The sequence below is a fragment of the Lactuca serriola genome, chromosome 5 (genome assembly GCF_051521515.1).
Source record: "Lactuca serriola cultivar US96UC23 chromosome 5, Lser_US96UC23_V15, whole genome shotgun sequence".
NCBI lineage: Eukaryota > Viridiplantae > Streptophyta > Magnoliopsida > Asterales > Asteraceae > Lactuca > Lactuca serriola.
Window position 1 is genome coordinate 112243679 of NC_136412.1, and position 144179 is coordinate 112387857.

The 144179-nt window shown below is 39.4% G+C and overlaps 1 protein-coding gene across 1 annotated transcript; it reads left to right on the forward strand.

Annotated features, from left to right (window-relative positions):
* The first annotated feature begins 56255 nt into the window (after positions 1–56255).
* Positions 56256–105934, forward strand: LOC145049744 (uncharacterized). Its single transcript, XM_078998110.1, has 3 exons — positions 56256–59453; positions 105543–105842; positions 105899–105934. The coding sequence occupies exons 1-3, from the start codon at positions 56256–56258 to the stop codon at positions 105932–105934; spliced, it is 3534 nt and encodes a 1177-aa protein (XP_078854236.1).
* Positions 105935–144179: the final 38245 nt, after the last annotated feature.

A 144179-nucleotide genomic window follows, 5' to 3' on the forward strand; every position in this document is an offset into this window, starting at 1 on the left:
AACTGTTTTCAACTAAAAATGTGCTGAAAAATATCAATTCCAATAAGTTTTGATGTTAAAATGCCAAGAAAAATAGTTTAAGGACTAAACCGGAAATTTATTTATGCAAAAGGGTTGAAAAAGTAAATTTACAAAATAAAGAGGGGCTGAAAACAGAAAAATTTCAATGCTAATTCGATACATCCGTTGTGATCAAATATTGGCACTACGACTACCGACGAATTACAATACACATCAACACCAAAAATCGTTATCTAACGAATTGATTCGGTCTCGAATCAATAACAAACCCGAAACTACTAACACGACTACAACTCGATTCGTACAAGGAAAATTTGGGAATTCAATACACACGTGAGAGTGCACAGACGTCGACGCACCATCTTTGGGCCCCAAAGTGTAAAATCTTGTTTGTTGGGCCTAGCTAGCCCAATGGCTTGATCTTTAGGCCCGAAGACTTCAACCTTACGAGTTGTTGAGTCTTACATGATCCAACACAACGTAAAAGGACTTTCAATGGCTATTATACTATTGGTCCCCAAGGGTCCTTTGGTACTGCTAGTAAAGTCAGTTATGCTAATGCGAATCGGGTCAAGGGCCCTTCGCACTCTTTTTTTTATCCCCAACCGGCTAACGGAGTTATCGAGGTCTTCGTGCCCTCTTTCTCTTCGGATGTGGGACTACAAGAAGTCAGGGCGGTTGGATTACGTGAATAGTACGGACGACGCCTACGGGATCGTTAATATAGTTGTAAACTGGTCGTTTGTGTAACGCGTGTTTATAGCAATTCACCATGCGCAAGTATTAGGAAAACATCGGGTTTTCCTAGGGTTTTTCAATACATACAGTTTCGAAACGTACACAAGTTTAATGAACACTTTTTACAACTATAGAAACAAACAAGCATACTTATGGATCTTCACAAACTTTTTCAGAAACTCTTTTCAGAAAATATCGGATTTTCTGGTGGTTTTCAAAATAATACAAAACGTTGCTTTTCAAATACCGCTTATGAACTCACCAACATTTCATATGTTGACGTTTTTCAAAATACTTGTATTCTCAGGTAACAAGTGAACCAAAGGAAAACGTACTCAGTGATGGTTTGCCGTTTGTTTATCTATGTACCGAACGATTTATTTTTGGGAATGTAATGCTAAAACATTGTACTCAGTGTAAACCTTATCAGTTGTACTATATTAATGCATGGTGACGAATGATGTTATGTTTCATATATATTCAATGTTATGGTATTCAATTAAGTCACGACAGCCCTCGGACGTTTCCGCCGTCTGGTTCGGGGGTGTGACAGGTTGGTATCAGAGCTTTGTTTATAGTGAACTAGCATATCTAGCCACACATTGATATGCAACTATAAACCAAAAAGAGGGACTAACATAACTTTGAACAAAACAAGTAAATAAAACACCCTTGCTTGCATTAGGAATAGGAACATAACGCCGAACCAAACATGATAATACTAGTATCCCGGTTAACTTAGGACTGTTCTTAGTGGTATCAAGAAGCGGATGTAGCCTGATCAACTACATTCCTTCCAAGGTATAACTAACACATGTTCTGATGAGATCGCGAGCTAGGGAACCTAAAAACAAACCCCTTTATCACCAAAAAGAGAACGTCTGTTTAGTCTGCAATAGTGGAAGAGGCATAGGATAATATTAGTGAACTTTTACGTGTTTTGCTATGTGTTGCGAATCTATGATTGTATGCTAAATGATAGAAGTACTTAAGTTCGTGCCATACACCTAGTCAATAGGACCACAACCTCACGGAAACCACGTACACTCAACATCTTCCCGTTTCGTGACAAGAAGATGCCTCACCGACCTACTCGCGGAAACCCTGGACCAACCCCACCCGAAGTTGACTCCACTACATTCCAGGCAGCCGTGTCTGCTGCGGTCACCGCAGCTATGGCACAACTCCACCAAGGGAATAACGGAGGAGGCAACGGGCAAGGGGCAGGGAGTTCGAACAACGGGATGAATCAAGGACCTACCAAAACGTGTACCTACAAGGACTTCACCAACGCTAAACCACAAACTTTTAACGGCACTGGAGGAGTGATCGCTCTGAAGCGATGGATCGAGAAGGTGGAGTCGGTATTCGAGATATGCGATTGTCCTGAGCAGATGAAAGTGAAGTTCGCGGCCTGCACTTTTGTGGATCAAGCACTCACCTGGTGGAACGGACACGTGGAAGCCATGACGCTCCCTGTAGTCAACTCTATGCCGTGGGCAGAGATGAAAGAAATGTTAATGGCTGAATACTGCCCGCGAGGCGAAATACAGAAGATGGAGCAAGAGCTATGGAACCTCACTGTGTAGAATGCGAATATCGATGCTTACATATCGAGATTTAGTGAACTATCTCTGATGTGCCCGGGTATGATCACCTCGGAAGGAAAGAAGATTGAGCGATTCATCTGGGGACTGACATCACCAATTCAAGGGAATGTGATAGCTGCAAACCCTGAAACATTTGACAGTGCAAAAAGATTGGCAAAGAAGCTGTACGACCATAACAACAAGAAGGGCGAGAAGCCAGTGGAGGCTGAGAGAAAGAAGGAAGGTGATGGCAAGAAGGGAAAGAACAACAAGAGGAAGGGGCGCCAGGGCCCCGAGACCTCTAAAAAGCAGCAGACAGTGGCGGTTAACGCTGTCACCGCACCAGTTCCAGCCGCACCACATGCTCCAGCCTCAGCTGCTTCAAATGCTTCAAGACCTTATTCCGGTAATCTTCCCAAGTGCAATAAGTGCGGTCTCCATCATAATGGAGAATGCAAGGATTTTCAGTGCACCAGTTGCAACCGAAGGGGACACACTGCAAGATACTGCAGGACTTACCCTCCCCATAACCAAAATCAGGGGAACAACAATAACAACCATCGCAACAACAACAACATCATCACCGGTGGCAGCAGTTCAGGGCCTAGCCACACCTGCTATGGGTGTGGAAGGACGGGGCATTTCCGCCGAGACTGCCCTAACAACAACAATTCAGGAAACGGAGGAACATGAAGGATGCTGACCATGGGTCAGGGTGAGGGGATTCAGGACCCCTCTGTTGTTACCGGTACGTTTCCCCTAAACCACACTTATGCATGCATCCTATTTGACACCGAAGCGGAGCGATGTTTCGTAAGCGATAAGTTTAAGCATTTATTAAAACAACAACCCCAAAAGCTAAATGAAACCTTTACGGTGGAAATGGCCAATGGGAAAACCGAATCCACTGGGGAAATCTACATCGGATGTACCCTAACCCTTAATCAACACGTCTTTCGAATAGACCTAATGCCAGTATCGATTAGGAGTTTCGATGTGATCATCGACATGGATTGGCTAAGCCCCCACCATGCTGAAATTATGTGCCACGAGAAGGCCGTTCGTCTTCGTCTCCCAAATCACGAAACCCTAGTAATTTACGGAGACAAAACCAGCATGAACCTTCGCCTCATCTCGTGCATCAAGGCACAAAAGCACCTACGAAAGAAGGATTCGGCATTTCTGGCTCACATAGTGGATAAAACCAAGGAAGAAACTAACATTCAAGATATTCCGGTAGCGTGTGAATTTCCAGACGTGTTTCCTGAAGATCTTCTGGGAGTACCCCAGAGAGACAGGTTGAGTTTCGAATCGACCTCGTTCCAAGAGCAACTCCTCTCGCTAAATCACCCTATCGGCTGGCTCCTGCCGAAATGCAGGAATTGTCCAGCCAACTCAGTAAGCTTCTGGACAAGGAATTTATCCGACCTAGTTACTCGTCGTGGGGAGCTCCAGTGCTCTTTGTCAAAAAGAAGGACGGATCCTTTAGGATGTGCATCGATTACAGAGAGTTAAATAAACTCACTGTCAAGAATCGCTACCCACTCCCACGAATCGATGATCTATTCGACCAGCTCCAAGGAGCTAGTTATTTTTCAAAAATAGATCTACGGTCCGGATACCACCAACTCAAAGTCCGGGAAGAGGATATTCCAAAAACCGCTTTCCGAACCCGCTACGGACATTATGAATTTGTCGTAATGCCCTTCGTTCTAACAAATGTACCGGCTGCATTTATGGATCTGATGAACCAGATCTGTCGACCATTCCTAGACAACTTTGTCATTGTCTTCATTGATGACATTCTCGTTTATTCCCGAAGCGAAGAAGAGCATGGCCAACATCTCTGACAAATCCTAGAAACGCTGCGATCGGAGAAGCTATACGCAAAACTCTCCAAGTGTGAGTTCTGGCTCCGAAGTGTGAACTTCCTAGGTCACGTAGTTAGCCAAGATGGAATTCATGTGGATCCCTCTAAGGTCAAAGCTGTTGAAGGATGGGCAACCCCGACAACGCCCACAGAAATTCGCCAATTTTTAGGTCTAGCGGGCTACTATAGGAGATTCATTCAAAACTTCTCTAAGATCGCCAAGACACTTACCTTGCTTACGCAGAAGGGCGTACCATTCAAATGGACAGACAAACAAGAAATTGCGTTTCGGACCTTGAAGCAAGCTCTCTGTAGTGCTCCTGTACTATCTCTACCAGAAGGCACGGAAAATTTTGTAGTCTACTGTGAAGCGTCAAACCAAGGTTTAGGTTGCGTTCTCATGCAACGTGGAAGAGTGATAGCATACGCATCCCGCCAATTAAAGACGCACGAAGTAAATTATACGAACCATGACCTAGAATTGGGAGCTGTAGTTTTTGCCCTAAAGATTTGGAGGCATTACCTTTACAGTACGAAGTGCACCGTCTTCACGGATCACAAGAGTCTCCAACACATCCTGAACCAGAAGGAGTTGAACATGAGACAACGAAGATGGGTTGAATTGCTAAACGATTACGAGTGTGAGATCAAGTATCACCCAGGCAAGGCCAACGTGGTAGCTGACGCATTAAGTCGGAAGGAGTACTCAAATCGCCGTGCGAAAACTCTCTCAATAACCATTCAATCTCATCTGGCCTCCCAAATTGCAGCAGTCCAGTCAGAGGCCATGAAGACGGAAAATAGAGCAAGCGAAGCATTATGCGGGATGGAGAAGAACCTAGAGACAAGGGAGAATGGAGTATACTAATTCATGAACCGAATTTGGTTCCCTAAAATCGGAGGATTTAGGGAGGTTGTTATGAAGGAAGCCCACAAGACACGATACTCCATTCATCCCGGTTCAGACAAGATGTATTTGGACATTAAACAACACTATTGGTGGCCTAACATGAAGGCGGAAATTACGACCTATGTTAGTAAGTACCTTACGTGCGCCAAGGTAAAGGTGGAGTACCAGAAACCCTCAGGATTGTTACAACAACCGGTAATCCCTGAGTGGAAATGGGAGGGGATTTCTATGGATTTCGTGACCAAGCTACCCAAGACGTCGGACGGACTAGACACCATATGGGTAATAGTCGACCGACTGACGAAGTCTGCCCATTTCCTGCCTATAAAAGAATGCTACAAGATGGAAAGATTGACACGATTGTACATTCGAGAGATCGTGAGACTCCACGGAGTACCAGTGTCTATTATCTCGGATATGGACAGTAGACTCACCTCGCGTTTTTGGCAATCTCTCCATAAGGCACTAGGAACTCATCTCGACATGAGCACCGCGTATCACCCACAAACGGACGGTCAAAGCGAACGAACCATTCAAACGCTTGAAGACATGCTTCGCGCATGTGTGATAGACTTTGGGAAGTCATGGGATACCCATTTACCTTTAGTCGAATTCTCGTATAACAACAGTTATCATTCAAGCATTAAGGTCGCTCCTTTCGAAGCACTGTACGGGCGTAAGTGTAGATCACCGTTATGTTGGGCTGAAGTAGGTGACACCCAGCTAGCAAATGCACTCACGTCGAATCAGGCGCTAACGGGACCGGAAATCATTCGTGAAACCACGGAAAAGATCGTTCAAGTCAGAGCTCGACTGCAAGCATCGCTCGACCGACAAAAGAGCTATGTCGATAAACGGCGAAAGCCCTTAGAATTTCAAGTCGAAGATCGAGTACTGTTAAAAATCTCGCCCTGGAAAGGAGTTATTCGTTTTGGGAAGCGGGGAAAATTGAACCCACGATACATTGGACCTTTCGAAATCGTCGCCCGAATAGGTCCGGTAGCATACAGACTGCAACTACCCGCAAAGCTAAACGGTGTACACCCCGTGTTTCATGTCTCTAATCTGAAGAAGTGCCTATCAGATGAAACCCTCGTCATTCCTCTTGACGAAATCGAAATCAACGAGAATCTCCTGTTCATTGAAGAACCAATTGAAATCATGGACAGGGAGGTGAAGCGTACTAAGCAAAGTCGCATCCCGATCGTGAAAGTACGGTGGAACGCAAAGCGTGGACCAGAATTCACGTGGGAACGCGAAGACCAAATGAAGCAAAAGTACCCTCACCTATTCTAGCATACTCAACTCTAGCTTTCAAACAGAATTTCGGGACGAAATTCCCTCTAACGGGGGGATGATGTCACAACTAGAATTTTGTGTCTTGTAATCACTATACCTAAGTAAAATGTTGAATCAAAACTTAAGAGCATGTGTGATACCTATTATTATGACATCAAAAACTTCAATCAAATACATCATACAAATACTACAAATAGTCAACAAGCAATTGGAAACCCTAGAAGTTCTTGTTTAGGTCCATTTTGGACTAGGACTTCCTTATTGGACTCAATGGACCAATAAGCTTCCAATTTGACTATCATAGGGCTTAGAACCCTTAAATTGGGCTCTAATTGGACCCACATTAATTTATTTCAACATTATGGGCCATATTGGGCCTAGAATGAAATAAATTAAAAGTTTTGAACCATGATTAACCTAAACTAGCCCAACAAAGTGTAAAAATCATGTTATATTTCTTTTGGGTGAACAATCATCAAACTTAGCTATAACATGGGCTTAAGGGCAAAAAGCCCAAAAATCTCCTCACACCCTCCTCATTCTCGGCCCAAGCCCAAAAGAAGAGAGGGTTGACTTTGTGAGTGACACCTCACCATTACCTAAGGGGCTTCCATGCAACATATCACATACCTCCATGCATGTATCACCTCAAAGGTCCATTTCTTCTCTCCCTCTCTCACTCTCGGCCGAATCACACACACACACACAATTCTCTCACAAACTCTCTTTAGATTACTCAAGAAACCATCCTCCCTCTTCATTTAAAATGTCGAAACTTTGCTTGTGCATCAAGAGGATTTCAAGAAAATATCATCACTTCTTGGTAAGTTACACATATCTAAGGAATTTATAACTCTTTTTCTCATGATTAGATCCTTTCTCTTAAACAATTTTGGTAATCATGCTCCTAGAAAACTCCTTAAACTCGAGATCTTCATCAAGGGGAGCTAGGGCCAAAAATCACCAAGTTTTCTTCCATCTTTTCTTCAAAAACCGAAACCACACCCTATGGTGAGCTTCATACTCCCTATTTTTTTGTTTTATAAGTTTTGTGGGGGGGGGGGGGGGAATACAAGTGAAAGTGTAGATCTATATGTGTTTTGTTTGTCTTGTATGATTTCTATGCTTATATGTGTGTTTTTTTGTGTGTTTATGATGTTGGATCTAGCCATAAACTCCTAAAAATCGAGATATATTTTATGTTAAATGATACTAGCATAAACTTTATTATTACATACAAAGTATTCCAAGAAAAATTGCTAAGTGGCTTAATAACATCTCCTTTGGGCTAAAAACTCATTTTTTGGACACAAAATGTTAAAAAAAAATAAAGTTAAAGGGCCCAAAATGACATATTACGAATTCTGATGGATGAGAAGAGTCAAAACAGTTTCAATGAAGTATTTTCTGGAAATATACTCTTTTGGAGGGTTAAATATATAAATTTCAAGCTTAATGGGCTAAAAATGACATTTTTGGCCCAATAGGGCCCAATATGCGAAATTTTCTGTTTTGAAGGGCCAAAACTGTATTTTTCTCTAAAACAGTGGACTACTAGTGTCCCTAGTCCTTTTCTAAGGTTAAAAATGCTTTTCATAATTAAAAAGGACCAAAGTTGCAAAAATTTTCCAATTTGGGCCAAAAGTGTAAAATTGCGAAAAAGGAAGGTTTCAACCGAGAAAACTGTATTTTTAGGGACTAAAACTGTTTTCAACTAAAAATGTGCTGAAAAATATCAATTCCAATAAGTTTTGATGTTAAAATGCCAAGAAAAATAGTTTAAGGACTAAACCGGAAATTTATTTATGCAAAAGGGTTGAAAAAGTAAATTTACAAAATAAAGAGGGGCTGAAAACAGAAAAATTTCAATGCTAATTCGATACATCCGTTGTGATCAAATATTGGCACTACGACTACCGACGAATTACAATACACATCAACACCAAAAATCGTTATCTAACGAATTGATTCGGTCTCGAATCAATAACAAACCCGAAACTACTAACACGACTACAACTCGATTCGTACAAGGAAAATTTGGGAATTCAATACACACGTGAGAGTGCACAGACGTCGACGCACCATCTTTGGGCCCCAAAGTGTAAAATCTTGTTTGTTGGGCCTAGCTAGCCCAATGGCTTGATCTTTAGGCCCGAAGACTTCAACCTTACGAGTTGTTGAGTCTTACATGATCCAACACAACGTAAAAGGACTTTCAATGGCTATTATACTATTGGTCCCCAAGGGTCCTTTGGTACTGCTAGTAAAGTCAGTTATGCTAATGCGAATCGGGTCAAGGGCCCTTCGCACTCTTTTTTTTATCCCCAACCGGCTAACGGAGTTATCGAGGTCTTCGTGCCCTCTTTCTCTTCGGATGTGGGACTACAAGAAGTCAGGGCGGTTGGATTACGTGAATAGTACGGACGACGCCTACGGGATCGTTAATATAGTTGTAAACTGGTCGTTTGTGTAACGCGTGTTTATAGCAATTCACCATGCGCAAGTATTAGGAAAACATCGGGTTTTCCTAGGGTTTTTCAATACATACAGTTTCGAAACGTACACAAGTTTAATGAACACTTTTTACAACTATAGAAACAAACAAGCATACTTATGGATCTTCACAAACTTTTTCAGAAACTCTTTTCAGAAAATATCGGATTTTCTGGTGGTTTTCAAAATAATACAAAACGTTGCTTTTCAAATACCGCTTATGAACTCACCAACATTTCATATGTTGACGTTTTTCAAAATACTTGTATTCTCAGGTAACAAGTGAACCAAAGGAAAACGTACTCAGTGATGGTTTGCCGTTTGTTTATCTATGTACCGAACGATTTATTTTTGGGAATGTAATGCTAAAACATTGTACTCAGTGTAAACCTTATCAGTTGTACTATATTAATGCATGGTGACGAATGATGTTATGTTTCATATATATTCAATGTTATGGTATTCAATTAAGTCACGACAGCCCTCGGACGTTTCCGCCGTCTGGTTCGGGGGTGTGACAGGTTGGTATCAGAGCTTTGTTTATAGTGAACTAGCATATCTAGCCACACATTGATATGCAACTATAAACCAAAAAGAGGGACTAACATAACTTTGAACAAAACAAGTAAATAAAACACCCTTGCTTGCATTAGGAATAGGAACATAACGCCGAACCAAACATGATAATACTAGTATCCCGGTTAACTTAGGACTGTTCTTAGTGGTATCAAGAAGCGGATGTAGCCTGATCAACTACATTCCTTCCAAGGTATAACTAACACATGTTCTGATGAGATCGCGAGCTAGGGAACCTAAAAACAAACCCCTTTATCACCAAAAAGAGAACGTCTGTTTAGTCTGCAATAGTGGAAGAGGCATAGGATAATATTAGTGAACTTTTACGTGTTTTGCTATGTGTTGCGAATCTATGATTGTATGCTAAATGATAGAAGTACTTAAGTTCGTGCCATACACCTAGTCAGTAGGACCACAACCTCACGGAAACCACGTACACTCAACATCTTCCCGTTTCGTGACAAGAAGATGCCTCACCGACCTACTCGCGGAAACCCTGGACCAACCCCACCCGAAGTTGACTCCACTGCATTCCAGGCAGCCGTGTCTGCTGCGGTCACCGCAGCTATGGCACAACTCCACCAAGGGAATAACGGAGGAGGCAACGGGCAAGGGGCAGGGAGTTCGAACAACGGGATGAATCAAGGACCTACCAAAACGTGTACCTACAAGGACTTCACCAACGCTAAACCACAAACTTTTAACGGCACTGGAGGAGTGATCGCTCTGAAGCGATGGATCGAGAAGGTGGAGTCGGTATTCGAGATATGCGATTGTCTTGAGCAGATGAAAGTGAAGTTCGCGGCCTGCACTTTTGTGGATCAAGCACTCACCTGGTGGAACGGACACGTGGAAGCCATGACGCTCCCTGTAGTCAACTCTATGCCGTGGGCAGAGATGAAAGAAATGTTAATGGCTGAATACTGCCCGCGAGGCGAAATACAGAAGATGGAGCAAGAGCTATGGAACCTCACTGTGCAGAATGCGAATATCGATGCTTACATATCGAGATTTAGTGAACTATCTCTGCTGTGCCCGGGTATGATCACCTCGGAAGGAAAGAAGATTGAGCGATTCATCTGGGGACTGACATCACCAATTCAAGGGAATGTGATAGCTGCAAACCCTGAAACATTTGACAGTGCAAAAAGATTGGCAAAGAAGCTGTACGACCATAACAACAAGAAGGGCGAGAAGCCAGTGGAGGCTGAGAGAAAGAAGGAAGGTGATGGCAAGAAGGGAAAGAACAACAAGAGGAAGGGGCGCCAGGGCCCCGAGACCTCTAAAAAGCAGCAGACAGTGGCGGTTAACGCTGTCACCGCACCAGTTCCAGCCGCACCACATGCTCCAGCCTCAGCTGCTTCAAATGCTTCAAGACCTTATTCCGGTAATCTTCCCAAGTGCAATAAGTGCGGTCTCCATCATAATGGAGAATGCAAGGATTTTCAGTGCACCAGTTGCAACCGAAGGGGACACACTGCAAGGTACTGCAGGACTTACCCTCCCCATAACCAAAATCAGGGGAACAACAATAACAACCATCGCAACAACAACAACATCATCACCGGCGGCAGCAGTTCAGGGCCTAGCCACACCTGCTATGGGTGTGGAAGGACGGGGCATTTCCGCCGAGACTGCCCTAACAACAACAATTCAGGAAACGGAGGAACATGAAGGATGCTGACCATGGGTCAGGGTGAGGGGATTCAGGACCCCTCTGTTGTTACCGGTACGTTTCCCCTAAACCACACTTATGCATGCATCCTATTTGACACCGAAGCGGAGCGATGTTTCGTAAGCGATAAGTTTAAGCATTTATTAAAACAACAACCCCAAAAGCTAAATGAAACCTTTACGGTGGAAATGGCCAATGGGAAAACCGAATCCACAGGGGAAATCTACATCGGATGTACCCTAACCCTTAATCAACACGTCTTTCGAATAGACCTAATGCCAGTATCGATTAGGAGTTTCGATGTGATCATCGACATGGATTGGCTAAGCCCCCACCATGCTGAAATTATGTGCCACGAGAAGGCCGTTCGTCTTCGTCTCCCAAATCACGAAACCCTAGTAATTTACGGAGACAAAACCAGCATGAACCTTCGCCTCATCTCGTGCATCAAGGCACAAAAGCACCTACGAAAGAAGGATTCGGCATTTCTGGCTCACATAGTGGATAAAACCAAGGAAGAAACTAACATTCAAGATATTCCGGTAGCGTGTGAATTTCCAGACGTGTTTCCTGAAGATCTTCCGGGAGTACCCCAGAGAGATAGGTTGAGTTTCGAATCGACCTCGTTCTAGGAGCAACTCCTCTCGCTAAATCACCCTATCGGCTGGCTCCTGCCGAAATGCAGGAATTGTCCAGCCAACTCAGTAAGCTTCTGGACAAGGAATTTATCCGACCTAGTTACTCGCCGTGGGGAGCTCCAGTGCTCTTTGTCAAAAAGAAGGACGGATCCTTTAGGATGTGCATCGATTACAGAGAGTTAAATAAACTCACTGTCAAGAATCGCTACCCACTCCCACGAATCGATGATCTATTCGACCAGCTCCAAGGAGCTAGTTATTTTTCAAAAATAGATCTACGGTCCGAATACCACCAACTCAAAGTCCGGGAAGAGGATATTCCAAAAACCGCTTTCCGAACCCGCTACGGACATTATGAATTTGTCGTAATGCCCTTCGGTCTAACAAATGCACCGGCTGCATTTATGGATCTGATGAACCAGATCTGTCGACCATTCCTAGACAACTTTGTCATTGTCTTCATTGATGACATTCTCGTTTATTCCCGAAGCGAAGAAGAGCATGGCCAACATCTCCGACAAATCCTAGAAACGCTGCGATCGGAGAAGCTATACGCAAAACTCTCCAAGTGTGATTTCTGGCTCCGAAGTGTGAACTTCCTAGGTCACGTAGTTAGCCAAGATGGAATTCATGTGGATCCCTCTAAGGTCAAAGTTGTTGAAGGATGGGCAACCCCGACAACGCCCACAGAAATTCGCCAATTTTTAGGTCTAGCGGGCTACTATAGGAGATTCATTCAAAACTTCTCTAAGATCGCCAAGACACTTACCTTGCTTACGCAGAAGGGCGTACCATTCAAATGGACAGACAAACAAGAAATTGCGTTTCGGACCTTGAAGCAAGCTCTCTGTAGTGCTCCTGTACTATCTCTACCAGAAGGCACGGAAGATTTTGTAGTCTACTGTGAAGCGTCAAACCAAGGTTTAGGTTGCGTTCTCATGCAACGTGGAAGAGTGATAGCATACGCATCCCGCCAATTAAAGACGCACGAAGTAAATTATACGAACCATGACCTAGAATTGGGAGCTGTAGTTTTTGCCCTAAAGATTTGGAGGCATTACCTTTACAGTACGAAGTGCACCGTCTTCACGGATCACAAGAGTCTCCAACACATCCTGAACCAGAAGGAGTTGAACATGAGACAACGAAGATGGGTTGAATTGCTAAACGATTACGAGTGTGAGATCAAGTATCACCCAGGCAAGGCCAACGTGGTAGCTGACGCATTAAGTCAGAAGGAGTACTCAAATCGCCGTGCGAAAACGCTCTCAATAACCATTCAATCTCATCTGGCCTCCCAAATTGCAGCAGTCCAGTCAGAGGCCATGAAGACGGAAAATAGAGCAAGCGAAGCATTACGCGGGATGGAGAAGAACCTAGAGACAAGGGAGAATGGAGTATACTAATTCATGAACCGAATTTGGTTCCCTAAAATTGGAGGATTTAGGGAGGTTGTTATGAAGGAAGCCCACAAGACACGATACTCCATTCATCCCGATTCAGACAAGATGTATTTGGACATTAAACAACACTATTGGTGGCCTAACATGAAGGCGGAAATTACGACCTATGTTAGTAAGTACCTTACGTGCGCCAAGGTAAAGGTGGAGTACCGGAAACCCTCAGGATTGTTACAACAACCGGTAATCCCTGAGTGGAAATGGGAGGGGATTTCTATGGATTTCGTGACCAAGCTACCCAAGACGTCGGACGGACTAGACACCATATGGGTAATAGTCGACCGACTGACGAAGTCTGCCCATTTCCTGCCTATAAAAGAATGCTACAAGATGGAAAGATTGACACGATTGTACATTCGAGAGATCGTGAGACTCCACGGAGTACCAGTGTCTATTATCTCGGATATGGACAGTAGACTCACCTCGCGTTTTTGGCAATCTCTCCATAAGGCACTAGGAACTCATCTCGACATGAGCACCGCGTATCACCCACAAACGGACGGTCAAAGCGAACGAACCATTCAAACGCTTGAAGACATGCTTCGCGCATGTGTGATAGACTTTGGGAAGTCATGGGATACCCATTTACCTTTAGTCGAATTCTCGTATAACAACAGTTATCATTCAAGCATTAAGGTCGCTCCTTTCGAAGCACTGTACGGGCGTAAGTGTAGATCACCGTTATGTTGGGCTGAAGTAGGTGACACCCAGCTAGCAAATGCACTCACGTCGAATCAGGCGCTAACGGGACCGGAAATCATTCGTGAAACCACGGAAAAGATCGTTCAAGTCAGAGCTCGACTGCAAGCATCGCTCGACCGACAAAAGAGCTATGTCGATAAACGGCGAAAGCCCTTAGAATTTCAAGTCGGAGATCGAGTACTGTTAAAAATCTCGCCCTGGAAAGGAGTTATTCGTTTTGGGAAGCGGGGAAAATTGAACCCACGATACATTGGACCTTTCGAAATCGTCGCCCGAATAGGTCCGGTAGCATACAGACTGCAACTACCCGCAAAGCTAAACGGTGTACACCCCGTGTTTCATGTCTCTAATCTGAAGAAGTGCCTATCAGATGAAACCCTCGTCATTCCTCTTGACGAAATCGAAATCAACGAGAATCTCCTGTTCATTGAAGAACCAATTGAAATCATGGACAGGGAGGTGAAGCGTACTAAGCAAAGTCGCATCCCGATCGTGAAAGTACGGTGGAACGCAAAGCGTGGACCAGAATTCACGTGGGAACGCGAAGACCAATTGAAGCAAAAGTACCCTCACCTATTCTAGCATACTCAAATCTAGCTTTCAAACAGAATTTCGGGACGAAATTCCCTCTAACGGGGGGATGATGTCACAACTAGAAATTTTGTGTCTTGTAATCACTATACCTAAGTAAAATGTTGAATCAAAAACTTAAGAGCATGTGTGATACCTATTATTATGACATCAAAAACTTCAATCAAATACATCATACAAATACTACAAATAGTCAACAAGCAATTGGAAACCCTAGAAGTTCTTGTTTAGGTCCATTTTGGACTAGGACTTCCTTATTGGACTCAATGGACCAATAAGCTTCCAATTTGACTATCATGGTCTTAGAACCCTTAATTGGGCTCTAATTGGACCCACATTAATTTATTTCAACATTATGGGCCATATTGGGCCTAGAATGAAATAAATTAAAAGTTTTGAACCATGATTAACCTAAACTAGCCCAACAAAGTGTAAAAATCATGTCATATTTCTTTTGGGTGAACAATCATCAAACTTAGCTATAACATGGGCTTAAGGGCAAAAAGCCCAAAAATCTCCTCACACCCTCCTCATTCTCGGCCCAAGCCCAAAAGAAGAGAGGGTTGACTTTGTGAGTGACACCTCACCATTACCTAAGGGGCTTCCATGCAACATATCACATACCTCCATGCATGTATCACCTCAAAGGTCCATTTCTTCTCTCCCTCTCTCACTCTCGGCCGAATCACACACACACACACAATTCTCTCACAAACTCTCTCTAGATTACTCAAGAAACCATCCTCCCTCTTCATTTAAAATGTCGAAACTTTGCTTGTGCATCAAGAGGATTTCAAGAAAATATCATCACTTCTTGGTAAGTTACACATATCTAAGGAATTTATAACTCTTTTTCTCATGATTAGATCCTTTCTCTTAAACAATTTTGGTAATCATGCTCCTAGAAAACTCCTTAAACTCGAGATCTTCATCAAGGGGAGCTAGGGCCAAAAATCACCAAGTTTTCTTCCATCTTTTCTTCAAAAACCGAAACCACACCCTATGGTGAGCTTCATACTCCCTATTTTTTTGTTATATAAGTTTTGTGGGGGGGGGGGAATACAAGTGAAAGTGTAGATCTATATGTGTTTTGTTTGTCTTGTATGATTTCTATGCTTATATGTGTGTTTTTTTGTGTGTTTATGATGTTGGATCTAGCCATAAACTCCTAAAAATCGAGATATATTTTATGTTAAATGATACTAGCATAAACTTTATTATTACATACAAAGTATTCCAAGAAAAATTGCTAAGTGGCTTAATAACATCTCCTTTGGGCTAAAAACTCATTTTTTGGACACAAAATGTTAAAAAAATAAAGTTAAAGGGCCCAAAATGACATATTACGAATTCTGATGGATGAGAAGAGTCAAAACAGTTTCAATGAAGTATTTTCTGGAAATATACTCTTTTGGAGGGTTAAATATATAAATTTCAAGCTTAATGGGCTAAAAATGACATTTTTGGCCCAATAGGGCCCAATATGCGAAATTTTCTGTTTTGAAGGGCCAAAACTGTATTTTTCTCTAAAACAGTGGACTACTAGTGTCCCTAGTCCTTTTCTAAGGTTAAAAATGCTTTTCATAATTAAAAAGGACCAAAGTTGCAAAAATTTTCCAATTTGGGCCAAAAGTGTAAAATTGCGAAAAAGGAAGGTTTCAACCGAGAAAACTGTATTTTTAGGGACTAAAACTGTTTTCAACTAAAAATGTGCTGAAAAATATCAATTCCAATAAGTTTTGATGTTAAAATGCCAAGAAAAATAGTTTAAGGACTAAACCGGAAATTTATTTATGCAAAAGGGTTGAAAAAGTAAATTTACAAAATAAAGAGGGGCTGAAAACAGAAAAATTTCAATGCTAATTCGATACATCCGTTGTGATCAAATATTGGCACTACGACTACCGACGAATTACAATAAACATCAACACCAAAAATCGTTATCTAACGAATTGATTCGGTCTCGAATCAATAACAAACCCGAAACTACTAACACGACTACAACTCGATTCGTACAAGGAAAATTTGGGAATTCAATACACACGTGAGAGTGCACAGACGTCGACGCACCATCTTTGGGCCCCAAAGTGTAAAATCTTGTTTGTTGGGCCTAGCTAGCCCAATGGCTTGATCTTTAGGCCCGAAGACTTCAACCTTACGAGTTGTTGAGTCTTACATGATCCAACACAACGTAAAAGGACTTTCAATGGCTATTATACTATTGGTCCCCAAGGGTCCTTTGGTACTGCTAGTAAAGTCAGTTATGCTAATGCGAATCGGGTCAAGGGCCCTTCGCACTCTTTTTTTTATCCCCAACCGGCTAACGGAGTTATCGAGGTCTTCGTGCCCTCTTTCTCTTCGGATGTGGGACTACAAGAAGTCAGGGCGGTTGGATTACGTGAATAGTACGGACGACGCCTACGGGATCGTTAGTATAGTTGTAAACTGGTCGTTTGTGTAACACGTGTTTATAGCAATTCACCATGCGCAATAATCCGACGTCGCCTGAAATCAATGACTTCACACGCCGCAATGGTTCTACAACTACATGGAAACCAAAGTATTAGGAAAACATCAGGTTTTCCTAGGGTTTTTCAATACATACAGTTTCGAAACGTACACAAGTTTAATGAACACTTTTTACAACTATAGAAACAAACAAGCATACTTATGGATCTTCACAAACTTTTTCAGAAACTCTTTTCAGAAAATATCGGATTTTCTGGTGGTTTTCAAAATAATACAAAACGTTGCTTTTCAAATACCACTTATGAACTCACCAACATTTCATATGTTGACGTTTTTCAAAATACTTGTATTCTCAGGTAACAAGTGAACCAAAGGAAAACGTACTCAGTGATGGTTTGCCGTTTGTTTATCTATGTACCGAACGATTTATTTTTGGGAATGTAATGCTAAAACATTGTACTCAGTGTAAACCTTATCAGTTGTACTATATTAATGCATGGTGACGAATGATGTTATGTTTCATATATATTCAATGTTATGGTATTCAATTAAGTCACGACAGCCCTCGGACGTTTCCGCCGTCTGGTTCGGGGGTGTGACAGGTTGGTATCAGAGCTTTGTTTATAGTGAACTAGCATATCTAGCCACACATTGATATGCAACTATAAACCAAAAAGAAGGACTAACATAACTCTGAACAAAACAAGTAAATAAAACACCCTTGCTTGCATTAGGAATAGGAACATAACGCCGAACCAAACACGATAATACTAGTATCCCGGTTAACTCAGGACTGTTCTTAGTGGTATCAAGAAGCGGATGTAGCCTGATTAACTACATTCCCTCCAAGGTATAACTAAGACATGTTCTGATAAGATCGCGAGCTAGGGAACCTAAAAACAAACCCCTTTATCACCAAAAAGAGAACGTCTGTTTAGTCTGCAATAGTGGAAGAGGCATAGGATAATATTAGTGAACTTTTACGTGTTTTGCTATGTGTTGCGAATCTATGATTGTATGCTAAATGATAGAAGTACTTAAGTTCGTGCCATACACCTAGTCAGTAGGACCACAACCTCACGGAAACCACGTACACTCAACATCTTCCCGTTTCGTGACAAGAAGATGCCTCACCGACCTACTCGCGGAAACCCTGGACCAACCCCACCCGAAGTTAACTCCACTGCATTCCAGGCAGCCGTGTCTGCTGCGGTCACCGCAGCTATGGCACAACTCCACCAAGGGAATAACGGAGGAGGCAACGGGCAAGGGGCAGGGAGTTCGAACAACGGGATGAATCAAGGACCTACCAAAACGTGTACCTACAAGGACTTCACCAACGCTAAACCACAAACTCTTAACGGCACTGGAGGAGTGATCGCTCTGAAGCGATGGATCGAGAAGGTGGAGTCGGTATTCGAGATATACGATCGTCCTGAGCAGATGAAAGTGAAGTTCGCGGCCTGAACTTTTGTGGATCAAGCACTCACCTGGTGGAACGGACACGTGGAAGCCATGACGCTCCCTGTAGCCAACTCTCTGCCGTGGGCAGAGATGAAAGAAATGTTAATGGCTGAATACTGCCCGCGAGGCGAAATACAAAAGATGGAGCAAGAGCTATGGAACCTCACTGTGCAGAATGCGAATATCGATGCTTACATATCGAGATTTAGTGAACTATCTCTGCTGTGCCCGGGTATGATCACCTCGGAAGGAAAGAAGATTGAGCGATTCATCTGGGGACTGACATCACCAATTCAAGGGAATGTGATAGCTGCAAACCCTGAAACATTTGACAGTGCAAAAAGATTGGCAAAGAAGCTGTACGACCATAACAACAAGAAGGGCGAGAAGCCAGTGGAGGCTGAGAGAAAGAAGGAAGGTGATGGCAAGAAGGGAAAGAACAACAAGAGGAAGGGGCGCCAGGGCCCCGAGACCTCTAAAAAGCAGCAGACAGTGGCGGTTAACGCTGTCACCGCACCAGTTCCAGCCACACCACATGCTCCAGCCTCAGCTGCTTCAAATGCTTCAAGACCTTATTCCGGTAATCTTCCCAAGTGCAATAAGTGCGGTCTCCATCATAATGGAGAATGCAAGGATTTTCAGTGCACCAGTTGCAACCGAAGGGGACACACTGCAAGGTACTGCAGGACTTACCCTCCCCAGAACCAAAATCAGGGGAACAACAACAACAACCATCGCAACAACAACAACATCATCACTGGCGGCAGCAGTTCAGGGCCTAGCCACACCTGCTATGGGTGTGGAAGGACGGGGCATTTCCGCCGAGACTGCCCTAACAACAACAATTCAGGAAACGGAGGAACATGAAGGATGCTGACCATGGGTCAGGGTGAGGGGATTCAGGACCCCTCTGTTGTTACCGGTACGTTTCCCCTAAACCACACTTATGCATGCATCCTATTTGACACCGAAGCGGAGCGATGTTTCGTAAGCGATAAGTTTAAGCATTTATTAAAACAACAACCCCAAAAGCTAAATGAAACCTTTACGGTGGAAATGGCCAATGGGAAAACCGAATCCACTGGGGAAATCTACATCGGATGTACCCTAACCCTTAATCAACACGTCTTTCGAATAGACCTAATGCCAGTATCGATTAGGAGTTTCGATGTGATCATCGACATGGATTGGCTAAGCCCCCACCATGCTGAAATTATGTGCCATGAGAAGGCCGTTCGTCTTCGTCTCCCAAATCACGAAATCCTAGTAATTTACGGACACAAACCTAGCATGAACCTTCGCCTCATCTCGTGCATCAAGGCACAAAAGCACCTACGAAAGAAGGATTCGGCATTTCTGGCTCACATAGTGGATAAAACCAAGGAAGAAACTAACATTCAAGATATTCTGGTAGCGTGTGAATTTCCAGACGTGTTTCCTGAAGATCTTCCGGGAGTAACCCCAGAGAGACAGGTTGAGTTTCGAATTGACCTCGTTCCAGGAGCAACTCCTCTCGCTAAATCACCCTATCGGCTGGCTCCTGCCGAAATGCAGGAATTGTCCAGCCAACTCAGTAAGCTTCTGGACTAGGGATATATCCGACCTAGTTACTCGCCGTGGGGAGCTCCAGTGCTCTTTGTCAAAAAGAAGGACGGATCCTTTAGGATGTGCATCGATTACAGAGAGTTAAATAAATTCACTGTCAAGAATCGCTACCCACTCCCACGAATCGATGATCTATTCGACCAGCTCCAAGGAGCTAGTTATTTTTCAAAAATAGATCTACGTTCCGGATACCACCAACTCAAAGTCCGTGAAGAGGATATTCTAAAAACCGCTTTGCGAACCCGTTACGGACATTATGAATTTGTCGTAATGCCCTTCGGTCTAACAAATGCACCGACTGCATTTATGGATCTGATGAACCGGATCTGTCGACCATTCCTAGACAACTTTGTCATTGTCTTCATTGATGACATTCTCGTTTATTCCCGAAGCGAAGAAGAGCATGGCCAACATCTCCGACAAATCCTAGAAACGCTGCGATCGGAGAAGCTATACGAAAAACTCTCCAAGTGTGAGTTCTGGCTCCGAAGTGTGAACTTCCTAGGTCACGTAGTTAGCCAAGATGGAATTCATGTGGATCCCTCTAAGGTCAAAGCTGTTGAAGGATGGGCAACCCCGACAACGCCCACAGAAATTCGCCAATTTTTAGGTCTAGCGGGCTACTATAGGAGATTCATTCAAAACTTCTCTAAGATCGCCAAGACACTTACCTTGCTTACGCAGAAGGGCGTACCATTCAAATGGACAGACAAACAAGAAATTGCGTTTCGGACCTTGAAGCAAGCTCTCTGTAGTGCTCCTGTACTATCTCTACCAGAAGGCACGGAAGATTTTGTAGTCTACTGTGACGCGTCAAACCAAGGTTTAGGTTGCGTTCTCATGCAACGTGGAAGAGTGATAGCATACGCATCCCGCCAATTAAAGACGCACGAAGTAAATTATACGAACCATGACCTAGAATTGGGAGCTGTAGTTTTTGCCCTAAAAATTTGGAGGCATTACCTTTACAGTACGAAGTGCACCGTCTTCACGGATCACAAGAGTCTCCAACACATCCTGAACCAGAAGGAGTTGAACATGAGACAACGAAGATGGGTTGAATTGCTAAACGATTACGAGTGTGAGATCAAGTACCACCCAGGCAAGGCCAACGTGGTAGCTGACGCATTAAGTCGGAAGGAGTACTCAAATCGCCGTGCGAAAACTCTCTCAATAACCATTCAATCTCATCTGGCCACCCAAATTGGAGCAGTCCAGTCAGAGGCCATGAAGACGGAAAATAGAGCAAGCGAAGCATTACGCGGGATGGAGAAGAACCTAGAGGCAAGGGAGAATGGAGTATACTACTTCATGAACCGAATTTGGGTCCCTAAAATCGGAGGATTTAGGGAGGTTGTTATGAAGGAAGCCCACAAGACACGATACTCCATTCATCTCGGTTCAGACAAGATGTATTTGGACATTAAACAACACTATTGGTGGCCTAACATGAAGGCGGAAATTACGACCTATGTTAGTAAGTACCTTACGTGCGCCAAGGTAAAGGTGGAGTACCAGAAACCCTCAGGATTGTTACAACAACCGGTAATCCCTGAGTGGAAATGGGAGGGGATTTCTATGGATTTCGTGACCAAGCTACCCAAGACGTCGGACGGACTAGACACCATATGGGTAATAGTCGACCGACTGACGAAGTCTGCCCATTTCCTGCCTATAAAAGAATGCTACAAGATGGAAAGATTGACACGATTATACATTCGAGAGATCGTGAGACTCCACGGAGTACCAGTGTCTATTATCTCGGATATGGACAGTAGACTCACCTCGCGTTTTTGGCAATCTCTCCATAAGGCACTAGGAACTCATCTCGACATGAGCACCGCGTATCACCCACAAACGGACGGTCAAAGCGAACGAACCATTCAAACGCTTGAAGACATGCTTCGCGCATGTGTGATAGACTTTGGGAAGTCATGGGATACCCATTTACCTTTAGTCGAATTCTCGTATAACAACAGTTATCATTCAAGCATTAAGGTCGCTCCTTTGAAGCATTGTACGGGCGTAAGTGTAGATCACCGTTATGTTGGGCTGAAGTAGGTGACACCCAGCTAGCAAATGCACTCACGTCGAATCAGGCGCTAACGGGACCGGAAATCATTCGTGAAACCACGGAAAAGATCGTTCAAGTCAGAGCTCGACTGCAAGCATTGCGCGACCGACAAAAGAGCTATGCCAATAAACGGCGAAAGCCCTTAGAATTTCAAGTCGGAGATCGAGTACTGTTAAAAATCTCGCCCTGGAAAGGAGTTATTCGTTTTGGGAAGCGGGGAAAATTGAACCCACGATACATTGGACCTTTCGAAATCGTCGCCCGAATAGGTCCGGTAGCATACAGACTGCAACTACCCGCAGAGCTAAACGGTGTACACCCCGTGTTTCATGTCTCTAATCTGAAGAAGTGCCTATCAGATGAAACCCTCGTCATTCCTCTTGACGAAATCGAAATCAACGAGAATCTCCTGTTCATTGAAGAACCAATTGAAATCATGGACAGGGAGGTGAAGCGTACTAAGCAAAGTCGCATCCCGATCGTGAAAGTACGGTGGAACGCAAAGCGTGGACCAGAATTCACGTGGGTGAGACTAAGATCTACAACTTTCGTTTAGATTTCGTTGGCAAATTATGAAATTATTTTTATTATTTATTTATTAAAATGACGTGATTAAGGAATTTCTTCAAAAATTCATAACTTCTTTATCTGACGTCGGTTTTTTCCAGACTTTTTACCGCTGAAATACCATTGACGAGACCTTCAATTCTCGTTTAGGTCATTCCGGCCAAAAGTCGCTCGATCTCCGATTCGAGTTTTTACGTAACTTCGTATTGCCGGTTTTGCCGAAATCTTTGTTGGTCATAACTTCTTCGTTATAACTCGGATTTTAGGGTTCTTTACATGTATGAAAACCTTGATACGATTCCTATTACTTTATTTAACCCAAATAAGATTTTAGGAAAGTTAAATTTTGACCCAAATTTGACTTGCGTTTCATCATATTGCCTCGAAATATCGGGTTGTCACATCAAACATTTTACAAAACATTATACAAAACATCTTACAAATGCTTTCATACAAGCACATACATTAATATACTTATGATCTCACCAACATTAAGCTGATACTCGCTTTCAAAATAACTTGTATTCTCAAGTCACCAATAGACAGGTACAAGTGCCAGGCTTTTGAGAAGATGGAGTTCGTTCAAGACTCATCTTTTATTTTGATATGTATATTTTGGTGTCTATATAACTTGACAGAACACACATGTATGAAATTATATTATTAATGCAATGGATGATGATGTTGCTTGTTTACTATTATTCATTGTTGTGATACTGTACATGACGTCCTCCGCCCCAGAATGTTTCCGCCATTCACGGTTTTGGGGTGTGACAGATTGGTATCAGAGCATTGTTTATAGTGAATTGAGTATATCAACCCATAAAAGATATACTAACTATAAATACATTGGGATTAAAATACTCTAACTAAGAGTTTATACTTTAAATATTTAAAATATTTAATTAAGTATACGTGCCTGCATTCATACTAAAATCAATGTCACTAAGACAGTACAAAAGTATTACGATTGTTGGGCAACACAATTAGATTTAGAGACATATGGTCAAAACTTGGAAGATATAGCCTGATCAACTATATTATCCGAGGGTTGACTAGCATGTGCCTAAATGTGATTGTGAGGTTGCAACAAGTCTAAAAACTTACCCACAATACCACAATGAGACAATAGAACCTAAACTTAATATACTATAGGAGTATTTTGCATTACTATAAGTTACTTATGTGCTAGATTCTTATACCTCCCTTCTCGCGTAGATTTAATGGTTGGATTCCACATTCCCGGAGACCTGTACTACCCCAACCATGGCAATGCATGATGGATAGAAGATGAACCTGAAGATGATCACCCAATTCCTTTGGATGATCATGAAGCTGAAGGCTTTTCTGATGGTTCTGACTCAGAGCCAGAAGTCAATAACCTGCCCCCAGCTGATCAAAACCCTAACCCTCATCCAACATTTCAAGGACCCACACCTCTGTGGGCAACAAACTTGAATACATTGAGCCATGAACAGGGTCAACCCATTCCCTACAATGGAGACAGAAGTTTCTACAACCTCACTAATGGAGGTTCTGCTGACAGAGTCCTACCCATCATGGTTAGTAGGATGTCTCGGAACACGATACTGGGTCAATCATTTATCAATCGAGTCTTGGAGATTGACGCCAACACTGGTGTTAACACTGTCCATATTCGCCAACTAGAGTCTGCTCATGAAAGGGCTCTGGTTCACAATGTAGCTCTTCAGAGGGAACTCACTGAAACGCGAGTTGAAGTTAGAGAACTTCGAGCTCAGCAAGCAAGGGCTGATAGGCGTATGAGGGACATAGAACATCTTCTGTTAGGATCAAGAATTCACTCTGGTAGTTCTCGTCGCCGATAGATTCTCACCAACTTCTCTCTTTTGGATATAACCTAGTTATGTAAAACTCTGGTCTAATTCTCTATCTTGTAAATCGTAGGCCTGGTAGGTCTTGGTTAGGTTCTAATTCTGTCAAAATTTTCCCATTTTGGTTGATGTAAGGCCTGTTTCTGTTGGCCGTTTTTCCCGAACTTGTTACATCTGTAATTCCAGTAATATTGACAGGTACCTAATCTTATGGGAATTATTATCCAAATGTGATCATCTATTACTTCTAGATTTCCATTCAATCGTATCGTTTGGGCTATGGAGAGTTAGTCCATGAGTCATTCTCGTCAATCCTTCCATTGAAATCTTATCAATATTTCATCTTCATAAACTTATAGATCAACGATGCCGTCTCACAGAAATCCAAGGAGAAATCTCAATAACGAAACACCACCTCCTCAACCACCTACTCCTCAGTTCGACACGACAGCCTTAAATGCTGCTGTAGCTGCAGCTGTGGCTACAGCCATGGCTCAGTATCATTCATCTGGTTCCACTGGAGGAGGAACCCCTGTTCAGTCTATCCAGGTTGATGCTCCTGTGCGCTCGAGAGAGTGCTCCTATAAGGACTTCACGAACAGCAAGCCATTGTCCTTCAAGGGGACTGGCGGAGTCATTGCCCTCTCGCAATGGTTCGAGAAAACCGAATCGGTTTTTGAAATCTGCTCTTGTTCTAAGGAGAGCAAGGTGAAGTTCGCTACTTGCACCTTCGAAACTAAAGCCCTAACGTGGTGGAACGGCCATGTTAAGTCACTATCTCTTATAGTGGCTAATGCGATGGGCTGGGAAGCTTTGAAATACCTCATGATTCAGGAGTACTGCCCGAGGGGCGAGATCCAAAAGTTGGAGGAAGAACTATGGAGCCTAACCATGAAGGGCTCCAACGTAGTCGCCTATACCGCCAGGTTCTATGAACTGGTGGCCCTCTGTCCCAACATGATTCCTTCAGAGGGAAAGAAGATCGAGAGATACATATGGGGATTGGTGCCCCATACCAGGGAAATGTTTTGGCATCACACCCCACTACATTTGATAGTGCCAAGTGATTGGCACAGCGGCTCATAGACCATGGGGTTCGTACCCCGATCGTAACAACAATTACCCTGGCCATCTTAGAACATGCAAGAACCGCTGACTCTAAGCGGAAGCTCTGGGATGACAAGAAGAAAGCTAAGGCTACCAAAAAGCAGCAGGTCATGGCAGTGCATGCTGCGATAGCACCTGCCGTTGCTGCTCTGGTAAAGCAGTATTCTGGAAGTTTGCCCAAGTGCAACAAATGCAACTTCCATCATGTCGGCGCTTGCCGGGAAATGCAGTGTATGAACTGCAATAGGAAGGTGCACACTGCCCGTTTCTGCAAAGCTTCGGCGAAGCCAATCAACCAAGTCCCCGGTGCTGGAGTGGGCCAAACTTGCTACGGATGTGGCGAGGTAGGCCACTTCAAGAGAAACTGCCCGAAGGCAGGGTTTGCCGATGGAGCGGCAAGAGTTCTGGCTATAGGCCATGAGGAAGCAGTTGCCGACCCCACAGTGGTCACTGGTATGTTCCTCCTCGATAACTCTTATGCATGGATTCTATTTGATAGTGGAGCGGAGAGGAGTTTCGTGAACCAAAAGTTTGCTCATTTACTTAAGCAAAAATCACGAGCACTTAAAGAACCGTTCACTGTAGAAATGGCTAATGGCAAGACAGAGAGCACTAGCAGTATATTCATAGGGTGTACCCTAACTTTAGATAACCATTCATTTTCTATCGATCTTATGCCGATCTCAATTAAAAGTTTCGACGTCATTATCGGCATGGATTGGTTGAGTCTTCATCGTGCCAATATCATGTGTTACGAAAAGGTTGTTCGCCTGAATCTGCTGTCTGGCGAAACCTTAGTAGTTTATGGCAACAAACCCGACATGAGCCTTCGTATCATCTCGAGCATCCAAGCTCAGAAATTCTTACGAAAGGAATGTCGTGCATTCCTTGCTCATGTGGTCGATGTGATCCAAGAAACGAAGGACATTCAGAACATTCCAGTAGTACGCGAATTTCCAGACATCTTTCGAGAAGAACTCCCAAGATTACTGTGACAACCCAAAAGTTTCTATTCTGTACAACCATCCACGTCGATTGAAGTCAAATCTGTTTCTTCTAACTTTCAAGCTTTTGGGATAAGTTTGAGTGTCTTAAAAGTTAGTGCTTCAGAAAATATCAGGAGAGAGGATACACTAGGGTTTAGTATATAACAATAAGTGTCCAAAACTTCAAGAGTTTGGAATTTGTAGTCCAAAAATGGTATTCGGACCAAAAACCCTGAAGACTATATAAGAAAAACTTAGCCATTTTGGATTCATTTCTTACATTTCCAACTAGAGAAAACCCGAATTGTCTCTCAAGGATCTTCACCCGATCACCCCGAATTGTAAGTACTTCAACCCTAGATTGTATTAAAGTGTAATGTATGCCTAGATAACATGAAAATCAGCCAAAAGCACCAAGGAAATGGTGTTCACGGCCCAAGATCCTCTTGGACCGTGAACACTAAATTTGAGGCCAAAAGTGTGCCCGATGTCCCGATAGACCTTGGAACCAAACATGGAACTACCCTTGACATGTCTAGACCTTAAAATCATTAAGAAACAAGAGCTAGAAGTGAGTTCACGGCCAAGGATGTTCTTGGGCCGTGAACTATGGTGCCAAAATGCCCTAAATGCCTTCCTTAAGCCAAGAGACCAGCCTAGCACTTTACCTTGATGTTTTTAGGGCTCAAAGCAATCAAAATACCATCACCCATAGGTGATTACGGCCGCAAACACTTGTCAAAGTGGTCCATGGGCCGAAAACTCAATCTAGGGGTGTTTTGATGCCACAGACACTTCCTAAAGCTTAGACTTGAATTTAGGATGCTTCCTTATGACCTTTAGGACCCTAAACAAACATAAATGGCCATGAGTTTACGGTTGTAAACTCATTAGGTCCATGAACACCCAAAAAACTCCAAAGAGAGTGGTCTTCTTCATCCTAGGGTAGAGCTAAGGTCCCTAAATCACCCCTAGCCTTCAAACTTGTACTTACACAGGAGTAGCCATGAGTTTACGGCCGTAAACTCCTTTGGGCCGTAAACCCATGGTAGTAAACTCATGTGAGTGCCATTCTACCTTCCTTTGTTGAATCACATGTGATTCCAACACTTGGTCAAGGTCTTTCCTAGTCCCGGAAGGTGTTTCCTTTCATATAGTTGTTTATAAACACTATATTCATGTCAATATGTGTCCTTATATATCATTTAGGACTTATTGTGTCTCCGGACTTCATTTGTGGAACTTCTCATCGTTACACACATACCCGTTTGAATCACCCACATCAGGTGAGTTCATACCCCGTAATGAATCTTTTAACTATTTTAACTGTTTTAAGGGGGGAATACAGGTTGAACACAATGTTAATTGTGTAAATGTTTATTGTTAAACATCTTTCAAAATGTTACTTATGTTAATTATAAGTTGTAAAAACACTTCAATAACTCATTTAAAGTTATGTTACTTGATAGTTATACAAAACTCCGTTTGTAGATTTAAAAGCATAACTTAGTAGAGAAATGAGTCTTTTCAGTAACAGTCCAAGTAGAGCATTAGTAAACTATTATAGTTATAGTTTAGGAGAATGCTATTCATTACTTCTAGTACAATGAAGCACACAAGGAATCAATACCGTAACAGAACAAACAGTGAAGAGAATCAAACAATACCATAACAGAACAAACAGTGAATAGAATCAAACAATACCACAACACAACATAACAAACAAGTTAAGTTGCTATAGCATGAGAACACAAAGACAGGATCTAATTTTACCAATGAATCACTAACGCATTAGTGATAGTTATATTGGGTATACATTATCATATAACTTTAATGTAAATTACATGGCTTGCAAGGAATTGCTGGGGTCGCGTTTGGTTCCCTCAATCTTTTTACATTGAGAGCGTTTAGTAGGGGTTCTAGCTCATTATGACTGTAATAAAAAAAAAATGTTTTTAGGTTATTAGTACATTCGCAGGTCATTATAAACGACATCCGTGTGCTTACTTCTCCCATTACTTTCATAAAGTGTCGGTACCACTTGAAAGTCGATCTATTTTCTAGTCAAGATAGTTATAAACTAGGGAGAATATACTTCTACATTTGACAAAGGAACGGTCGGGTTTAACTCAGAACAGAAGATGCCTTGGTAGAAGGCTACGATTAAAGGTTAGGATCATGATGCTAACTTTATGATTCCTTAATGTATATGCTATAGGATACATATATGCTAGTGGATTCCGACAGCTAATAGGATGTGTGCTCTTCGCTGTAATTCATGTTCCCGTTGGATGTGGGCATGCACCAAGGTCACCCAATCTATTATCAACCCGAATCTATATATATATATATGCTTAGTATACATTAAGTCATCATCAGGGTACCAGGTATGGATCAGGTCATAGGACACAGAGTCAACACACAATTTTTCTAGTACAAAACTTACTTATCAAGGTCAGTATTTTTGGTATACAAAACTAGAGATTTCCCAGAAAAGGGCTTAATCCATTTTATTAAGCCAGTACAGTTTTAGAGACTTTAGGTGAATTAACTCTATAACACCTTAGTTTATACACCATGTTTATATATAAAACTAATATCCAATAGATAGCTAAATGTGTGTTTTCCCCCGACGTCTTGTTCCCGTTGAATTGTGGGCTTAGGGCATATTCCCCTAATTAACTATCTACCCGATATCAGATTATATATAGCAGTATAAACAAAGCTATTATAAAAGTAATCACCGTAGTCATTATTTTACTATAAGAAATATAGGTTTTCTTAAAAGAACTCTCCATTAGATATAAAGGAACCATTACAAATAACTCCATGAGTAACAAGTGAATACACCAAGGTTATATATGACAACGATCTAACAACCAATGGAATGTGTGCTATCCGCCTTACTTGCTGTTCCCCGTTGGGTTGTGAGTTTCGGGCAGATGTGCACAATCGATTGTTTATTTACTCTAAGTATATATAACTTTTACCCACTTAGTATGCATAGAAAGGCTTGTAGTGTCATTTTACTTAACTTCCATTAAAGTAGGAAATATAGGATTTTCTAGAGGAACAGGCGAACATTTCAAAACAGAACTTACAGCTTACATCACTCGTGCATATACATTTTCAACCACATTTTACAGCTTACTCACATCACTAAAATCTTATGAACTCACCAGCTTAATTGCTGATCAACTCTTTCAAATAAATTGTATTCTCATGAGACTATTAGATAGGTGCTCGTGCTGGGAATTTAGAAGATGGAGCATTACAGCTTCAAGTCTTGTTTTGTTATTTGTTTATGACTTCTATGTTTTGTGAACACACACATTGTAAACACTTTCTTTCTAAATGAAATGGTTGTTCATTACTTGCTTACCATATACATATCTTGTGATACTAAACATGACGTCCTCCACCCCTAAACGTTTCCGCCGTTCCGGTTTTGGGGTGTGACAATTACCTTCGCAACGTCAAGTCGAGTTCCGAATCGACTTAGTTTCAGGGGCTACCCCAGTAGCCAAATCGCCCTATCGTCTAGCACCTGCGGAGATGCAAAAACTGTCCAGTCAACTTAACGAACTGCTCAGCAAGGGCTTTGTAAGACCAAGCTTCTCACCCTTGGGAGCTCCAGTCTTGTTCGTCAAGAAGAAAGACGGATCGTTTCGTATGTGCATCGACTATAGGGAGCTCAACAAGCTGACGGTCAAAAATCATTATCCGTTGCCTCGTATCGATGATTTATTCGACCAACTTCAAGGGGCGAACTTCTTTTCAAAAATCGACTTAAGATCCGGATATCACCAACTACGAGTGCTAGGGGAGGATGTTCCAAATACAGCCTTGCGAACTCGTTATGGGCACTACGAATTCGTAGTGATGCCGTTCGGATTGAAAAACGTGCCCACTGTAGTCATGGACTTAATGAATAGAGTGTGTCGTCCTTACTTGGATCAGTCCGTCATCATCTTCATTGATGACATACTTATCTACTCTCGTAGTAAGGAGGAGCATAGTTAACATCTGTGATAAGTCCTCAAAACATTACGTTCGGAGAAACTCTACACGAAGTTCTTGAAATGAGAATTTTGGATTCGACGAGTTGAATTCTTAGGGCACGTGGTTAGCGAAGTGGGTATACACGTGGACCCTTCCAAAATCAAGGCCATTGAGAACTGGTCATCACCAAAGATGCCTACAGAAATTCGTCAATTTCTAGGCCTCGCTGGCTACTATCGTAGGTTCATTCAGAACTTCTCCCGCATAGCGAAACCTCTTACAACACTGACCCAAAAGGGCGTAGCCTTTGACTGTGAAGAGAAGCAGGAGAGAGCGTTCCAAACGCTCAAACGAGCCTTGTGCACCGCACCAATACTATCCCTTACCGAAGGAATATAAGACTTCGTAGTCTATTGTGATGCATCGAATCAAGGACTCGGATGTGTTCTGATGCAGTGAGGTAAGGTCATCGCCTATGCCTCGAGACAACTGAAGACACATGAGGTCAACTACACGACCCACGATCTTGAGCTAGGAGCAGTTGTTTTTGCTCTGAAGATCTGGAGACATTACTTGTACGGAACGAAAATCACTATCTTTACAGACCACAAGAGCTTACAACACATATTCGACCAGAAGGAGCTCAACATGAGACAACGACGGTGGGTCGAGCTACTCAGTGATTACAAATGTGAAATTCGTTATCATCCGGGTAAAGCCAACGTAGTAGCTGATGCCCTGAGTCGGAAGGAATATTCTGGTCGTAGAGTCAAATCATTGACTATGACTATCCATTAACACTTGTCCATGCAAATTAAGGCAGCCCAGCTAGACGCTTTGAAGCCTGAAAATGTGGCAGGTGAATCCCTAAGAGGGATGGATAAGAACTTGGAGGTTAAGGGTGGCGGAGCTTATTATTTCATGGACCGGATCTGGACCCCGAAACTCGGTGGTTTCAGAGACTTGGTCATGAACGAGGCGCACAACACTCGTTATTCCGTGCACCCTAGATCAGATAAGATGTATCTGGACCTCAAAAAGTTATATTGGTGGCCTAACATGAAAGCAGAGATTGCTACCTTCGTGGGTAAATGCCTTACTTGCGCCAAGGTCAAGGTCAAATACTAGAAACCCTCCGGGGTCTATTACAACAGCCCGAGATACCGGAATGGAAGTGGGAGCAGATAACTATGGATTTCATAACCAAGTTGCCCAAGACGACGGGTGGACTTGATTCCATATGGATCATCGTCGATAGACTGACCAAGTCTGCACACTTCCTGCCGATCAAAGAAACAATCAAGATGGAGATTCTTACAAGAACTTACATTAGAGAGATTGTAAGACTGCACGGTGTTCCCTTATCCATTATCTCGAACAGAGATAGCAGATTCACTTCGAGGTTCTGGCAGTCGTTACAAAGTTCCTTAGGAACTAGGCTGGACATGAGTACAACCTACCATTCACAGAACGACGGGCAAAGTGAGAGAACTATCCAAACCTTGGAAGATATGTTGCGAGTGTGTGATCGACTTCGGGAAAGCATGGGATACTCATTTACCCCTTGTCGAATTTTCCTACAACAACAGTTATCACATGATCATAAAGGCTGCTCCATTCGAGGCCATTTATGGCCGAAAGTGTAGATCCCCTCTGTGCTGGGCTGAGGTAGGTGATACCCAGTTAGCTAAAGGACGAGTTCCTAACAGCACTCTCACAGGTCCGGAGATCATACGAGAAACGACGGAGAAGATCGTTCAAATCTGTGAACGATTGAAAGCCTCCAGAGACCGACAGAAAAGCTACGTTGATAAACGTAGAAAACCGTTGAATTCCAGGTGGGTGGCCGTGTTCTATTGAAGGTCTCACCCTGGAAGGGCTTGATACGCTTCGGGAAGCGTGGAAAGCTAAATCCAAGGTACATTGGGCCTTTTGAGATTCTCGCAAGAATCGTCCATATAGCTTACAAACTTAACTTACCGCGCGAACTCAGTAACATACATTCTACCTTCCACGTATCGAACTTGAAAAAGTGTCTGTCCGACGAGACTCTTGTTATCCCACTTGACGAGATCGAGATCAACGAGAGCCTCAACTTCGTGGAGGAACCAGTAGAGATCATTGACCTAGAGGATAAACAAACAAAACAAAGTCGTATCCCGATAGTGAAGGTTTGCTGGAACGCCAAGCGAGGACCGAAATTCACTTGGGAGCGTGAGGATCAGATGAAACTGAAAGATCCTCATCTTTTTACTTAATTATTTGTAACTACTTTATTTGCTTAAATTCTGATTTCGGGACGAAATTCTTTCTAAGGAGGGGATGATGTGACAACCCGAAATTTCTATTATGTATAAACATATCAAGTCAATAGAAGTCAGAACAGTTGCTGTCAATTTTCAGACTTTTTCGAGTAAGTTTGAGTATTTCAGGATTTCACACTTTAGTGATAACAGGAGAGAGGATGCACTAGGGTTATTATGCAATGTAGTTATTCCAAAACTCTAAGAAATTAGAGTTTACTGCTTGAATAAAATATTTTCTGACAAAAACCCTAAATCTGAGAGTATATATAGAAGATCTATCATTATTTTCACTTTTTCCAAAACTTCTCAAGATCCAAAACCATTCTCTCTCAAGTATCATCCAAAAAGATTTTCAACATCTTCAATAGTGTTTCTAGCTTCCTTAAGTGATTATATGCTTAGATCTAGTGTTTTAACACACTTCTAATTGTGAAATCATTCCAAAAAGGTTGATTCTTCCTTTTCACCAAGAACACACACCAGTGTTCTTGGACTTTTAGCTCCTTTCAAGCATCCACATAGTAAGTACTTCTATCCTAGAGTCTTTTAAAGCTTGCTATACAACTTAACATCAAGGAAATCACCCAAGAACACCAAGAACAAGGTGTTCACGGTTCAAGAAGTTCTTGAACCGTAAGCACCAAGTTATGGTGCAAAGTGGTGCCCTAGGGTGCCTAGGTACTTCATAAGCCTTTGTAACAAGTCTAGATCCTTCCTTGATGGGTTTATCACACAAAAAGCACAAGAAAACACTCATTTAGATGTGTTTACGGTTTGGGGATCTCCCAAAACCGTAAACACCCCAAAAGGTGTATAAATGTGCCATATTTACTCCTTATGCCTAGAATCTAACCTAGACTATTACCTTGAAGTGTTTAGGACTTAAAAACATCAAAATACCTAAGTCCATGAGAGTTTATGGTAGTAAACTCATGGAGAAATGGTCCATAGACCGTAAACTCTATTTAGGAGTGTTTTGATGCCACACAACACTTCCTAAGACTTAAACATGATGTAGGAATGCTTGGATTGGCTTAGAAAGCTTCAAACAACAAACGGTCAGAAAGGGGGTGAGCTTACGACCGTAAAACCAAGGGTTTACGACCATAAACCCTTTTGCTAGTGACCACAAAACCGTAAACTCCCTAATGGAGTGTTCCTTGAACCCCAAACACACTAGCCCTTCCCTACAACACTTAGATGCAATCCTAAGGACTTATAGCACTTGTAAAAGGTGTTTAGCATGTGCTAGGGTGTCTTAACTTTGTTTATTAGTTGTTTAAACACTAATTGGATACACATATGTGATATTATATGTTAACTAGGATCATAGAGTGTGTTCAAGACTTCACTTGACACCTAGCAATCCTACATCTTCAGTTCATCCATACCACTCACTACAGGTGAGTTCATACCCCTAATCAATGGTTTAAATGTTTTTAAATGCTTTTATGGGGGTGGGGGGAATACAAGTGAAATACTTATAGTTATTACATCAATCACATGTGATTAATAACTACAAAACCAATGGTTTTCTTACTGCTCAAACTGTTTTGCTTCAAACTGTTTTACAAACTCTTCTACTTATCAAATACTTTTACTTAAACTCTTTCATACTTATATATTGTCAAATGCATGTCTATGTATGTATAGTTATATAAGCAATGTTTAAAAGACTTAGGAAGGCCAACTCGCTTTAATTCTTTTTCCTTGTTTGGATGTGGCTTTAGGGCATCGGTTATTCGTCCGGAGGTCATTTAAATATTAGTTGTATATCATATATACATACATAGTCATAAAAGTTCCTTCAATCAGTTTTATACCTTTGGGTAGCAAGGGTACACAAACATGATCATACATTGCTAGTAAACTACGATAGGAGTAGTTTAGGAAGACACTAATACTATTACTAGAACAATGAAACATACAATGAGTCAGTTCATACATGAGTCAAGAGATACAATGCCCTTAGGTAGCAAGGGTATACAAACATGTTAACACTATGATGAGAAACAAACAATAAACACTATGACAAGAAACAAACATACAGACTAGACAGAGAAAGAACACACAATACAGCTAGCACACATATTCATTACATATACATTCATGCAGTTATGTGAACCATTAGACGGGTCATGGTACTTCCTACCATGACCGTTTTTGTATCCAGAATCTCCTTAATTGGGGAGCGTATGAGTTTGCATATAGATCTACACTGGATTAACTATCCTACACCTTGCTGCTCGCTACAGTGGGACTTGCATGTCTACGGGTGCCAAATGTCATTTCTTACGGCGTCTTACATCGTCGTTTTACTAGAGTCAGTAGCAGGATACAGGTCGATCACATGTTACTTTAAAATGCCTTTTGTTATTAAGGTAGTTAGTACAATAGTAGTTACTTATTACAAATACTACATTACTATGATATTTTTTTCCCATTACAGTCACTTCGTGAATATTCACACGATGCACGGTAATGTAAAAACTATATTTTTGGTTAATGATAGTCAGAATTAGGAAAATACACACTCTTACAAGAGACATACACACAGACACTAAATGCCTTGGTAGAAGGCTACCATTAGTAGGAAACATAGGGTTTTCTAGGAGAGTTCAAACATTTTACAAAACATTACACAAAACATCTTACAAATGCTTTCATACAAGCACAAACATTAATATACTTATGATCTCACCAGCATTAAGCTGATACTCGCTTTCAAAATAACTTGTATTCTCAGGTCACCAATAGACAGGTACAGGTGCCAGGCTTTTGAGAAGATGGAGTTCGTTCAAGACTCATCTTTTATTTTGATATGTATATTTTGGTGTCTATATAACTTGACAGAACACACATGTATGAATTTATATTATTAATGCAATGGATGATGTTGTTGCTTGTTTACTGTTATTCATTGTTGTGATATTGTACATGACGTCCTCCGCCCCAGAATGTTTCCGCCATTCACGGTTTTGGGGTGTGACAAAAGCTTTGCTAAATTGTGAAGACTACATCTATTTGTGAAACTCAAGAATGAAACAATGCTCATCAAAGCTTTGCTAAAATTGCATAAACTTATTGTTGGATAAGGTGTCTAAGTCCATAACTATTTCTGGTAAGTACTTGACCCGACCCGACATGGTCCATTTGGGTTGCATGGCACCATGCAATTGGATAAACTAAATTTAAGAAATAACACATATGGTTTATTAATATATTATAAGTTCTAATATATTAATAATATTATTTAATTAGTTTTGATCAAGAATTAATTTAGAATTAATTAAGTGATCAAAAGATAACTAATTAAATATATGGGTAGATTAAGTAAAATTTTCATATCTTATATAGTGGGCTAAGAGGCTCCATGGATTATCAAGTTGGGTTCCACCCATAAGATGCTCCACGGATGCTCCATGGAGTTAACCCATGGATCAAGAAATGAAGAGTCATGGAACATTAGGGTTTACCTAATGTCACACACTATATATGCTATGTAACTCTCCCCAAAATCGGTGATACACTAAGAAACAAGAGGGCTTGTCCGATTTTGCTTGTGTTAGAGTACTCTCTCAAGTTTATTCTTTGCATTTGGTGTTGTGTGAAGCATTTGAGGCATCACATTTGAGGTGCTAGGCTCACAAGGTTTCAAGGAACACTTTCAACAACAAGGTATGTAGTTCTATCTTTTATACAAAGAAAATTGAACCTCATGTAAGCTATATAGGTTCATAACCTTGGAAAAACAACTTTGCATGATTATTAGACAAACATAGATCCAAGGTTATTAGGGTTGCATGTACACTTAGGAAGTGTTAGAATGCTCATAGCTGCATTTCATGACTATGAAATATGGCAAATGGATGTCAAAACCGTTTTCCTTAATGGAAAGTTGACTGAAGATCTTTACATGAGTCAGCCAGAAGGTTTTGTCAGTAATGAGTACCCTAATAGAGTGTGTAAGCTTGAGAAATCCATTTATGGATTAAAGCAAGCACCTCGCAGATGGAATCTTTGCTTTGATGAGAAAGTCAAGGAATTTGGCTTTTCTAGGAGTGAAGATGAATCTTGTGTGTATGTCAAGGCTAGTGGGAGTATAGTTAGCTTTTTAATATTGTATGTGGATGACATACTACTCATAGGAAATGACATCCCAACTCTGCAGGAAGTTAAGTCCTGGCTTGGGAAGTGTTTCTCTATGAAGGACCTAGGAGAAGCTGTCTATATTCTAGGGATAAGGATTTTGAGAGACCGGAGTAAAAGACTAATTGGACTTTGTCAAAGTACCTACTTGGACAAGGTGTTAAAGAGATTAAACATGCAGAACTCCAAGAAAGGAGAGTTACCCATCCAGAGTAACGCCAGATTGAGTAAGACACAAAGCCCTAGTACTGAGGCTGAGATAGCAGAGATGAGTCGAGTGCCTTATGCTTCGGTAGCAGGTATCAGGAGAACCTTGGCAAGGCTCACTGGATTGCGGTAAAGAATATCCTCAAGTACCTATGGAGGACTAAGGACTGGGTCCTTACCCTCGGTGGGAGTGATGACTTGAGAGTTATAGGGTATTGTGATGCTGGTTTCCAGACTGATAGGGATAATTTCCGCTCTCAGTCAGGCTGGGTCTTCACCCTAAACGGAGGAGCAATCACTTGGAAGAGTTCCAAGCAGGAAACAGTGGTTGATTCCACTTGTGAATCAGAGTATATAGCAGCGAGCGAGGCAACAAAGGAGGCTATATGGCTGAAGAACTTCATAGGAGACCTTGGAGTAGTACCAGCTATAAAGGAGTCCATGGAAATTTTCTGTGATAGTGAAAGTGTTGTTGCCTTAGCCAAGGAACCAAGGGATCACGGGAGATCCAGACACATCGATAGAAAATATCATTTTGTCAGACATCGCATAGAAGAAGGAATCCTCGTGGCAAAGAGGGTATCATCAGATGAGAACCCAGCAGATCCGCTCACGAAGGGACTGAGTAGGGTTAAACATCTCCAGCATGCTCGGAGCATAGGGCTGAAGGATGATATAAGTTTTAGTAGTTAGATATATTATGAAATTTGTAAAGTGTAATTGACATTTGATGATGAATAAAAGTTGTGTTTATTCATCAGTAAAGTGTTGCTATCTTTTGTCAATCGTTTACTATATTTCTTTTGCATTTTTTGACTTCCAGAATTATTATGTTTGGTATATCATATTATTCGAACCTCCACAGTCGGTCATATGTCGGAAGTAGGTATGAATCAAGACTGTCATGATTGGTTGCAGAGGTCTAAGGTGTTGGACATTGCTACAACAATCATGAGTGTTCATAAGTTCTAAGCATTGGACTCAACCCACGCTCACTAGAATCACTTCATGGAATTTATCTCGAGTGTCGTGAGACAGTAATATCATATAAGTCTTTAAACCTAGAGATATGATTTGTTACTTATGAGTTGGGTATGCATTGATTGTACAAAAACGCATTGGTATCTCGATCTTATAAAACGTGCTTTTGTGTATAATTCAGTGAGTAGTAGAACAAACATATGAGTCAAAGTTTATCTGTTCCTTCTTGGATTAGAAGCTGATATCTAGGCCCCTTGATGATTTTGTTTTGACCTATGTACTGGGCCCGGTCAGAACTAAGTTGATGTGTTCAATTAAGTTCTTTGTCAAACAAATCGGAAATCAAGAAACAAACTGCTGGACAATAAGTAAGACATTGTTCCATGTATTTGTCCGGCTGATATCTAGAACGGAGGATTATATGATCACTTATCTTAAATGGCGTATCATCTTCTCAGTTCCGAGAGACCTTGAAAGATTTACGATTGCCGATCGGTTCCTGAAGTCATACTTGCATTTATAGTTATTTGACTTATCCAAGTGGGACACTGTTGGATAAGGTGTCTAAGTCCATAACTATTTCTGGTAAGTACTTGACCCGACCCGGCATGGTCCATTTGGGTTGCATGGCACCATGCAATTGAATAAACTAAATGAGAGAAATAGTATATGGTTTATTAATATATTATAAGTTCTAATATATTAATAATATTATTAGTTTTGATGGAGTTAACCCATGGATTATCAAGTTGGGTTCCACCCATAGGATGCTCCATGGAGTTAACCCAAGGATCAAGAAATGAAGAGTCATGTTACATCAGGGTTTACCTAATGCAACACACTATATAAGCAATGTGTTTCTCCCCAAAATCGGTAACACTAAGAAACAAGAGGGCTTGGCCAATTTTGCATGTGTTAGAGTATTCTCTCAAGTTTATTCTTTGCATTTGGTGTTGTGTGAAGCATTTGAGGCATGACACTTGAGGTGCTAGGCTCACAAGGTTTCAAGGAACACTTTCAACAACAAGGTATGTAGTTCTATCTTTTATACAAAGAAAATTGAACCTCATGTATGCTAGATAGGTTCATAACCTTGGAAAAACAACTTTGCATGATTATTAGACAAACATAGATCCAAGGTTATTAGGGTTGCATGTACACTTAGGAAGTGTTAGAATGCTCAAAACCCATCAGTGGTATCAGAGCCTAGGCTTGCTTGTTTGATTTTTGTGCAAACTGCTTGAAAAATCGAGTTTTCTGCTTTCTACCCGTATGAACTCGCCGAGTCCATGCGAGGACTCGACGAGTCCATGACCAAATGCAAGCTACTCATCGAGTCTGTTCATGCACTCGACGAATAGAGGCTGCAATTTTCAGAATTTCGATTTTTGTTGCTGGAAATGGACTAGGAATATTACCCTAAATTGTTTTGGTGTTTTAAAACTTGTTTTAGTTGGTGTAAGGTTCATGTTAATCCATTTACAATGACAAATTATCAAACATACAAGTTTTAAGTGTAATTTTTGATTCATGAAAGTGTTCATATTCATCTTGCTGATCTTATGATGTTTAGATGATCATAGGAACTTATGTGGTAGATTAATTCATGATCATTATGTGTTTTAATGGAGTCCATAACTTGTCCTCAAGTTATGGAAAACCAAAAGTCACTTTGTTTTAAAACCATTAAAAGAACACATGGGTTATAAAAATGAAGAGTCTTCATTTTTAATACTCTAATTAACTCATAAGTTACAAGAAATGAAAAGTTTTGAAAGTTTACAAAACTTGCCCTCAAGTTTTGGAACAAGTAAAGTCTTGATTAAAACTTTAGTTCCAACCCTTTGAATTTTAAAAGTTAAAATTCAACCCTTATACTTATAATATTATAAGTTAATAATAATATATATATGTATAAGATCAAAGTCGTCTTACCGCTTGTACGCCTCATTCACGAAGCCAGTCTATAAGGTGGGTATAAGGTTGTTGCCTATAAAATGGCAACTTAATTGGTGTCCACTCTCACCCACCGCTTACTTGACTGGTGGAGGGTCGTTAGCCGAACGGGTAGGACAAGGACTTATAAATTCTCATTAAAAGTATGATGAATATTATAAAGTAACTAAATGTTTTATTAAATTCCCAATCTTAGTTACTTTAGGAAAAATGTGAATAAGGTGCTAATCCACGAAGTTACACTTTACACTTTGTCTAAGTCGTTAGTGGAGCGTGCGTGGTTAACCGGCACACTAACTTGAACTTAACAAGGTAGGTAAAGGGTGACTTAATGTTTATCATAGTATCGATGGAACGTGTGTGGTTAACCGGCACATCGATTGAGGGGTAATACATTAAGGGTACCAAGTAATTTGCATGGTTACTTCACACCTCGTTTTGTAATCCTCGGCATCCCAGTCACAAAACTTGGAGGGCACACTCGAGATTGAAACATGCCTTTGAAAAGTTCATTGAATCTCAAAAGAATCTCGGAGTTTCTAAGAACCAAATTAAATATTTTAATATTTCGTCTTTGGTGGAAATTTGTGAATCGACATTCACCTACCTTTCAAATATGTTATTACTTAGATTACGGCATACCTCATCTAAGTATAATATATTGTGATTGGGTCCTAGCCTTAATACTACATTTGGGTGTTTTATTAAGGACTATCTCTATTTCTAAACTAAACTTTTATTTTTAGATGTCTGCAAACACTGCTGCTTCTGGATCTAATCCTAATGGCTCCTTTTATCTAATGAACTTGTGTGGGAAAGTCACTTTTGATGGATCCAACTTTAATGAATGGATAAAAAAACATCTGAATGATTACCCGCTACGAGGACAAAGAATATGTCCTCGATAAGGAGCTTAAGGAGAATGATGAGACAATTGCTACTCCTCAAGAGATCGCTGACTTTAGGACACATGAAAGGGATGCCACCAAGGTGGCATGCTTCATGATGGCCACTATGACAGCCGACCTCCAAAAGTCCTACGAGGACTTCTACCCTTTTGAAATGCACCAAGATTTGATGGAAAGATACCATCAAAGTGAAAGACAAGAGAGGTATGAAATCATCTCCTCCATGATAACAACCCGAATGAAGGATGGTGAACCCATCACGGGCCACTTGCAGAAAATGCAAAGATTTGTGGACCGTTTGCTGAAGCTTAATGTGAACTTCCCCGAGGAGCTTGCAATAGATATCATTTTTCACTCCTTACCTTCATGTTATGATCAATTCCGCATGGCATACCACATGAATAAGGAAGAGGTCACTCTCAGCAAAATTCAAGAACTCTTAAAGACCGCGGAAAGTGGTCTTAAGGGTAAGGCGGTTGTTACTACTCCTACTCCTACCAACTCCACCCCTGTCTTGGCAATCGGGAAAGGACGAGGGAAGAAGAGAAAGAGTTCTTCGAAGGGTACCAAGGCTAGTACCCTTGATGGCTCTTCTTCAAGTGGAACCAAGAAAGGTTTCATCACTCCTTCTTCTGACCCAAAAGTGGCTGAATGCTTCTATTGCCATGAAAAGGCGCATTGGAAGCGGAACTGCCCAAAGTACTAGCAAGATGTGAAGGATGGGAAAGTCAAACCCAACCATGCAGGTATTTACAATATCTTATCTAATAACTCACCCCATTCTAACTCATGGGTCCTTGATACCGGTTGTGGTATTCATATCTGTTCTGATTTACAGGGACTAAGAAGAAGTGAGAATGTGGAGCAAGGAAGAATAAACATTATCATGGGAAATAGGAAAGCTTCACCTGTCACCAAGATTGGAGTTTATACTTTATCGCTAAGTAGTGGGTTTAGTTTAGATTTGAATAAATGTTGTTATTCACCAGAAATGGCAAGAAATATTATTTCCTTTCATGCATTGTATAAACAAGGTTTTACCTTTTCATTTTATAATGAAGTTGGTTCGATTAATGCTTTCTTTAATAATAGTCTTTATTTTAATATGTCTACTTAATCAAGCATAAGTCAGAAACTTTTGAAAGGTTTAAGGAATTTAAACAGGAAGTCGAGAATCAATTGGGCAAGAACATTAAGATGCTTTGATCCGATCGAAGTGGTGAGTATCTTAGTTCAGGGTTCCTCGACTATCTTAGGGAATGTGGGATTGTTTCACAACTGACACCTCGCAGGACACCGCAATTGAATGGTGTAGCTGAGAGGTGTAATCGAACCTTGTTGGATATGCTTTGTTCCATGATGAGTCGAGCTTCGCTACCAATCTCATTCTGGGGGTATGCCTTAGAGACTGCCGCACATATCCATAATCTAGTCCCTACAAAGAAAGTTGCCAAAACTCCTCACGATATGTGGACTGGTAAAGTACCCAAACTAGACCACATCAAGATTTGGGGTTGCGAGGCTTTTGTGAGGCGTGGGTCTCATGATAAGCTAGAACCCCAAAGCGAGAGGTGTTATTTCATCGGCTACCCACAAAGATCCTTTCGTTACCTCTTCTACAGACCTAGTGATGATGTGGTCTTTGTAGCAAAAAGAGAAGTCTTTCGAGAGAGAGTTTATAAGCGAAGGAGACAGTGGGAGGCAAGTTGACCTTGAAGAACATCAAGAGTCAAGTGGTGAAGGAACTTCAAACCCTAGCCCTCAACTTGAGGAGGAAACTCCTGTTGAGCCAATTGACGAGTCTGTACCTCTGAGGCATTCCACGAGAGTTAGGAAAACAACTTTGCATGATTATTAGACAAACATGTAACGCCCGTAGATCCGGGCTAGTCAATTTAGAGGCAATAGGGGTCGAAAATGACTTTTCGATAAAAGATTATTAAGAACAGATAATCTCAACCAAGTTTTAGTATATGTTACAAGGTTTCCGTACATATAAAGAGCGTCAAAATCCGAGTTATAACAAAGAAGTTATGACCCGTCGAAGTTTCGGGACGGAACCGACACGATACCGGGAGGCGTAAATAGTGAATTTACGATAGAGCGAGATTTAGCCTTAGCGATCTAAATGAAAGTCGTAGTATATGTTAAACCGATGGTGTGCATAAAAAGAACATCCAAATCTGACTTCGTATGAGGAAGTTATGATTTTTCTAAGATTTAGCAAAGCAGTGCACAACCCAAAATCTGAATTTTAGATCGGTCGTTTTTTAGCCAGAATAATCTAAACGATAAATGAAGATATCGTTAATAGGAGTTAAACGATAAAAAGACAGTCGAAAATGGAGCTCGTATGAGAAAGATATGGACGAAGCTTAGTCCCTACTCTTTGAGCGTTGCGAATTCGATACAGTTTTGTAAATCTGAGATAGAGTGAGAATTAGTTGACGGGATCTAAATGAAAGTTGTAGTACTCATAAATACCAACGCGTGGATATAAAGAACATCGATAATAGAGCTCGTACGCGAAAGTTGTAACAACCCGAAATTTCATATCACTTCTTGTAACGCAACTTGTAATCCATTTTGATCAACCAGACGTCGTTTCCAAATTCGTTTCCGATTTCGCCATTTTATTAAGTCATTAACTTATATTGATCTAAAATGACTTAATGGGTGTCTTAATGTCATTAGAAATCATTTTAACACCCCATTATAACTATCGGAATAATTCTAGAATCGACCATATCGGGTCACGACAATTTGGTCGGGTATGACCAAAAGCCCCACTTAACACCGGTATCGGGTAGAATTCCATCGTGTCCAATTCCCGAGCACTATATAAGTGATTCAAAGCTTTCATTTGAAGCTTTTGGCCATTTCTTACATAAACATTACCAACCTCTCTCCTCAAACTAGAATTAAAGGTCCAAATCTCAAGTTTAAGGCTTCAAATCTTTAAGGTAACTTCCCTAGCATGTTATACAACCTCTTTAGCCTTCAAATTTGAGTATAATCTATGAATTAGGACCATCATTATGTGCTTACGGCCCTAGAACTATCCTAGGCCGTAAACTCATATAAATGAGGGTTTTTGAGCCATTTAACCCTTCCAAATCATATATGGGACTTAGATACGACCTTAAGACTTATTAATTGGGACTTGAAACATCTAAAACATGAATTATATGGGACAAAAGAGAGTTTACGGCCAAGGCTCCTTCTTGGGCTGTAAACTCCTCTAAAATGGGGATTTAGAGCCTTTAAACATGTCCAAATGCCTTGTAACTTAACCAATAGCCTTGTGGTAAATCCTAGAATCATCTGAAAATGGTTTGGAGATCTTAAACACATCAAATGTCATACATATTGGAGTTTACGGCCTAGGCACATAGCCTTTGGCCGTAAACTCATAAAATGATGCCAAAAATGCTCCTAATTCACCCTTAAGGCTTGGAAAAATTCCTAGAATTACATATGAGTGTTTTAAACATCAAAATCTAATTTTTCTTAACCATATTAAAGTTTACGACCAGAGAGTATGTATCTGGGCCGTAAACTCATATAAAGGTGTTAAATGAAGCCTAAAATTTATACCAAGCCTTAGAAAATTAGTTAGAATCACATGTGATTGCTCCTTGTGCCTTAATTTTTTTTTTCTTGACCATGAGTTAGTTTACGGCCGTAAACTCTAAGTTTACAGCCTTAAACTCCCTTTTAAATGATATAAATCCTTTCAAACCATTCCAAGGCAATTTAGAAATCCATTCCAACAATCCCCATGTCCAAACAAGCCATTAAACACCCAAATTCACACCAACATGAGTTTACGGCCGTAAACTCACGTATGGGTGTGTTTTGTGGTTGTAAACTCATTTAGATGTTTACTCTTGGGGAGTAAACTCAAGTCCCAAGTCCCTAGTGCCAATACATGTCCGTAGATGTCACCCGGGTCACTCCAAACGCTCGTTTTGAGGTGTTTAATCTCGTCGGAGTGTAATGTTATATTTAATTAGTGAATGTATCCCTAATTAAATATATATGGACATTATTTCATTTTACATAGGGACATCGCGAGTAATCAAGCCCCGAACCCACGCTTAGTATCCGAAACAGTTGCGATTCTGAGTCTGGTGAGTTCATACCCCTACCTTTTTCACTGTTTTTCACTGTTTTCAAGGGGGGGGGGGGAACACAAGCAAAGTACAAGGGTTTTCTTGTACTCAAAACTTATTTTCATGTGTGTTTCACATTTCATATGCTTTTAATACTGATATACACAACTGATAACCAGTAGAACATGTAGATCACATAAACATTTATTTGTGAAATGGGATTTTATAAACTGTTATGTTTTATATATTTCACAAATGGTTTTCCACATTTTATCAGTTAAAAGCATGACATTAGAATACATAAATAATATAAATTGTACACTGTCTTGTCCTCGGTAACATTGCACATAGATACGCGAATGGAGGATTATCACATTATTACTAGTAAATTTGTTATTCCTATATGATTGGAGACACGTCCTCGGCAAACACTCCACGGAGATACGCGAGTGGAGGACTACACCCGTAACCAGAATCTTTGGGATTTAGAGAGCGTGACTTGAGTGTATAGATCTATACGGGGCTGACTACCCCACACCTAGCTGCTAGCTACAGCCGAACCGAAATGGTTCAAGGGTGACGAAAGTCATAAGGTTGTGGACTACTTATTGCCACAGGTTCAGTCTTTAGTATGGTTATGGAACTCGCAATTAGGATAACAGAGATTTACTTATAGTAATAATGAACCGCTTATTACATTTTACAGATGACCAGGTTTCGGTTTACATCTTTTACATCTTTTACATCTTTTACAATGATAACCAACATTCAGGAAGGTATGGGACCTTCCTGGGAAACCTTGTACATAACCAGTTCTAACAGAATACATCTTTCACATCGAAAATCAACATACAGGAAAGCATGGGGCATCCCGGGGTAACATATACACAACCAGAAAAGTGTAACAAACTGAATAACATTACATCTTTTACAATAACTAACATTCAGGAAAGTATGGGACTTTCCTGGGAATACAATGGTACGTAAACAGAATAGTTTAACGAATTGGATAACCAAACTATACTTTACTTTTGTGAAACAACAACCAACTTTTAAGAAAATGTGGGATTTTCTTGGTGTGTGTTACATTTTCAAAAATAGAAAGGAAACATGTACATTTTCACAAAACAAAACTACTTATGAACTCACCAGCGTTATGCTGATTTTTCAACTGCTTGTGTTCTCAGGTCAACGATAGTACAGGTACCCGAAGACTTACTTGATCCAGGATGGTGTGCGTGCAAAGCTCGTTCGTTTTGTTCATATCTATACTATGTATCACAACTGTATAAACTGTGTCTTTTGAAACAAATTGTAAAACTTTTAATATGTAATGTAATGTTTGTTTCACTTTACTTACTATGTACATTGGATTTGATACTCAACGTGGAGTCAACCCCGGAAATATTTCCGCCTTCGGTTTTCGGGGTGTGATAGATTGGTATCAAAGCCCTTGTTTATAGTGAATAAAGTATACCAAACCTTACATGGTATAAAACTATAAACACTAAAGGACCTAAGTGCTCTGAAGTAAAAGTATCTTCAAACTATAAGTATTTTCAAAAGTATATAAGTATATGGAGCTGTCGAGATCCGTAACTATAAGTAGAACAAAACATAAATAAATAGGTGTTGTGTACTGTGGTTAAACCTGGGTAGTTATGTAGTCGTGTCTAGGATCAATATAGCCTAGCCAACTATATTCATTCGAGACACGACCAACATGTGCTTGGGAGTGACTGTGGTATGCGGCATGTCTAAAACTGACCCTAATACCACAAACATCGAGACAGTATCGTAATGAATCATGAAATACTATGGGAGTATTTCTCGAATCAATTCTTTGTAGAGATCCTCGTAAACGTATAGACCCCCGATCATTCCGTTAGTGATAGTTTACCTGCTTCAATAACTCTTTCCTGTTTTATTGCTTATTTGGAATAAATATCTGTCATATCTCTCGATTCAATTTAGAGGACTTATCATCCTCTCTTTCTTGATCTTATTAGATCAAGATGCCTCCCAGAAAGAGACCCAGCTCAAAGACCAACAACCCTCCGCCACCACCTCCTCCTGAAATTGATCCCGTGTTATTCCAAACAGCTGTTACCGCCACGGTGGCAGCTGCCATGTCCCAACTAAACACCGGTGGTTCCGGTGGTTTAGGAGGTAGCAATCAGAATCAAGAAAGTAACCAGGAACACCGAAAGGAGGGTTCCTACAAGGATTTCATGAATGCGAAGCCTTCATCCTTCGATGGCACTTGAGGTGTCATTTTCTTATCCCGATGGTTCGATAAAATCAAATCCATTTTCGAAATCTGTGCCTGTGCTGAGTCCGATAAGGTTAAATTTGCAGCCTGTACCTTCCTCGATAAAGCCTTGACTTGGTGGAACGGCCGAGTCAAATCCTTGACCTTACCCGTAGCCAATGCCATGGGCTGGGACGCCATGAAAGAACTCCTCCTTGCCGAATACTGTCCTCGTGGTGAAATGCAGAAGCTAGAGCATGAGCTCTGGAACCTAAAGATGAAAGGTTCCGACATTGTTGCATACACTTCCCGATTTGATGATCTTGTCCTCCTCTGTCCTGGTTTGGTCACTCCTGAAAGCAAAAAGATCGAGAGGTTTATTTGGGGGTTAACAAATCCAACAAAAGGTCATGTCTTAGCTGCTCGCCCGGACACATATGATAGTGCTAAGACTTTAGCCCAAGCTATAATTGACCACAGTGATGATGTCGAGGAAGCCACCACTGCCCCTGAGTCGACTAAAAGCAGTGGTGAGAAAAGAAAATTCTGGAAGAAGAAGAAGGGTCAATCTTCTCAAGGATCCTCCAAAAGACAGCAAACAGTAGCAGTCCATGCTGCTACTACCCCCGTTGCTGCTGCTTCTGTCGCGGGATCCACAACTCCAACTCCTACTAGCCGGTATGTTGGTAATCTCCCTCTCTGTGATAAGTGCAAATATCACCACAACCCTGGCCCCTGTCGAGAACTTTCCTGTACCAATTGTGGTAAAAAGGGGCACACCGTCCGATACTGCAAAGCTCCGGCCCAATCGGCCAATCAATCTTCGGGAGCAGGCGTTGGTCAAGCCTGCTACAACTGTGGTGAAACTGGGCAGTTTAAAAGGAACTGCCCCAAGAAGACTACAGCTGACAACACCGGAAGGGTCCTTGTCATGGGACGGGAGGAAGCAGTCGCTGATCCCACTGTTGTCTCGGGTACGTTCCTTCTCGACAACTCGTATGCTAATATTCTTTTCGATTCGGGTGCTGAGAGGAGTTTTATTAGTCATGCATTCAAACATAACCTAAAACATAATTCCCAACCTTTAACCGAAATATTTACCGTCGAGATGGAAAACGGAGAGAAAGAAAGTGCTAGTGAGGTGTTTGTAGGTTGTACCCTTACCCTGAACGAGCATTCGTTTCCTATCGATCTTATGCCGGTATCCATAAAGAGCTTTGATATTATCATTGGCATGGATTGGTTGAGTCCCAATCATGCGGGTATCCTTTGCTTCGAAAAAGCCATCCGTCTCAACCTTCCTTCGGGTCAAACTCTAGTAATCTATGGTGATAAACTCAGTTCCAACCTTCGTATCATTTCCTGCATCAAAGCTCAGAAACTCCTGCGAAAGGAGTGTATTGCATTCTTGGCCCATGTAATCAATGAGAAGCATGAAGTTAAAGACCTCGCGAGCATCCCCGAAGTCTGTAACTTTCCTGATGTGTTTCCCGAAGATCTTCCAGGAATCCCTCCCGAGCGTCAGGTCGAGTTCCGTATTGACCTAATTCCTGAAGCTACTCCCGTAGCGAAGTCTCCGTATCGCTTAGCTCCAGCAGAGATGCAGGAGTTATCCAGTCAACTCAATGAGTTGCTCAGTAAAGGATTCATTAGACCAAGTTCCTCGCCCTGGGGAGCTCCGATTCTATTTGTCAAGAAGAAAGATGGATCCTTTCGTATGTGCATCGATTATCGCGAACTAAACAAGTTGGCTGTCAAAAATCGATATCCTCTTTCGCGAATAGATGACCTCTTCGATCAACTTCAGGGAGCCAGTTACTTCTCCAAGATAGACCTTCGATCAGGGTACCATCAGCTACGAGTTCATGAAAGTGATGTGTCCAAAACAGCTTTCAGGACTCGATATGGACACTACGAGTTCGTAGTGATGCCCTTTGGTCTAACCAACGCACCGGCAGTGTTCATGGACCTAATGAACCCGGTGTGTCGTCCTTATCTGGATAAGTTTGTCCTTGTGTTCATCGATGACATACTCGTCTATTCCCGAATCGAAGAAGACCACAAACAACACTTGAGGCTAGTGTTGGAGACCCTACGATCCGAGAAGTTGTACGTGAAATTTTCCAAGTGCGAGTTCTGGATTCGGAAGGTAACTTTCCTCGGTCATGTGGTAAGCGAGGAGGGTATTCATGTAGATCCTTCCAAGATAAAGGCGATAGAGAATTGGTTAGCACCGAAGACACCCACAGAAATCCGGCAATTCGTGGGTCTCGCTGGCTATTATCGAAGATTCATCCAAAACTTTACCAGAATCGCCAAACCTTTAACCACTCTAACACAGAAAGGTGTACCCTTTTGTTGGGGTGATAAACAAGAAACCGCATTTCAGACGCTGAAAAGAGCCTTGTGCAGCGCGCCTATTCTGTCCCTACCCAATGGGACAAAGGATTTCGTTGTCTTCTGCGATGCGTCTAATCAAGGCTTAGGTTGTGTGCTTATGCAAAGGGGAAAAGTAATTGCCTATGCTTCTAGACAGTTGAAAGCACACGAGGTCAACTATACCACGCACGACTTGGAACTAGGAGCCGTAGTCTTTGCGTTGAAGATTTGGAGACATTATCTCTACGGAACCAAGGGCACGATCTTCACTTATCACAAGAGCCTGCAACACATCTTTGATCAGAAAGACTTGAACATAAGACAAAGGCGATGGGTAGAACTACTCAGTGATTATGAGTGTGAAATCCGTGACCATCCCGGCAAGGCCAATGTGGTAGCAGATGCCCTTAGCCGAAAGGAGAGTGCAGGTCGTAAAGTGAGGAACCAAACGATGACCATCCATTCCAACCTACCCATACAAATCCGAGAAGCCCAATTAGAAGCCCTCAAACCCGAGAACATATCGACCGAAGCCTTAAGAGGTATGGAAAAGAAACTTGAGATCAGAGGTGACGGAGTCCATTGTTTCATGGATCGGATCTGGATTCCCAAGTTCGGAGGATTCAGAGAGATAGTCATGGAGGAAGCACACAGAACCAGATACTCTGTTCACCCGGGTTCTGACAAGATGTACTTAGATCTCAAGAAACAATACTGGTGGCCAAGCATGAAGGCTGAGATAGCTACGTTCGTGGGCAAGTGTCTGACTTGCGCCAAGGTAAAAGTTGAGCACCAGAAACCCTCGGGTCTGCTCCAGCAACCCGAGATACCTGAATGGAAATGGGAGATGATCACCATGGATTTCATCACCAAACTACCCAAGTGCTCGAGTGGGTATGATACCATTTGGGTGATTGTCGATCGTTTGACAAAGTCAGCCCACTTCATTCCAATTAAAGAATCATACAAAATGGAAAGACTCGTGCGGATTTATATCCAGGAGGTAGTCCGACTGCACGATGTACCTGCGTCCATTATCTCTGATCTAGATAACAGGTTTACCTCCCGATTTTGGCAGTCTCTCCAGAAAGCCCTTGGAACCAAACTAGATATGAGCACGGCGTATCATCCTCAGACAGATGGACAGAGTGAGAGAACAATCCAAACTCTGGAAGACATGCTTAGGGCATGTGTCCTTGACTTTGGAAAGTCGTGGGACGCACATCTACCTTTAATCGAATTCTCATACAACAACAGTTATCACACCAGCATTAGGGCTGCCCCGTTCGAAGCCCTATACGGTCGTAAGTGCAGATCCCCTCTGTGCTGGGCCGAGGTGGGAGATACACAGCTAGCCAAGAGTCGAGTCCCCGACAGTGCTCTCACTGGTCCTGAAATCATCCGTGAAACCACCGAGAAGATCATCCAAATACGAGAACGACTGAAAGCTTCACGTGATCGCCAGAAGAGTTACGCTGATAACCGTCGGAAACCACTGGAATTCCAGGTTGGAGACCGTGTCCTGTTGAAGGTCTCGCCTTGGAAAGGCACTGTATGCTTTGGTAAGCGTGGGAAACTTAATCCGACGTACATTGGACCTTTTGAGATCCTCGCCAGGATTGGTCCGGTAGCCTATAAACTTCGTTTACCTCACGAGCTCAATAACATCCATCCTGTCTTCCATGTTTCAAATCTCAAGAAGTGCCTATCTGATGACACCCTAGTGATTCCATTAGACGAGATCGAGATCGATGAAAACCTCAACTTCGTGGAGGAACCGATCGAAATCATGGATCGAGAAGTCAAACATACGAAACTAAGTCGCATCCTGTTAGTGAAGGTTCGCTGGAATGCCAAGCGGGGACCGGAGTTCACTTGGGAGCGAGAAGACTCGATGAAACAGAAGTATCCACAACTCTTTCCAGATCCATGATTTGTATTTGTCTTGTATCTTGTCTTGAATTTCGGGACGAAATTCCCTCTAACGGGGGAATAATGTAACAACCCGAAATTTCATATCACTTCTTGTAACGCAACTTGTAATCCAATTTGATCAACTAGACGTCGTTTCCAAATTCGTTTCCGATTTCGCCATTTTATTAAGTCATTAACTTATATTGATCTAAAATGACTTAATGGTGTCTTAATGCCATTAGAAATCATTTTAACACCCCATTATAACTATCGGAATAATTCTAGAATCGACCATATCGGGTCACGACAATTTGGTCGGGTATGACCAAAAGCCCCACTTAACACCGATATCGGGTAGAATTCCATCGTGTCCAATTCTCGAGCACTATATAAGTGATTCAAAGCTTTCATTTGAAGCTTTTGGCCATTTCTTACATAAACATTTCCAACCTCTCTCCTCAAACTAGAATTAAAGGTCCAAATCTCAAGTTTAAGGCTTCAAATCTTTGAGGTAACTTCCCTAGCATGTTATACAACCTCTTTAGCCTTCAAATTTGAGTATAATCTATGAATTAGGACCATCATTATGTGTTTACGGCCCTAGAACTATCCTAGGCCGTAAACTCATATAAATGAGGGTTTTTGAGCCATTTAACCCTTCCAAATCATATATGGGACTTAGATACGACCTTAAGACTTATTAATTGGGACTTGAAACATCTAAAACATGAATTATATGGGACAAAAGAGAGTTTACGGCCGAGGCTCCTTCTTGGGCCGTAAACTCCTCTAAAATGGGGATTTAGAGCCTTTAAACATGTCCAAATGCCTTGTAACTTAACCAATAGCCTTGTGGTAAATCCTAGAATCATCTAAAAATGGTTTGGAGATCTTAAACACATCAAATGTCATACATATTGGAGTTTACGGCCTAGGCACATAGCCTTTGGCCGTAAACTTATAAAATGATGCCAAAAATGCTCATAATTCACCCTTAAGGCTTTGAAAAATTCCTAGAATTACATATGAGTGTTTTAAACATCAAAATCTAATTTTTCTTAACCATATTAGAGTTTACGGCCAGAGAGTATGTATCTGGGCCGTAAACTCATATAAAGGTGTTAAATGAAGCCTAAAATTTATACCAAGCCTTAGAAAATTAGTTAGAATCACATGTGATTGCTCCTTGTGCCTTAAACAAATTTTTCTTGACCATGAGTGAGTTTACGACCGTAAACTCTAATTTTACAGCCTTAAACTCCCTTTTAAATGATATAAATCCTTTCAAACCATTCCAAGACAATTTAGAAATCCATTCCAACAATCCCTATGTCCAAACAAGCCATTAAACACCCAAATTCACACCAACATGAGTTTACGGACGTAAACTCATGTATGGGTGTGTTTTGTGGTTGTAAACTCATTTAAATGTTTACTCTTGGGGAGTAAACTCAAGTCCTAAGTCCCTAGTGCCAATACATGTCTGTAGATGTCACCCGGGTCACTCCAAACGCTCGTTTTGAGGTGTTTAATCTCATCGGAGTGTAATGTTCTATTTAATTAGTGAATGTATCCCTAATTAAATATATATGGACATTATTTCATTTTACATAGGGACATCGCGAGTAATCAAGCCCCGAACCCACGCTTACGCCTATACTATATTTAATATAGATTTTATTTATTTATAGTAACATTATTAGGATCTTAAAATAATTATTTGGGCTATTATTATGAGTTATATTGAGTGTTATTTAACGCTTATATATTAGTAATAATAGCTAGACTATTAAATTAGTCTCGTCAAGCGTTAGACTAAAATCTAGTGGTAATGATACTAGGTTTCGTCAAGGGATAATTGTTTTAAGAGTAACGAAGTGCTGTCCGAGTGCCGACTCACCACCTTTCAGGTGAGTGCATAGTTACTTTCATCTTACACATAGATATGAAGCATTTTATATAAATTACATGCTAAGTGTGCATATTATTTGAAGTACTTGCTGTCTATGCTGGATGAACGTTTTATGCTTGTTTTAAAGGATTTAAACTGTATACGTATTTTATATATACGAATATGTTGGGTATGACATGGGTAGATGAATGATGAGAGATAAAAGATTATGTGAGTAAACATTGGCAACTATGGACTTAGTGCCTAATAAACATCGGCAGCTATGAACTTAGTGCCTATTGGACAAACACAGGTAGCTATGGATTTAGTACCTGTTGGGAATTGGTAGCTATGGACTTAGTACCTATTAGATAAACACTGGTAGCTATGGATTTAGTACCCGATGAATAGACTATAGCAGCTATGGAATTGGTGCTTTACGAACGAACATTGGAAGCTATGGACTTAGTGCCAGTCCTATAACCCTGGAAGTAAGGGGCTTCGGAATAAACGAATGTAGGATAGATGACTCTTAGGTTAAATCCTTAAGAGTAGAGAAGATAATAGGGATGGGTAATTGGGTTGATTGTTTGATTGTTTAAACATAATAATTATAATATTGTGGGTTGAAAACCATACTCACCAGGTTTCCCAACCTGACCCACTCAGTTTATTTATATCACAGGTGTTGATACGAAGTCACATTACACTGAGAGACTAAAGAGATGTAGATCACTAGTGTAAATAAATGTAAGTTCCGTTTATGCTTATGTTTCTATATTAACGATGGCATCCCAAACATTTTAAAATGAATAAAATACGTTTCTTTGAAAATGTTTTGATAATGTATTTATCGTGTTTTTCTGGGAACAAATTCCGCAACATTTTTATGAAATGAACTACTCTGATTATTATAAAGCATAAATAAAATCGGTCTTTTCTGGCCGTGAAAATTGGGGATGTCACAAAACATAGATCCATGGTTATTAGGGTTGCATGTACACTTAGGAAGTGTTAGAATGCACAAAACCCATCACTTATATTGTGGAACTCAAGAATCAAACAAAGCACATCAAAGTGTTGCTTAAATTGCATAGACTTCTATTTTGGAACTCATGAATTAAAAGATGCTCATCAAAGCTTTGCTAAATTGCAGAGATTTCTATTGTGGAACTCAAGTATTAAACAATGCTCATCAAAGCATTGCTAAATTGCATAGACTTCTAATGTGGAACCCAATAATGAAACAATGCTCATGAAAGCTTCGCTAAATTGCATAGACAGAAATTGTGGAACTCAAGAATCAAACAATGCTCATCAAAGCTTTGCTTAAATTGCATAGACTTCTATTGTGGAAATCAAGAATTAAACTATGCTCATCAAAGCTTTGCTAAATTGCATAAACTTCTAATGTGGAACTCAAGAATGAAACAATGCTCGTCAAAGCTTTGCTTAAACTGCATAGACTTCTATTGTGGAAGTCAAGAATAAAGAAATGCTCATCAAAGCTTTTCTAAATTGCGAAGACTATTTCTATTGTGGAACTCAAGACTTAAACAATGCTCATCAAAGCTTTGCTAAATTACATAGACTTCTAATGTGGAACTCAAGAAATAAACAATGCTCATCAAATCATTGCTTACATTGCATAGACTTATATTGTGGAACTCAAGAATTTTACAATGCTCATCAAAGCTTTGCTAAATTGCGAAGACAACATCTGTTGTGCAACTCAATAATTAAACAATGATCATCAAAACTTTGCTAAATTCCATAGACTTCTAATGTTGAACTCAAGAGTGATCCATGCATGGATCATGAAAGCCCAAAATGTGATGGATTAGTGATTACTAGTGGGCTAGAAGGTGGTTTGGGCTCAATGGTTGGGTTGTGCATGGTAACCCACAAATTGAATTAGGGTTGCATGAAGACTAGGGCAACATTTTTAAGGCTTCATAAGTGCTAAAAACGTTACTATTTGCTTCATAAAGCCTCCTAGCCGTTTTTGACACTCTTTGGTGGATTAGGGTTACACTTTAATGCTTATGATGACTCCTTAATGCTTCTTATGGCTCCTTAATGAAGCATAGCCGTTTTTTTTCATTCACAAGTCTCATGGACGTTTTTTTTGTGTTCTTTCAAGAGTTACCTTAATTTCTATTTACTAGTTTTAATGAATAATTGGTTGGTTGGCTTGTAACCACCAAATTTGTAATAAAGGCTTCATATAAAGCCAAATTATGCATGGAAAAAGTAATAGACGAATTTTAATCAAAGAACCCTTTTGTCACTTTGAATTATTGTCATAGTTCACAAATTATCATCTTTTGGACGTGATCCTTGAGTTGATCGAATTCAAACTAATAGGTCTTAGTTTGTCTTCAGATTTACAAGCTATAGGTCTAGTTTGTTTATCAAATTTATCCTTTTATTGTTTTTGTCTCAAACACTATTCAATCTCAATACAAAACAGCCCATACACGTATCATAAGTGGTATCAGAGCGCATAATGGATTTTGATGATCCGGAGTTCCTACAAAATCTTCGTGAAGCATTAAGAAACATCCAAGAAGGTGGAAATCGAAGGCAACCCCGCCGTGGTGAACATAGGGTTGTGGAAGAATTCAAGGTGTCTGAATTGCCTGAATTTGTTGGTGGAACTGATCCTGAACGCTACTTGGAGTGGGAAAGGAAGATTGAAAGAATGTTCGAGTTCAAAGAAGTGGATGATGAAAAAAGCTGCAAGTATGCCATTCTCAAGCTAAGTGGTGGTGCTTCATTGTGGTTTGAAGGGCTTAAGGCCAAGAGAACCCGTGAAGGCAAAGAAAAAATTTGTTCTTGGCTTTCTCTAAAACGAAAGCTAAGAAAGAGATATGTTCCTTCTACTCATAGAATTGCCACTTACAAGAAGATTGCTGATTTGAGGCAAGGAAAAATGAGTGTTGGAGAATACATTGATGAATTTGAGAAGTTGTCCTTGATGGGGGATATTGAAGAAATTGAAGAACAAAAAATGACTCGTTTTCTAAAAGGGTTGAACTACAACATTGCCAATGTTGTGGAGTTATATCCTTATGCTGATTTTGGAACTCTTTGTGGTTTGTGTTTGAAGTTGGAGGGGCAGGCCAAAGCACGTTATGGTGGGAGTTCAAGTTCAAGTCTCGAAAGTCCCAAGTCAAAGTCATGGTCCAAGCCCGAGTCTAGCAATAGACAAAATTCTGTTTCTACTCCTTCTGGTTCTAGTAGTGTTCCCGTTGCTCCTAAACTTACTAGTGGTACCAAAGAAACTAGTTTGGCGAAAATTAGATGTTTCAAGTGTCAAGGTTTTGGTCATTACCAAAATGCTTGTCCAAACAAAAGGGTGGTGACTTTAAGGGAGGCCATTGAATGTCGTGAAGAGTTGGAGGAAGAAGAGAGGTTGGCGGGTATTTTTTATGATACACAACAAGAAGAGGAAGAAGAGGAGGAGGTAGAGTATGAAGCACCGGTGTATGATACAGTTTTGGTGCTTAGAACCCTTAAAACTCAAGGGGTTCAAACCGTGGCTGATATGGATCAACGAGACCAATTGTTTCACACCAAATGTTTGGTTAGAGACAAGTGGTGTAGTTTGATTATTGATGGTGGAAGTTGTACTAATGTTGCTTCTAATGAAATGGTGATCAAATTGGGTTTGTCTACTACAAACCACCCAAAACCATATGTTCTTCATTGGTTGGATGATGGAAGCAAAATAAAGGTGACAAAACAGGTTAGAGTTGGTCTAACTATGGGGTCTTATGAAGATGAAGTGTTGTGTGATGTTATTCCTATGGATGCATGTCATATTTTGTTGGGGCGTCCTTGGCAATTTGATAGGGACGTGTTACATAGAGGGAGGAGCAATGAATATGAGTTGAAACACAATAATAAAAAAATTGTGTTAAAACCCATGTCCCCAACGGCCATAAGGTCCATGAATTCTAAACAAGTAAAAAAACCTAATCTTTCTATGTTTGCTAGTGAAAGGGAGGTGGAGCAAGTTCTTGACAAAGGTGATGTTATCTACATGCTTGTGGCCAAAGAGCATGCAAAGGTGGAGAAGATGGTGCATGGAGAAAACGCTATTGCTGATTTGCTTTTGGAGTTTCAAGATGTGTTTCCAAGCGAATTACCACCGGGTTTGCCTCCAATCCGTGGTATCGAACACCAAATTGACCTTATTCCGGGTGCTCCTTTGCCCAATAAAGCCTCCTATAGATGTAATCCGGAGGTGACAAAAGAGTTGCAAAAACAAATTGATGAACTCATGAAAATGGGTTATGTTCGTGAAAGCCTAAGTCCTTGTGTTGTTCCAGTTTTGTTGGTTCCAAAAAAAGATGGTTCTTGGAGGATGTGTGTTGATAGTAGGGCCGTTAATAACATCACCATAAAATACCGATTTCCTATTCCTAGAATTGATGATTTGTTGGACGAGTTGCATGGTTCTATTGTGTTCTCAAAAATTGATTTGAGAAGTGGTTACCATCAAATTCGTATGCGTGAAGGGGATGAATGGAAAACAGCCTTTAAAACTAAACATGGCTTGTATGAATGGACTGTGATGCCTTTCGGTCTAACTAATGCACCTAGCACTTTCATGCGACTAATGAATGAAGTGCTAAAATCTTTTTTGGGCAGGTTTGTGGTTGTGTACCTTGATGATATCTTGGTATATAGCAAGAGCTTGGAGGATCATTTGGTGCACTTAAAACAGGTTTTCGAGACGCTTAGAGCTCAAAAACTCTATGGGAAGCAAGAAAAATGTTCGTTTTTGGTGGAAGAAGTGGCATTTTTGGGTTTTGTGGTGTCAAGAAATGGCGTGTCCGTGGACCCATCCAAGACTGAAGCAATCAAGTCATGGCCTATTCCTACTAATATTTCTGAAGTTAGATCATTTCATGGTCTTGCTTCTTTCTATAGAAGATTTGTTCGTGATTTTAGCACCATTGCAAGTCCCATAACAGGTTGTTTGAAGAAAGGAGTCTTTGCATGGGGAGAAGAAGCTCAAAAGGCATTTGAGAAACTCAAGGCATTGTTGTGTGATGCTCCTATTTTGGCTCTTCCTGATTTTTCTCAACCATTTGAAGTGGAGTGTGATGCAAGTGGAGTTGGTATTGGGGCTGTTTTGATCCAATCCAAACGTCCTATTGCTTATTTTTCTGAAAAGTTGGGTGGTGCTCGTTTGAATTATTGCACTTATGATAAGGAGTTTTATGCTATTGTCCGTGCTTTAGATCATTGGAGTCATTATTTGCGTGCAAATCATTTTATTTTGCATTCTGATCATGAATCCTTAAAGTACATCAATGGGCAACAAAAGTTGAGCACAAGACATGCAAAGTGGGTGGAGTTCTTGCAATCCTTTCATTTCTCATGCAAATACAAGGATGGTAGAAGCAATGTGGTGGCTGATGCACTCTCGAGGCGTTACTCGTTGTTGGTGACTTTGGATGTTCGTTTCTTGGGATTTGAAACTCTAAAGGACCATTATCAATCTGATATGGACTTTGGAGATATGTTTTTGAAATGTGCAGGTGGTCCTAATGGTGAATTTGTGATTCAAGATGGCTTTCTATTCAAAGGCAATCGCCTTTGTGTCCCAAAACATGCAATACGGGAGTTGTTGATTCGTGAAGCTCATGGCGGTGGTTTGGCTGGTCATTTTGGCATTACCAAAACTTTGCAGGTGCTTAAAGAACATTTCTTTTGGCCGAAGATGTTGGGGGATGTAACCAACATAGTGGGCAAGTGTGTTACATGTCATATGGCAAAAACAACTTTCAAGCATGGTGTTTACACTCCTTTGCCGGTTCCTATTCGTCCTTGGGAAGATGTGTCCATGGATTTCATTATGGCTTTGCCTAGAACTCAAAGGGGGAAGGATTCCATTATGGTGGTGGTGGATAGGTTTTCAAAAATGGCTCACTTTGTGCCATGTCATAAAACAAATGATGCATCTAACGTGGCTGATTTGTACTTTAAAGAGGTGGTTCGTTTGCATGGTATTCCTAAAACAATTGTTTCTGATAGGGATTCCAAGTTTCTAAGTTACTTTTGGAACACTTTGTGGAGGAAAGTCGGTACTAAGTTACTTTTTAGTACATCCCATCATCCACAAACGGATGGGCAAACGGAGGTGACTAATAGAACTTTGGGTGCTTTGTTGAGAGGGTTGGTTAGCAAAACTCAAAAAGATTGGGACATCAAACTTGCACATGCTGAATTTGCCTATAATCGTTCTCCTACTTATGCTACAGGTCACTCTCCTTTTGAGGTGGTGTATGGTGTGAATCCTTACATGCCTTTGGATTTGATTCCATTGCCAAAGGATGAATTGGTTCACAAGGATGCTAATGACAAGTTGAAGGCTATGATGAAACTACACCAACAAGTTCGTGAGAAGATTGAAGCCGTGAATGAGTTGTACAAACAGAAGTCCAACAAGCATAGGAAACCACGTGTCTTTCAAGATGGTGACTTGGTGTGGGTGTATATGAGGAAAGAACGTTTTCCTAACAAAAGGAAAAACAAGTTGATGCCAAGAGCTGAAGGTCCTTACAGAGTGGTGTCACGTGTCAATGATAATGCTTATAAGGTAGATTTGGGAGGAGACCATGGAGTGCATGCTACCTTTAATGTGGGAGATCTTTCACCTTATCTTGATGATGATGGACTTGATGAATTGAGGTCAATTCCTTTCAAAGGGGGAGGGGGATGATCCATGCATGGATCATGAAAGCCCAAAATGTGATGGATTAGTGATTACTAGTGGGCTAGAAGGTGGTTTGGGCTCAATGGTTGGGTTGTGCATGGTAACCCACAAATTGAATTAGGGTTGCATGAAGACTAGGGCAACATTTTTAAGGCTTCATAAGTGCTAAAAACGTTACTATTTGCTTCATAAAGCCTCCTAGCCGTTTTTGACACTCTTTGGTGGATTAGGGTTACACTTTAATGCTTATGATGACTCCTTAATGCTTCTTATGGCTCCTTAATGAAGCATAGCCGTTTTTTTTCATTCACAAGTCTCATGGACGTTTTTTTTGTGTTCTTTCAAGAGTTACCTTAATTTCTATTTACTAGTTTTAATGAATAATTGGTTGGTTGGCTTGTAACCACCAAATTTGTAATAAAGGCTTCATATAAAGCCAAATTATGCATGGAAAAAGTAATAGACGAATTTTAATCAAAGAACCCTTTTGTCACTTTGAATTATTGTCATAGTTCACAAATTATCATCTTTTGGACGTGATCCTTGAGTTGATCGAATTCAAACTAATAGGTCTTAGTTTGTCTTCAGATTTACAAGCTATAGGTCTAGTTTGTTTATCAAATTTATCCTTTTATTGTTTTTGTCTCAAACACTATTCAATCTCAATACAAAACAGCCCATACACGTATCAAAGAGTGAATCAATGCTCATCAAAGCTTTGCTTAAATTGCATACACTACTTTTGTGGAACTCAAGAACTAAACAATGTTCATTAAAGCTTTGCTAAATTGCAAAGACTACTTCTTTTGTGGAACTCAAAAAGTAAACAATGCTCATCAATGCTTTGCTAAATTGCATAGACTTCCAATGTGGAACCCAAGAATGAAACAATCCTCATCAAAGATTTGCTAAATTGCATAGACTTGTATTGTAGAACTCAATAATCAAACAATTTTCATCAAAGCTTTGCTTAAATTGCATAGACTTCTATTGTGGAACTCAAGAATTAAAAGATGCTCATCAAAGCTTTGCTAAATTGCATAAACTTCTACAGTGGAACTCAAGAATTAAACAATGCTCATCAAAGCTTTGCTAAATTACAAAGACTACATCTATTGTGGAATTCAAGAATTAAACAATGCTCATCAAATCTTTGCTAAATTGCATAGAATTCGAACGTGGAGCTCAATAATGAAACAAAGCTCATCAAAGCTTTGCTGAAATTGTATAGACATCTGTTGTGGAACTCAAGAATTAAACAATGCTCTTCGAAGATTTTGCTAAATTGCGAAGATGACTTTTATTGTGAAACTCAAGAATTAAACAACTGTTATCAAAGCTTTGTTAAATTGCATTGACTTCTAATGTGGAACTAAAGAATGAAATAATTCTCATCAAAGCTTTGCCTAAATTGCATAGACTTCTATTGTGGAACTCAAGAATTAAACAATGCTCATCAAAGCTTTGCTAAATTGCAAAGACTAATTCTATTGTGGAACTCAAGAATTAAACAATGCTCATCAATGCTTTGCTAAATTGCGTAGACTTCTAAGGTGGAACCTAAGAATGAAACAATGCTCATCAAAGCTTTGCTAAATTGCATAGACTTATATTGTGGAACTAAAGATTCAAACAATGATCATCAAAATTTTCCATAAATCGCATAGACTTCTATTTTCGAACTCGTGAATTAAAAGATGCTCATCAAAGCTTTGCTAAATTGCATAGTTTTTTATTGTGGAACTCAAGTATTAAACCATGCTCATCAAAACATTGCCAGATTGCATAGACTTCTAATGTGGAATCCAAGAATGAAACAATGCTCATGAAAGCTTCACTAAATTGCATACACTTCTATTGTGGAACTCAAGAATCAAACAATGCTCATCAAATCTGTAACAACCCGAAGTTGTCTATCGCCGAAATCTGTTCCGCCCGTAAAATCCGCCTTTATCGATTCGTCCCGTTTTCATTTTTGGGCTAAGTTATATAAACTTATAAGTTTATTTTAATCTCATGAGTGTTCAAATCCATTTGAAACTCATGAAAATGGCCCAAAATCATTAATTTGAAATTTCTAAATTCAACCCCGCCGGATTACGAAAACTTAATCGGGTGCGACCAAAAGCCCCGTTTAATGTCGGTATCGGGTAGAATCCCACCGTGTCTAAATTTTGGAACATATTTAAAGAGGTTTAAGCTTCCATTTGAATCTTTTTCTTTCTCTCTCTACTCACTCTCTAACCTCTCTCCTCAAATCAAGCTTAAGGGTCCAAAATCATCAATTTAAGGCTTCTAATCATCAAGGTACCTTCCCTAACTCCTTGTATATCATCCTTAGCATTCAAATTCGAGTTTAAATCATGATTTAGGACCTTTTTCATGTGTTTACGGCCCTAGAACATGCTTGGGCTGTAAACACATATAAAGGGGGTATTTAAGCCTTTAAACCCTTCCAAAACATCATTGAGGCTTAGATATGACTTGTAGAATTATGGAACTAGACTTGGAACACATTGAACATCAATTTAGAGGAGTAAACATGAGTTTACTGCCCAAGAACATGCTTGGGCCGTAAACTCATCTCCAAGGGGAGTAAACTCCTTCTAAGGTGTTAAATTGCCATTTATAAGCCTTGAACAAAAATCTAGAAGCAACGATGAACAACTTAGAAGCCTAAAACATAAAGAAATCACCCCTCTAAGGAGTTCACGGCCATAAGGGGAGTCATGGGCCGTAAACTCCTAAAATCATGTCAAATGATGCCAAAATTTCACCCCTAGCCTTGTAAAATAGCATGGAATCACTTGTGAATAATTATGGACCACCAAAAAAACATTTTGGGCATGTATATAAGAGTTTACGGCTGTAAACATATAGTTTACTGCCGTAAACACCATGTATTGCCCTTAAATTGTTCAAATCAATTTTCCATACCTTGAAACCAACCCTAGAAATTCCCTCTTAATTGTTTCAAGCCATTTTTGCACCAAAAACACCCCACCATGAGTTTACGGCCGTAAATTCATGGGGAAGGGTGCATTAGGGCCGAAAACTCTAGTATGAGTTTACTCTTGAAGAGTAAACTCAATATCCAAGCCTCATGTGTCCTCAAATGCCACCCGGGTCCTTCCAAACACTTGTAATGGAGTGTTTCCGTAACTAGAGGTGTATGTCCTCATCAAATAAATAATTTAAGTCCTAATTAGATACAAATGTATATCTTTTCATAATACGTAGGAATCTTGTGCGTTTGCGAACCCAGAACTGACGTTTAGGATCCAAACTGACGCGTTTCTCAACCGGTGAGTTCATACCCCTACCCTTTTTCCGTGTTTTTCAATTTTTTTTCAAATGTTTTCAGGGGGGAATACAAGCAAAAGTACAAGGGAACTCTTGTACTACTTATTTTCAGTTCAAATGTTTCATTTTATGTATGCTTCTAATATCGAAAATCGTGTTAACTAATGGTTTGAATTGCAAGGTAAACTGTTAAACTATATACAGATTTCTTTAAAAGTGTTATAAACTATATTACATTTTGCAAAAGAAATCATACTAATCATAAACTAAGAATATTCTAATAAAGTACCAACAGTACGAATGCGAATACGAGTATGACTAATAGGATAATACGAATACGAATATAACCAATAGGATAGTACGAATACGAATACGAATATAACCAATAAGATAGTACGAATACGAATACGAGTATGAATATAACCAATAGGATAGAACGAATATGAATACAAATACAAATACGAATATAACCAATAGGATAGATAGTACGAATACAAATACGAATATAACCAATAGGATAGTACGAATACGAATACGAATATGAATATAACTAATAGGATAGAACGATTACGAATACGAATGCAAATAGAATTAGGATTACAAATACGAAATAACGCCATTGGATGACGCCAAGACTTCGAATATACTGTTTGTGTACGCCTTGAGTGTCACCAGAGTTTTGAAATTTAATTCGAAAGTACGCCTCTAGACCTCTACTGAGTTTCAAATACATCCGCCTTAGAATGTCGCCAGAAATTCGAAAATACATCTAATGTACTCTTTTGGAAATCACCATAATATCGAAAATATTGTTAATGTACGTTTCTGAGTGAATCCAAATATTCGAAAATACAACTAAGTATAGTAGGTAATCAATATTTGAATGTAGGTTAACTAAGAGACCAGACTACTTAACTAATGTTATAAGTATGGTAGTTACTAGTACATTGGAAACTAAACTAAGAACTAACCACAACACTTAGGAAAATATGGGATTTTCCTGGGATAATATACCAACTCGTAACGAATTTAGAAACGAATACACAACTCAACACATAGGAAAATATGGGATTTTCCTGGGATAGCATAACAACTCATAAACGAATAAAGTAACAAATGAATAACTAAACTATTAGGAAAATATGGGATTTTCCTGGAATGACATAACAACCCGTTTTCGAATTGGTAACAAAAGATAACTAAACTGTTTTCATAAGAAAATATGGGATTTTCTTGGTTAGCAACTTTTTCAGAAATCAAAGGAAACTCGTCCTTTTCAAAACTAAACCGCTTATGAACTCACCAGCTTTATGCTGATTTTCAAACTGCTTGTATTCTCAGGTCAGCATTAAACAGGTACACCGCCATCTTTTGGAGAAGACGGAGCGTTCCGAAGACTCGTCTCTGCTTTTGTTCATATGATATATGTATATAACACTTGTATAACTTTTCTTTCAAACAGATGTAAACAATATTATGTAATTTAATGTTTTGTGTTTACTGTTTTACTATGTACGTTGGATTTGATAAACAATGTGGAGTCTGCCCCGGAAATTTTTCCGCCTTAGGTTTTCGGGGTGTGACAAAATCTTTGCTTAAATTGCATAGACTTCTATTGTGCAAATGAAGAAATAAACGATGATCATCAAAGCTTTGCTAAATTTCATAGACTTCTAATGTGGAACTCAAGAATTAAACAATGCTCGTCAAAGTTTTGCTTAAACTGGATAGACTTCTAGTGTGGAAGTCAAGAATAAAGAAATGCTCATCAAAGCTTTGCTAAATTGCGAAGACTACTGCTATTGTGGAACTCAAGAATTAAATAATGCTCATCAAAGCTTTGCTAAATTGCATATTAAAGCTTTGCTAAATTGCGAAGACGACATCTGTTGTGGAACTCAAGAATTAAACAATGATCATCAAAAATTTGCTAAATTCCATAGACTTCTAATGTTGAACTCAAGAATGAAACAATGCTCATCAAAGCTTTTTTTAAATTGCATAGACGTCTATTGTGGAACTCAAGAATTAAACAATGTTCATTAAAGATTTGCTAAATTGCAAAGACTACTTCTATTGTGGAACTCAAAAATTAAACAATGCTCATCAATGCTTTGCTAAATTGCATAGACTTCCAATGTGGAACCCAAGAATGAAACAGTCCTCATCAAAGCTTTGCTAAATTGCATAGACTTCTATTGTGGAACTCAAGAATCTAAAATTCTCATCAAAGATTTGCTTAAATTGCATTGACTTCTATTGTGGAACTCAAAAATTAAACGATGCTCATCAAAGCTTTGCTAAATTGCATAAATTCTACTGTGGATCTCATGAATTAAACAATTGTCACACCCCAAAACCGGAACGGCGGAAACGTTCTGGGGTGGATGACGTCATGTCAAGTATCACAACACATGCATATAGTAATCAAAGTACAACAAAACATTGCATTAATAGTAATAATTTTACATGGTTACATTACATAGTATCAAAGTAATACAAGCAACATATATAAAGTGCAGCAAGGTACTTAAGCCATCTTCATCAGCAGCTCCGGGGATGTACCTGTCTAATTGCTGACCTGAGATTACAAGTTATTTGAAAAGCGAGTATCAGCATTTTTACAAATGCTGGTGAGTTCATAAGTATTTAGTGGCATTTAGTCAAATAACTTTAATAAGTAGCAGTTTAAGAGTTTTCAGTGCATCAGTGTTCTTTCCAGAAAATCCTATATTTTCTTTAAATAAAGCAGCCTTCTATCAGGACTGTTTGGTGTAATGTGGTCAAAGGTAGTTTTCCCTCAATTGCTCTTATTATCAAAATACTGAATTTGATTATTAAAGAAAGCAAGAGACATCAGGGAATAACATATGCCTCAGCAGTGAGGACTGCTGACTAAGGCAAAGAATTATAGACTCCAGGAGGGTATCGAATTAACGACACGCCTGGTTCAGTCTAACAAACGGGAGACACAGACCCCAGAAGGTACCAAATGAAAGGTATAGCTGGTAAGGTCTACAACAGTGAATATAGACCGAAGACGATACTAAATGAAAAGTACATCTTGCAAGGTCAAAACAAAGACTACAGACCCCAGACAGTATCAAATGCAAGGTACAGCTAGCAAGGTCGAAACAGAGACTATAGACCCCAGACAGTATCAAATGAAAGATACAGCTAGCAAGGTCGAAACAGTGCGACTCTGAAAAGTGACATCAACATACAGTGTAAATTGCTGACGAAATACCGTTACCTTAAAGCCATGAAATATAAGGTAACCCAGGATACTTGTAACCATACTGACTAGAGTTCCAGACGCCCTACAAGCATCTAAATAATGTGACATTTGTCACCCCTTGGCTTGGTGAGCCGTGGACTGTAGCTAGCATGCGGGGGTGTCAATCCCATATAGATCTATACACACAATGTCCACTCTCCCTACAGGAGACTCTGGTTACCAACTAGACGACGGAGAAGGCCGTGTCCTGAAGATGCATCCCAAATAGTGGGTTTCTAATGAAAGTGCTGAACTAGAGGTAGAGACTTCCCAATAGTGGGTTTCTAATGAAAGTATAAAATAGAGGTAGAGACTCTTAACTGAATTGGCTGAAGTAACCCGTATGTCTAAGCTTGTATACATTGTATATAACTAATGAATCAAACGACCTTCGGATGGATATCCGATCCCACCAGACCACATCTCAACGAAGAAAAGGAAATAGGGCGGGCAAACCTTCCTAAGTCCTTCAACCATTATTTATATGCGTCTATACAAGCACAAACATACATCTAACTATGCTCGAGTGGGTATCAAGTAAAAGTGATTCTCGTGAAGTAGGAGTGTCTAACAAGTGAAGTAAGAGCGGTCACAAGTGAAGTATAAGTGTCGAATAAGTATAAGCGCATCGCCAAGTAGAGACGGCACTAAGTGAAGTAAGAGCGGTCGCAAGTGAAGTATAAGTGTCGAATAAGTATAAGCGCATCACGAAGTGGAGATGACCACAAGTGAAGTAAGAGCGTATCAAGTATAAGTGAAGTAGACTCGTATCACTAAGTAAGAGTGTGAATAAGTATAAGTGTCATCAGGTATAAGTGACTTCAGGCATAAGTGAAAGCATTACTGAGTAGGAGTATAAAATAAGTATAAGCGAAGTGGCAGTAACTTAAAGTAAATATACGTGAAAAGGAATCTTAATGAAAAGCCTTTACGAATAGAAAATTTCACACATTGTATTCTTTTGTAAAATACGTTTGAAAATCTTGGAAAATCTTTCACAAACCAGTTTAGAATGAATTTAGTTTAAAAGGTATAAGTAAGAGTTTTAAAACAATTGAAAAGCGTTATAACGTCCAACTCAGTAAAAACAGTGTACATTGGCAAAATCTAGTGCATGCAGGTTATCAATCACATGTGATTGATATGATAACTGGCATGTTTAACTTGTAATCCCCCCCCCCTATAAAACATTTAAAAGTATTTAAAAGGTTAATTCAGGGGTATGAACTCACCTGGTGTAAGTAGGTTCGACGGAAGTGTCGTTTAGGCGTTCGGGGTCACGCAAGGACTTGAACACACACAAGGACCTATTTTAACATATGATAACATATGTTCACATACAATTAGCATATAATATACTAATTAAACAATTATACACACTCAAAGGAGTGGAAAACACTTTTGGTTGAGTGTTTGGGGTCCCGGGTAGCATTTAAGGGTGCTAAGGGTCTCCTATCAGCTGTGGGACTTTGCTATACTCACATATCAAGTGTGTAAATGGATTTAAACACCAACATGGACCAAACAAGGAGTTTACGGCCCAACCTAAGGGAGTTTACGGCCGTAAACTCCCAAGGTCAATTTCTTGGGTGTTTGATGCCTCAAGCTTGTTCATAGAATTATTCTAAGCACTTTTCCTCAAAGGCATGAGTGGGTTTGAGGTTTCTAAGGGCCTTATAATGGAGTTTACGGCCTAAGAACAACTCCTAAAGGAGTTTACGGCCATAAACTCTAAATCATTGAGTTTTGTGATGTTTCAAGCCCCTAATGCCTTTCTAGTGATTTCTAATGAAGTGTGATGCCATTTTGGGTGATTAAAACCAACATTTGAGGGGGTTTTGGGGAGTTTACGGCCTAGATAATGCTTGGGCCGTAAACTCCAAGAAATCCCTCATTTTTCTTGTGTTCAAGCCCTTAAATCCTTCCTAGCATTTTATAGAAATAGCCTATGGTCATTTGGGGGGCAAAAACTAACTATTGGGCATGATTTAGGGTGTTTACGGCCTTGACCTTTGTCTGGGCCGTAAAATCCTTTCATTAAATCATTTTGGAGTGTTTCAAGGGTCTAAACTCAAGAGGATAAGTCCTTAAATTATGTAATAAGCCCTAGGACGAGTTTGGGAGTGTTTTGGGGCACTTTTGACATGATTTTGAGGAGTTTGCTGCCTAAGCTTGTGCTTGGGACATAAACTCTTGTTTGAGTCCTAAAATCATGCATTTTAATGTTTAAACACCCCTAGGCTATATCCCCTAATTATTTCCAAGCTTATGGACAAGTTTAGAGGCATGTTTGGCACCATTTTAGGGGTTTACGGCCCTAGAATGTTCCTGGTCCGTAAACTCCTTATACCATGCCTTCTTGGATGATTTTTGGGCTATAAACATAAATCAATACGTTTAGAATACACTAGGGTAAGCGGACTTACAATATGGAAGCGTTTGGTTGCGAATTCGGGGCGAAAACGGGTCTAGAGAGAGTGTTTAGAGAGAGAGTGTAAAAAGTCTCCAATGGACTCCACTCACCCTTATATAGGTTTCACAGTCGGGGCTCAGTGGAATTTTACCCGATACTGCCGTTAAACGGGGCTTTTGGTCGCACCCGACTTAGTGGTCGTAATAATAAAACTTGACATTTTCCAAATGAATGAAAATGTGTGTCCTGTGTTTTTATTTCCTTTTATCACGACTTAACGGCATGTTAAAGGTAATCAAATGGAAATGTTTATTAAACTGAGGCTCTCAAATTAACGGAACTTTTATACAGTGGAATATTCCGTTAACGGTAATGGGGAAATGTAACGGGACAACTTGGGTTGTCACATCATCCCCCCGTTAGAGGGAATTTCGTCCCGAAATTCAAGTCTAGACAAGGAAGTAGTTATGAATGGCCAAGTAGAGGTAAGGGAGTACTTCCTATACGGTTGCCCTCGCATTCCCAAGTGATCTCTAGTCTGTGTTTGTCATTCTCACAGACCTTCACATACGGGATGCGCATTCCGTCTAGTGTAGCTAGCGGGTTCCGACTGGTGTATCTATGAAGTCAGGGTTCTCGATGGATTCTATCAAGACGAGTGAGGCACGAAGAGTGTTGTCGGGAAATCACATATTAAGTCTAAGAAGTGGATCGATCGGGTGTGAATCTTGTGGCATATCCGAAGGTAGTAACGTCCTGAAAGAGTTGGACCATGTCTCCATGAGTATTCTCGGTTGGTCCTACGCTCTCGGAAGGGTAGAGCCTTTCAGTACTTAGAACATAGTGTACTTCTATGGCAAGATCATTGCTGGCGTGATCACCATTCCGAAGTTCCTAACGTTCTCTCTCGTACTGGTAGTGTAGTCCTTCGGGTTGGTTCTTAAGAATCTCAAGTGGTCTTCAGTTTCGTGTTTTCTGCCAATTAGCTGATAGAGGCTTCCTAGATCGTCAAGTGGGTTGCGCGACTATGGTTATCGGTTTGCTGTAGAATGTCTATCCCAAGCTTGTGCAAAATGGACCTACACTAACGACGCTTGAGATACGGCAACCCTGAGGATCGGGGAGATAGGGTTTCACCAGATGAGTTTCGGACTATCTCGGGAGGTGCTTCTACTATCTCTGCTTGAGATAGTATTCGTGGAACACCTATTATTCCAAGGAATCTCTAAGACTATGGTTTATTCTAGCGTGGAAAGTGCGTGCTCCTGCATAATCCCTCGACTAACACCAAGGCTGGTGTCGAGTCTATAATCTCTTCGGGATCCGGGTCATGAGATTTAACGCAACTACCTTCGCACTTTACCAAGTATTCTTGGCTGCGAAGGTTATCCTGTGGTTCTCGGTATCCTAGTGTTTACTTCGGAAAATATAATTCATCGTCTACTGGGCGACGACGATTTCCTCCTTGCGAGAGGGTGGAGGACAATAAGCACCACTTGTCTATAACTGGGTGGGCAAGGTGCCTGAGTAGTTAGAGCATCAATTGCAACTACTCTTCCGAAGGTTCTAAGTTTTCTCGGCCTAAGTCAAATCTAGTGAGTATAGGGTCTCCATTACTCGGGACTTTACTAGTTCATCCCGCAGTGGTTCTCTTGACTCCGGCTCCTATGTTATGGAATGGAGTGAAAGCGTCTTGCGAAGAGGTTCGTGGTAGAACTCATGCTTGGCTTAACCGTCAATACTTGATGGATGCCAGCAGTATTCCTGGTTATATTGATCAGCCTCCGGAGTTCTATTCTCTGGGTTCACGAACCTGAAGTGCGAGATGCGGAGGATCTCGCGGGGAATCCAAGAGGTATGCTTCGGATGGTTGTCGTCTTCTGAAGTATCTACAGTGTTGTTCACTTCGGTGTCTATCTGACTACTAGAGGTCGGTCAACAGTGAACGGTACCCTCTCCTGGGTACTTCGGGAGGTTTGAAATAAGAGAGACGGTTGACGAATCGCATTAGGTGTGATTATTTGTGTTAGGTTCAGGTTCGGAGGAACCTTTATTTGCCGAAATGGCTACGGAGAAAGCTCACAGCACAAAGAATGTACACATGGTTGCACGAAGTCAAACCATGCTCAATAGAGTCGTCGAAGTTGGCACACTTCGACATGATATAAAGTGAAGATTGATAGAGTCATGTGCCGAACAGGCACACAAGTTCTAGGCGTCTCGGGGTTTCGTCCTATGTATCACTACTGCGGATACTTGGACCGATTAGAGTCGACGCGGAACCATAGAGAGTTCTAAGTGCTTCCGAATAGAGTATCTTTTCTTGAATGGATTCTCACGAGGCATTTCTATAATCGCCTCACATATACTAGTCATGTATATTTAAGGTGGGGAGGACTGTTGACTGAGCGACCCCGCCCTAAATCCACAACCAAACGAGGAACAGGAAATGAGGCGGCATTCGCTCACTTTAGGTCTGTCCATCTTAAATATACATGGCCGTAACGTACATGTTTAGCCATTATAGTTTTACCTAATGAATTTAAATTTTATAACAGTGTTGCGACTTTCGCCTTACTGGAAAGAATTTATATTTGAATTAGTCTTTTATTGTTCTTAGTTTAGTCATCCGAGATCGAGAGACGTACCAAAATCTAACGAGTTTCCTTGCTGCTTCTCCCTAAGCAGTAGTGTTAGGCTCCTTCTGTGTCTTTGTCTTTCTCTTCGGTTGGGCAGTCCCTCTTAAAGTGTCCCATTTTACCACATAGGTGGCAAACTGTACGGGTCGCCACATTGGTGGTTGATGTAATGAACTCAACCGGGGTTCTGCAGATGCGAGCAGTATGCCCCAACATGTGGCACCTAGCACAATAGAGTTCCCGGCAGGCACCATGATGATGGTAGCTGCACTTGTTGCAGTGGGGAAGGTCTCCTAGGTATGGTCTTCTTGAGGTCGGGAGGGAAGGATTGACAGAGGTATAGACTACCTCAACTCGTTGACCTTCGGAAGGTCCTGGAGCCGAGGTACTTCCCTTCTCTATCTTGAGTTTTCTCTTTAGTGGGTTCAGTGGAGGTTCTTGGGTGGCTGAGTGTGGAAGTGTTGGTTGTTGCTGTCCATTGCCAGGATTGGAAATCCCGACAGGGCCCTTGCTAACATTGGCGTTGTTAGCATTCAGGTGAGCCATGACAGCTGCTACGGCTGCTGAGACTGCAGCTTGGAACGTAGCTTCATCGAATAAGAGGGCAGGTTTCTTGCTTGCGGATAGGTTACGCTTCTTCGGTGGCATGGTTTTTCCTACATGGAAAGGAATACAAGGTAATGAGAGACGATGGTTAACCCTGGACACTTCTGTCCTGAACGTATTAGGCATAAATTTTTCCCGTGCCTCGGGTACTGGTTGTCTGAGTGTCGACCTACATCCCTATGATGTAGTCCTGGTAATCAAGGTAAGAGTATGAGTATTGGAAAAAGGCCATAAGATGCGAGTCGTTCCTACTAAGTTACCTTTATACTGGGAAAGGTTTCACTCTCCGGCCTGGAGAGAATTGAGAACGGTTCGAAACGAAATTGTGAAAAGAGAGGCTCACAAGGGCAGATACCTAAAATTCTCTCAATAGAGATGCAGGGATCCGCCCTAATCGTGTATCTGACAACAGGAAACGACGATTTACCTAACACATAGCGTGAGTAGTGTAACCACTAACTCACTAAATTGCATTATTTTAAGGGTGAATTATCGTGACGAATATGAGGAGAAGACAATTCCCGGGTTCCATGTACTAGCTCCCTCGGTCTGCCTCGTATCTTTAACTGGAATCGGCGTTGGCTTCCTTCGGGTAGTTTCCTAGGGTTCTCTTCTCGTATGGACATATCGAATTTCTACTCCGCCTTCCTTCTGATTCCAACTGTGGGTGTCATCACTTCACGATGGATGACTGGGAATCTCCGAAGTTTAGGCGAATCTCTCACCACTGTCCCTAAAAGAATATGGGCACTTGGTGCATTCAATAGTCTCGACCCAGTTCATTTATTTCCGGATAGGAAATCTTCTCAATGAATCTCCTCGGGGTCGGAATCAACTCTTCTATCAAGCACTGAAGTGGGTAGGGTTTTCTACAGGGTTCACACGAGAATGGAAATGTCTAAAGAATCCTAAGAGATTATTAACATTTCACTGTATGATCCATATCGAGTCCTGCTACGATTACACAGGGTATACAAATCATATATAGCTTAGATCCGATAGGCCTTCGAATATGTGATACTACTCCAGAACCACATCCCAACGAGGAAAAGGAAATAGAGCGAAACCACACATTCTCAGCCTATGGGGTCCTTATTATATATAACCTTGGGAGTACACCCTCTGTAGTTGTAGGTATATCAATAAGGATCTTTTTAGTTATTCACGCAAGGTTGTTTATAGATTCTAAAATACCCCTATGCTATTTTAATTCTTGTTTGATTCTTATCTTCTGAATTTCATTCTGGGATTTGTGTAGATCTTTTAGCGTTCTAAAATACTCCCATAGTATTTTAACTTTATGTTTGGCTCTAGAATTCCTATTTGGTAAGTTTCAGACCTGCTGCACACCACTATCACTCCCGAGCACACGTTCGTCGCATCTCGGATAAATGTAGTTGATCAGGTTACATTTATCTCAGCTTACGATTACATATCTGCCCAAGTTTGACTGTAGTGCTCAACATCCGAAGACTTTTATTATTGTTCTTCTTGTGATACTTTTGTTCGAGTGTTTAGATTCTGGATGTTATTATACTTTGGTAAAATATGGTTATATTCTAAAGTATAATTCTTGGCCAGAGTGTTTTATCCCATTGTATTTATAGGCTGTATATCTTTTATGAATTGATATACTTAGCTCACTATAAACAATGCTCTGATACCAATCTGTCACACCCCAAAACCGGAACGGCGGAAACGTTCTGGGGTGGATGACGTCATGTCAAGTATCACAACACATGCATATAGTAATCAAAGTACAACAAAACATTGCATTAATAGTAATAATTTTACATGGTTACATTACATAGTATCAAAGTAATACAAGCAACATATATAAAGTGCAGCAAGGTACTTAAGCCATCTTCATCAGCAGCTCCGGGGATGTACCTGTCTAATTGCTGACCTGAGATTACAAGTTATTTGAAAAGCGAGTATAAGCATTTTTACAAATGCTGGTGAGTTCATAAGTATTTAGTGGCATTTAGTCAAATAACTTTAATAAGTAGCAGTTTAAGTGTTTTCAGTGCATCAGTGTTCTTTCCAGAAAATCCTATATTTTCTTTAAATAAAGCAGCCTTCTATCAGGACTGTTCGGTGTAATGTGGTCAAAGGTAGTTTTCCCTCAATTGCTATTATTATCAAAATACTGAATTTGATTATTAAAGAAAGCAAGAGACATCAGGGAATAACATATGCCTCAGCAGTGAGGACTGCTGACTAAGGCAAAGAATTATAGACTCCAGGAGGGTATCGAATTAACGACACGCCTGGTTCAGTCTAACAAACGGGAGACACAGACCCCAGAAGGTACCAAATGAAAGGTATAGCTGGTAAGGTCTACAACAGTGAATATAGACCGCAGACGATACTAAATGAAAAGTACATCTTGCAAGGTCAAAACAAAGACTACAGACCCCAGACAGTATCAAATGCAAGGTACAGCTAGCAAGGTCGAAACAGAGACTATAGACCCCAGACAGTATCAAATGAAAGATACAGCTAGCAAGGTCGAAACAGTGCGACTCTGAAAAGTGACATCAGCATACAGTGTAAATTGCTGACGAAATACCGTTACCTTAAAGCCATGAAATATAAGGTAACCCAGGATACTTGTAACCATACTGACTAGAGTTCCAGACGCCCTACAAGCATCTAAATAATGTGACATTTGTCACCCCTTGGCTTGGTGAGCCGTGGACTGTAGCTAGCATGCGGGGGTGTCAATCTCGTATAGATCTATACACACAATGTCCACTCTCCCTACAGGAGACTCTGGTTACCAACTAGACGACGGAGAAGGCCGTGTCCTGAAGATGCATCCCAAATAGTGGGTTTCTAATGAAAGTGCTGAACTAGAGGTAGAGACTTCCCAATAGTGGGTTTCTAATGAAAGTATAAAATAGAGGTAGAGACTCTTAACTGAATTGGCTGAAGTAACCCGTATGTCTAAGCTTGTATACATTGTATATAACTAATGAATCAAACGACCTTCGGATGGATATCCGATCCCACCAGACCACATCTCAACGAAGAAAAGGAAATAGGGCGGGCAAACCTTCCTAAGTCCTTTAACCATTATTTATATGCGTCTATACAAGCACAAACATACATCTAACTATGCTCGAGTGGGTATCAAGTAAAAGTGATTCTCGTGAAGTAGGAGTGTCTAACAAGTGAAGTAAGAGCGGTCACAAGTGAAGTATAAGTGTCGAATAAGTATAAGCGCATCGCCAAGTAGAGACGGCACTAAGTGAAGTAAGAGCGGTCGCAAGTGAAGTATAAGTGTCGAATAAGTATAAGCGCATCACAAAGTGGAGATGACCACAAGTGAAGTAAGAGCGTATCAAGTATAAGTGAAGTAGACTCGTATCACTAAGTAAGAGTGTGAATAAGTATAAGTGTCATCAGGTATAAGTGACTTCAGGCATAAGTGAAAGCATTACTGAGTAGGAGTATAAAATAAGTATAAGCGAAGTGGCAGTAACTTAAAGTAAATATACGTGAAAAGGAATCTTAATGAAAAGCCTTTACGAATAGAAAATTTCACACATTGTATTCTTTTGTAAAATACATTTGAAAATCTTGGAAAATCTTTCACAAACCAGTTTAGAATGAATTTAGTTTAAAAGGTATAAGTAAGAGTTTTAAAACAATTGAAAAGCGTTATAACGTCCAACTCAGTAAAAACAGCGTACATTGGCAAAATCTAGTGCATGCAGGTTATCAATCACATGTGATTGATATGATAACTGGCATGTTTAACTTGTAATCCCCCCCACCTATAAAACATTTAAAAGTCTTTAAAAGGTTAATTCAGGGGTATGAACTCACCTGGTGTAAGTAGGTTCGACGGAAGTGTCGTTTAGGCGTTCGGGGTCACGCAAGGACTTGAACACACACAAGGACCTATTTTAACATATGATAACATATGTTCACATACAATTAGCATATAATATACTAATTAAACAATTATACACACTCAAAGGAGTGGAAAACACTTTTGGTTGAGTGTTTGGGGTCCCGGGTAGCATTTAAGGGTGCTAAGGGTCTCCTATCAGCTGTGGGACTTTGCTACACTCACATATCAAGTGTGTAAATGGATTTAAACACCAACATGGACCAAACAAGGAGTTTACGGCCCAACCTAAGGGAGTTTACGGCCGTAAACTCCCAAGGTCAATTTCTTGGGTGTTTGATGCCTCAAGCTTGTTCATAGAATTATTCTAAGCACTTTTCCTCAAAGGCATGAGTGGGTTTGAGGTTTCTAAGGGCCTTATAATGGAGTTTACGGCCTAAGAACAACTCCTAAAGGAGTTTACGGCCATAAACTCTAAATCATTGAGTTTTGTGATGTTTCAAGCCCCTAATGCCTTTCTAGTGATTTCTAATGAAGTGTGATGCCATTTTGGGTGATTAAAACCAACATTTGAGGGGGTTTTGGGGAGTTTACGGCCTAGATAATGCTTGGGCCGTAAACTCCAAGAAATCCCTCATTTTTCTTGTGTTCAAGCCCTTAAATCCTTCCTAGCATTTTATAGAAATAGCCTATGGTCATTTGGGGGGAAAAAACTAACTATTGGGCATGATTTAGGGTGTTTACGGCCTTGACCTTTGTCTGGGCCGTAAAATCCTTTCATTAAATCATTTTGGAGTGTTTCAAGGGTCTAAACTCAAGAGGATAAGTCCTTAAATTATGTAATAAGCCCTAGGATGAGTTTGGGAGTGTTTTGGGGCACTTTTGAAATGATTTTGAGGACTTTGCTGCCTAAGCTTGTGCTTGGGACGTAAACTCTTGTTTGAGTCCTAAAATCATGCATTTTAATGTTTAAACACCCCTAGGCTATACCATGCCTTCTTGGATGATTTTTGGGCTATAAACATAAATCAATACGTTTAGAATACGCTAGGGTAAGCGGACTTACAATATGGAAGCGTTTGGTTGCGAATTCGGGGCGAAAACGGGTCTAGAGAGAGTGTTTAGAGAGAGAGTGTAAAAAGTCTCCAATGGACTCCACTCACCCTTATATAGGTTTCACAGTCGGGGCTCAGTGGAATTTTACCCGATACTGCCGTTAAACGGGGCTTTTGGTCGCACCCGACTTAGTGGTCGTAATAATAAAACTTGACATTTTCCAAATGAATGAAAATGTGTGTCCTGTGTTTTTATTTCCTTTTATCACGATTTAATGGCATGTTAAAGGTAATCAAATGGAAATGTTTATTAAACTGATGCTCTCAAATTAACGGAACTTTTATACAGTGGAATATTCCGTTAACGGTAATGGGGAAATGTAACGGGACAACTTGGGTTGTCACAACAATGCTCATCAAAGCTTTGCTAAATTGCAAAGACTACATCTATTGTGGAACTCAAGAATTAAATAATGTTCATCAAAGATTTGCCAAATTGCATAGAATTCTAATGTGGAGCTCAATAATGAAACAATGCTCATCAAAGCTTTGCTGAAATTTGTCACACCCCGAAAACCGAAGGCGGAAACATTTCCGAGGTTGACTTCACGTTGAGTATCAAATCCAATGCACATAGTAAGTAAAGTAAAACAACCATTAATTTACATAATAAAGTTTTACCGTTGTTTCAAAAGCAAAGTTTGTACAGTTGTGATACATAGTATATATAGACAAAATGAAACGGATCTTCATGTACTCCATCTTCTGATCAAAAGAAATCTCCGGGTACCTGTTCTAACGCTGACCTGAGAACACAAGCGGTTTGAAAATCAGCATAAAGCTGGTGAGTTCATAAGTAGTTTTGTTTTGTGAAAATGTTTATGTTTCCTTTCTGTTTCTGAAAATGTATCAGTGTATTCCCAGGAAAGTCCCATACTTTCCTGAATAGTTGGTTATTGTAAAAGATGTAATGATTTACAATTGGTTACACTTTTCTGGTTATGTGACTGTTACCCAGGAATGCCCCATGCTTTCCTGTATGTTGGTTTTCAATGTAAAAGATGTATTCTATCAAACCTGGTTATGTACAAAGTTTTTCCCCAGGAAGGTCCCATACCTTCCTGAATGTTGGTTATCATTTGTAAAAGATGTAAAAGATATAAAAGATGTAAAAGATGTAAACCGAATCCTGGTCATCTGTAAAATGTAGTATGTGGTTCATTATTATTATAAGTAAATCTCTGTTATCCTAGTTGCGAGTTCCATAACCATACTAAAGGCTGAACCTGTGGCAATAAGTAGTCCACAATCCTTATGACTTTCGTCACCCTTGAACCATTTCGATTCGGCTGTAGCTAGCAGCCAGGTGTGGGGTAGTCAGCCCCGTATAGATCTATACACTCAAGTCACGCTCTCTAAATCCCAGAGATTCTGGTTATGGGTGTAGTCCTCCACTCGCGTATCTCTGTGGAGTGTTCGCCGAGGACGTGTCTCCAATCATACGGAATAACAAATTTACTAGTAATAATAGGATAATCCTCCATTCGCGTACCTCTGTGGAATGTTACCGAGGACAAGACAGTGTACGAATTATAATATTCATGTATTATAATGTCATGCTTTTAACTGATAAAGTGTGGGAACCATTTGTGAAATATATAAAACACAACAGTTTATAAAACTCATTTCACAAATAAATGTTCAAGTGAGCTGTATGTTCTACTGGTTATCAGTTACGTATATCAGTATTAAAAGCATATGTAATGTGAAACACACACACGAAAAATAGATTTGAGTACAAGAAACCCTTGTACTTAGCTTGTTTTCCCCCATGAAAATAGTGAAAAACAGTGAAAATGGTAGGGGTATGAACTCACCGGACTCGGAAACGTGTCGGTTTTGAATGCTAGACGTTGGTTCGGGGTTTGATTACTCGCGATGACCCTATGTAAAATGAAATAATGTCCATATATATACAATTAGGGATACATTCACTAATCATATGGAACATTACACTCCAATGAGGTTAAACACCTTAAAATGAGCGTTTGGAGTGACCCGGGTGGCGTTTAAGGACGAGTAAAGGCACTAGGGACTTGGGACTTGAGTTTACTCTCCATATGTAAACATTTAAATGAGTTTACACCCACAAAACACACACATACATGAGTTTACGGCCGTAAACTCATGTGAGTGTGGTTTTGGGTGTTTAAATGGCTTAAATGGCTTACATGGACATGGGAAATGCTAGAATGATTTAACTAAAATGCCTTGGGACACTTGGAATAAGTTTACAACATTTAAACATGAGTTTACGGCCATACTCTTAGAGTTTACGGCCGTAAACTCACCCATGGCCAAGAATGGTTAGTTTAAGCTACAAAGGACAATCACATGTGATTTTAGTTAATTTTTCAAGCCTTGAAATGAATTTAGAACACCATTTAACACAATTTTTGGAGTTTACAGCCTAAAGGTATGTTCTAAGGCCGTAAACTCTCCTTTACCCATGAAAAAGATAGTTTTTGATGCTTAAAACAATCACATGTGATTAATAGGATTTATTCCAAGACCTAGTATGAGTTTTATGGGACATTTGAGGGGTGTTATGGAGTTTACGGCCCATGAGACCCTCTTCATGGCCGTAAACTCTAATATAGAGTGATATAATGTGTTTCAGGGTCTAAAACTTGCATAGAAGGGCTTCTAAAATTCATCTAAAGGCTTTAGGGGTGTTTAGTTTGCATTCTAACACCAAAAATTTTGGAGTTTACGGCCCAAGAACAAGCCTTGGCCGTAAACTCTTAGAAAACCCACAAATGTTGTGTTTAAGTCCCTTAAACTATTTTTGGTTGGTCCCTTAATTTATTCCAAGGCTTTTGGTGGTGTTGGATGGCTTTCTAACACCTTAGAAATGAAATTATGCCATGTTTTAGGGAGTTTACGGCCCAAGCATTCCCCTTGGCTGTAAACTCAAATAAGTCCCTCAAAAGTTATGATTCAAGTGTCCAAATGCTATATCCAAGGTCCTATAATTCATATCTAAGCCATAGAAGTGATTTGGAAGGGTTTAAAGGCATAAAAACCCTAGATTATTGAGTTTACGGCCCAAGAATGCTCCTTGGCCGTAAACTCCTTCAAACTTCACAAAGTTCATGTTTTAATTGTTTAGAGTCCATATCTTAAAGTCCCTTAGCCATATCTAAAGTCCAATTGAGTTTTGGAAGGAGTTTAAGAGCTTAAAACCCCATAAAATGGAGTTTACGGCCCAAGCTTGCTCCTTGGCCGTAAACTCATGTTCTTGACCCCAAAACTCCATTAATTCATCAATTTGAAGGCTAAAGATGTTGAATAACATGCTAGAGGGGTTACCTTAAAGATTTGAAGCCTTAAACTTGAGATTTGGACCTTAATTCTAACTTGGAGGAGAGAGGTTGTAAGAGTTTAGTGAGAAATTGGCCAAAGGCTTCAAATGGAGTCTTAAACATGTTTATATAGTGTTCGGGATTTGGACACTATAGAATTCTACCCGATACCGACGTTGAATGAGGTTTTTGGTCGTACCCGATTGAGTTACCGTAACCCGATACGGTAATTTCTAGAAATATTCCGATCACTAAAGTTGGGTGTTAAAATGATTTCTAAATGTATTAAGACACCCATTAAGTCATTTTAAATTATTAAAACTAATGACTTAATAAAACAACGAATTTGAAAACGAAATTGAAAATGACGTCGGGTTGATCGGATTGAATTACAAGTTGTGGTACAAGAAGTGACATGAAATTTCGGGTTGTTACATTATCTCCCCGTTAGAGGGAATTTCGTCCCAAAATTCAAAGTTTAAACACAAGACAAGATACAAATCATGGATTAGAAAAGAGTTGTGGATATTTCTGTTGCATCGAGTCTTCTCGCTCCCAAGTGAACTCCGGTCCTCGCCTGGCATTCCAGCGAACCTTCACCAACGGGATGCGACTCTGTTTCGTACGTTTGACTTCTCGATCCATGATTTCAATTGGTTCCTCCACAAAGTTGAGGTTTTCATCGATCTCAATCTCGTCTAATGGAATTACTAGAGTTTCATCGGATAAGCACTTCTTGAGGTTTGAAACATGAAAGACAGGATGGATGTTACTAAGTTCGTGAGGTAAATGAAGCTTATAGGCTACCGGACCAACTCTGGCGATGATTTCAAAAGGTCCAATGTACCTCGGATTAAGTTTCCCACGTTTACCGAAACGTACAGTGCCTTTCCAGGGCGAGACCTTCAACAGTACACGGTCCCCAACCTGGAATTCTAGTGGTTTCCGACGATTATCAGCGTAACTCTTCTGACGATCGCGCGAGGCCTTTAGTCGTTCACAGATTTTGATAATTTTCTCAGTGGTCTCACGGATGATCTCAGGACCAGTGAGTGCGCTGTCGGGGACTCGACTCTTGGCTAACTGTATATCTCCTACCTCTGCCCAGCACAGAGGGGATCTGCACTTGCGACCGTATAGGGCTTCGAACGGGGCAGCCCTAATGCTGGTGTGGTAACTGTTGTTGTACGAGAATTCGATCAAAGATAGATGTGTATCCCATGATTTTCCAAAGTCGATGACACATGCTCTAAGCATGTCTTCCAGGGTTTGGATTGTTCTCTCGCTTTGACCATCGGTCTGTGGATGATATGTCGTGCTCATATCTAGTTTGGTTCCAAGGGCTTTCTGAAGGGATTGCCAGAATCTGGAGGTAAACCTGCTATCTCGATCAGAGATAATGGATACAGGTACACCGTGTAGACGTATTACCTCCTGGATGTAGATTCGCGCAAGTCTTTCCATCTTGTATGATTCTTTAATTGGAATGAAGTGAGCGGATTTCGTCAAACGATCAACAATTACCCAAATGGTATCGTACCCACTAGAACACTTGGGTAGTTTGGTGATGAAATCCATGGTAATCATCTCCCATTTCCACTCGGGGATTTCGGGTTGTTGAAGCAGACCTGAAGGTTTCTGATGTTCGACTTTGACTTTGGCGCAAGTCAAGCACTTGCTCACAAATGTAGCTATCTCAGCTTTCATTTTTGGCCACCAATATTGTTTCTTGAGATCTACGTACATCTTGTCAAAGCCCGGGTGAACAGAGTATTTGGTTCTGTGTGCTTCCTCCATGACTAATTCTCTAAATCCTCCGGACTTGGGAATCCATATTCGATCCATAAAACAATGGATTTCGTCACTTCTGATCTCAAGTTTCTTTTCCATCCCTCTTAAAGCTTCAGTTGTCATGTTCTCGGGTTTCAGGGCTTCTAACTGAGCTTCTCGGATTTGCATGGGTAGGTTGGAATGGATGATTATCGACTGACTCTTCACTTTGTTGCTGGTATTCTCCTTTCGGCTAAGGGCATCTGCTACCACATTGGCCTTGCCGGGATGGTAACGGATTTCACACTCATAATCACTGAGTAATTCTACCCATCGCCTTTGTCTCATGTTCAAGTCTTTTTGGTCAAAGATATGTTGTAGGCTCTTATGGTCAGTGAAGATCGTGCACTTGGTTCCGTAAAGATAATGTCTCCAAATCTTTAATGCAAAGACTACAGCTCCTAGTTCCAAGTCGTGTGTAGTATAGTTGACCTCGTGTGCTTTCAACTGCCTTGAGGCGTAGGCAATCACCTTTCCTCTTTGCATAAGCACACAGCCTAAACCTTGATTAGATGCATCACAGTAGACGACGAAATCCTCTGTCCCTTCGGGCAAAGACAGAATAGGCGCGCTACATAAGGCTTTCTTCAATGTTTGGAATGCAATTTCTTGTTTATCACTCCAACAAAAGGATACACCTTTCTGTGTTAGAGTGGTTAAAGGTTTGGCGATTTTTGAAAAGTTCTGAATGAATCGTCGATAGTAGCCGGCGAGACCCAAGAATTGACGAATTTCTGTGGATGTTTTCGGTGCTGACCAATTCTCTATTGCCTTAATCTTGGAAGGATCGACATGAATACCCTCTTCACTTACTACGTGACCAAGGAAGGTTACCTTCCGAATCCAGAACTCACATTTTGAAAACTTTGCGTATAATTTCTCGGATCGCAGGGTCTCCAACACTAGCCTCAAGTGTTGTTTGTGGTCTTCTTCACTTCGGGAATATACGAGTATGTCATCGATGAATACTATGACAAACTTATCCAAATAAGGACGACACACCCGGTTCATCAGATCCATGAACACTGCCGGTGCGTTGGTTAAACCGAAGGGCATCACTACGAACTCGTAGTGTACATATCGAGTCCTGAAAGCTGTTTTGGGCACATCACTTTCATGAACTCGCAACTGATGGTACCCTGACCTAAGGTCTATCTTAGAGAAGTAACTGGCTCCCTGAAGTTGATCGAAGAGGTCATCTATAGGTGGAAGAGGATATCGGTTCTTAACAGTCAACTTGTTTAATTCACGATAATCTATACACATTCGAAAGGATCCATCCTTCTTCTTGACAAACAAAACCGGGGCTCCCCAGGGTGAGGAACTCGGTCTGATGAATCCCTTGCTAAGCAACTCGTTAAGTTGACTGGATAGCTCCTGCATCTCTGCTGGAGCTAAGTGGTACGGAGACTTCGCTACAGGAGTAGCCCCAGGAATTAGGTCAATACGAAACTCGACCTGACGCTCAGGAGGGATTCCTGGAAGCTCTTCGGGAAACACATCAGGAAAATTGCAGACCTCGGGGATGCTCGCGAGGTTTTTAACTTCTTGATTTTCGTTGATTACGTGAGCCAAGAATGCAACACACTCCTTACGCAGGAGTTTCTGAGCTTTGATGCAGGAGATGATACGAAGGTTGGAATCGAGTTTGTCGCCATAGATCACTAGAGTTTGACCAGAAGGAAGGTTAAGACGGATGGCTTTTTCGAAGCAAAGGATATCTGCATGATTGGGGCTCAACCAATCCATGCCAATAATGACATCAAAGCTCTTTATGGATACTGGCATAAGATCGACAGGGAACGAATGGTCGTTTAAGGTAAGAATGCAATCTACGAATACCTCACTCGCACTTTCTTTCTCTCCGTTTGCCATTTCGACGGTAAACATTTCAGTTAGTGGTTGGGAATTATGTTTTAGGTTATGTTTGAATGCATGACTAATAAAACTTCTTTCAGCGCCCGAATCGAAAAGAATATTAGCATACGAGTTGTCGAGAAGAAACATACCCGAGACAACATTGGGATCGGCAACTGCTTCTTCTCGTCCCATAGCAAGAACCCTTCCTGTGTTGCCAGCAGTAGTCTTCTTGGGGCAGTTCCTTTTAAAGTGCCCGGCTTCACCACAATTATAACAGGCTTGACCAACACCTGTTCCAGAGGATTGATTTGCTGAATGAGTCGGAGCTTTGCAGTATCGAACAATGTGTCCTTTCTTACCACAATTAGTACAAGATAGTTCTCGACAGGGACCAGGGTTGTGGTGATACTTGCATTTTTCACAGAGAGGGAGGTTACCAACATATCGGCTGGTAGGAGTTGAGGCTGTGGATCCCATGACAGAAACTGCAGTAACAGGAGTAACAGTAGTAGCATGGACTGCTACCGTCTGTTGCTTCTTGGAAGATCCTTGAGAAGATTGACCCTTCTTCTTTTTCCAGAATTTCCTCTTTTCACCACTCCTTTGAGTCAGTTCAGAAGTGGTAGTGATTTCCTTAACGTCGTCGCTGTGATCAATCAGAATTTGAGCTAAAGTCTTGGCACTATCATAAGTATTCGGACGAGCAGCCAAAACATGACTCTTTGTCGGTTGAGATAATCCCCAAACGAACCTTTCGATCTTTTTGTTTTCAGGAGTGACTAATCCCGGGCAGAGAAGTGCGAGATCATCGAATCGGGAAGTATACGCAGCAATGTCAGAACCTTTCATCTTCAAATTCCAAAGCTCGTGCTCTAATTTTTGCATTTCGCCACGGGGGCAATACTCAGCAATGAGAAGTTCTTTCATGGCCTCCCAGCCCATGGCATTGGCTACGGGTAAGGTCAGAGATTTGACTCGGCCATTCCACCAAGTCAAGGCTTTATCCTCGAAGGTACAAGCCGCAAATTTAACTTTATCAGACTCTGCACAAGCACAGATTTCGAAGATGGACTCGATTTTCTCGAACCATCGGGATAGGGATATGACACCTCCAGTGCCATTAAAGGATGTTGGTTTCGCGTTCATGAAATCCTTATAAGAATTTCCTCTTTGGTGCCCTTGACTACCTTCAGGGTTTTGAGATTGAGAACCACCTCCTGAACCATTAGAGTTCATTTGCGACATAGCTGCTACCATTGCAGCTGTCATCATCGTCTGGAGTGATGCTAGGTCAAACTGGGGAGGGGGTGGCGGCGAAGAGGGATTATCGTTGTTCTTTGAGCTGGGTCTTTTTCTTGGAGGCATCTTGATCTAAAAAGATCAAGAAAGAGAGGATCATAAGTCCTCTGAATTGAATCAAGAGATATGGGACAGGAGATATCTCTTCAAGGCAAATATAGCATCATACAAAGCGATAAAGTAGAAAGGAATTATCAAGATAGAACATTTTATCACTAGAGTAATAATCAAAGAATAACACGTATACAATAACTCCTACAAAGGATTGGCTCGAGAAATACTCCCATAGTATTTCATGGTTCGCTGCAGCGACGATTTGTTGTTTGGGATATTGGGTAAGTTTTAGGCATGCTACGTACCACAATCACTCCCAGGCACATGTTGGCCGTGTCTCGAATGAATATAGTTGGCCAGGCTATATTGACCCTAGACACGACTACATAACTGCCCACGTTTAACTGCAATACACAACACCCATTTACTTATGTTTTGTTCTACTTATAGATACGAATCTCGACGGTTCGGTATACTTGTATATTTTTGAAAATACTTATAGTCTGGAGATACTTTTATTTCAGAGCACTTAGGCCCTTTAGTGTTTATAGTTTTATACCATGTAAGGTTTGGAATACTTTATTCACTATAAACAAGGGCTCTGATACCAATCTGTCACACCCCGAAAACCGAAGGCGGAAACATTTCCGGGGTTGACTTCACGTTGAGTATCAAATCCAATGCACATAGTAAGTAAAGTAAAACAACCATTAATTTACATAATAAAGTTTTACAGTTGTTTCAAAAGAAAAGTTTGTACAGTTGTGATACATAGTATATATAGACAAAATGAAACGGATCTTCATGTACTCCATCTTCTGATCAAAAGAAATCTCCGGGTACCTGTTCTAACGCTGACCTGAGAACACAAGCGGTTTGAAAATCAGCATAAAGCTGGTGAGTTCATAAGTAGTTTTGTTTTGTGAAAATGTTTATGTTTCCTTTCTGTTTCTGAAAATGTATCAGTGTATTCCCAGGAAAGTCCCATACTTTCCTGAATAGTTAGTTATTGTAAAAGATGTAATAATTTACAATTGGTTACACTTTTCTGGTTATGTGACTGTTACCCAGGAATGCCCCATGCTTTCCTGTATGTTGGTTTTCAATGTAAAAGATGTATTCTATCAAACCTGGTTATGTACAAAGTTTTTCCCCAGGAAGGTCCCATACCTTCCTGAATGTTGGTTATCATTTGTAAAAGATGTAAAAGATATAAAAGATGTAAAAGATGTAAACCGAATCCTGGTCATCTGTAAAATGTAGTATGTGGTTCATTATTACTATAAGTAAATCTCTGTTATCCTAGTTGCGAGTTCCATAACCATACTAAAGGCTGAACCTGTGGCAATAAGTAGTCCACAATCCTTATGACTTTCGTCACCCTTGAACCATTTCGATTCGGCTGTAGCTAGCAGCCAGGTGTGGGGTAGTCAGCCCCGTATAGATCTATACACTCAAGTCACGCTCTCTAAATCCCAGAGATTCTGGTTACGGGTGTAGTCCTCCACTCGCGTATCTCTGTGGAGTGTTCGCCGAGGACGTGTCTCCAATCATACAGAATAACAAATTTACTAGTAATAATAGGATAATCCTCCATTCGCGTACCTCTGTGGAATGTTACCGAGGACAAGACAGTGTACGAATTATAATATTCATGTATTATAATGTCATGCTTTTAACTGATAAAGTGTGGGAACCATTTGTGAAATATATAAAACACAACAGTTTATAAAACTCATTTCACAAATAAATGTTCAAGTGAGCTGTATGTTCTACTGGTTATCAGTTACGTATATCAGTATTAAAAGCATATGTAATGTGAAACACACACACGAAAAATAGATTTGAGTATAAGAAACCCTTGTACTTACCTTGTGTCCCCCCCTGAAAACAGTGAAAAATAGTGAAAATGGTAGGGGTATGAACTCACCGGACTCGGAAACGTGTCGGTTTTGAATGCTAGACGTTGGTTCGGGGTTTGATTACTCGCGATGACCCTATGTAAAATGAAATAATGTCCATATATATACAATTAGGGATACATTCACTAATCATATGGAACATTACACTCCAATGAGGTTAAACACCTTAAAATGAGCGTTTGGAGTGACCCGGGTGGCGTTTAAGGATGAGTAAAGGCACTAGGGACTTGGGACTTGAGTTTACTCTCCATATGTAAACATTTAAATGAGTTTACACCCACAAAACACACACATACATGAGTTTACGGCCGTAAACTCATGTGAGTGTGGTTTTGGGTGTTTAAATGGCTTAAATGGCTTACATGGACATGGGAAATGCTAGAATGATTTAACTAAAATGCCTTGGGACACTTGGAATAAGTTTACAACATTTAAACATGAGTTTACGGCCATACTCTTAGAGTTTACGGCCGTAAACTCACCCATGGCCAAGAATGGTTAGTTTAAGCTACAAAGGACAATCACATGTGATTTTAGTTAATTTTTCAAGCCTTGAAATGAATTTAGAACACCATTTAACACACTTTTTGGAGTTTACGGCCTAAAGGTATGTTCTAAGGCCGTAAACTCTCCTTTACCCATGAAAAAGATAGTTTTTGATGCTTAAAACAATCACATGTGATTAATAGGATTTATTCCAAGACCTAGTATGAGTTTTATGGGACATTTGAGGGGTGTTATGGAGTTTACGGCCCATGAGACCCTCTTCATGGCCGTAAACTCTAATATAGAGTGATATAATGTGTTTCAAGGTCTAAAACTTGCATAGAAGGGCTTCTAAAATTCATCTAAAGGCTTTAGGGGTGTTTAGTTTGCATTCTAACACCAAAAATTTTGGAGTTTACGGCCCAAGAACAAGCCTTGGCCGTAAACTCTTAGAAAACCCACAAATGTTGTGTTTAAGTCCCTTAAACTATTGTTGGTTGGTCCCTTAATTTATTCCAAGGCTTTTGGTGGTGTTGGATGGCTTTCTAACACCTTAGAAATGAAATTATGCCATGTTTTAGGGAGTTTACGGCCCAAGCATTCCCCTTGGCCGTAAACTCAAATAAGTCCCTCAAAAGTTATGATTCAAGTGGCCAAATGCTATATCCAAGGTCCTATAATTCATATCTAAGCCATAGAAGTGATTTGGAAGGGTTTAAAGGCATAAAAACCCTAGATTATTGAGTTTACGGCCCAAGAATGCTCCTTGGCCGTAAACTCCTTCAAACTTCACAAAGTTCATGTTTTAATTGTTTAGATTCCATATCTTAAAGTCCCTTAGCCACATCTAAAGTCCAATTGAGTTTTGGAAGGAGTTTAAGAGCTTAAAACCCCATAAAATGGAGTTTACGACCCAAGCTTGCTCCTTGGCCGTAAACTCATGTTCTTGACCCCAAAACTCCATTAATTCATCAATTTGAAGGCTAAAGATGTTGAATAACATGCTAGAGGGGTTACCTTAAAGATTTGAAGCCTTAAACTTGAGATTTGGACCTTAATTCTAGCTTGGAGGAGAGAGGTTGTAAGAGTTTAGTGAGAAATTGGCCAAAGGCTTCAAATGGAGTCTTAAACATGTTTATATAGTGTTTGGGATTTGGACACTATAGAATTCTACCCGATACCGACGTTGAATGAGGTTTTTGGTCGTACCCGATTGAGTTACCGTAACCCGATACGGTAATTTCTAGAAATATTCCGATCACTAAAGTTGGGTGTTAAAATGATTTCTAAATGTATTAAGACACCCATTAAGTCATTTTAAATTATTAAAACTAATGACTTAATAAAACAACGAATTTGAAAACGAAATTGAAAATGACGTCGGGTTGATCGGATTGAATTACAAGTTGTGGTACAAGAAGTGACATGAAATTTCGGGTTGTTACAAAATTGTATAGACTTCTATTGTGGAACTCAAAATTAAACAATGCTCTTCGAAGATTTTGCTAATTTGTGAAGACGACTTTTATTGTGAAACTCAAGAATTAAACTACTGTTATCAAAGCTTTGTTAAATTGCTTTGACTTTTAATCTGGAACTAAAGAATGAAATAACGCTCATCAAACCTTTGCTTAAATTGCATTGACTTATATTGTGGAACTCAAGAATTTAAAAATGCTCATTAAAGCTTCGCTAAATTGCAAAGACTACTTCTATTGTGGAACTCAAGAATTAAACAATATCCGTCAATGCTTTGTGAAATTGCATAGACATCTAAGGTGGAACCCAATAGTGAAACAATGCTCATCAAAGGTTTGCTAAATTGCATAGACTTATATTGTGGGACTCAAGAATAACACAATGCTCATCAAAGTTTTGCTTAAATTGCATAGACTTCTATTTTGGAACTCATGAATTTTAAGATGCTCATCAAAGCTTTGCTAAATTGTATAGATTTCTATTGTGGAACTAAAGTATTAAACAATGCTGATCAAAACATTGCTAAATTGCGTAGACTTCTAATGTGGAACCCAAGAATGAAATAATGCTCATGAAAGCTTCGGTAAATTGCATAGACTTTTATTGTGGAAATAAAGAATCAAACGATGCTTATCACGGCTTTGCTAAAATTGCATAGACTTCTGTTGTGGAAATAAAGAATTAAATGATGCTCATCAAAGCTTTGCTAAATTGCATAGACTTCTAATGTGGAACTCAAGAATGTTGTCGTCAAAGCTTTGCTGATATTGTATACACTTCTGTTGTGGAACTCAAGAATTAAACAATGCTCTTCGAAGCTTTGCTAAATTGCGAAGAGGACTTTTATTGTGCAACTGAAGAATTAAACAATAGTTATCAAAGCTTTCTTAAATTCCATTGACTTCTAATGTGGAACTAAATATTGAAATAATGCTCATCAAAGCTTTGCTTAAATTGCATAAACTTCTATTGTGGATCTCAAGAATTAAACAATGCTCATCAAAGCTTTGCTAATTGCAAAGACTAGTTCTATTGTGGAACTCAAGAATTAAACAATGCTCATCAATGCTTTGCTAAATTACATAAAATTCTAAGGTAGAACCCATGAATGAAACAATGCTTATCAAAGCATTGGTAAATTGCATAGACTTATATTGTGGAACTCAAGAATCAAACAATGCTCATCATAGTTTTGCTGAAATTGCATAGACTTCTATTTTCGAACTCATGAATTAAAAGATGCTCATCAAAGCTTTGCTAAATTGCATAGATTTCTATTGTGGATCTCAAGTATTAAATAATGCTAATCAAAGCATTGCTGAATTGCATGGACTTCTAATGTGGAACCCAAGAATGAAACAATGCTCATGAAAGCTTCGCTAAATTGTATAGACTTCTATTGTGGAACTCAAGAATCAAACAATGCTCATCAAAAAAAAAAGAATCAAACAATGCTCATTATAGCTTTGTTTTAATTGCATAGACTTCTACTGTGGAAATCAAGAATTAAACCATGCTCATCAAAGTTTTGTTAAATTGCATTGACTTATAATGTGGAACTTAAGAATGAAACAATGCTCGTCAAAGCTTTGCTTAAACTAGATAAACTTCTTTTGTGGAAGTCAAGAATAAAGAAATGCTCATCAAAGCTTCTCTAAATTGCGAAGACTAGTTCTATTGTGGAACTCAAGAATTAAACTGTAACAACCCGAAATTGTCCATCGCCGAACACCCGTTCTACCCATAAAAATTCGTCGTTTATCAATTCGTTCCGATTTCGTTTTAGGTTAAATTATTTAAACTTATATGTTTATTATAATCTAATGAGTGTCCAAACCCCTTAGGAACTCATGAAATTAGCCCCAAATGTTTATTTCAGAAATTTTAGAAACATCCTCGCCGGGTTACGAAAACTTAATCGGGTGCGACCAAAAGCCCCGTTTAATGTCGGTATCGGGTAGAATTCCACGGTTTCCAAGTTTTGAGACCTATTTAAACGTGTTCAAACTTTCATTTGAAGCTTTTGCTTCCTCTCTCTAATCTCTCTCTAACCTCTCTCCTCAAACCAAGTTTAAGGGTCCAAAATCATCAAATTTAAGCTCCAAATCACCAAGGTAACTACCCTAACTCCTAGTATAACATCTTAGGCCTTCAAATTCGAGTTTAAACCATGGATTAGGAACATTATCATGAGTTTACGGCCCTAGAAAATTCCTAGGCCGTAAACTCATATAAATGGGGTTTTTGAGCAACAAAACCCTTCCAAACCACAATTAGACCTTAGATATGGCTTAATGGCTTAATGGAATGGACTTAGAATGCCTTAAACATGGATTTTGAAGAGTAAACATGAGTTTACTGCCCAAGAGCATGCTTGGGCCGTAAACTCATATAAATGGGGTTTTTATGCCCTTAAACCCTTCCAAAACTCCATTGAAGCTTAGATATGAATTGTAGAATATTGGATTTGGCCTTGGAACACCTTGAACATTAAATTAGATGAGTAAACATGACTTTACTACCCAAGAACATGCTTGGTCCGTAAACTCATTAACATGGAGAGTAAACTCCTTTTAGTGTGTTAAAATGTCATTTACACACACCATAAGCCTTGGGATATATTCTAGAAGTGACCACAAATAAGATTTGGACCTTAAAACATATTAAATCCCCCATCTAAGGAGTTCATGGCCATGAGGGAGTTCATGGGCCGTAAACTCCAAAATCCATGCTAAAAGTCCCCTAAAAATCCATACAAGGCTTGGGAAAAATCATTGGAATCACATGTGATTGTTTAAGGACCAATACATCAAGGACTCTATGTGTGGGGGAGTTTACGGCCGTAAAATCCAAGTTTACTGCCGTAAACTCCAATAAATGGTCCATAATTATGTTTAATCCATTCCAAGGCTCTAGATTTGATCCTAGCAAATTTTCCCAAGTGATATAAGACCATTTTGCATCATAAAACACCCCACCATGAGTTTACGGCCGTAAACTCATGGGGAGGGGGTCATTAGGGCCGAAATCTCTTGTGTGAGTTTACTCTTGAAGAGTAAACTCCATATCCAAGCCTTATGTTACTTCAAATGCCACCCGGGTCCTTCCAAACACTTGTAATGGGGTGTTTCCGCGACTAGAAGTGTTTGTCTCTACCAAATAAATAATCTAAGTCCTAATTAGATACAAATATGTATCTTTTCATAATTCATAGGAACCTCGTGCGTTTGCAAACCCAGAAACGACGTTTAGGATCCAAGCAGACACGTTTCTCGTCCAGTGAGTTCATACCCCTACCCTTTTTCAATGATTTTTCAAAGTTTTCAGGGGGGAATACAAGCAAACTACAAATGTTTTCCAAACTTAACATTAATGTATTTCAATAAATATCTGGCAAACTTATAAATATTATTACCCCTTATGTATTATGCTGAGCATAAGGGATGATTTATCAACTACAACTATATGAATTTCAGTTAAGGAAATAACCAAACTAATCAAATTATTATGGGAATAATTTGGGGTTCTTTAGTTCTTGTTTCATCACGTACTGATATGTATATAAACTTATTAGATAAACTATGTCTGATTCAGTTTATCTCCGTTTCATTTGAATGTATTGCCAGATAGTTTCATTGTATGTATTTATATACACTGTATTATGTTTCATAATCTTTTGTATGTTTGATGTCGTATGAGAACCATGTGAATAATTAAGTACTAGCTTGTGAGTTTTGTCATTACCCTTTGGGTTATCAGTAAATCCTCTCCGGAAGTGTAACCAGAGTCTCCTGGAGGGAGAGCGTGGAGTTTGTGAATAGATCTATTTGGGACTGACAATCCCACACCTTAATTGTTAGCTACATTTAGGCGGGCACGCCTGGGGTGACAAATTCTGTATATCGTCCGACGTCTGACAAGTGTCAAGGAGGTCTCGTTGTCGTATCAGTATGGTTACCCGACTCACAATATGTATTAATATAAGTTTATTCACGGTTTCGCTTTGGGTTTGGTTTTGACTTTGTTTCGATTCCATATCTACTTTCTATATATAGTTTCCATATCTAGTACGGGATGATAGTCCCATGGTTTTCAATCTATTGATCTTGTATCTAGTGCGGGATGTTATTCCTATGGTTTTTAGTATGTATAAATCTTATATCTAGTACGGGGCGATAGTCCTATGATTTCAATATATATCTTCTACGGGATGGTAGTCCCATGGTTTTTAACTTATATCTAGTACGGGATAATAGTCCCATGATTTCAACCTATATCTTGTACGGGATGGTAGTCCCATGGTTTTGAAACTATATCTAGTACGGGATGAGAATCCCATGGTTTTGAATCTATGTCTAGTCCGGGACGGTAGTCCCATGGTTTTCAATCTATATTGTCATATATATCAAACTATCTTGTATCTAGTCCGGGATGATAGTCCCATGGTATTAAATCTATATTTTCATGTATATCAAACTATCTTGTATCTAGTACGGGATGTTAGTCCCATGGTTTTCAAAACACTTTCCGTCTACAGTTCACGTATATCAATGTATTTTATATTTAATTCGGGAAAGTAATCCCATGATTTTCAATATATAGTTTTATGTATTAAACTATACTCTGTGATATTCAATCGGTCTTGCATTTAGGAAAATATGGGATTTTCCTGGGGTAACATATAACGAGTAATTGAAATGGTAATGAAAGATAACTAAACTGTTTTACATAAGAAAATATGAGATTTTCTTGGATAACAAACCTTTTCGGAAAACTAAAGGAAACTGGTACATTTTTCAGAAAACAAACATCTTATGAACTCACCAGCTTTATGCCGATTTTCAAACTGCTTGTATTCTCAGGTCCGCATTAGACAGGTACCCGGAGATCTCTTTTGGTGAAGACGGAGTGTGTAGAAGACTCGTCTCATTTTGTTCTTATATACTATGTATCACACTTGTACAATTTACTTTTGAAACAAATGTAAATTTTCATATATATATATATATATATATATATATATATATATATATATATATATATATATATACTATGTATCACACTTGTACAATTTACTTTTGAAACAAATGTAAACTTTCATATATATATATATATATATATATATATATATATATATATATATATGTATATATATATATATATATATATATATATATATATATATATATATATATATATATGTAATGTAATGGTTGTTTACTTTGATTTCTATGTTCATTGGATTTGATACTCAACGTGGAGTCAACCCCGGAAATGTTTCCGCCTTTGGTTTTCGGGGTGTGACAGATTGGTATCAGAGCCCTTGTTTATAGTGAACGGAGTATACCAAACCTTACATGGTATAAAACTATAAACACTAAAGGGCCTAAGTGCTCTGAACTAAAAGTATCCTTCAAAATATAAGTATTTTCAAAAGTATACAAGTATACCGAACCGTCGAGATCCGTAACTACAAGTAGAACAAAACATAAGTAAATGGGTGTTGTACGCTGCGGTTAAACCTGGGCAGTTATGTAGTCGTGTCTAGGATCAATATAGCCTGGCCAACTATACTCATTCGAGACACGGCCAACATGTGCTTGGGAGTGACTGTGGTACACAGCGTACCTAAAACTTACCCAATACCCCAAACAACGAGTCGTCATTGCAACGAATCATGAAATACTATAGGAGTATTTCTCGAGTAAATCCTTTGTAGAAAATCCTCGTATACGCGTTGTTCCTTGATCATTCCTCTAGCGATAAAATTATATGGCTTGATAACTCTTTCCTACTTTATCGCTTAATATGATGTTATATCTGTCTTGATGAGATATCCCCTGTTCCATATCTCTTGATTCAATTTAGAGGACTTATGATCCTCTCTTTCCTGATCTTTTTAGATCACGATGCCTCCAAGAAAGAGACCCAGCTCGAAGAACACCAACAACCCTCCGCCACCACCTCCTCCTGAAATTGACCTCGTGGCATTTCAGGCAGCTGTTACCGCCGCGGTGGCAGCTGCTATGTCTCAATTGAACACCAGTGGTTCCAGTGGTTCGGGAGGTGATACTCAAACCCAAAACCCAGAGAACAGTCAGGGACACCGAAAAGAGGGTTCCTATAAAGATTTCATGAACGCGAAACCCACATCCTTTGATGGCACCGGAGGTGTCATTTCCCTCACTCGATAGTTCAAGAAAATCGAATCAATCTTTGAAATATGCGCCTGTTCGGAGTCTGACAAAGTAAAGTTTGCCGCCTGCACCTTCCTTAACAAAGCCCTAACTTGGTGGAACGGCCGAGTCAAATCCTTAACTCTACCTGTAGCAAATACTATGGGTTGGGAAGCTATGAAGGAGCTTCTGCTCGTAGAGTATTGCCCTCGAGGTGAAATACAGAAGCTAGAACACGAACTCTGGAACCTTAAGATGAAGGGTTCCGATATAGCTGCTTATACTTCAAGATTCGATGACCTGGCATTACTCTGCCCGAGAATGGTTACCCCGGAGAGTAAAAAGATTGAGAAATTCATCTGGGGGTTGACCCAGCCAACAAAAGGGAATGTCTTGGCTACGAAGCCAAACACCTATGACTGAGCTAAATGTCTTGCGCAAACCCTGATCTATTATGAAGACATCTCTGATGAGGAGGCTACCACCCCCGAGCCAGTCACAAGTGGAGGTGGAAGTAAAAAAGAAATTTTGGAATAAGTGGAAGGCCCAAAGTACGCAAGGGTCTTCTAAGAAACAACAAACAGTAGCAGTCCATGCTACTACTGCCCCTGTTGCTGTTTCAGCTGCCGGGTCCACGACCCAAACTCCTACCAGTGGATACACCGGTACCCTTCCTTGGTGCGGTAAGTGCAGCTACCATCACCGTATCCCTGGTCCATGTCGCGAAAGAATCTGTGACAATTATGGTAAGAAGGTCCACCTTGCTCGAACCTGCAGAAAACCAGCTAAATCAACAAACCAATCATCCAGAACGGGAATCAGTCCAGCCTGCTACAGTTGTGGCGAAGTAGGGCACTTCAAAAGAAACTTCCCCAAGGCAGCAACAACTAGCAACACCGGAAGAGTCCTAGCAATAGGACGAGAGGAGACAACCGCTGATCCCACTGTCACCGCAGGTATACTCCTCTTTGACACCTCTTATACCCGCAACTCTTTTCGATTCCAGTAATAAAAGGGAAACCTGTTATCTATCTATTCGAACACCTTTCTGAACTTAATCATTCGTTTGTAATCAAAAATGTGTACCTTCGAGACGGCTAACTAGTGAAATAAGAGAACGCTAACTTCGTACCTATAGATTGTATTCTCAGTCCGGAGGATTATTCTGTTCCACTCGATTTAATGGGAAACTTTTCATGAAATGCTTTGATGTTATGTTTGACATGTAATGACCGAGTCTCATTCATGTCGTTATTCTTGGTTTCAAAAGAGTCGCCCGTCTAGATCTATCCCCCGACCCGACTCTTGTGATCTTTGGCACCAAACCTTCATATCATTTCGTGCATTAAAGCTCAAAAAGTTTTCCCTATAGGAATTGTCGCGCATCCCTCGTTCCTGTGATCATCGGGAAACGAGAAGTCTGCAGCTCTTTTCCCTAAATGTCTTTCCCGAAGGATTCCTGAGAATTCCTTCCGAACGTCTAGTCTAGTCTCGCACCGGCCTAATCTCTGGAACTACCTCGTAACCAAACCTCAGTAAGAAAGACGTGTCCAAGACGGTGACCAAGGATTGATATGATTACTACGAGTTAGTAGTGGTATCCTTCGGTCAAATCATTTCCCTTGATCATGTAGCTAAGCAAAGCAGTCATACTCGTGAACCTTTCCAAAAACTAAGGCGATAGGGAATTAGTCGGCACCAGAGATACCCATAGAAACCTGTCGATTCTTGGGTCCCATCGATTATTATCGCAAACATACCCAGAATTTTCTTCTAGAACCATCAGACCCTTAGCTATTCGACTCCACGAAGATGTGCCATCCTGTTGGAGCATGTGTCCTATTGAAGGCTTTATCCTAGAAAATCATGATATGCTTTGAGAAGTGTAAAATACTTCCCTTGTGATACATTAGACCCTTCGTGATCCTCGTAGAATCGATTTCGTAGCCTTCAAACCTCGGCCGCCCTTAGAACTTAGTAGCATCCATCCAGCACTTCACGTCTCGAATACTTAGAAGTATCTACCCAACGAAACCCTAGTGATTCCTTTTAGGAGACCGAAGTCATCGAGGTTTGGAACCTCCATGGGAGAACCATTTGAGATCATGGATTGAGAGAGTCAATGTGCAAAACCAAGTCGCGTCCCGATATTGAGGGTTCATTGGAATGCCACGCGGAGACCCGATTCCACTTGGGAGCATGAAGATCCGAGGCAACAAATCCATTCGTATCTTGTTCCAATTCATGATCTATATCTTAATCTTTGAATTTCGGGACGAAATTCCCTCTAACGGGGGGATAATGTAACAACCTGAAATTGTCCATCGCCGAAAACCCGTTCTACCCGTAAAAATTCGTCGTTTATCAATTCGTTCTGATTTTGTTTTGGGTTAAATTATTTAAACTTATATGTTTATTATAATCTAATGAGTGTCCAAACCCCTTAGGAACTCATGAAATTAGCCCAAAATGTTTATTTCAGAAATTTTAGAAACATCCTCGCCGGGTTACGGAAACTTAATCGGGTGCGACCAAAAGCCCCGTTTAATGCCGGTATCGGGTAGAATTCCTCCGTGTCCAAGTTTTGAGACCTATTTAAACGTGTTCAAACTTTCATTTGAAGCTTTTGCTTCCTCTCTCTACTGTCTCTCTAACCTCTCTCCTCAAACCAAGTTTAAGGGTCCAAAATCATCAAATTTAAGCTCCAAATCACCAAGGTAACTACCCTAACTCCTAGTATAACATCTTAGGCCCTCAAATTCGAGTTTAAACCATGGATTAGGACCATTATCATGAGTTTGTGGCCCTAGAACAGTCCTAGGCCGTAAACTCATATAAATGGGATTTTTGAGCAATAAAACCCTTCCAAACCACAATTAGACTTTAGATATGGCTTAATGGCTTAATGGAATGGACTTAGAATGCCTTAAACATGGATTTTGAAGAGTAAACATGATTTTACTTCCCAAGAGCATGCTTGGGCCGTAAACTCATATAAATGGGGTTTTTATGCCCTTTAACCCTTCCAAAACTCCATTGAAGCTTAGATATGAATTGTAGAATATTGGATTTGGCCTTGGAAAACCTTGAACATTAAATTAGAGGAGTAAACATGAGTTTACTACCCAAGAACATGCTTGGGCCGTAAACTCATTAACATGGAGAGTAAACTCCTTTTAGTGTGTTAAAATGCCATTTACACACACCATAAGCCTTGGGATAAATTCTAGAAGTGACCACAAACAAGATTTGGACCTTAAAACATATTAAATCCCCCATCTAAGGAGTTCACGGCCATGAGGGGGTTCATGGGCCGTAAACTCCAAAATCCATGCTAAAAGTCCCCTAAAAATCCATACAAGGCTTGGGAAAAATCATTGGAATCACATGTGATTGTCTAAGGACCAATACATTAAGGATTCTATGTGTGGGGGAGTTTACGGCCGTAAACTCCAAGTTCACTCCCGTAAACTCCAATAAATGGTCCATAATTATGTTTAATCCATTCCAAGGCTCTAGATTTGATCCTAGCAAATTTTCCCAAGTGATATAAGACCATTTTGCATCATAAAACACCCCACCATGAGTTTACGGCCGTAAACTCATGGGGAGGGGGTCATTAGAGCCGAAATCTCTTGTGTGAGTTTACTCTTGAAGAGTAAACTCCATATCCAAGCCTTATGTGACTTCAAATGCCACCCGGGTCCTTCCAAACACTTGTAATGGGGTGTTTCCGGGACTAGAAGTGTTTGTCTCTACCAAATAAATAATCTAAGTCCTAATTAGATACAAATATGTATCTTTTCATAATTCATAGGAACCTCGTGCGTTTGCAAACCCAGAAACGACGTTTAGGATCCAAGCAGACACGTTTCTTGTCCGGTGAGTTCATACCCCTACCCTTTTTCAATGATTTTTCAATGTTTTCAGGGGGGAATACAAGCAAACTACAAATGTTTTCCAAACTTAACATTAATTTATTTCAATAAATATCTGGCAAACTTATAAATATTATTACCCCTTATGTATTATGCTGAGCATAAGGGATGATTTATCAACTACATCTATATGAATTTCAGTTAAGGAAATAACCAAACTAATCAAATTATATTGGGAATAATTTGGGGTTCTTTAGTTCTTGTTTCATCACGTACTGATATGTATATAAACTTATTAGATAAACTATGTCTGATTCAGTTTATCTCCATTTCATTTGAATGTATTGCCAGATAGTTTCATTGTATGTATCTATATTCACTGTATTATGTTTCATAATCTTTTGTATGTTTGATGTCGTATGAGAACGCTGTGAATAATTTAGTACTAGCTTGTGAGTTTTGTCATTACCCTTTGGGTTATCAGTAAATCCTCTCCGGAAGTGTAACCAGAGTCTCCTGGAGGGAGAGCGTGGAATTTGTGAATAGATCTATTCGAGACTGACAATCCCACACCTTAACTGCTAGCTACAGTTAGGCGGGCACGCCTGGGGTGACAAATTCAGGATAATCGTCCGACGTCTGACAAGCGTCAAGGAGGTCTCGTTGTCGTATCGGCGTGGTTACCCGACTCACAATATGTATTAATATAAGTTTATTCACGGTTTCGCTTTGGGTTTGGTTTTGACTTTGTTTCGATTCCATATCTACTTTCTATCTATAGTTTCCATATCTAGTACGGGATGATAGTCCCATGGTTTTCAATCTATTGATCTTGTATCTAGTGCGGGATGTTATTCCTATGGTTTTTAGTATGTATATATCTTATATCTAGTACGGGGCGATAGTCCCATGATTTCAATATATATCTTCTACAGGATGGTAGTCCCATGGTTTTTAACTTATATCTAGTACGGGATAATAGTCCCATGATTTCAACCTATATCTTGTACGGGATGGTAGTCCCATGGTTTTGAAACTATATCTAGTACGGGATGAGAATCCCATGGTTTTGAATCTATGTCTAGTCCGGGACGGTAGTCCCATGGTTTTCAATCTATATTGTCATATATATATATCAAACTATCTTGTATCTAGTCTGGGATGATAGTCCCATGGTATTCAATCTATATTTTCATGTATATCAAACAATCTTGTATCTAGTACGGGATGTTAGTCCCATGGTTTTCAAAACACTTTCCATCTACAGTTAACATATATCAATGTATTTTATATCTAATACGGGAAAGTAATCCCATGATTTTCAATATATAGTTTTGTGTATTAACCTATACTCTGTGATATTCAATCGGTCTTGCATTTAGGAAAATATGGGGTTTTCCTGGGGTAACATATAACAAGTAATTGAACTGGTAATGAAAGATAACTAAACTGTTTTACATAAGAAAATATGGGATTTTCTTGGATAACAAACCTTTTCGGAAAACTAAAGGAAACTGGTACATTTTTCAGAAAACAAACATCTTATGAACTCACCAGCTTTATGCTGATTTTCAAAGTGCTTGTATTCTCAGGTCCGCATTAGACAGGTACCCGGAGATCTCTTTTGGTGAAGACGGAGTGTGTAGAAGACTCGTCTCATTTTGTTCTTATATACTATGTATCACACTTGTATAATTTTCTTTTGAAACAAATGTAAACTTTCATATATATATATATATATATATATATATATATATATATATATATATATATATATATATGTAATGTAATGGTTGTTTACTTTGATTAGCATTGGATTTGATACTCAACGTGGAGTCAACCCCGGAAATGTTTCCGCCTTTGGTTTTCGAGGTGTGATATTAACAATGCTCATCAAACCTTTGATAAATTGCATAGACTTCTAATGTGGAACTTAAGAAATAAACAATGCTCATCAAAGCATTGCTTAAACTGTATAGTCTTCTATTGAGGAACTCAATAATTTTACAACGCTCATGACAACTTTGATAAATTACGTAGTGGACATCTGTTGTGGAACTCAAGAATTAAACAATGATCATCACAACTTTGCTAAATTCCATAGACTTCTAATGTTGAACTCAAGAATGAAACAATGCTAATCAAAGCTTTGCTTAAATTGCATACACTTTTTTTTGTGGAACTCAAGAATTAAACAATGTTCCTTAAAGCTTTGCTATATTGCAAGGACTACTTCTATTGTGGAACTCAAAAATTAAACAATGCTCATCAATGCTTTGCTAAACTGCATAGACTTCCAATGTGGAACCCAAGAACGAAACAATCCTCATCAAAGCTTTGCTAAATTGCATAGACTTCTATTGTGGAACTCAAGAATCAAACAATTCTCATCAAAGCTTTGTTTGAATTGATAATACTTCTATTGTGGAACTCAAGAATTAAACGATGCTCATCATATATTTGCTAAATTGCATAAATTTCTACTGTGGAACTCAAGAATTAAACAATGCTCATAAAAGCTTTGCTAAATCGCGAAGACTCATCTATTGTGGAACTCAAGAATTAAGGAATGCTCGTCAAAGCTTTGCTAAATTGTATAGAATTCTAATGTGAAACTCAATAATGAAACAACGTTCATCAAAGCTTTGCTGAAATTGTATAGACTTCTGTTGTGGAACTAAAGAATTAAACAATGCTCTTCGAAGCTTTGCTAAATTTCGAAGATGACTTTTATCGTGGAACTCAACAATTAAACAATGGTTATCAAAGCTTTGTTAAATTGAATTGACTTCTAATGTGTAACTAAAGAATGAAATAATGCTCATCAAAGCTTTGCTTAAATAGCATAGACTTCTATTGCGGAACTCAAGAATTACACAATGCTCATGAAAGCTTTTCTAAATTGCAAAGACTACTTCTATTGTGGAACTTAAGAATTAAACAATGCTCATCAATGCTTTGCTAAATTCCATAGACTTCTAAGGTGGAACCCAAGAATGAAACAATGCTCATCAAAGTTTTGAAAAATTCCCAAGACTTATATTATAGAACTCAGGAATCAAACAATGTTCATCAAAGTTTTGCTTAATTTGCATAGACTTTCTATTTTGGAACTAATGAATTAAAATATGCTCATCAAAGCTTTGCTAAATTGCATAGACTTCTAATGTGGAACCCAAGAATGAAACAACGCTCATGAAAGCTTCGCTAAATTTCATATACTTCTATTGTGGAACTCAAAAATCAAAGAACGCTCATCAAAGTTTTGCATAAATTGCATAGACTTCTATTGTGGAAGTTAAGAATAAATGCTCATCAAATCTTTGCTAAATTGCGAAGACTACTTCTATTGTGGAACTCACGAATTAAACAATGCTCATCAAAGCTTTGCTAAATTGCATAGACTTCTAATGTCGAACTCAAGAAATAAACAATGCTCATCAAAACATTGCTTGAATTGCATAAACTTCCATTATGGAACTCAAGAATTTTACAATGCTCCTTAAAGCTTTGCTAAATTGTGAAGACGACATATGTTGTGAAACTCAAGAATTAAACAATGAACATCAAAACCTTGCTAAATTCCATAGACTTCTAATGTGGAAGTCAAGAATTAAACAATGCTTATGAAAGCTTTGTTAAATTGCATTGACTTCTAATGTGGAACTAAAGAATGAAATAATGCTCATCAAAGCTTTGCTTAAATAGCATAGACTTCTATTGTGGAACTCAAGAATTACACAATGCTCATCAAAGCTTTGCTAAATTGCAAAGACTACTTCTATTGTGGAACTTAAGAATTAAACAATGCTCATCAATGCTTTACTAAATTGCATAGACTTCTAAGGTGGAACCCAAGAATGAAACAATGCTCATCAAAGCTTTGAAAAATTCCCTAGACTTATTTTGTGGAACTCAAGAATCAAACAATGTTCATCAAAGTTTTGCTTAATTTGCATAGACTTCTATTTTGGAACTAATGAATTAAAAGATGCTCATCAAAGATTTGCTAAATTGCATAGACTTTTAATGTGGAACCTAAGAATGAAACAACACTCATGAAAGCTTCGCTAAATTGCATAGACTTCTATTGCGGAACTCAAGAATCAAACAATGCTCATCAAAGTTTTGCTTAAATTGCATAGACTTCTATTGTGGAACTCAAGAATCAAACAATGCTCATCAAAGTTTTGCTTAAATTGCATAGACTTCTATTGCGGAAATTAAGAATAAATGCTCATCAAAGCTTTGCTAAATTGCGAAGACTACTTCTATTGTGGAACTCACGAATTAAACAATGCTCATCAAAGCTTTGCTAAATTGCATAGACTTCTAATGCGGAACTCAAGAAATAAACAATGCTCATCAAAGCATTGCTTGAATTGCATAAACTTCCACTATGGAACTTATGAATTTTACAATGTTCCTCAAAGCTTTGCTAAATTGCGAAGACGACATCAGTTGTGGAACTCAAGAATTAAACAATGATCATCAAAACTTTGCTAAATTCCATAGACTTCTAATGTGGAACTCAAGAATGAAACAATGCTCATCAAAGCTTTGCTTAAATTGCATACACTTCTAATCTGGAACTCAAGAATTAAACAATGTCCATTAAAGCTTTGCTAGATTGCAAAGACTACTTCTATTGTGGAACTCAGAAATTAAACAATGCTCATCAATTCTTTGCTAAATTGCATAGACTTCTACTGTGGAACTCAATAATCAAACAGTTTTCATCAAAGCTTTACTTAAATTGCACAAACTTCTATTGTGGAACTCAAGAATTAAATGATGCTCATCAAAGCTTTGCTAAATTGCATAAATTTCTACTGTGGAGCTCAAGAATTAACGAATGCTCATCAAAGCTTTGCTAAATCACGAAGACTACATCTATTGAAAGATGGGCCCATGTTTTGTAATATTGGAAATAATAGGGATATGATTGTTTGGAGGGATATGAAAGGCTTGAGTAAAAAAATTTCTTGCAAGCAAGTTTGGAGAGATATTAATAATTTTGGAGACAATGTTAGTTGGGCTAACTGTGTTTGGTATGGGAATTGTATTCCCAGGAATGCTTTTATTTTGTGGCTTGCTGTGTTGAATAGATTGAAGACTCAAGATCGAGTTAAAATATGGGAGAATTCAGGTTCTTTGCTATGTCCTTTCTGTTTAATCATTTCAGATTCGCATGATCATCTTTTCTTCCAATGTGAGTTCTCGAATGCTATTTGGAATCATTGTTGTTCCAAGACTGGGATTGATGTTTCTTATTCCAATTGGAATGATTTAGTTCTTAAAATGTGTTCTGGTTTAAAGTCTAGATCTGTTGAGAATTTGATCAAAAAATGGGTGTTGGCTAGTTGTGTTTATCATATTTGGAAAGAAAGAAATTTGAGGATTTTTTGTAATTTGAGAAATTCGGATAGAGGAGTGATTTCATGTATTGAGAATGAAATTAAATTGAAGTTGATAGGGTTGAGGAAAATGAATATTATGGTCAGTGAGGAAGTGTTACAGTCCTGGGGTATATTTGGAAGCAATTTCTGTAAAAAAATGAAGGTCTCTGTCTGGGTTTTCGGTGATGGTTCTATCTGTTTAGACATTTGGGTTGATATGGGATTGATGGTTAATTTGGTTGCCTTTATGGGAGATTTGTATTGGGGGTATTTTCGGAAAGGCAGATTTAAAGGAATTGATGGTTATCAAGAAATTGACGGATTAATTCACTGGATTAAGAGCTTGCTCTTGAATCATGTGATTTGTACCTTTGGGATTTTGTATTTGGATATGATCTTTTTTGAGAATATTCAAATGGAAAATCCTAGACATGTGATTGATGCCATGTCTAGTCTGCAACTGGTTCTAATTTTACGGTGGTTTTGGTGCTCCATCTATTTCTTGTTTTTTGACTGCAGGATGATCTTATTGCTGATGATCATCAAGCTTGTTGAAGTTGGGATTGCGTATAGCAGGAGGTTCAATTTGAGGAGTTATATTGTGATGATAAAGGATATTAGATGGAGCAACAGAGGGTGGATACAAGAGCTGATAGGAAGAAGAAGATGCTGGTTTGATATCGTGAAGTTTCTGCAGTGGAATTTGTTTAATGTGTCTTATGTTTTTTGGTTCATTAAATTTGGCTTTAGTATGTTTGGGATTGGACCTTTATGGATTTGGTTTTTAAATCTTCACTGTTGGACTGTGGTTTTTTTAAGGGCCTTTCCCCTTGCATTGGTTATAATGTTGTTAAGTGGTATAAAATTTGCAAGGGGTTGAAGTTACCTTTTTTCCCACATTCAATAAGTCCTTGGTGTAGTCTCATGAATTTTAGGGTTTTTTGGGGTATTTGGAGGTTTATTGAGGGGGTTAAAAAATGGTTAGGAAGTTGGTTATGGATAGGTTGGATTGAGTAGTGTTTTTGGGTTGTTCTTTATTTTATTTGTATTTGTATTCTTTTATTCTTTTTAATAAAGTTTGCTGAGCTTTGGCTCTTTTCAAAAAAAAAAAGAATCAAAAAATGTTCATCAAAGTTTTGCTTAATTTGCATAGACTTCTATTTTGGAACTAATGAATTAAAAGATGCTCATCAAAGCTTTGCTAAATTGCATAGACTTCTAATGTGGAACCCAAGAATGAAACAACACTCATGAAAGCTTCGCTAAATTGCATAGACTTCTCTTGTGGAACTCAAGAATCAAACAATGCTCATCAAAGTTTTGCTTAAATTGCATAGACTTCTATTGCGGAAATTAAGAATAAATGCTCATCAAAGCTTTGCTAAATTGCGAAGACTACTTCTATTGTGGAACTCACGAATTAAACAATGCTCATCAAAGCTTTGCTAAATTGCATAGACTTCTAATGCGGAACTCAAGAAATAAACAATGCTCATCAAAGCATTGCTTGAATTGCATAAACTTCCACTATGGAACTTATGAATTTTACAATGTTCCTCAAAGCTTTGCTAAATTGCGAAGACGACATCAGTTGTGGAACTCAAGAATTAAACAATGATCATCAAAACTTTGCTAAATTCCATAGACTTCTAATGTGGAACTCAAGAATGAAACAATGCTCATCAAAGCTTTGCTTAAATTGCATACACTTCTAATCTGGAACTCAAGAATTAAACAATGTCCATTAAAGCTTTGCTAGATTGCAAAGACTACTTCTATTGTGGAACTCAGAAATTAAACAATGCTCATCAATTCTTTGCTAAATTGCATAGACTTCTACTGTGGAACTCAATAATCAAACAGTTTTCATCAAAGCTTTACTTAAATTGCACAAACTTCTATTGTGGAACTCAAGAATTAAATGATGCTCATCAAAGCTTTGCTAAATTGCATAAATTTCTACTGTGGAGCTCAAGAATTAACGAATGCTCATCAAAGCTTTGCTAAATCACGAAGACTACATCTATTGAAAGATGGGCCCATGTTTTGTAATATTGGAAATAATAGGGATATGATTGTTTGGAGGGATATGAAAGGCTTGAGTAAAAAAATTTCTTGCAAGCAAGTTTGGAGAGATATTAATAATTTTGGAGACAATGTTAGTTGGGCTAACTGTGTTTGGTATGGGAATTGTATTCCCAGGAATGCTTTTATTTTGTGGCTTGCTGTGTTGAATAGATTGAAGACTCAAGATCGAGTTAAAATATGGGAGAATTCAGGTTCTTTGCTATATCCTTTCTGTTTAATCATTTCAGATTCGCATGATCATCTTTTCTTCCAATGTGAGTTCTCGAATGCTATTTGGAATCATTGTTGTTCCAAGACTGGGATTGATGTTTCTTATTCCAATTGGAATGATTTAGTTCTTAAAATGTGTTCTGGTTTAAAGTCTAGATCTGTTGAGAATTTGATCAAAAAATGGGTGTTGGCTAGTTGTGTTTATCATATTTGGAAAGAAAGAAATTTGAGGATTTTTTGTAATTTGAGAAATTCGGATAGAGGAGTGATTTCATGTATTGAGAATGAAATTAAATTGAAGTTGATAGGGTTGAGGAAAATGAATATTATGGTCAGTGAGGAAGTGTTACAGTCCTGAGGTATATTTGGAAGCAATTTCTGTAAAAAAAATGAAGGTCTCTGTCTGGGTTTTCGGTGATGGTTCTATCTGTTTAGACATTTGGGTTGATATGGGATTGATGGTTAATTTGGTTGCCTTTATGGGAGATTTGTATTGGGGGTATTTTCGGAAAGGCAGATTTAAAGGAATTGATGGTTATCAAGGAATTGACGGATTAATTCACTGGATTAAGAGCTTGCTCTTGAATCATGTGATTTGTGCCTTTGGGATTTTGTATTTGGATATGATCTTTTTTGAGAATATTCAAATGGAAAATCCTAGACATGTGATTGATGCCATGTCTAGTCTGCAACTGGTTCTAATTTTATGGTGGTTTTGGTGCTCCATCTATTTCTTGTTTTTTGACTGCAGGATGATTTTATTGCTGATGATCGTCAAGCTTGTTGAAGTTGGGATTGCGTATAGCAGGAGGTTCAATTTGAGGAGTTATATTGTGATGATAAAGGATATTAGATGGAGCAACAGAGGGTGGATACAAGAGCTGATAGGAAGAAGAAGATGCTGGTTTGATATCGTGAAGTTTCTGCAGTGGAATTTGCTTAATATGTCTTATGTTTTTTGGTTCATTAAATTTGGCTTTAGTATGTTTGGGATTGGACCGTTATGGATTTGGTTTTTAAATCTTCACTGTTGGACTGTGGTTTTTTTAAGGGCCTTTCCCCTTGCATTGGTTATAATGTTGTTAAGTGGTATAAAATTTGCAAGGGGTTGAAGTTACCTTTTTTCCCACATTCAATAAGTCCTTGGTGTAGTCTCATGAATTTTAGGGTTTTTTGGGGTATTTGGAGGTTTATTGAGGGGGTTAAAAAATGGTTAGGAAGTTGGTTATGGATAGGTTGGATTGAGTAGTGTTTTTGGGTTGTTCTTTATTTTATTTGTATTTGTATTCTTTTATTCTTTTTAATAAAGTTTGCTGAGCTTTGGCTCTTTTCAAAAAAAAAAAAAAAAAGAATCAAAAAATGTTCATCAAAGTTTTGCTTAATTTGCATAGACTTCTATTTTGGAACTAATGAATTAAAAGATGCTCATCAAAGCTTTGCTAAATTGCATAGACTTCTAATGTGGAACCCAAGAATGAAACAACACTCATGAAAGCTTCGCTAAATTGCATAGACTTCTATTGTGGAACTCAAGAATCAAACAATGCTCATCAAAGTTTTGCTTAAATTGCATAGACTTCTATTGCGGAAATTAAGAATAAATGCTCATCAAAGCTTTGCTAAATTGCGAAGACTAATTCTATTGTGGAACTCACGAATTAAACAATGCTCATCAAAGCTTTGCTAAATTGCATAGACTTCTAATGCGGAACTCATGAAATAAACAATGCTCATCAAAGCATTGCTTGAATTGCATAAACTTCCACTATGGAACTCAAGAATTTTACAATGCTCCTCAAAGCTTTGCTAAATTGCGAAGACGACATCAGTTGTGGAACTCAAGAATTAAACAATGATCATCAAAACTTTGCTAAATTCCATAGACTTCTAATGTGGAACTCAAGAATGAAACAATGCTCATCAAAGCTTTGCTTAAATTGCATACACTTCTAATCTGGAACTCAAGAATTAAACAATGTCCATTAAAGCTTTGCTAGATTGCAAAGACTACTTCTATTGTGGAACTCAGAAATTAAACAATGCTCATCAATGCTTTGCTAAATTGCATAGACTTCTATTGTGGAACTCAATAATCAAACAGTTTTCATCAAAGCTTTGCTTAAATTGCACAGACTTCTATTGTGGAACTCAAGAATTAAATGATGCTCATCAAAGCTTTGCTAAATTGCATAAATTTCTACTGTGGAACTCAAAAATTAACGAATGCTCATCAAAGCTTTGCTAAATCACGAAGACTACATCTATTGTGGAGCTCAAGAATTAAACAATGCTCATCAAACCTTTGCTAAAATTGCATAAACTTATATTGTGGAACTCAAGAATCAAACAATGCTTATCAAAGTGTTGCTTAAATTGCATAGACTTCTATTTTAGAACTATGAATTAAAAGATGCTCATCAAAGCCTTGCTAAATTGTAGTGATTTCTATTGTGGAACTCAAGTATTAAACAATGCTCATCAAAGCATTGCTAAATTGCATAGACTTCTAATGTGGAACCCAATAATAAAACAATGCTCATGAACGCTTCGCTAAATTGCATAGACTTCTATTGTGGAACTCAAGAATCAAACAATGCTCATCAAAGCTTTGCTTAAATTGCATAGGCTTCTATTGTGGAAATCAAGAATTAAACGATGCTCATCAAAGCTTTGCTAAATTGCGTAGACTTCTAATGTGGAACTCAAGAAGGAAACAATGCTCGTCAAAGCTTTGCTTAAACTGCATAGACTTCTATTGTGGAATTCAAGAATAAAGAAATGTTCATCAAAGCTTTGCTAAATTGCGAAGACTACTTCTATTGTGGAACTCAAGACTTAAACAATGCTCATCAAAGCTTTGCTAAATTGCATAGACTTCTAATGTGGAACTCAAGAAATAAACAATGCTCATCAAAGCATTGCTTACATTGCAAAGACTTCTATTTTGGAACTCAAGAATTTTACGATGCTCATCAAAGTTTTGCTAAATTTCGAAGACAACATATGTTGTTGTGACAACCCGAAATTTATTTCATCGTTGTAACCCACTTTCCGTTAATAAAATAATTTTTATTATTAGTATTCCAATAAATTTTTGGGATTAAACAAATAAAATAATGTTTTATTTTATATTCATATTTATTTAAATAAATAAAACACATGTAATATCTTTAATTTTGTTTGGGAAATATCTAGTTTACAACACAAGCCGGGTTACGACCATTTAATCGGGTAAAACTTTAAACATCGTTTAACATAAGTATCGGGTAGTAGTATACCGGGTACAACACTCAAGCCCTATATAAGGGTGAGTGGACATCTTTTGGACCTTTTACCACCCTAGACACACTCTCTCTCTACTCTCTCTCCTTAAGGCCGATTTTCTCCAAAAACCGCAAGTTTCCGCTCCAAATTGTAAGTTCTCTCATCCTAGCTTGTTCTAAAAATCATTGCATGTTGATATAGCTTGAAAAGCATCCAAGAAGGCCACGAATAAGGAGTTTATGGCCTAAGAACACTCTTAGGCCGTAAACCCCTAAAAATGAGCCAAATATACCTCAAATCTCCTCCTTAGGCTTAGAAATTAGCTTAGAACTTAGCCTTGAAGTATTTTAGACATTAAACACCAAGTTTAGGGTCTTGAAAGAGGGTTTACGGCCCAAGAACATTCTTAGGCCGTAAACTCCCTCAACTCATGCAAATCAAGCCTTAAACCCCATTTTGGCCTTATACCTTCACTTAGAAATTGTTAGGAATGAGAAAAGGACCTCAAAAACGAAGTTTAAGGGCTGTCCAAGAGTTTACTACCGTAAACCATGGGGTTTATGGCCGTAAACTCCCAAGGAGTGGTCCTAGGACCGCAAACTCCAAGGGAGTATCCTCCTTTAACCCTAAACACCCCTTAAGCCTCAGATTAAGCCCTAGAACTACCCCTAGTAGTGTATGAACCCTTTAAGCACTCAAACCCACTCCTTCCATGAGTTTACGACCGTAAACTCATGGAGGAAATGGCCCCTTAGCCGTAAACTCACTCAAGGTGAGTTTTAGAAGAGTAAACTCCATGGTGAGGTCTTATACTCTTTCATTGCAACCCAATAGCCTCCTAACACTTAACAAAAGCGTTTTCCTTCACATTAGGATGTCTATATGTGTTAAATTAGTGTTTCATCCACTAATTATATGAAAACATGTGTCTTAATATGTCACTAGGTTTATAAAGTGTGTTCAAGTCCTCACTTGACACCAAACACACAACCAAGACTCATATCTGATCCACTCGCTTCAGGTGAGTTCATACCCCTTAATTAACCTTTTAAATGTTTTTACATGTTTTAGGGGGGGGGGGATACAAGTAAATGCAACAAGTTCTAGTTCCTAATCATATGCGATTTATAGCTTACAACTAAAAAGGATATCTCTATACTTTTATCTATTTGTCAATGAAACTGTTTTAAATATTCAACAAACGCATTTTCTAAATTAAATGGTTGTTAAACTATTTTCAAATTGTATTTAAATTACTTTTCTTTTAAACTATATCAACATCCATATATTTATATAAATAAGACTTGAAGGACTTAGGACCGATAGCTCACCTTATTTCTTGTTCTTGTTTGATTGTGGTCTTAGGGTATATTGTTATACGTCTGACTGTCGTTGATTTCTTACTTATATATCATATATATTGTGTTAGATATGAAAGTCTTTATCTTATTTAATACCTTTGTAAATCAAAGGCATGCGACTCTACACTCTATATAACTATAATAGGTATAGTTAACACTACCGCTTGACACCTCTATCACTAGGATACCCATTATAGCTACTACTATCACGAGTTTAGACACATTTAAGAGAACACTCTCTATAATATAGCTAAAAGTTACTATATTATGATTCAAGAGAATACACTAATCCAGAACATAACATACTATTCCGCCATACGACACTCTACTACGTAAATACCATGTAACCATGGCTTCCCGAAAGGAAAGCAACACTACATGTATAGATCTATACAGGACGGACGCTATTACATCCCGACTGTTAAATTACAGTCCGAGCCGACTAGGCCCAGGGATGGCACTACAACACTACACTGTGGATGAATGAGAAGGTTATCGGGACCTCTATAATCATTCAGTTCGGTTACATAAGAAATCTCATCTATATTCAAATTAACACTCTGAGAATTAAAGTCTGATCTAATTTCCTGAAGTAAATGAATATATATTGAAGTTTGCAACACTACTACAGTCAACCAACAATACTTTTACCCATCTATGCTACTTGTATGAAACTTACTACCTTATTTTTTTTAGCACTGATAGCTTCAATGTGTGGCAATAGTCAAATTCGGGTCAAGTCCAAGCCGGACAATGTCAACGAGTCAAACCGGTCAACTCAATTAAAACCTTGTATAATAGGGTTTGTATTATGTAATTTCTGTATAACTCACTATCTTAATGAGAAAACATCACTTGGAAAGTTCGTGTGTTTAAATTTCTTTAACTTTTGTGCTAAACAATAAACAAGAACAATAAAACAATGTTGCATACTCATAGGGAGTGTGTAAGATCCTAAAACATGGCATAACGGAGTTTACGGACCTTGCATTCCGAAGCCGGACACTCACATTCATCACACACGAAAACGCTCTCAATCGTTTTCACTCTATCTCTTCTTATCGAGAATCTCTCCCACATATCTCTCTGTATGTGAAATCTCTCCAAGTACGTCAAATCTCTCCAAAATCTCTCTAAGAATGTGAAATCTCTCCCAAATATCTCTTTGTATGTGAAATCTCTCCAAGTACGTCAAATCTCTCCAAAATCTCTCTAAGAATGTGAAATCTCTCCCAAATATCTCTTTGTATGTGAAATCTCTCCCACATATCTCTTTGTATGAGAAATCTCTCCAAGAATGTCAAATCTCTCCAAAATCTCTCTAAGAACGTGAAATCTCTCCCACATATCTCTCTGTATGTGAAATCTCTCCAAGTACGTCAAATCTCTCCAAAATCTCTCTAAGAATGGGAAATCTCTCCCAAATCTCTCTCTGAATGAGAAATCTCTCCAAGAATGTCAAATCTCTCCTAAATCTCTCTAAGAATGTGAAATCCCTCCCAAATATCTCTTTGTATGTGAAATCTCTCCAAGTACGTCAAATCTCTCCCAAATCAGCACCATCCTGACCGAACCTCGGCCTTCGCTTCTGACCTTCGCTTCTGACCTTCGGACCGAGCCCATCGCCCTCGTTCCTTCTTCTGGCTCAGCCTCTCGCTTCCGAATCAGCACCATCCTGACCGAACCTCGGCCTAGGGACCGAACCTCGGCCTAGGACCGAGAGGCCTCGCTGGGAAGCCTTTTTCTCCCGGTTTTCGATTAAATTCGCGTTTTAAGCCCATTTTTAATTGTTTTAACATGGGATTTTCACCCAAAACTTTATTTTAAAATATAAGACCCCTAAATTAATGATTTAATCATATTTTAAGGATAAAACCTTATCCAAAAGAGAGTAGGTAAAGTACAAAGGTAGAGTGTTGACTGTACCTTATTTTATGACACAAGCAACCCCATACCCACTCCATGATTAACCCACACTCCTCCCCACCATACCTTGTCACTTCCTTGTACTTTTTACCCCTCTCACAAGCCATCCCCACGTTCTAGGGCTGGTCACTCAACCTCTCTCCTCATTTTCTTTCAATCACTCTCATTCCACCAAAGATCCAACTCCAACTTTTCTCTCCAACTTTTCTCTCTAATTCAAGATCCCAAGGCTGATCATCAAGTGTTCTTCCACTCTTGGTAAGTGTAATTCATCCTCCTTGTGATTTTTACACTTCATTCTACTCAAATCATTGATAGCTTATACAAACTCCATAACTATGATGCTAGATTCTCAAAAATCTTCAAGGCATCTCCAAGTGTTCTTGAGTTAAACACCTCCATTCTTCAACAATCATCTACTGAAAACACTTAAGGTGAGTTCATACCCCTACATTTTTATGTTTTCTCAAGTTTTTAGGGGGGGGGGGGGGGGGGGGGAATACAAGTAAAACAACAAAAACAAAACTAAACTTTTCTAACAGCCTACATCAGAAAAGTTGGACCCCATTCACGGACTGTTTTGGACAACTTAAACATTTTAGTTTTCAAAACTGTTTTAGGTGCAAGTATTTCCACTTCTTAGCTTTAAAATGACTACTTGTACATCTCCATACGATTTTTCTACAATTTATGGTGATTTTTACAAAACTGCCTATCATCTCAAACACCAATCCGGACCAGTCTGTGATTATGGACTTGGTTACACAAGTTAGAGGTCCCTAAAAATTATGGGAAAAATTATGAACCAACTAGGCTCATTTTCCAAACTCCCAGAAGTTACAGAACTTGATTTGGACATTTTATGATTTTTCTACAAATTTTCTAATAACGGTTACAGAAAATGTTATAATCAGAAAAGCACTAGCAATTTCCTTTCACCTTGTAACATGTTGAGCAAGGTGTATATTATTATGTGTTTATGTGTTATTGCAATATATGACATTCTTGTGTTAGTATCTAGACATAAACCAGTTAACAAATGGATTTTTACTAGATAAAGCATAGATTAAACAAAGCGTTATTATTGAAGTATACTCATTACACACAAACATTTAATAAACTATGTTAAGTATAATTTACGTACTTTGCTGTTACTACCCTTGTTTTGATAAACTATAATAGGTATAGTTTACGATAGATTTCAAAATGCATACATTTCAGAAGGGTACATTTATACAAAAGGGAAACTTTCATTATGTTAAGTGTAAATTCGTTAATAACTTTGTGAGACATTCACTTCGCATAAATCATAAGTCCTGTATTGTAACCAGAGTCTCCTGGAGGGAGAGCGTGATAGTTGTATATAGATCTATATTGGGCTTGACAAACCCACACCAGAGCTGCTTGCAACAGCTAGACCAGCAGGTCTGTGGTGACAAGTGTCATTTCAGTTCAACGACGCCCGAAGAACGTCGTTTTCAGGCCACCTAGGTCATAGTATGGTTATAATAGCTCACGGAAAGTATTAACAAACTTAAGAATTTACGAGAATTTTACTAATATCATACGCGTTTGTATTGAAATAAACTCACGTTATTTTCTGTAAATAAGGAAGATTACTCATACGTTTCAGACTTTGGATACAAGACTACAGTATTCATTTTAAGGAAAATATCGGATTTTTCTGGAACAACTATACAATTACATGACAAGCTTTTTCATAATTATATACAAAAACTTATGAACTCACCAACCATTGTGTTGACACTTTTTCAAACTACTTGTATTCTCAGGAAATCGCTAAACAGGTAACAAAGTACTTTTGAGGATGGGACGTTGAGGCGTCAAACTTATCATATTTTGTCAGCATATTGTAATTGATTTTGAAACATGTAATTCATACAATGATGTAACTCTTTCAATTATATATATGTTGGTTGTGTTTACTTTCATCACTATTGCCATTGTTGATATGATACTACACATGAAGTCCTCCACCCCCGGACGTTTCCGCCGTCCTTGGTTTGGGGGTGTGACACAATGAAAATACTTTTACACACTCAAAGGATTTAACTTACACATATCTAAATCTGGAAAATATAGGATTTTATACGGATTTCTACTACTCTCAATATTCATTTCAACTCATGTATTAATTGATTGTAAACACTTTTATGCAAGAAATGACACTAAAATCTTATTAACTCACCAGCTTTATGCTGATACTCATTTTCAAAATAACGTGTATCCTCAGGTCAAAGATAGACAGGTACTGGTGCAACTTTTGAGAAGATGGAGCATATGCAAGACCCATCTTTTATTTTTGTTATACTTTTGGTGTCTATTAACTGTACAGAACACGTTTCTATTTAAATCACTATATTAATGCAATGGTTGTTGTCGCTTGTTTTTACTATTATGCAATTATTATGATATTGCACGTGACGTCCTCCACCTCAGAACGTTTTCCGCCGTTCTTGGTTTTGGGGTGTGACAGATTGGTATCAGATCCAGGTTTATAGTGAATCAAGTATATCAACCCATAAAAGATATATAAACTATAAACACTTCGGGACTAAAACACTCTGACTAAAGGTATATACTTCTAAATACTAAAATATTTAATTAAGTATATATATACATTCACCACTATAAAAGAGGTCAGTATCATACTAGAACAGAACAAAAGTATTAAGAATGTTGAACATCACAATTAAGCTTAGAGACATATAGTCAGTCACATCTGGGTGTATTTAGCCTGATCAACTACATTTTTCCAGGAGTGACTAGCATGTGCCTGAGAGTGATTGTGGTGTTGCAACAAGTCTAAAAACATACCAACACTACCACAAGAACGTTAGAACAAGAATACTATAGGAGTATTCTGTATTGTGACAACCCGAAATTTCCATTCTGAACAAACCATATCAAGACAATAGAGCTTGGAACAGTTTCAGTGAAATTCCAGCCTTTGGGTATAAGTTTGGCAGTTTTTTAGGATTTACACTTAAGGAGATATCAGGAGAGTGGATGAACTAGGGTTTTGTGCAACACTGTTATTCCAACACTCTATTATATTAGAGGTCATTTCAGGAATAAAAATATTTTCTGCCAAAAATATCTCACGACTATAAATAGAATTCTGAGCCAAATTCATTCATTATTCGCATTTCCAACTAGAGAAAAGCCATTTTCTCTCTCACGGATCTTCGGCTTTTTATCCCAAATCGTGAGTACCTCTTTCTAGTAGTCTTATAAAGCTTTATATGTGTTGATAACATGATTTAGAAGGCTAAATCACTAGATTTAGGAGTTTACTCCCCAAGGTGTTCTTGGGCGGTAAACTCCCGAAACAAAGCCAAGACCGACCCTTGTGTTATGCAACTACCTTAGACTCATATGTATGTATGTTAGGGACAAGAAAACAACCAAAAATCACCCAAGTTTGGGAGTTCACGGCCTAAGAGTTTCTTAGGCCGTAAACTCCAATTTCAAACTCAAATGGTGCTTTTAAGGCACCTCAAGCTTTAGACTTTTATCTAGACTTGTTCCCATTTAATCTAAGACCTTAAGCACATCAAAATCACTTATCAAAGTGAGTTTACAGCCAAGACTTGGTTCTTGGGCCGTAAACATGAAAGAAGGGCACCAAAGTGTGCCTAATGTCTTCACACGCTTGGAATAAAAGCCTAGAACTTATACCACCTATGCTTGAGGCTTGAAAACAACAAGAACACCATTCCAAGGGAGTTTACGGTCGTAAACTCCAAAGGAAATGGCCTTAGGGCCGTAAACTCCTCTAAGGAGTGTTTCTAGACCTTAAACCCTTTCAAGAATTGAACCACCAAGTTGGAATAATTCTAGGAATCATTTGGGACTTCAAAACAAACAATACCCCCATGGTTGGGAGTTTACGGCCGTAAACTCAAGAGTTTACAACCGTAAACTCCATGTGTGATGGTATATGGGGAGTAAACTCATATATGGGGTCCTTTGGAACCCTAAACACAAGTACCTTGTCCCACATTAGCTTAGATGCAATCCTTAGGGCTTAAAACACTTATATAAAGTGTTTATTATGTCTAGGATGTCTTAACATGATCAATTAGTGATTTGAGACTAATTGAGTGCATATATGTGTGATTATATGTTCATTAGGATCGTAGTGTGTGTACAAGTCCTCGCTTGACATCTAGCAATCCTATACCGTTCAGTTCATCCCAATCACCAACTACAGGTGAGTTCATACCCCTTAATCAATGTTTTAAATGATTTTAAACGTTTTAATGGGGGTGGGGGGGGGGGAATACAAGTATAAAACAATATGTTATTAAATCAATCTTATGTATTTTATAACGGTGTTTTCACTCAGTAGATTTCACATATTTCAAAAGGTGACACATGAAGTGGTTTTCTATCTTAAAATACCTTGATAACAAAAGTATTAGTTTTGAAATGTTTATTAAAATGACATCAAGTCATTCTTAATTATTGTTCAAAACTCCTAGATATCTTGCAAAACCATTATTTTACCTTCTTGAATCAAACTATACTTTTGCGCATATGTTCATTTATATGTTAGAGATTATAGTTTTCGCCCTTCATTTAGTTTCCAATACTCTTGGGTAGCAAGAGTGCATAAACCTACGTAAACAACCAATTACCTTCCAGTTAACTATCATAGGGATAGTTAGAAGATATCAAACATTATTACTGCTACAAGGAATTACACAAGAGTCAGTTCATTCATGAGTCTATACCAATACCTTACATGATACATGGGTACACGTACTTAGGATTACATGATACATGAATATGTTTACATATGCTTACCTGTTACATGAACACACTTACATGAATACCATACAGGAACACTTTTACATAGGTGCATTATCCTGTATTCACTTACCTGGATACTTGTACTTAGAACTACGTGGATGATTTATTAGTACTTACTGTGTAAATTATCTGTCCTATCCCGGTTCAATGGGATAGCTCGGCGGGACTTACCATTCCGAACCCCACTGATTAGCACCAGTGGTCGATGACCATCTACGGAGGTCTAAGGTTACTACTTATACTAGGTAGATCGATAACCGGGGCTAACCCCTCCACCCACCTGCTGCTGCTACAGAGGACAAGTGGACAATCTTCGATTGTTCATTAGGTTATACCTTTCGCTTATTGCGATGTTGTATTACTCCTAGTACCCAGCGATGACACTTACATTAATACTTATTATGGACAATCTTTGGATGTTCATTAGGTTACATATTCTGCTTAATGCGATGTTGTGTTAGTCCTAGTACCCAGTGACAACATTTATAGTTGTACAACTTACATTAATACTTGTTCTGGACAATCTTTGGATGTTCATTAGGTTACATATTTCGCTTAATGCGATGTTGTGTTAGTCCTAGTACCTAGTGACAACACTTACAGTAGTACATTTTCCTGTTTACTTTATTTTGTGATACTTTCACATAAACGATGAGTTAGACTAAGTACTTTAGTACTAAACAATTGAAGGAAAAACTATCATTTTACTTACAAAACAGCCGGGTCTTGGTAGAAGACTACATCATCATAACAAAACATTCGGGTCTTGGTAGAAGACTACATTATCATAACAAAACATTCGGGTCTTGGTAGAAGACTACATTATCATAACAAAACATTCGGGTCTTGTTAGAAGACTACATTTCATACTTATAGAAAGCAAGGGATTTTCTAGGGTTTTTCATACTTACATCAACATTTTCATTAAAGGTTTACATGGCCTTCATAATAGATTTTCATAAGCCAGACAATGACACTTAAATACTTATGAATTCACCAGCTTTAAAGCTGATACTCGCTTTCAAATTAACTTGTATTCTCAGGTCATCAGTTAGACAGGTGCGATGGCCAGGTTGTTGAGAAGATGGAGCACAGACAAGACTCGCCTTATTTTGATTATATATATTTTTGGTGTCTTATTACAATGAAAGAACACACATGTATTAAAACTCTACTTATAATGAAACGGATGATGTTGTTGCTTGTTTATTATATTACACTGTTGTGATACTGTACATGACGTCCTCCACCCCTGAACGTTTCCGCCGTTCGTGGTTTTGGGGTGTGACATATTGGTATCAGAGCATTTTTTATAGTGAATTAAGTATATCAACCCATAAAAGATATACTAACTATAAATACATGGGATTAAAACACTCTGTCTAAGAGTTATACTTTAAAATAATAAAATATTTAACAAAGTATACGTGCCTGCATTCATACTAAAATCAGTGTCACAACGACAAGAACAAAAGTATTATGATTGTTGAATATCACAAGTAAGCCTGGGGATATATGGTTAGTCTTGGGAATGGCATAGCCTGATCAACTATGCTGGTCCGAGGAGTGATTAGAATATGCCCAAGAATGGTTGTGATATGGCAACAAGTCTAAAAACTTACCAACACAGCCATAAAGAAATATCATAGGGGTATTTGGTCTTACTGTAATTATCTTAGTTAGTTCGTCTATTTTAGCTATTTCTTACATCCCTTTTCTCGCGTAGATAACATGGCTGGATTCCATCCCCACGACAACCTGTTCCTTCCGAACGAAGTGATTGCTGGATGTTTTAGAGAAGAACCAGATGATGATCATCCAATCCCTCTGAATGATCACCATGCTGACGACCTGTCAGACGATGCCATCTCCGAACCCGAGGTTGAGAGCCTACCCCAGGCAGCTCCCTTTCCGATTCCTAACCCTCGTCCGACTTTTCATGGCCCGACGCCTGAGTGGGTGGAATGTTTGGAAACATGGAGCCAAGGACAAGATCAACCCATGCCGTTTAATGGTGACCGAAGCTTCTATGACCTGAGCAATGGGGGCTCGGCAGACAGAATCATGCCAATTCTGATCCGAAGAGTTGCCCGAAACGAAATTCAGGGCAGGGCAGCTCTACAACGTATCGCAGAAGTTGATACAAATGGAGGAATATGCTTCGCACCAGTCGCCTTGAACATTCTCGTGAGAGGTTTGAGAGAGACCATGAAACCCTGCTGCAAGCACAGGCTGAATCACGAGCCGAAGTCATGGAACTTCGAGTACGCCAGAGAGTGTACGAAAGACACCTACTTGATGTGGAACGCCAACTGGATGAACTGAGAGTTCACCAGAGGGATGATCGTCGCTAGTAGTAGATACTTTACTTTATTTTTCCTTGTTAGAAAGGAATCGTCTTTCTGTCTATGCCCGATGTGGCATTTTCTATGAAACTATCTTGTATTGTAAGTACTTTAGTTAGGCCCTTTATGCTGTCAAGAACTATCTTCTCTGGATATGATGTAAGACCTTTTACAAGGTCATTTTCCCGAACCTGTACGTCATGAATATCAAAGATATTGATAGTCGGCTAACTTCTGAGTCATTCTTTATTCAAAATCTCTTATCATACTTTCATTAGAGTCTATTTGAAACATGCTCTAGTCAAGTCATTGGACTATAGCAATTTAACTCTGGAGACATCTCCAAGTCTCTTTTAATGGTTGGGGCATGTTATTCACCAACCAACGATACCTCGGCTAGAACGACAAACATCTTGAGACCATTGCATGAACTTGCTTCCGATCTTTGCTAGGACTGCATCATAAGGATGCAGGTCAAACCTTCATGAACATACTTCCATTCCATACTAGGACTGCATCATAGGGATGTAGGTCGAACCTTAGAGAACATACTTCTATTCTTTACATGAGCAATTGAACTACGTTTAGATTCAACCATTTTCGCTCACAAATTCATTTTTCTTTCGGTGTAACAGAATCATGAATCCCAAGAAAAACGATCAGCCCATCAACCAAACGCCAACTCTTCAGATTGATGCAGCTACCTTTCAAGCCGCAGTCTCGGCTGCCGTGTCAGCTGTTATGACCCACCTGAACGCTAACAACGCAAGTGTTAGCAGGATCGCTATCAATCATTCCAATCCAAGTAACGATCCAGCCCTGAAACGACCAACAAACTACCACGGTACCCCGAGTGCCGAGGCCAAGAGTAACAGCCAGAAGTTTTGGGCCAAAAGGAAGAACAAATCGCTTCGAGGGGCGAATAAGAACATAGCTACGACATCTGCACCTCCGACTACCATTCCTTCTGGTGTCCGAATTGCCCCTACAACCGCTAGACAATATGCCGGAAACCTACCGAAATGCTATGAGTGTAGCTTTCATCATCTGGGCGGTTGCCGACCATTACACTGTTATAAGTGCAACAGGAATGGACATACTGCCAGTTACTGTAGGATCCAGATCCAACACATTTCTTCAACCACCAATGTCCAAACCTCTCAGATATGCCATCTGTGTGGCGTCATGGGACACTCCAAGAGGGACTGTCCAGCAGGGAAGGGCAACGACGAATCCGGAGGAGTTTGACCTCAGAATGCAAAGAGGCAGCTAAGGACCCTAATATAGTATAGGTTCCCTCCAAGTCATCGGTATTCTATATGTTCAAAAACATGTTTAAAACTAGTGCAACTAGAGTCTTATCTTTTGCGGGATCCTGTCAGTATAGGGATGCTCGTGCTGCGTATACTTGTCTTTTGTAGTATATCTGATTCGCAACAATAGTCTTGTAGCAAATCTAAAGTACTGTAACTCTAATCATGGTTGCACGGTTGTTTTTGTCTGTAAACGTTTTATGCTCAAATCTAATGTCTTCAAGTTTTTGTATGATTCCGACATTATCATACGACTCGATTCAATTCGATCCTCGCAATACCAGTTTCATAAGTACATCTCTTTCTCAATAAACGTCTTTTAGCGAAGCCGTCATATCAGAACACCGAAGTAGTCATACCAGGAGTACCTTATAGTTCTTTTCCTTTCCGAAGGAATACCTACATTATTGCTCGTGCAGTACGTCAAGGTCAATTCCAGGATTCATACGGTTGATCTATCACTGAAGAATGTATGCATGAGAGTGATATATAATTAACGTTCTACAGGTTTAGAATTGATGATTCCACTTTAATTTCTTTTCCCTAGATGGGATGTGAGATTAAGGAAGAATCAGTTATTCGACTACCTTTTCAGTCTTAATTTTATACAACTCGTATACACGAAATTGTGATCATTGAATCACGTATGAATTCTAATATGAACTTCAGGACGGAGACTGTCCAGGAGTACGGGTAATTGCATTGGCATAGGAACCAACTTAGAACCCAATATGACTCTTATAACCAGATCGCCTTCAGTCTAAACACCTACGGAAGATACAAGAACAGTCCGGACAACACAATGAACTACTCAACAATAGAATTAGAAGACCAGGCTTCTCACCCTTGAGAGCTCCGGTCTTATTCTTACCAGAAGTCGATGGAGTGCATTTTATGTACCTCAACGACCGGAGATTTCATTAAGATTCCCCTTAGAAATCGTTGTTTCTGCCTCGCATAGCCGAATTGATTAGGCAAACACAGGGAAATAATTTCTTTAGAAATGGACTGGAGATCCGAATATCACCGGTTCGAGTGTTAGGAAGGATGTCCTAAAGACTACCCTCCGAACTCGATACAGACACTTCGAGTCCGTAGTGATACCCCTCGGATAGGACCAATACGCCCATAGTATTCCTGAGCTAAATGAGTGGAGTATGCCTTTCTTACTGGGATCAATTCGTCATTTCTCCATATAATGACTACTTATCTACCGTCGTAGTAAGAAAGAACCCATAAAAACATTACCCTCGGAGATACTTTTCGCAAAGTTCTCTGAACAAGAGTCTTGGAATTTAGAGTCAAATTTCCTGAGGCACACTTTTAGTGTTGGGGATGTTTTTGAGTACTCTGTCAACTTATCCAAAACCGTTGGGAATTTGTCGGCACCGTAGTCACTGACGGAAAATTCACCAAATTCTAGGTCTTACAGACCTACTATCATAGTCCATTCGGAACTCCCCGCAAACTTCAGGAACCCTTTCGACTTTGACCCAGCAAGGGATGGCCTTGACTGGGAAGTAAGCGAGAGAAAGAACCTTTGGAATTCCAAGTGAGAGACCAAATTCCTTAGGAAACCTCACTCTGGGAATGGCTTAATACGCTTCGTAAAGCGTGGGAAGCTAAAATCCAATATAGTTAGGACCTCCGAGATTCTTACCAGAATCGGTCCTGCATTTCACAAACTAGACCCACTCTGCGAATTAAATAACGTACATGTTACCCTTCGTGTCTCGGACTTGAAACAATATCTTTCCGTTAGAACTTTCGTAAGCCCTCTCGACGAGATCGAGATTTACGAGATCCTTGCCTTCGTATTAGAACCGTAGTGACCCTCGACCAACTAGTCAAGCGGACGAAGCAACGTCATCACCCATTAGTGAAGGTTCGTTGGAATACCAACCAAGAACCCGATTTCACTTTGGAGTACGAGAACCAATCGATTTGGAAGTTCACATAACGACTCGATCATTCGTACATACTTCCTTACCTAAATTCTAATTTCGGGACGAAATTCCCTTTAACATGGGGATGATGTGACAACCCGAAATTTCCATTCTGAACAAACCATATCAAGACAATAGAGCTTGGAACAGTTTCAGTGAAATTCCAGACTTCGGGTATAAGTTTGGCAGTTTTTTAGGATTTACACTTAAGGAGATATCAGGAGAGTGGATGCACTAGGGTTTTGTGCAACACTGTTATTCCAACAATCTATTATATTAGAGGTCATTTCAGGAATAAAAATATTTTCTGCCAAAAATATCTCACGACTATAAATAGAATCCTGAGCCAAATTCATTCATTATTCGCATTTCCAACTAGAGAAAAGCCATTTTCTCTCTCACGGATCTTTGGGTTTTTATCCCAAATCATGAGTACCTCTTTCTCGTAGTGTTAGAAAGCTTTATATGTGTTGATAACATGATTTAGAAGGCTAAATCACTAGATTTAGGAGTTTACTCCCCAAGGTGTTCTTGGGCGGTAAACTCCCGAAACAAAGCCAAGACCGAACCTTGTGTTATGCAACTACCTTAGACTCATATGTATGTATGTTAGGGACAAGAAAACAACCAAGAATCACCCAAGTTTAAGAGTTCACGGACCAAGAGTTTCTTAGGCCGTAAACTCCAATTTCAAACTCAAATGGTGCTTTTAAGGCACCTCAAGCTTTAGACTTTTATCTAGACTTGTTCCCATTTAATCTAAGACCTTAAGCACATCAAAATCACTTATCAAAGTGAGTTTACAGCCAAGACTTGGTTCTTGGGCCGTAAACATGAAAGAAGGGCACCAAAGTGTGCCTAATGTCTTCATACGCTTGGAATAAAAGCCTAGAACTTATACCACCTATGCTTGAGGCTTGAAAACAACAAGAACACCATTCCAAGGGAGTTTACGGTCGTAAACTCCAAAGGAAATGGCCTTAGGGCCGTAAACTCCTCTAAGGAGTGTTTCTAGACCTTAAACCCTTTCAAGAATTGAACCACCAAGTTGGAATAATTCTAGGAATCATTTGGGACTTCAAAACAAACAATACCCCCATGGTTGGGAGTTTATGGCCGTAAAATCCATGTGTGATGGTATATGGGGAGTGAACTCATATATGGGGTCTTTTGGAACCCTAAACACAAGTACCTTGTCCCACATTAGCTTAGATGCAATCCTTAGGGCTTAAAACACTTATATAAAGTGTTTATTATGTCTAGGATGTCTTAACATCATCAATTAGTGATTTGAGACTAATTGAGTGCATATATGTGTGATTATATGTTCATTAGGATCGTAGTGTGTGTACAAGTCCTCGCTTGACATCTAGCAATCCTATACCGTTCAGTTCATCCCAATCACCAACTACAGGTGAGTTCATACCCCTTAATCAATGTTTTAAATGATTTTAAACGTTTTAATGGGGGTGGGGGGGGGGAATACAAGTAGAAAACAGTATGTTATTAAATCAATCTTATGTATTTTATAACGGTGTTTTCACTCAGTAGATTTCACATATTTCAAAAGGTGACACATGAAGTGGTTTTCTATCTTAAAATACCTTGATAACAAAAGTATTAGTTTTGAAATTTTTATTAAAATATCAAGTCATTCTTAATTATTGTTCAAAACTCCTAGATATCTTGCAAAACCATTATTTTACCTTCTTGAATCAAACTATACTTATGCGCATATGTTCATTTATATGTTAGAGATTATAGTTTTCGCCCTTCATTTAGTTTCCAATAATCTTGGGTAGCAAGAGTGCATAAACCTACGTAAACAACCAATTACCTTCCAGTTAACTATCATAGGGATAGTTAGAAGATATCAAACATTATTACTGCTACAAGGAATTACACAAGAGTCAGTTCATTCATGAGTCTATACCAATACCTTACATGATACATGAGTACACGTACTTAGGATTACATGATACATGAATATGTTTACATATGCTTACCTGTTACATGAACACACTTACATGAATACCATACAGGAACACTTTTACATAGGTGCATTATCCTGTATTCACTTACCTGGATACTTGTACTTAGAACTACGTGGATGATTTATTAGTACTTACTGTGTAAATTATCTGTCCTATCCCGGTTCAATGGGATAGCTCGGCGGGACTTACCATTCCGAACCCCACTGATTAGCACCAGTGGTCGATGACCATCTACGGAGGTCTAAGGTTACTACTTATACTAGGTAGATCGATAACCGGGGCTAACCCCTCCACCCACCTGCTGCTGCTACAGAGGACAAGTGGATAATCTTCGATTGTTCATTAGGTTATACCTTTCGCTTATTGCGATGTTGTGTTACTCCTAGTACCTAGCGATGACACTTACATTAATACTTATTATGGACAATCTTCGGATGTTCATTAGGTTACATATTCTGCTTAATGCGATGTTGTGTTAGTCCTAGTACCCAGTGACAACATTTACAGTAGTGCAACTTATATTAATACTTGTTCTGGACAATCTTCGGATGTTCATTAGGTTACATATTTTGCTTAATGCGATGTTTTGTTAGTCCTAGTACCTAGTGACAACACTTACAGCAGTACATTTTCATGTTTACTTTATTTTGTGATACTTTCACATAAACGATGAGTTAGACTAAGTACTTTAGTACTAAACAATTGAAGGAAAAACTATCAATTTACTTACAAAACAGTCGGGTCTTGGTAGAAGACTACATCATCATAACAAAACATTCGGGTCTTGGTAGAAGACTACATTATCATAACAAAACATTCGGGTCTTGGTAGAAGACTACATTATCATAACAAAACATTCGGGTCTTGGTAGAAGACTACATTATCATAACAAAACATTCGGATCTTGTTAGAAGACTACATTTCATACTTATAGAAAGCAAGGGATTTTCTAGGGTTTTTCATACTTACATCAGCATTTTCATTAAAGGTTTACATGGCCTTCATAATAGATTTTCATAAGCCAGACAATGACACTTAAATACTTATGAATTCTGTGACAACCCGAAATTTCCATTTGTAAGAACATTATCTATTCAATAGAAGCTAGTCCAGTTTCAGTGAATTTCATACTTTTCCGAATAAGTTTGTGTACATTAGGGTTTACGTTTAAGGAGATATCAGGAGAGTGGATGCTCCTGGGTTTGTGAAATTTGAACATTCCAAGTTTCATAATGTTATAGTCTAAATTCCGGAATATATATATTTTCTGCCAAAATATTTCAGGACTATAAATCGATTTTTGAATTAAATTAATTCATTATTCACCTTTCCAAATAGAGAAAAGCCATTTTCTCTCTCACGGATCTTCGGGTTTTCATCCCAGATTGTGAGTCTACTTTCCTAGATGTGTTTCATCACTTGTTTTATACTTTATAACATTGATTACATGTCTAAAATGCAAGATCCGGGAGTTTACCGCCCAAGAACGTTCTTGGGGAGTAAACTCCAAAACAAGGCCTAAAAGCTACCTAGTCCCATTTCCTTGTTAGACAACTAGTTAAGGACTTAATGTATAAACATTAGAGGCTAGAAATCAATCAAGAACCACTAGTTATAGGGGTTTACGGCCAAGGATATCTCTTGGGCCGTAAACCCCTTTTTAAGGGTTATAAGTGCCCTAAATCACCCCTAAGGCTTTAAGACAATTACCCTTTGATACTTAGGACTTGAATGGGGAGTATATTACATAAAAATCATCCCTTAAAGGGAGTTTACGGCCAAGGAACATCACTTGGGCCGTAAACTCCAAGTGAAGGCACAAATGTGTGCCTATTGTCCCCTTTAGCCTTAAGCAAAAACATGGAAGCTATCCTACATGTGCAAGTGACTTAAATGAATTAAAACCAACACCCCATAGGAGTTTACGGCCGTAAACTCTAGGGGATATGGTCATTAGGCCGTAAACTCCTCTATGGAGCATTCTAGGGCCTTAAACTACTTCAAGAATTATTCCATAAGTGCTAGGCTTATTCTAGAATTAAAATAGCACCTTAAACCACCCAAAACCACCAAGTGAGGAGTTCACGGCCATAAACTCATGGGTTTACGGCCGTAAACTCCAAAGGTGGGGTTTGTTGGGTGGTAAGCTCTTATACAAGGTCTTTGGAAGCTTCAACCCTTTTGCCTTGTCCTGTAGCAACTTAGATGCAACCATTAGGGCCTTTAACACTTATGCAAAGTGTTTACATGTTCCTAAGTGTTCTAACTTATTTTATTAAGTTATTATTTGGCTAATTAGTTATATATATGCTTATTATATGATAACTAGGCTCGTGCGTGTAAACAAGTCTCCGTTTGCCACCTAGCACGGTATCCGATACTACAGTCCAATCTACTCACCACAAGTGAGTTCATACCCCTTTAATCAACCTTTGAAATGCTTTTAAATGTTTTAAATACTTTATGGGGGGAATACAAGTTAAATACTTATAGTTATTGCATCAATCACATGTGATTGCATTAATCACATGTGATTTATAACTAGAAAACCAATGATTTATTCACTGTTCAAACTGTTTATCAAATTGTTTCACTTCAAAATGTTTTACAAACTCTTTTACTTATCAAATGATTTTATTAAACCTTTAGTTTATTCCTTATAAAATTGCGTGCCCATATATGTATAGATATATAAGTAATGTTTAAAGGGCTTAGGAAGGCCATCCGCCCTATTTCCTTTTTCTCGATTTGGGTGTGGTCTGGTGGGATTTCGGGTGACCATCCGAGGGTCGTTTCAATATTAGTTATATATCATATATACATGTATAGACATAAAAGTACTTCCAAAATCATACTTATCGGTACATCAATAGTTAGTTACCATCGGGGTAACACAGGAACATATACAACTACACTAGAAGGAGAACATATAAAACTATACTAGAAACATGAACATATACAACTATACTAGAAACATGAACATATACAACTATACTAGAAACAGAACATATACAAACTATACTAAAAGGAGAACATATACACGATACTAGAAACAGAACATATACAACTATACTAGAACGAGAAACATTACATATACTTGAACACGTTAACAATTGTGATCCACTGTGTCGGAGCATGCCTTAAATGTCATGGCTCGAGTTGTAGCCAGAATTCTCTTGGAGGGAGAGCGTGAGTTTGCGTATAGATCTATACTGGATTGACTATCCTACACCTTGCTGCTAGCTACAACCGGACCTGCAGGTCTGCGGGTGCCAAACGTCATTCCGTTATTACGACCATTCATTATGTCGTTGTTACCAGTCGATAGCATGGTGCAATTTATCGCATTATACCTTAATATAAATCCGGTTTAAGGTAGTTAGTACAACAGTAGTTCCTATTATACAAAACTACAGTACTACAATGATTTACCCATTACATATTTTAGTGATAAACTCACTTAAGCATTAATGTACAAACTATATTTTATTAAATGATAGTTACACTTGGCAAATTACACACTTTTACAACAAACGAGTATACAAAACAGTTAAGCCTTGGTAGAAGGTTACTTTAATAGAAAATATAGGTTTTTCTAAGAGATTCAAACTTTTACAAATACTTTCAAACACTTACTTACATTTTTACAGACTTATACATTGAGACAGGTTCAAACGTTTTTGACAACAAACATTGACACTAAAATACTTATGAACTCACCAGCTTAATGCTAATAAACTCTTTCAAAATAACTTGTATTCTCAGGTCATCAGTAGACAGGTACCGAGGCCAGCTTTTGAGAAGATGGAGCGTATTCAAGACTCATCTTATTATTTTGACTTACATTATTTTGGTGTCTATAACTGTACAGAACACGCTTGTATTAAAATTATATATTTAATGCAATGGATGATGTTGTTTGCTTATTTACATTTACTGTGTTGTGATACTTTACATGACGTCCTCCGCCCCAGAAAGTTTCCGCCGTTCTTGGTTTTAGGGGTGTGACAGATTGGTATCAGAGCATTGTTTATAGTGAATCAAGTATATCAACCCATAAAAGATATACTAAACTATAAACCCAATAGGGATTAAAGCACTCTGACCAGGACTCTATACTTTAAATATTAAAATATTTAATTAAGTATACTAGTCTGCATTCATACTAAAATCAGTGTCACAATGACAAGAACAAAAGTGTTACGATTGTTAAATATCACAAGTGAGCTCGGGGATGTATGGTCAGTCCTGGAAATGGCATAGCCTGATCAACTATGCTGGTCCTAGGAGTGATTAGCATATGCCCTAGAATGGTTGTGATGTGTTAACAAGTCTAAAAACTTACCAACAATACCACAAGAAGATCAGTAGAACATAAGCTTAAAATACTATAGGTGTATTTTGTACTACTAGTTACATGTATACTATATTCTTATACCTCTCTTCTTGCGTAGATCTAAATGGCTGGATTCCATCATGGCGACCCGTACTTTCCAAATGAAGGCAATGCCTAGTGGATCGAAGAAGGGCCCGAGAATGACCATCCAATCCCTTTGGATGATCACCTCGCAGAAGGCTTTTCTGATGGATCTGACTCCGAGCCTGAAGTCAACAACCTACCGCTAGTAGGTCAAGCCCCAAACAACAATCCCCGACCAGCTTTTCCAGGTCCTACTCCCTTGTGGGCAACCAACTTGAATCGCTGGAGTGATGAACAGGGTCAACCCTTACCATACTTTGGGGATCGAACCTTTTACAACGTCAGTGATGGTGGCTCTGCTGACCGAGCTCTGCCTGTCATTATCCACAGAATAGCTCGAAATGTCGAGCAAGGTCGAGCAGCCATCGACCGGGTCATGGAGATTGATGCCAATTTAGGTGTCAACACAGTCCGCATCCGCCGTCTTGAAGTGTCACACCCCAAAACCAAGAACGGCGGAAACGTTCTGGGGCGGAGGACGTCATGTATAGTATCACAACACAGTAAATGTAAATAAGCGAACAACATCATCTATTGCATTAAATATATAATTTTAATACAAGTGTGTTCTGTACAGTGATAGACACCAAAATAATGTAACACAAAATAATATGAGATGAGTCTTGAATGCACTCCATCTTCTCAAAAGCTGGCCTCGGTACTTGTCTACTGATGACCTGAGAATACAAGTTATTTTGAAAGAGTTTATCAGCATTAAGCTGGTGAGTTCATAAGTATTTTAGTGTCAATGTTTCTTGTAAAAAGTGTTTGAACCTGTCTCAAGGTATAAGTTTGTGAAAATGTAAGCAAATGTTTGAAAGTGTTTGTAAAAGTTTGAATCTCTCAGAAAATCCTATATTTTCTATAAAAGTAACCTTCTACCAAGGCTTAACTGTTTTGTAATCCTGTCTGTTGTAAAAGTGTGAGATTTCCCAATTATAACTGTCATTTGATAAAATATAGTTTGTACATTAATGCTTAAGTGAGATTATCACTAAACTATGTAATGGGTAAATCATTGTAGTACTGTAGCTTTGTATAATAAGACTACTCTTGTACTAAATACTACTACCTTAAACCGGATTTATATTAAGGTATATCGTGATAAATTGCACCATGCTATCGATTGGTAACAACGACATAATGAATGGTCGTAATAAAAAGAAATGACGTTTGGCACCCGCAGACCTGCAGGCCTGGCTGTAGCTAGCAGCAAGGTGTAGGATAGTCAATCCAGTATAGATCTATACGCAAACTCACGCTCTCCCTCCAAGAGAATTCTGGCTACAACTCGGGCCATGACATTTAAGGCATGCTCCGACACAGTGGATCACAATTGATATCGTATTCATGTATATGTAATGTTTCTCGTATATATGTATATGTATTGTTTCTAGTATATCTGTATATGTATTGTTTCTCGTATCTCTGTATATGTATTGTTTCTAGTATATCTGTATATGTATTGTTTCTCGTATCTCTGTATATGTATTGTTTCTAGTATATCTGTATATGTATTGTTTCTCGTATCTCTGTATATGTATTGTTTCTAGTATATCTGTATATGTATTGTTTCTAGTATATCTGTATATGTATTGTTTCTAGTATATCTGTATATGTATTATTTCTAGTATATCTGTATATGTATTGATCCTGCGTTACCCCGATGGTAACCAGATAATGATGTACTGATGAGTATGAATATGAAAGTACTTTTATGTCTATACATGTATATATGATATATAAGTAATATGGAAACGACCTTCGGATGGTCACCCGAAATCCCACCAGACCACATCCAAATCGAGAAAAAGGAAATAGGGCGGATGGCATTCCTAAGCCTTTTGAACATTATTTATATATCTATACATATATGGGCATGCAATTGAATATATAAAAGCATAAATAAGTTTTCATAAAACATTTGAAGCATAAATATAATTTCAAGAGAAGATTGACTTGATGTCGATCTATAAAACATTTTGAAGGCATAAGTTGATAAAACAGTTTAAGTATAAGAGGCATTTGTTTGAATCACAGTCTATAAGTAAGTTTGGATAGTAAAACAGTTTGTAAAACATTTCAAAGTGAAGTAGTTTGAAAAACAGTTTGAACAGTGGTAAAAATCGTTGTTTTCCTAGTTATCAATCACATGTGATTAAATGCAATCACATGTGATTGAAACAATAACTATAAGTATTTGACTTGTATTCCTCCCCCCCATAAAGTGTTATAAAACATTTAAAATCATTTCAAAGGTTGATTCAAGGGGTATGAACTCACTTGTGGTGAGTCGTTTGAATTGCAGTGTCGGCTACCGTGCTAGGTGACAAACGGAGACTGATTTACACGCACGAGCCTAGTTATCATATAATAAGCATATATATAACTAATTAGACAAATAATAACTTAAATAAATAAGTTAAGACACTTAGAAAACAATTAAACACTTTTATGAGTGTTTAAGGTTCAAATGGTTGCATCTAAGTTGTTACGGGACAAGGCAAAAGGGTTTGAAACATCAAATGGCCTTGTATAGGATTTCACCAACCAAAAAACCCCACACCTTGGAGTTTACGGCCGTAAACTCATGGGTTTATGGCCGTGAACTCCTCAAATCGTGATTTTGGGTGTTTTGTGGTGCTATCTTGCTTCTAGAACACTCCTAGCTTTGTTGGAATAACACATGAAGTAGTTTAAGGCTCTAGAACACTCCATATGGGAGTTTACGGCCTAAAGTCCAATCACCCTAGAGTTTACGGCCGTAAACTCTTGGATTTTAATTGTTTTGAGGCTCTTAAACATCAAGGATATCTTCAATGAATTTATCTAAGGCTAATGGGGACAAGAGGCACACCTTGGTGCCTTCACTTGGAGTTTACGGCCCAAGATATGTTCCTTGGCCGTAAACTCCTTTCAAGGAGTGGTTTTGATGTGCTTTTCTCTCCATTCAAGTCCCAAGGGTTCAAGGTAAATTGTCCTAAGGCTTAAGGGGTGATTGTTGTGCATTTTTCCTTAGAAAAAGGGGTTTACGGCCCAAGAGGAGTTCTTGGCCGTAAACTCCTACTAACTTGTGATTTTGATGAGTTTTTGATGTTCTAAATAAGCACAAGTACTAGTAGTTAAAGTCCTTAAGCATTTGAGGAAGTTTAGGGCACATTATGCCCTTGAAAAGGGGTTTACGGCCCAAGGAAGTTCCTTGGCCGTAAACTCCAAAGACTTATGTTTCTTGGATGCTTTTTGGCCTATAAAGATCATACCCTAACTCCTAAACAAGTTGTCTAGCAAGGGAATGGGTCTAGAAAGCATTAAAGTTCCATTTTGGAGTTTACTCCCCAAGAACGATCTTGGGCGGTAAACTCCCGGATCTTGTAATCTAATCATGTTATTGATGTTAATAAGCATCTAACAAGTATTGAAACACATTTAGTAAAGTAGACTCACAATATGGGATGAAAACCCGAAGATCCGTCCGAGAGAATATGGCTTTTCTCTATTTGGAATTGTGAATAATGAATTAATTTAATTCAGAAAACTATTTATAGTCCTGGAATATTTTGGCAGAAAATATTTTTATTCCTGATGTTGGACTGTAACATTATGAAACTTGAAATGCCCAAGTTTCACAAAACCAGGAGTATCCACTCTCCTGATATCATCTAAAACATAAACCCTAATGTACACAAACTTGTTCGGAAAAGCTTGAAAATCACTGAAACTGAACTGGCTTCTATTGAATAGATGATGTTCGTACAAATGGAAATTTCGGGTTGTCACATCATCCCCCTGTTAGAGGGAATTTCGTCCCAAAATTAGAATTTAAGCAAATAAAAGTTACAAACAATTAAGCGAAAAGATGAGGGTATTTCAACTTCATCTGATCCTCACGTTCCCAAGTGAATTCCGGTCCTCGCTTGGCGTTCCAGCGAACCTTCACGATAGGGATACGGCTTTGTTTCGTCTGCTTGACCTCACGGTCCATGATTTCTACGGGTTCTTCCACGAAGTTGAGGCTCTTGTTGATCTCGATCTCGTCGAGTGGGATTACGAGAGTCTCGTCGGACAGACACTTTTTCAAGTTAGATACGTGGAATGTAGAATGTACGTTACGTAGTATTTCGGGTAGATCAAGTTTGTAAGCTACGGGGCCGACTCTGGCAAGAATCTTGAAAGGCCCTATGTACCTCGGATTAAGCTTCCCACGCTTGCCGAAGCGTATCAAGCCTTTCCAGGGTGAGACTTTGAGAAGGACTCGGTCTCCCACCTGAAATTCCAAAGGTTTTCTTCGTTTATCAGCGTAGCTCTTTTGTCGGTCTCTAGAGGAACCTAAGGACCGTCAATCTTGTTTGTATGGTATGATGTAAGACCTACTGTTAGGTCGATTTTCCCTGAACTTATTACATTGGTAATACCAGTATGATTGACATCTATCTATCTGTGGGAAAAATCTATACAATTGTGTTTTCCTACTAATATTCCTTGATGTGATTTCACACACTTATTCAACTGTTGGGCTATGGTTAGTTAGTCCATGTGTCACTCTCACGTTTCTTACAAATTGATTCTTACCAATTTTTCTTATCTTTATAAACTTATAGCTGAAAGATGCCTCCTCGCAAATCTCCTAGGAATAACCCTGCACCTCCACCGCCTCCACCACCTCCGGTCATCGATACTGCAGCCCTGAATGCTGCAGTAGCTGCAGCAGTGGCAACTGCCATGGCTCAGTATCACTCATCCGATGCCAGCAGAGGTGGAACCCCTGTTGAATCTATTCCGGTCGAAATCCCTGTGCGCTCGAGAGAGTGCTCCTACAAGGATTTCACAAATTGCAAGCCTAAGCCTTTCTATGGCACCGGCGGAGTCATTGCCCTCTCGCAATGGTTCGAGAAGACTGAATCAGTCTTCGAAATCTGTTCATGCCCTGCTGCGTGCAAAGTTAAATATGCCGCATGCACCTTTGAGGGAAAAGCCCTAACGTGGTGGAACGGCCACGTTAAAGCTCTAACACTCGTCGTGGCTAACGACATGGGCTGGGAAACGATGAAGGACCTCATGACTGAGGAATACTGCCCGAGGGGCGAAGTCCAGAAGTTGGAACAGGAACTCTGGAACCTGACCATGAAGGGCACCAATGTGATCGCTTACACTGCCCGATTTAGCGAACTGGTGGCCCTCTGCCCCAATATGGTTCCCACTGAGGGGAAAAAGATCGAACGATACATATGGGGGCTAGTGCCTCCGTATCAGGGGAATGTCCTAGCATCAAACCCCGCTACCTTCGACAGTGCCAAGCGATTGGCACAAAGACTCATTGACCATGGAGTCAAAACCCCTGCGACAACAACAACCCTAGCCATCCCAGAACCCTCCAAACCCGCTGACACTAAGCGAAAGTTCTGGGATGACAAGAAAAAGCAGCGAGCTGCCAAGAAGCAGCAAATCGTGGCAGTGCATGCCGCGGTAACCCCTACTGCTGCTACTGCTCCGGGGAAGTAGTATGCTGGAGGTTTGCCAAAGTGCAACAAATGCAACTTCCACCACAACGGCTCCTGCCGATAAATGCAGTGTTCTAACTGCAACAGGAAAGGACACACCGTCCGTTTCTGTAAATTCCCGGCACAACCGATCTCCCAAGTCCCTGGCTCTGGCGCGAGCCCAACTTGCTATGGATGTGGCGAAACAGGCCACTTTAAAAGGGACTGCCCCAAAATGAGAAATGCTGGAGGAGCAGGGAGGGTACTAGCTATAGGCCACGGGGAAGCAGTTGCTGACCCGACAGTGGTGACTGGTACGTTCCTCCTTGATAACTCCTATGCATGCATTCTGTTCGATAGTGGAGCGGAGCGAAGCTTCGTAAACCACAAATTTGCTCGCATGCTTAAACAACAACCACACGCACTTAAAGAACAATTCACAGTAGAAATGGCTAATGGGAAAACTGAAAGTACAATTAGCATATACTTAGGTTGTATCCTAACTCTAGATAACCATTCATTCCCAATCGACCTTATGTCGGTCTCAATAAAAAGCTTCGACGTTATTATCGGCATGGATTGGTTAAGTCTTCATCGCGCTGACATCATGTGCTACGAGAAAGCAGTCCGTCTAAACCTCCCGTCTAACGAAACTCTTATAGTCTACGGCGACAAACCAGGTGCGAGTCTTCGCATTATATCAAGTATTCAAGCACATAAATATCTGCGCAAAGAATACCACGCATTTCTTGCTCACATCGTCTACACGAACCTCAAAACGAAAGAACTAAAGAACATCCCAGTAGTGAGCGACTTCCCCGATGTTTTCCCAGAAGAGCTACCTGGATTACCTCCGCAACGACAAGTCGAGTTCAGAATCGACTTAGTCCCAGGAGCTACCCCAGTAGCCAAGTCGCCCTACCGTTTAGCACCAGCTGAGATGCAGGAACTCTCTGGTTAACTTAACGAACTGCTCAGCAAGGGCTTTATAAGACCAAGTTTCTCACCTTGGGGAGCACCGGTCTTGTTCGTTAAGAAGAAAGACGAATCATTCCGTATGTGTATCGATTACAGAGAACTCAACAAACTGACGGTCAAGAATCGTTACCCTCTGCCTCGCATAGATGATCTATTCGACCAACTGCAAGGGGCGAACTATTTTTCTAAGATTGATCTGAGATCCGGATATCACCAGTTACGAGTGCTAGAGGAGGATGTGCCGAAGACAGCCTTCCGAACTCGTTACGGACACTACGAGTTCGTGGTGATGCCATTCGGATTGACCAATGCGCCCGCAGTCTTCATGGATCTGATGAATAGAGTATGCTGACCTTACTTGGATCAGTTCGTCATCGTTTTCATTGACGACATCTTGATCTACTCCCGAAGTAAGGAAGAGCATGGCGATCATCTGCGACAAGTTCTAGGGACTTTACAAAAGGAGAAACTTTATGCGAAGTTCTCGAAATGTGAATTTTGGATCTGAAGAGTCGAATTCTTAGGACACGTGGTAAGCGAAGAGGGAATCCACGTGGACCCATCCAAAATTAAAGCCATTGAGAACTGGTCAGCACCCAAGACGCCTACAGAAATTCGTCAATTTCTAGGTCTCGCTGGCTACTACCGCAGGTTCATTCAGAACTTCTCTCAAATAGCGAAACCTCTTACGAACTTGACCCAGAGAGGCGTGGCCTTTGACTAGGAAGAGAAACAAGAGAGAGCGTTCCAAACGCTCAAGAGAGCCTTGTGCACCGCGCCAATACTATCCCTTCCCGAAGGAATAGAAGACTTCGTAGTCTATTGCGATGCATCAAATCAAGGGCTCGGATGTGTTCTGACGCAGCGAGGTAAGGTCATCGCCTACGCCTCGAGACAGTTGAAGACACACGAGGTTAACTACACGACCCACGATCTTGAACTAGGAGCAGTGGTGTTTGCTCTAAAGATCTGGAGACATTACTTGTATGGAACGAAGAGCACTATCTTTACCGACCACAAGAGTTTACAACACATTTTTGATCAAAAGGAGCTCAACATGAGACAACGACGGTGGGTCGAGCTACTCAGTGATTACGAATGTGATATTCGTTATCATCCGGGTAAAGCCAACGTAGTAGCAGACGCCCTAAGTCGGAAGGAATATTCTGGTCGCAAAGTCAAGTCATTGTCAATAACCATCCATTCACACTTGTCTAAGCAAATTTAGGGGGCTCAACTTGAGGCCATGAAACCTGAAAATGTGACGAGTGAATCCCTTAGAGGAATGGACAAGAATTTAGAAGCCAAGGTTGACGGAGCCTTATATTTCATGAACCGGATCTGGACACCGAAACACGGTGGTTTCCGAGACTTGGTCATGACTGAGGCGCACAACACTCGGTATTCCGTCCACCCAGGTTCAGATAAAATGTATCTGGATCTTAAAAAGCTATACTGGTGGCCTAATATGAAAGCAGAGATTACTACCTTCGTAAGTAAATGCCTTACTTGCACAAAGGTTAAGGTCGAGTACCAGAAGCCCTCTGGTTTATTGCAACAACCAGAGATCCCGGAATGGAAGTGGGAGCGGTCACTATGGATTTCATAATCAAGTTGCCCAAGACAACGGGTCGACTTGACACCATATGGGTCATCGTTGATAGATTGACCAAGTCTGCACACTTCCTGCCTATCAAAGAAACCGACAAGATGGAGAAACTTACGAAAACATACATTAGGGAAATAGTACGGCTACATGGTGTACCTATGTCCATTATCTCCGATAGAGATAGTAGGTTCACCTCAAGATTTTGGCAATCACTACAACATTCCCTAGGAACAAGGCTGGACATGAGCACAGCCTACCATCCACAGACCGACGGACAAAGTGAGAGGACCATCCAAACACTGGAAGATATGTTGCGAGCCTGTGTGATTGATTTTGGGAAAGCATGGGATACTCATTTACCCCTTGTCGAATTTTCCTATAATAACAATTATCACACGAGCATCAAGGCTGCTCCATTCGAAGCTCTCTACGGCCGAAAGTGCAGATCCCCTCTGTGCTGGGCTGAGGTGGGTGATACCCAATTAGCCAGGGGGCAAGCTTCCGACAGTACTCTCATCAGTCCAGAAATCATTCGGGAAACGACAGAGAAAATCGTTCAGATCCGTGAACGATTGAAAGCCTCTAGAGACCGACAGAAGAGCTACGCCGATAAATGAAGAAAACCTTTGGAATTTTAGGTGGGAGACCGAGTCCTTCTCAAAGTCTCACCCTGGAAAGGCTTGATACGCTTCGGCAAGCGTGGGAAGCTTAATCCGAGGTACATAGGGCCTTTCGAGATTCTTGCAAGAGTCGGCCCCGTAGCTTACAAACTCGACCTACCCGACACACTTCGTAACGTACATTCTACATTCCACGTATCTAACTTGAAAAAGTGTCTATACGACGAGACTCTTGTAATCCCACCCGACGAGATCGAGATCAACGAGAGCCTCAACTTCGTGGAAGATCCAGTAGAGATCATGGACCGTGAGGTCAAGAAACGAAGGAAAGTCGTATCCCTATCGTGAAGGTTTGCTGGAACGCCAAGCGAGGACCGAAATTCACTTGGGAACGCGAGGATCAGATGAAGCTGAAATACCCTCATCTTTTCGCTTAATTGTTGTAACTTCGTTTTTGCTTAAATTCTAATTTCGGGACGAAATTCCTTCTAACGGAGGGATGATGTGACAACCTGAAATTTCCATTTGTACGAACATTATCTATTCAATAGAAGCTAGTCCAGTTTCAGTGAATTTCATACTTTTCCGAATAAGTTTGTGTACATTAGGGTTTACGTTTAAGGAGATATCAGGAGAGTGGATGCTCCTGGGTTTGTGAAATTTGAACATTCCAAGTTTCATAATGTTATAGTCCAAATTTCGGAATAAAAATATTTTCTGCCAAAATATTTCAGGACTATAAATAGATTTCTGAATTAAATTAATTCATTATTCACCTTTCCAAATAGAGAAAAGCCATTTTCTCTCTCACGGATCTTCGGGTTTTCATCCCAGATTGTGAGTCTACTTTCCTAGATGTTTTTCATTACTTGTTTTATGCTTTATAACATTGATTACATGTCTAAAATGCAAGATCCGGGAGTTTACCGCCCAAGAACGTTCTTGGGGAGTAAACTCCAAAACAAGGCCTAAAAGCTACCTAGTCCCATTTCCTTGTTAGACAACTAGTTAAGGACTTAATGTATAAACATTAGAGGCTAGAAATCAATCAAGAACCACTAGTTATAGGAGTTTACGGCCAAGGATATCTCTTGGGCCGTAAACCCCTTTTTAAGGGCTATAAGTGCCCTAAATCACCCCTAAGGCTTTAAGACAATTACCCTTTGATACTTAGGACTTGAATGGGGAGTATATTACATAAAAATCATCCCTTAAAGGGAGTTTACGGCCAAGGAACATCACTTGGGCCGTAAACTCCAAGTGAAGGCACAAATGTGTGCCTATTGTCCCCTTTAGCCTTAAGCAAAAACATGGAAGCTATCCTACATGTGCAAGTGACTTAAATGAATTAAAACCAACACCCCATAGGAGTTTACGGCCGTAAACTCTAGGGGATATGGTCATTAGGCCGTAAACTCCTCTATGGAGCATTCTAGGGCCTTAAACTACTTCAAGAATTATTCCACAAGTGCTAGGCTTATTCTAGAATTAAAATAGCACCTTAAAACACCCAAAACCACCAAGTGAGGAGTTCACGGCCATAAACTCATGGGTTTACGGCCGTAAACTCCAAAGGTGGGGTTTGTTGGGTGGTAAGCTCTTATACAAGGTCTTTGGAAGCTTCAACCCTTTTGCCTTGTCCCGTAGCAACATAGATGCAACCATTAGGGCCTTTAACACTTATGCAAAGTGTTTACATGTTCCTAAGTGTTCTAACTTATTTTATTAAGTTATTATTTGGCTAATTAGTTATATATATGCTTATTATATGATAACTAGGCTCGTGCGTGTAAACAAGTCTCCGTTTTCCACCTAGCACGGTATCCGATACTACAGTCCAATCTACTCACCACAAGTGAGTTCATACCCCTTTAATCAACCTTTGAAATGCTTTTAAATGTTTTAAATACTTTATGGGGGGGAATATGTCACACCCCGAAAACCAAAGGCGGAAAACATTTCCGGGGTTGACTCCACGTTGAGTATCAAATCCAATGCACATAGTAAAGGAGTAAATCACAAAACATTACATTACATAATATTGTTTACATCTATTTAAAAGAAAAGTTGTACATGTATTATACATATGTAATATAGACAAAAGTAAAGACGAGTCTTCGGGATGCTCCGTCTTCTCCAAAAGGTTGCGATGTACCTGTCTAACGTTGACCTGAGAATACAAGCAGTTTGAAAATCAGCATAAAGCTGGTGAGTTCATAAGCAGTTTAGTTTTGAAAAGACAAGTTCCTTTACATTCGAGAAAAGTTGTTGATGAAGAAAATCCCATATTTTCTTATTCAAAACAGTTTAGTTATCGCTTGATACAATTTCGAAAACGGTTGGTTATGACATTCCAGGAAAATCCCATATTTTCCTTTATAGTTATAGTTATTCGTTTGTTTCTTTATTCGATTATGTGCTGTTGTGTTACCCAGGAAAATCCCATATTTTCCTATATGTTGAGTTGTCTATTCGTATCTAGGTTCATTAATGATTTTAATGCTATCCCGGGAAAATCCCATATTTTCCTATGTGTGGTGTTTTGTTCTTAAGTCTGATTTTGAAATACCAGTAATTACTATGTGAGTAGTATTAATTATGTGTTCTACTTCCTTAGTTATTCTACGATCGGATGACTATAATCTACTAACTTAGTTGTAATTTCGAAGCTCTATCGACATTCTGAGGCGGATATATTCGAAACTCAGTAGAGGTCCAGAGGAGTATTTTCGTAATAAATTCGAAACTCTGGTGACACTCAAGGAGTACATTAACTGTATATTCGAAGTCTTAGTGTCAACCAAAGGCGTTATTTCGTATTCGTAGTCGTATTCGTATTCGTAGACACATTCGTATTCGTAGGAGTATTCGTATTCGTAGATGTATTCGTATTCATAGACATATTCGTATTCGTAGACATATTCGTTCTAAATTACATTCGTATTCGTATTAGTATTCGTATTCGTACTCCTATTAGTATTCGAATTCGTTATTCGTATTCGTATTAATATTTGTATTCATTCTAGATTACATTCGTATTCTTATTAGTATTCGTATTCGTATTCCCATTAGTATTCGAATTCGTTATTCGTATTTGTACCTAGTTATATCCGTATTCGCATTCGTTCTATCCTATTAGTTATATTTGTTATAATTAGTATGATTTCTTTTACAAAAGATAATGTAGATCAAAACACTTTTCGAAAGAAATCTATAATTAACCTGCAATTCGAAACATCAGTTATCATAATCTTTGGAAATCATGACATTTAGAAACTAAAATCATTAAATTGTAAACCAGTTTAAGTACAAGAAACACTTGTACTTTTGCTTGTATTCCCCCCTGAAAACAGTTAAAAACAGTGAAAAAGGGTAGGGGTATGAACTCACCGGACGAGAAACGTGACGATTTCGGATGCTAAACTTTAGTCCGGGGCTTGTAAATGCGCGAGGTTCCTAAGTATAATTTAAAGATACACATTTGTATCTAATTAGGACTTAGATTAGCTATTTGTTAGGGACACTTGCTTCAAGTCGCGAAAACACTCCGATACAAGTGTTTGGAGGGACCCGGGTGGCGTTTAAGGACGTGAAATGACACTAGGGACTTGGGACTTGAGTTTACTCCCCATGAGTAAACTAATAGAAGAGTTTTTGGTCTAAAACACCCATTCCCCATGAGTTTACGGCCGTAAACTCATGGTGGGTGTGGTTTAAGGTGCTAAATGACTTCAAACACTTAGGGGATAATTTCTAGACTTGGTTTAGGGACTTGGAATGGTTTTAAAACATAAAATAGACCCACTTATGGGAGTTTACGGCCTAGCATGGCTCCATGGCCGTAAACTCCTATTTTTCCAAGAAAATGGTGTTAAATGGAGCTAGAACAAATCACATGTGATTAATAGAATTATTTCAAGGCCTAACATGAGTTTGTATGGGACATATGAGGGATTTATGGAGTTTACGGCCCATGAGACCCCTCTCATGGCCGTAAACTCTACTATATGGTGCTACAAGGTGTTTCAAGGTCTAAAACTTGCATAGAAGGGCTTCTAAAATTCATCTAAAGGCTTTAGGGGTGTTTAGTTAGCATTCTAACACCATGAATCATGGAGTTTACGGCCCAGGAACAAGCCTTGACCGTAAACTCTTAGAAATCCCACAAATGATGTGTTTAAGGCCCTTAAACTATTTTTGGTTGGTCCTTTGATTTATTCCAAGGCTTTTGGTGGTGTTGGATGGCTTTCTAACACCTTAGAATTGAATTTATGCCTTGTTTTGGGGAGTTTACGGCCCAAGCACACACCTTGGCCTTAAACTCACATAAGTCCCTCAAAAGTCATGTTT

Coding starts and splice junctions, on each gene's coding strand:
- LOC145049744 (XM_078998110.1), top strand. CDS start 56,256: ATGGATTTTGATGATCCGGAGTTCCTACAAAATCTTCGTGAAGCATTA. Junction 59,454..105,542: donor GCATTACCAAAACTTTGCAG/GTGCTTAAAGAA, acceptor AAAAAAATGAAG/GTCTCTGTCTGGGTTTTCGG. Junction 105,843..105,898: donor CCATGTCTAGTCTGCAACTG/GTTCTAATTTTA, acceptor TTTTGACTGCAG/GATGATCTTATTGCTGATGA.